The sequence below is a fragment of the Centruroides vittatus genome, unplaced genomic scaffold, assembly GCF_030686945.1.
Source record: "Centruroides vittatus isolate TY-2023 unplaced genomic scaffold, ASM3068694v2 contig_854, whole genome shotgun sequence".
NCBI lineage: Eukaryota > Metazoa > Arthropoda > Arachnida > Scorpiones > Buthidae > Centruroides > Centruroides vittatus.
Window position 1 is genome coordinate 1,886,767 of NW_027122558.1, and position 144,179 is coordinate 2,030,945.

General features: G+C 32.4%; 2 protein-coding genes across 8 annotated transcripts; both read left to right on the forward strand.

Moving 5' to 3' along the window:
* Positions 1 to 232: 232 nt before the first annotated feature.
* On the forward strand, positions 233 to 114,596 carry LOC136982586 (uro-adherence factor A-like). 7 transcript variants are annotated; one of them, XM_067279116.1, is made up of 10 exons: positions 373 to 511; positions 22,177 to 22,255; positions 29,611 to 29,826; positions 47,607 to 48,716; positions 60,697 to 60,784; positions 73,050 to 73,130; positions 76,643 to 76,696; positions 83,191 to 85,692; positions 103,012 to 103,041; positions 113,772 to 114,596. In XM_067279116.1, the coding sequence occupies exons 4-10, from the start codon at positions 47,874 to 47,876 to the stop codon at positions 113,825 to 113,827; spliced, it is 3,654 nt and encodes a 1,217-aa protein (XP_067135217.1). In that variant the 5' UTR covers positions 373 to 511; positions 22,177 to 22,255; positions 29,611 to 29,826; positions 47,607 to 47,873; the 3' UTR covers positions 113,828 to 114,596. The 7 variants fall into 7 exon arrangements, with proteins under 7 accessions (XP_067135213.1, XP_067135214.1, XP_067135215.1 ...); XM_067279115.1 differs by having other exon boundaries at positions 22,177 to 22,248; XM_067279114.1 differs by lacking the exon at positions 22,177 to 22,255 and having other exon boundaries at positions 372 to 511.
* An 11,097-nt stretch (positions 114,597 to 125,693) lies between these two features.
* wbl (endoplasmic reticulum protein 29-like protein wbl) lies at positions 125,694 to 140,880 on the forward strand. Its single transcript, XM_067279141.1, has 4 exons — positions 125,694 to 125,869; positions 129,273 to 129,411; positions 139,912 to 140,073; positions 140,149 to 140,880. Exons 1-4 carry the CDS (start codon positions 125,768 to 125,770, stop codon positions 140,472 to 140,474), a joined length of 729 nt encoding a protein of 242 aa, XP_067135242.1. The 5' UTR covers positions 125,694 to 125,767; the 3' UTR covers positions 140,475 to 140,880.
* Positions 140,881 to 144,179: the final 3,299 nt, after the last annotated feature.

Here is a 144,179-nt window from a genome sequence, read left to right on the forward strand (position 1 = left end):
TTGCGTCGGAGGAAAAAACGAATATTTCGCCTTCGACGCGTTAAAGAGACCGAGAAAAACGGCGATTCGAATCCGGAATTCCTTACGAGACGGCGGCCGCAAGCGAAGCACGCCGAATGCACTTTTAGTTTTACCAAAGATTTAATTTTTTCACCCGCTCGGCCGCGACCGCGTCGGTTCCACCCCTCTCCGTGTCGGCGTCGTTGCGAAACTTCTGACTCATCTTCCGCCCCCTCTTCCATAGTTTTCTTCTTCTACGTCGACCGGTCTGGCCCAATAACACTTTCTCGTACATAACACGTGATGCGTCGGTTTCAACCAATAGAGCCGAGCGTAAGTATTATACATGTAGTTCTCGTCCAAGATGGCAGCATGTTCCGAACAAGAAGTCGACGGTAAAGCGTCCGAGTCGACCCTAGATCGTGCGTCGTTACTGAATAGCAAAATCGACGATACCCGAGGCCGCGATACGGATGGGAATAGCCGAGTACTGAGAGTCGACGATAACGAGGTATTCGTTTATTATACTTGTTAGGCCTAGTCTTGTCGCAGTCCAAATGCGTTGTCCGTCTCTAAGCCTATTCCGCAATTCTCCGGACTAACTTTCCTTTCCGTCTGCGTCGTTAAAACGGTCGACGTCCGTTTTCGACCACTTTGGTTTTGGCAAACGACCCGAGGACGGGCCGGCCAGATGCGGCGACGTTTACTTCGTCGTTTGCACTCCTGCGTCTTACGACCCGAGGAACGTGTGAGGTGCAAACGCCGAGCACCCCGATGTTTGCTCTTCGTTTTCCTTCCGAATTCTTTGCTGGCCCGTGCTCTTCCGTGCTTCCTCGCCGTTTGCCTGTTACCCCGCTTTCCTTTTCCGGTCGTTTCCCGAAAATCGTCTCTCTTCAATTATGAAGATAAGCCCTGTCTCTTATCGCGTGTTTCGTGACGAGTTCGTCGTCGCCCGGTACTCGATTTTTCGAATGGGAGGGGCCGGGTCTTCTGGTCTGTCTGGTCCCTGGTGCGGTGGAGGCTCGGAGGGCGTCCGGAGCCCGCCGTCCTTTCTGCCCGGAAGGGAGAAAGGGAATCGGGTCGGGGTTCTCCCGGCTCTGTCGTCTTTCCCCCGTCTCTGGAAATTTCGGAGTGACGTCGATCGGTCCTCGCCAACAGATTAGAAAATTTCGCTCGGTCTTCTCGACGGACGGCATGCGGTTCCGGACCGTGTCGTGTCAGATGTTTTCGAAAGCTCGTTACTACGGAGAGACTCGAATCGTCTGAATCTCTACGTGCGGGCATGTCTTGAGTTGCCGTGCGGCGCCTTTTTTGTGCCATAATTTGCCGGAGGACGTCTGGGATGATGGCACATGTTCCGAAACAATAGTTTGTTGTCTTCTCTCGTTCGGCTCTGACGTGAGACTGAGCCCGGATGCGAATGTCTTGTTTTTCGTCCCAGCCAACGCAAACCTTTGTCTGTTCCGAGCATCACCGTTTGGTTTTTGTGTTACGTGTCAGGGTGAAGACTGGAAATGTCTGTTTTGAGAAAATTTGCCAAATCGTCAATAATTAGTTACTTTTTAATGATATAGCCAATTTTATGATTGATGATCGAAAACAGTTGGATAATTTAATTAGCGCGTCGCTTATAATAAACGTTCCGGAGTAGAGGTTCGGATATCGAGTCTCGAAGACTGCCCTTATTTAGGGAGAAAGTTTTTATTAACGGAGCACGATTTAAGCCCAGCCATTCTGTCCTTCAAGAAATCCTCGAGCGAGTAGAAAATATTTTGTGGTACTTTGGTACGTCTAATAAGTTTTAAAATTGTGGGTTGCCATGCATTATCAAATGCACCTTTGATATCTAGAATCAAACAATTTTTACGAGGGCATCCTCTGTGGAATGCTGGATCGTGAAACCGTATTGGCTGTTGCTCAAAAACTTTCGGTGAGGTTACTTAATTGCCATTTTTCATATATCTGTTGTTAAAAAAAAAAATGTGTTGGAAAAGGCAGTTCACAATATGGCTTTTATTCGATGGAACACATTATGTACAGTACATAATCTGGGGTATACTGTACTTGTATTAGAATGTAACTACAATAATATGCATTTTTATTCTTAAAACTATCATATGTATATTAGCTGTATGATAAATAATGTAAAAATTACAAAAATTCTTCTCTTGATTGAACTGGACAATGTATAAAAAGAAGGATGTAAAAATTGTTCTGATATATAATTAAATTCATTGAGATATAAAATGGCATAAAAGTGATATATCTCGTACGTCTTTTATATTTGTAACTTTTAATCCAAAATGGCCGTGGCTGTCCATAATATTGGAGTTTTTGGTCGTTAGAGATGGCATCGATTCGTGATACCGGGGTTAATTGGGGTTCTTTCATATTGTAATTTCTGAAAATATTTTATCTTAAATTTAAAAAAAAAATGGGAGAAAGTATTTGAATAGATGAAATTTTACTTACGTTGTATAGAGTAAAATGTGTTGTACTGGATGATGTGCAATAAGTAGCGATTTGATAAATATTAATCCAAATAGTTCAAATTTTTAAGTTAACAAGGAAATGAATGATTTTTAAAAATTTGCTCTCAAATAAGCTATTGATTTTCACATGATGCATCTATCTGATAAAAATATATGATCTAATAAAAGTAGTGGGTTAATTATTTTATATGCACATATTGTATATATAAAAATTACATATAATTTTTGTGTGTATATATATGACAATCCATTATTCATACACAACTTATATGTGAAATTTTTGTGAGAAAAGAATATGTATAATTTAATTACATTTTGGTCAGCTGTTAATGCTGAGGCTGTAATAGACATTGTGCTATTTTCAATTAGTATAAAAAATGTCTTATATATCTTATAAAAGGATATTTGGAAGAGACTATTACTTGGATTTGTTACTGATAGTATGCTTGCCCAGTTATGAAAGTTTTGTATTTGGATTGACTTTTTTCTAGACCTTAATAGGTAGATATCAATTATCAATTCAAAATATCAATTAAAATACTGATAGGAACTTTGTTTTATTCTTTATAGGGGGAAAAACTGTTTAACAAAATAGGCATTTTAATCAATTCATAAATTAATTTCAGCTTATAAACAAAATTTTAGAACCAAATACAAAAAGGAATTAAAATTTTTATATGCATGAAATTTTAAACTGTAATTTACAAGCTGAAACTGCTTTGTGAATGGATTGAAAACATTTATTTTATTAAAATGTGCTTATATATAAATCAGTTATTTTTTCTGTCTTCATCCTTGGGTCAAAATTTTGACATTATAAAAAAAAAAAGAATGCTTTCATAATTTTAATATTTTTGTATTATAACAGCTTATAATTTTTATAAATACCCATGTATTTTGAATCAACTGGATAAATAGATTACAACAAAAAACATACCTTTAAAAAATCCAGCAATGAAATTTACTAAATAATAATGTTTTTGATTAGCTTAACTGACCACCTTCAGTTACAATAAAATAGAAGGTGAAAATAGAATGTGAATACAAAAATTTAAAAATAAATGATAACAAGAATTCTAAAATAAATAAATAAATAAACAACAGAAATTGTAGATGAGATTAATAAAATAAATAACTACCAAAATAAAATAAAAAGTAAAAATAGATGAATAAATGTCCCTTAATAAAATTAACTTTCATAAAAGGACTGCCATGTGGCCCTTTTACGAAAGTTAGGAATTTAGTTAGGAAATATTTCTAAATGTTAGAAATATTTCTAAATACTGTTAGGAAATAGTCGAGTCTGTATAAGTCGACACCCCAAGGGGAAGTGGAAATGTGTCGAGTTATCCAATGTGACGACTTAAGCGAAGTCAGAAAGAACCACAAAACTACAATTAGGAAAATATAGTAGTGCGTTATACAGTAGTATAGGCTTACAATACATTGTGTCCTCCATTTACAATTACTCTGTAGATGAAAAACTGAAAAATTCGTTTAGTGTTGTTTGTTTTGAGCACTTAACTGTCTAGACTTTCTTTTTCAACGATCACGAACACCTTGAAAACATCGTCTTTGCAATTGTCAATTGTTGGCAAGTAACGTCGAAGGATTCTGAATGCCTCTGGCATGAGAAAATGCAAAATTGCATTTTGGTGTGACGTTGATGTAGATTGTATATTTTCTTTCTGTTTATCTGTTAACATTTTATGTATTTTTATGTATAAAATAATAAGGCATTTTTATTAATATGTGTATATATATATATTAATAAATAAATCAACTCCCCCTCCTGAAAAAAAATGAGTTTGCACCACACGGGCAGAGAGAATTCATTTTATCAGGAGGGGGTGACGACTTATCGGAGTGTGGGACAGCAAAAGTATGTCGACTTATCCAGTGGTGACGAGTTAAACGGTGTCGAGTAAACCGGAGTTTTTTAACATTAATACCTTAAGTCAGTTGGGACCACAGAAAACTGACTACTTATGATGTCCAGTTATCCGGGTTTTGACTTATGCAGACTCGACATACTTCTAAATGTTCCAAGATGTTAAATCAATGTTTTAAGGTTTATAGCATTTTTTAAACTGATATCCAATCTCCAATCCTTTGTGTGCATATGCATGCATGCAAGCACACACACACACACACAGTAAATGCCTGTCAACTAGGACTTTGCTGAGTTGACAGCAAGCTTAAACTTTACATAGCTGACTTTCAAGCTTAGACAAATTTTTTTGAAAAGCTTATAATTGAGGTGTTTTTGATATCCAGAAACCTTTGTGGTAATATAAAGTGAATACTGTGCATTAAATTACCATATTCTGTAAGTTTATAGAGATCATACATTGCCATTTTTGAAGTACGTTTCCTGTAATAATAAATTCAGCAGTATAACTTAGTAAAGCTGAGTAAAACTTTTTTATAGAGCTGATCATAATAAATTACTGCACTGTATGTCGATGTTCTCAATATTTATGTGATTGGGAGAAAACCTTGCTAATGCGGACTTTTGTAATCTCGGACAACACCCCATTAGTCTGAGCGGGGGTTTACTGTATATATTTTTGTTGTAGTTAACAATATATTTTTTAATGTTAATGCTATAGTAACTGCTTTGTATGAATTAATTGACAATCTTTGATTTTTTCATTTAATTCAATATTTATATATGATGTATATTTTCATAACGTTTTATATCCGGAATCTAAATTTGTGATTTTGGGTACCAAAGATATTGGAACTTAATGCTTAAAGTTACTATATAGTTGAGGACATACTATTGATTTAAAGTTATTACAAAATAACTTTTGAGTTACCTTGTTTTGTATTGTATTTACTTTTACAGTATTTGATTTAGATATATGGATAATCTAATTTCTCTTTAGTTGTTTTTCTATAAATACAAATTATCCAAAAATTACCAAAGCAAATTTTTGGTAATTCCAACAAGTAAAAAGTCATAGTATTCAAATAAATTCAGCTTAATTATATAGAAGAAATATAAAAATCAATGCCATCTTAATTAAGATAATACAGTTTATATAATAGTGATTAAGGTCTATAATATCCTAGATGCACTAATGCCAATAAACCAGTATCTATATAATGATAGTTAAGATTAACAATGTTCATTTCTGTTGGGATAACTAATGGGATTCTGACAACTGTGATGTCAAATTCATCTTGTAGCATTGTCACAATTTTAATAAAAGGCTTTAAATTTAAGTGTTTCTCTTCACATTGTCTCATTTTTATTAATTTTATTCGATTACGAAAAATTTAAGTTTTTACTTTTATTGAATCAAAGTTATTTATAACAGTAAGTTAACTTTTATTTTGTTTCAAGATGGCTTTTAACTGGATACATTAACCATATCCCTGAGTTCCTTAATGATGCTATCCTAAAATAAAATTCACTTTTAACTGCTGTTACTGATTTAATATGTTTTGTATATTCTAGAGTAATTTCCAATAATTTTGGTTAAAGATGACATATCCACACAAATAAGGTAACTATAGTTCTCATTTTGGTGGTAAAAATTACTGTTTGCACACATTTTTGTAAATTCCTGTGTTGTTTGTATTCCAGTGATTGGATGTTTATTTACTCTGGCAGTACCTCATCTAAAAATGAAAGATTTTTCTTTTTTTTTTGTAATAGTATAGAATTGAATTTAGAAGTTAGCAGCTACTTGACCAATTATGTCAACAAGAGTCTGTGTACAGTATATTGTCAGTAGACTTTTGTTTTGATAATTTACTATTGTGAACCAAATAAGCAATTACATCAATGAATCTAGATGGATAAAGTGTAGATAATTGTAAAAAGTAAACACGCAACAAGCAATTATTTATTGTGACATTCACAATGTAGGGCTACAATTTTTAATTTATTTAATTTAAAATATATGCTCTCCACTTCAAATTAGTAGTGACTTGCTCCTGTTCATTACACTTTTTTTTTAACAATAGAGCCATGCCAGTTAACTACTTTTGGGGGAAAAGTTTTGAATTGAAATAACGTGACTTCTGTTTTGCATTGGAAGTTCGTATATAGTTAATCGGGACCTTTTGCCCCTAAGATTTCTATATCTGATCTCGTCTTTCATCTAACTCCATTCTTGATATTAACAAAAGACAGACAAATGAATGACAGTTGGAATTTATAGGTTCAAATTTTTTCAAATTTCAACCCAACAAAAGCTAACTACAAATGCTGTCTACATATGATAAAAAAAAAACTTGGCTGCTACTGAAGATTGGAACTAAAACCAAAAATACAAAGCAAAAAAATTGCAAAAAACTTAATATTGAGCAGAAATGCTAGCAGTGGTTAAAAAGTGTGAATTTTGCTTTCTGCAAGTCGGGTTCTTTTTTCACATGCTTTGCCACTAGGCACTTTTTTAATGTTCCAAAACACATTTTTAATTGAAATGGTTTAATATAATTTATAAAATAAGTTTGTGATAAATTTTTATTTTTGGAATGTATTATTGTAACTCCTGTAGTTAGACAACTTTTTCAAGATTTCATGCATAACTTTGGGCTCTGGTAAAGTATATACCACATAGGAAAAGCAATAAATAAAGTCAGTGTTTTGGTATTTATATAAAAATATACTAGATTTTATTAATGCATCTTTAATAATAAATTTGAACATTTTCAATGGTATAAATCATCAACACTAAAAATAAAAACAGAACAATGAAAATAGAGTATTCATGTGCAGAATTACTTTGAAGTAAGAGAGAACTTATGATGGTTTAAGGACAAAGTCATTACTTAGTATAATAAGGCCAAATGATTGCCAGATTACATTTGGCTGTAGTCCTGCAATTAGTTGAATTAAACTAAAAAATAAGGTTATGCGATGTTCAAATTTGTGTAATATTTAATTTTTTATCTACATTTATGTGCCATAACTTATAAAATTTTGTTTTGTGTATAAATTTCATTTACAATATTTTAATGTAAAAATCTTTACATACAGTAACTTATTGTAAACCTATAACACTCCCATATATTTATTTATTCCATTAGCTATTTTATTCTGTATCACTGTCATATGACTTTTACTTAAAATAATTCTCCATGTGACATTTTGTTTTTTGTTGTTCATTTTTGTTCTTTTTCTCCACCATGTTGATTTGTATCATCAAAATGTTCAAATTTATTAAAGAAGCATAAATAAAATCTGGTATATTTTTCATCTGATAAACATCATAAATTAAGATATTGGACCCATGTAATAGGCCGGCCTACACTAGAGCTCCTAAAGATATGGGTTTCACTATTCAAAACTTTAAAAAATTAAATCACAGCTGCTAATTTTCAATTATATTTTGACCATTAATTAAATGTGTAAGTTTAATAGTGCACCATTTAAATTTAACATGTGCATTCCAATTAGTACCAAATTCATGTTAAACATATAAAAATAACTCATGTACTCCAATTAGAATATATTAATGTTAATATTAAAATTCATATTAACATTCTAAAATTTGTTTGTTTTGCATGAAGAAGACATTCTATACATATCGAAAGTGCTTTCGTGTTTTGCTCGTGAAAACCTTATTAATGCCAATAGACAGTGTTCTAAACTTTTATATGGTATATTTTTGTATTAACATCACTGACTTCATCTGGTACATTAACTCTGGTGTTGAGTTGGTTTGGCTATTTTCAACTTGGGATTTTAAAATGTTAACAACCATTGATGGATAGTGTGTTCCAAGTTTAAAACTATCAAAACATTGTATCTAGCTGGACTTGTTACTATAGTAATACAGAATTAGGATTTTAGACATCAATACCATGCCTTGTTGGATAATACAGTATTTTAAAATCAAATATTATATACTTTATTTTTAATGTACTTCTATGGTCTGAGAGGACAAAATACTTAATAAACAAAATTAAAAATTTGGCGCATAATAGTTTTTAATAAACCACAAAAACCTTTTAATATGGAGTCTTTTTATTTAAACTTCTAATGCTTTCAGTCAGTTGATCGACCTCCTTCAAGAAAAATTGAAATATTCCAATTTATAAAAAACGAAACTAATTTTGAAACTTTGGAACTTTATAAATTGGAATTGTTTGATTTTTCTTGAAGAAGGTCGATCAACTGACCGAAAGCATTAGAAGTTTAAATAAAAAGGCTCCATATTAAAAGGTTTTTAAAAATCAACAAACCACAAAACGTTTTTTGTGGTTGATTTTTAAGTCCAGGTAGAGAAGAATAGTTATTTTTATTATTGTATTAAAGAAACAGGAAAATTTGATATATTAATGGCAAATTGATATCATTATTATTATTAACAGTGTTGTAATTACAAAATGAAATTCATATGAAGGTAATGTTAATGTGAAAAATACTGGTTACATTTAAATTGTTTTTACAGAATAAATATTTAAAATATTCTTTTAGTAAAATTATGTATAGTAAGTGAGCACTAATAAAAATGTATTTATTGTTAATTTGCATATTAAATTTTGTATTTAATATTAAACTGTAAATAGTTTTAAGAAGAAATAGTCTATATACATAAATTAAATATTAAATAAGTAGTCTCAGTCTTTGCAGATTCTTGGAAAGGCCACTTTTCACTTTAGAAGAAGCTTTAGGGTTACGTGATCATTATTAACTTTTACAGAAAAATATCTTTGCAAAGCTACACAAATTTAGTCTGTTTGGTACTGTTAGAATGTTATTTTTAATTATTGGTAAATGCAATGTAATTTATGTTAGTTGATACTAGTTAGATTAAAGTAAGTTAGAAAAGTAAATCTTGCTGTAGAGAAAAAAAGTGATTTAAATGTGGTTGAGTTTCAAATGCCAAATATTTCTACATCTTTTCAGTTTCATAAAAAATAAATTCTATTTCAAAAAAGGTAAATTTTAGTTTGGAAGAAGTACATTTGGTTTCAGAAAATGTAAATTCATTTTCTGAAAATCACTATTTTTTTTTTTTTTTTGAAACAGAATTTACTTTTCCTAAGAGTGAAATTGAAAAGGTATTGTAATGTTTGACATTTTAAGCTATAAAGGCTCTTTTATAGATTCCTCTTAGTCTATTTAGTGTGTAAACTGAAATTGCACTTAAAAAGTGAAAATTGTTTTTCTGACTTAAGGTATCTTTTTATAGATTGTATCACAAATAGTACATTTAAGTACTTCAATTATTATTTTAAATATAATACTTAAAACAGTTACATTTTACCAATTGGACACAGTATAGAAAAGGTTATATTTTTTGGCCAAAAGTTTGACTTCTTTTTTTATTGAATAATAAGATTTATAGCCCTAAAGACTAATTACAACTCTGTTAAACAGAATGGTAAAAAAAAATCATAAAATGACAAATGAAACAATTAAATAAAACAAAACAATAAGCCAAAGAAATTGAAGTTAAGAGACAAAGAATAAATTAATTAAATAATATCTTTTTACATTAGTGTTTGAATAAATGAAACTTTAAATAAGTGAGTTTTTTGGTATTTAATATGAATCAGGAAAAGTACCCGAAGAAACAGCAGTTTAAAACATTTAGTTGGTGGAATGGAATGTGAAAACAGGATTTATTTCTAGTAATAATGTTAGGGTTCCTAACATTATCACTAGAAATTGGCCATGAAAGAATGTATGTAAGAATCTTGTTGAAGTATGAAATGTATTTAAAAAGGTTTGGAAGATCTAAACAAACTTTGACAATAGTTGAATTTATGGAAATAATGTAGGAAAACTTATTAAGCAATAGACTTTGGATACTTGTTTTACAAGATCCAAGCATCTGACCAAATGGTGATAGTATAGTCTACTCATGACTGAATGTTTATAAAACATAGCAAACAGAAATTAGTTTTGGAGATAATGAATCTACAATTGCACCAAATCTATCCATGACAATTATGCTTTATTAAATTGTCTGTATGCAAATGGAAATAAGTCTGGAATCAAAGGTTTCACCTGGGGTCAACTATTTGTTAAACTTGTTCCATTTCATAATCAAAGAATTGTCCAGACTAACATTGGATGTTGGATGTCAGTTTTCCACTTTCAAGGAGTTAAAAACTGTTTCTCAGCAAATACATTAGATAATTCTGAAATAAAAACTACAATATGGGTCTACATTGGTAGTGAATAACTTAAGATTCATCTGCTAAAATAATTGAGTGTGTGTGTGTATATATATATATGTATGTATACATATATAATACTTAAGGAAAAGCACAGTGGTGGTTTTCCTTAAGCCCTGGTCACACCATGCAATTTCCAGCCCTGCAGGTGACTGCAACTGCAACACGTGCGAGTTGCGCGTGTCTTCTCATGGTCACACATTTTCACTGGTGTTGCAACTCAAACATGTGACCCTATAATAAACCAATAAAATTACAGTAAGTTGTTTTTGACTACTCTCGTGAGTTTACTGACATTTTACGTTCCACTTTAGATTATTTACGGAATTTTAGCCACTTTTCTTATTAAAATGGCAAGCAGTTCCTTTCTGGAATGAATAAAAGAAACAATGGCAATTATTTTGATAGAGCTGGTGAGAATACACAAGATGATAAAATCTTCGATAAAACGAAGAATTAAAATCTTGCAGGTATTTGTAAGCTTGAATAAGCTCAATCAATCTCGATTCTGTAAAAGTATAAATCTTCTATCTGCCATGAGGATGAACTATTTTCAATGTTGTCACCGTATCACATGGCACAAAGGTGTTTGCTGATTGGATGCACGTTTGCAATCAGCACGAGTAGAACAAACTTTTTGTTTCTAGTCGCAGTTGCAGTTGTGCTGGTTTTCGAAGGGGTTTACTAGTTAATGGGAACAGCTGTTGCAGTTGCCTGCGCAGCTGGAAGTTGCCTGGTGTGACCATGAAGTAATTTGATGTCAACAGTTAACATCCAATGTTCTTCCATAATTGGTATGCTACTTTTTAAAAGTAAGAGAGAGACAATGATTTTTAAGTACAAAATTGAAGATATTTTATATAGCTTCTGGTAAAAGAAAATTTGCTGAGTTTGGCATTAAAATAGTTCCTTTAGTATTGATACAAGCACTTTCGACGAGTTTATAATCGAGTTTTGCACGTTCTTAATGGAATTACCGAATGCCTGTTTTGAATTAAAAAATTCTGTTCTCCTTGGAACATTCTGCAAGTTCATTTTATTAAAATCATTCTTTTCACCTGAGGACAATTATAAACTTTTCAAAAGTGCTTGTGTCAATACTAAAGGAACTATTTTAATGCCAAACTCAGTGAATTTTCTTTTACCAGAAGCTATTTAAACCTTGGCGTGAGTTTTTAAATTTATTTTTGTTTAGATATTTTATAGCTTTCCTTTATGAAAAAATCTTACTCTGATTTTAGTGACTCATAGAAACATGGTTAGTCTTCTCTTAGATACTTGCACGTGCTGTCTGTCTTTCTATTTTGCTTCTTTTATTGGCAGTGGTTTGTTGTAAGCATGAGGTAGGTGAGTCTGTTGAATTCATCAATGATCTTTTGCGTTTTGGATTTTGATACATTTTTTTTCATGAGAGAACACTTGCTATGGCCTAAGAATGTTATGTTCTTTTTTTCATTTGAATAGCCAGGATCATTGCAACTCTTAATAATTTGATTTTCAATCTCTTTGGCTTTGTGAATAGTGGCTCCAGGTCACTGAAAGTTTTTATTTCAATTTGTAGTACCTTATGAACATGGATAGGGTTGTTCACTCTGCTCTCTGATTACTTTCACTAAATCCCTAGGTTTTATTGGGAAAGTAACAATTTCCTGCATTCATTCAATGGGGAATTGCATTATGCATCTATAAAATGCTACTGTTACCTATTATGGTGTTTTTATCCAAATATAAACATTTAAAAACCTGATTAGCTTATAATCTGACAATTGTTTGGCTTTATATTCTTCTATTCTTTTATAAGTTTTTAAATAGCAAGTGACCCAACAGGTCATGGATGGTCTAGTGAACACAAAAATATTACAGGCCTACATAAGTTTACTTTCATCTAAGGAAAGTAAGAGTGCAGTATTTTACACATTCCGGTGTTCTCTAGTGCAGTTTAGTTTACGAACTTTGATTTACAAACAATTTGATCATATGTCTAAAATTTGTTTTGCCTTGATTCTGAAATTCTCTTGCCACTAATGGGGTGGCATTGAAGTTAGTCTTTGTCCAGCAATAAATAATTAATGTGGACTTATTTCTACTGCATATTAACATTTTTTGTTTTTCAAAAATTCTGAGGTGTTAGAGATGAGATGGTATTGAAGTCAGTAATGTTGGAGTAATGGCATTTTTTGCAGTTTTTTATAAACTTTTATGATTAATGCTTCAAAATTGCATCCAGAATATAATAGTAAATCTAGCAGTAGAGATAAATACCAGAAGTGTCGATTTATTACTCTAGAAACTAAACTTGACATTATAAAACTAACAAGGAAACTGTCAGTGTGTCTTTTAATAATTATTAATAAAATTTAGTTAATAATTACGTTAAAAGTATACAAACTCTATATTAAATTTATAATATTCACTAAAAGTGTTAATCAAGGTTAATAGCAATGAAATGCTGTACTATTTTATATTAGTTTAACACAAATATGCAAATTTTTAGTAATGCTCGGCATTACTGGGGTAATCACAATGTAGTAATCTGGACTGGGATCACCTAGTCCAGATTACTACATTGTGGAGGCCACTAAGACGTACCTCTCGAGAAGGAAATGGTGATCATTCCGATTACATCTATGAGTAGTGTCATTGTCATGATGAATGAATGATTCAGGAGAGACGATGGAGTCCAATGGTTGTTGTCACGAGTTTATTTTACAGAACTATATACAAGAGTTACAATTACATTGACTATGGAAACAGTGGTTGCAGTGTGCAGTGAAGGAAGTGACTAGACAGAAGCACATTGACCCAAAAAGTAGAGTTAGCCATGGTCTGACATCACATAGGTTGGAGATGGTGGTCAAGTTTTGTGTTGCCAACTGCCACAATCTAATCTTTCATATAACATTTATTTGAGTTTATTCTTCATTCTGTAAATGTAATATCTTCTTCTTCCTCCACAATGCATTCACTACTAAAAGTTTGCATATTTGTGTTAAACTAATATAAAATAGTATGATATTTGATTGTTATTAACCCTGATTAACACTTTTAGTGAATATTACAAATTTAATATAGGGTTTGTATACTTTTAGCATAATTATTAACTAAATTTTATTAATATTTATCAAAAGACACTCTGACAGTTTCCTTGTAAGTGCATTAGGTGAAAAAACTCTACTAAGTAGTAGTGAGTGGTAAACCAGCATAATGTATTCTGTTGAGTATATTGAAAGTCAAACACTAACAATAAGTGGTTATTCTGTGCCAAATGTAATTTATAAGTTGTTTTTGACTTAGGACAAAACCTCAGGAACCTAACCTGTGTAAATAGAGGAGCATCTATGTTGTTATAAGAAACAGACAACTGAGACAATATAAAAAAGCATATAATTAACTATCCAAACTGCACAAATTGAAACTGATAGATGAGATAATAAGTTTAAAAAAGTCCACCTGGTGGCAAAGCTTATCAACCTGGAATGGGGCAGACAAGTGACGAAACAACATGCGACACAAATGCCACAGTAAAAACATCTTTCTTGTGCATTTTTCTTTTTTAATATGAAAATAGTATATAGTCTATGTTCGTCTAGAAGGAATAAGCTTTTCAATAGTAAAAGAATTTTAAAAGTTGTTTCAATAGATTCCAAGATTACCTCTAACAAACAAACATTCTCATTTTACGAGGGCTATTTTTTAAATAAGGTCCGTTTGTGAATGAGAGTGAGAATAATGCACAGTCACGACAGTACGCATGCGCTTCTGCTCCATGCAAGCTTGGCGCGTGTTTTGACGCCATTTGCAGCCATATTGGTCTGTCTGTCTGTATGCTGAGCTGTAGAAGTTTAAAATGTTTAAGCAAATTAAGTCTCCAAGAAGAAATTTTCTTGAGAAAAAATTTCAGGATCACTGAAGAGTCATCAATTACCAAATCTATACAATAGCATCTCAGAATTTTGATTTTATTTTGTTCCAGGCTTTCGGTAATCGATTTTGTAATACATATTTACACAATGTCCCCCGCCGACTGTGAGATACGATCTGTTATTTGATTCTTGAGTGCAAGAAACTTGGCAGCAGCAGAAATTCACCGTCAGATTTGTGAAGTTTACGGTGATAATGCTATGAGTAACAGTAAAGTTCAAACGTACTACACCTTTTAAGTATCCAGTAGGAAGTTTTATTAGAATAAAAACGTTTTCGGCCGCATTAATCAGCCTTCGTCAGTTAACGAATATCAAAAACGAACAAAATTCGAAATTACAAAAAAACGGCGTTCGAAATTTACAAACAACCGCGCCTGCGCATTGACGGGTTTAAGCCCCATTTTCTGTGTCAAAACGTGATGCTAGTCGACAAGAGATTTCCAGGCCGATGATAGGCCGTCCGCATCCGACAAAGGCTGATTAATGCGGCCGAAAACGTTTTTATTCTAATAAAACTTCCTACTGGATACTTAAAAGGTGTAGTACGTTTGTTTTACAGTCCAGTAAACATTTCTCTTTTATAGTAAAGTTCGAAAATGGGTAAGGATGTTCAAGGATAGGCGAGTTAATGTGCATGATGAGCCACACCCTGGCCGACCTTTTCTGATTTCTGAAGATTTGGTTTGTGATGTGGATAACAAAATTCGAGAGGACCGACGATTTACGATTTCACCGTTATCAATTGAATTTCCACAGATTTCAAGATCAGTTTTGTATACCATTGTTTCGGAGAAACTGAATTATTGAAAATTGTGTTCTCGGTGGGTTCCAAGACTGCTGTCTGACGATCACAAAACAAAAAGATTGGACAGTGCTTTATCGTTTTTGAATCGATACGATCAGGAAGGAGATGAATTGTTGGACCCCATCATTACAGGAGATGAGACTTGGGTGTCTCACATGACTCCTGAGTCCAAGCAACAGTCAATGGGACGGCGTCACACATCTTTGCCAACCAAAGTGAAAGCCAAACAGACAATTTTAGCATGAAAGATCATGGCAACCATCTTTTGGGACAGGAAAGGGATTTTGTTAGTAGATTTTAAGCCCCAAGAGGCACAACAATCAATTCTGATATGTATTGTGTGACTTTGAGAAAACTCCAGTGTGCCATACAAAACAAGTGGCATGGCCTACTGTCTTCCGGTGTAATGTTGCTCTATGACAATGCAAAGCCACATGTTTCTGCACAAACACGAGGTCTAATCAGTTCTTTTGGATGGGAACAACTAGATCATCCACCTTACAGTCCAGACCTTGCACCCAGTGATTTTCACTTGTTTCGATACTTAAAGGAGTTCCTTGGTGGTCAACGGTTCAATGACGATGAAGAAGTGAAAACTGCAGTCATGGATTGGGTTTCTTCACAGGCGGCAGATTTCTTTGAAGTCGGAATTCAAAAAATTGTTGAGCGGTATGACAAAAGTTTAAACAAAAATGGAAATTATGTAGAAAAGTAGATAAAAGTATGTAGAATATGGAAAAAAATATATTTTAATGATATTTACAATATTTTTTTTTATTAAAAAACTGACCTTATTTAAAAAAGAGCCTTCGTATATATTAGTAGATTTAGGTAGAGAACTTCCTTTCTAAATGTATACTATTTATTTTTTACTCTTACCCTGTGGAAACTAAGTGCTTTTTACTCTAAGCTGTCATGGATTTGACCTGACCTACAAGAACTGGTTGGTGAGGGAGGGGCCCAACATATCTGGGACAGATGTTTTTGAGAAACTCCAGGTTGCTTGCCCAGATTCAAATCTTGGGTTCCCAGAGCAGAAGGCTGACACCTTAATCATCTTGATTATCCTACTGTCAAATATGTAATTAATGGAAGAGGCATACAAATTTTTGTTATATAGTGTTGAAAAACATTCAGCATTTATATGGCAGATAATATACACTATACTGTATTAAAACCTTATTAAACATAGATTGAAAACTCAGTTCTTTCTGAGATTAAAAAATATAACAAGTCAAATTAGAGAGTAATTCTGTAAGATGCCAATTCATTCATGGAAGTGGAAGGAATACATGTGGATCACATTTGACGTAAAGATTTGTAAGGTTATCTTCTGTTTTTCTCATTGCTTATGACATGTAGATGCCAATAAGTTATGATCATATTAAAAGAAAAATTATTAATCTCAGAAACAGTTGGGTTTCCAACTTATATTTACTAAGATTTTTATTTCCTTGGTACCTACTATATAAATGCTGAAGTTTTTCTAACATGCTATAAATATTGTACTGTTAAACAAATTATATTATATTGTTATATAAAATAAGAAGTAATTGCAATATGCATTTTATTTTGTTTTATGTAATAATAATTTACAAAGATGATGATAATGATATTATTTTCTTCATCATATAATTTTTAGGTTAGATCAATGATTCCCAAACATTTTAGCCACCTCCCTCTTGGTTTCATAAACTTATATTGAATGCCCCTAACCCATTTTCCTTTGTGTAAGAAAGACTTGGAAACATTCTTAGAAAAACTTTTCTATGAACCTCACACTTACCATACATTGTTCTTAATATCTGGAAACCATTAAATGCAATGTTTTTTTACTTGTTTTAACAGAGAAAAGGTAAAGGTTTTCAGTGATCCCAGCCTTTGCCTATGGTTATCATTCAGTTTCCAGCCTCCAGTGCCCCTGCTGCCCACTTGCTTCTTTTCACCTTTCAGATTTACTCACTGCCCATGGGACAATAGCACCCATTTTGGGAACCACTGGGTTAGATGATGTGAAAAGGTGGGAACCCTATGAGAAGGGATTCACGTATTTATACTAAAAGTTCTTAGTAATTGAATGTTACAGTTTTTTCAATGAAATGTGGATTAAAAAATCACGTACATTTTTTATTTGAAATATGTCAATTGATCTATATGATTAACATCATTTATTCTTACATTACATTATATAATTTAAATTTGTCAAGAAACAACATTCTACAGTCTCTATCACAATACTGGTGTAATTTAGTAATAAATACACCTAAACACCAAAAACCCAGCAAATAATGTACAGTAGAGCGTCGATAAGTGGAATGGCTGGAAAGTGGAACGATTTTCAGTCGGACTGTGCCGTGCTGAATGGAATGTTTTTGATACTAAATTTACTTCTAAAGTATAATTTTCATGTTTTTTTATATTCTTTAATATATTTATTTTGTTTGTACAAAATGCAGAAATAATTTTTAACGATACGATAGCCTCGATGATTATTATAAAAATTTTTGTTAGGCTTAAAATCGACGAAACTTCAACACGAAGCGACACAGCAACGGAGAAAAATTCAACAGGAAGCGATACGCAACGGAGAAAAATTTGAACATCGGACAGGTTAATGTATTTTTTCGTACAAAGTCGGAAACTGGAACAAATCATTAACTGGAAGGACCCCAGTCCCCAATTGGTTCCACTTATCGACGCTCTACTGTATAAATTTAAAACAAAACAAATGGTTTTCTTCCATTTTAAACTGTCATCTTCAGGGGTGATACTGAGTAGTGTTGTTAAGCGAAAAAAATGTGTTGTGATGTCACATAACAAACAATCCGTAGGAAATGCAATACTGAAGCTCATGGCATTCTTGTTACAAACAACACTTTTGTTGACAACTCTTGTTTACTGAAAGGTTTGTATGAGATGTCTTGAGTCTAAATGACTATTGAATATATACTTAAATTCCTATTTTATTGAAACATATGTGTGATTATTACATTCAGTTTTTAAAACTATATTGTTTAATATCATTCATTGCGAATACAGTGGGTGATCGGTTAACGAACAGTTTGATTAATGAACAAATCGGATAACGAACACTTTCGTAAAAGATTCTTATGTTTCGACAGCGAACACATGTTCGGATAATGAATACCTCTCACAAATACAAGAAGAAACGACGTAAAATAATGAATACCGATTGGTCTTCCCTTGTCTTCAGGCAACAATTTGAAACTTTTCGGAGCATGGGAGACATCGATACTCAACCCAGTATAAACTGATCGGAGTGTTTTTCTGAACTTTGAAACTTTCCCTTGTAATTCCAGCCTTTTATTTTTCTGACAGAAATAATTTTTTATAGTATTTTTGAGACTGTCAGGAGGGCACTCTAAGTTTTGTGTTGGTTTTTATTTTTGAAAGGTGAGAGTATAATAGCAAAGGTAGAGAGTGGACAGATGTCTGATGTTGCTGGGTAAAATGACGTGACCAGGTCTACAGTAGGCTGCAGTTTAGTCTTATCTAAAAAAAAGATACAGTATAATCAAGAAGATTCAAGTAGCTAAAGGAATAACTAAAATCACATCTGAGAAATAAAAAACATTGAAGAGCTCATAATGAAAGCTAAAATGAATCTGACGACAGAAGAACACCAAGAAACTCGGCGAGATATGTTTTCTTCTGAAAAAGAGGATTAATGCCGACATCCATCTACTGTTAGATCTTTTGAAGAAGTGGGAGGATGTCAGAACAACGGTCTTAGAATGGCATCCAAACCAGGTTGAGGTTAATAGGCTTGGGGATCTCTACAATTACAATGCTATTAATTACTTTCGAAAAATCTTGAAGAGAGGAAAGCAATTGACATTAGACAGATTCTTTAATCTCCACAAATGGAAAAAACATGACTAATAAAATTGCAAGACTGTGTATATATGTATTTTTATTATTACATATAAATAAACATAGTAAGAAAGTATATATTATTTATTTTTTGGGGTCTTCAGAACAAATTAATCAAATTCCCATAAAAACCTATGGTAAATCGATAATCGGTTAACAAACAATTCAAATGGCAAACAAAGTCTTGGAATGGATTATGTTCATTGATCACCTACTGTATAATGTCTATATAATTAACAAATATATATATGAACAGTTTATCTGTAAAAGTTTGTGTGCACTCATGAAGTATACCATTATTTGATTTTGTGCTGTAGAAGTTTTAGAATTTTGATTTTTATTCTCCTTGTTAAGAAAATTATATTTACAAAAACAATAGACAAAATCCCACTTAAGGTTACTGCGACTCGTGATACATGGAATCACAGTGAGTAATAATATGTGATCAAAACAGGAAGAAATGATCCTCATTGCTGATTGGTCGATTTCCACTTTTGGTTACACATGGATGACATTGCAATTTGTGTTTCTCTCAAGGTGTGCAAACCTAACAAGAACAGTAAAGGTGTAGTTGAGTATTGCTCTAGGTCATTCATTCATTAGAAATGATCATTAAGTAGCTGAAATCTTTTTTTTTTTTTTTTTTGCATTTAGTATCACCTCCCAGGTTAGAAGAAATGCAGATAGAAATGAATGTGTATTATAAAAATAGGACACCTTACAAATTTAAAAATAAAAATCATTGTGAAATGTGCACATATACAGGGTGTCATTAACATCATGTTTTGATGCATTTATTACAATATAACAAATTAAAATACAAAAGATATTACAATATGTAATAAAACATATATTAGTACTAAGACTTATGCAAGGTCATACATTGCTTGTCACACAGTTGAAATAGAGTTTACTTCCTTATAATTAATTACCATACTCCTTTGAAGGCCTTGAATATTTTGATCTGTTCAAGATACTTGAGATAGGCTAGGTCGTCACAGTGGTGAAAGATACATCATCATCAAATTCAACTTGAAACACATTGTTAACCCCTTCGTACCCGCAATCGAACTGAGTTCGATTGCGGGTACGAATGCATGCATGCACTGTGCAACAGTGCATGCATGCATTTTATGACAATTACAATTTTTAAATTTGTAATGTTCTATTTTTAGAATACACATTTGTTTATATGTATGTTTCTTTTAATCTGAAGATGACCATTTAAAATGGAAGAAAACATTTGTTTATATATATACATTTGCTGGTTTTTCGTGTTTAGGTGTATTAACAACATTCTAGCAAGCTAGACTCTAACCAAATGTTGACTTCTATTGGGCTAGATATGACTAAATACTAAATAAATTATGCAACCAATTTGGCACTAGAGGGGGGCATTAGGTGCCATCTCTTATTAACTTTAATAATTGTAATTTTAATTAATTTAAATAATTTAGAATTACCGAAAAAAAAAATTGGCCTGGGGTGAGACTCGAACCCACAACTCCTGCTTACGGTGCAGATGCGTTGCCAGTTATGCTATCTGGACCTCCAGTTTGATCTCCTCTTCCAGCATTTATAAACTTATGTTATAATGAACGACGTTTATTACAACGCCGATTGGGGACTCATCCAGTGTAATTTATTTAGTATTTAGTAGTGATGTAACGAATAGTATATTCAGCCTCAGCCAAATACCGAATATTCGGCTAGGAGCGTTGCCGAATGGCCGAATATTCGGCCAAACTATTTGGCTTGGTTAATGCACGTACGAAAATTGGCGCGCAAACTGCATTATGGCAAATATCGCGCACCGTGCTCTCTATTGGCCCGCTGTCACTACGATTTTTTCTTCCATTAGGTCTAAATTATAATTATTAAATTAATATGAGATGTACCTAACTTATTAAAGTTAATATGAGATGGCGCTTAACGTCTACCTCTAGTGCCAAATTGGTTTATAATTTATGTAATAGCCGTAAATAGCCCGCTATGATTCGGCAGTTGTTGGTATTTAGATGTAAGTTATAACTTATAACTTACTTTATTTGCAATCGATCATTTTAACTCTTTAATTAAACACTAAAATTTTGTTTTTTTTTACGTATTTGTAGACTGAATAGTACCCTAGGATATACTTTTGTGGTGACACAATATGGTCTAGTTTCTCCCCAGTTGTGGAACATTTCAAATATATTGTAAAAATACTAAAATATACGCGAATACGAATATAACATAATTAACTAAACAATAACATTAATGCTCGATACATTCTAACCTACACGCCATCAATGCCATAAGATATCGGGCTAGATAAACGTTATAATATTATTTAATTACGAAATAATTTAATACTAGAGTTAGATGCTATTTCTTATTAACTTTAATAATTATAGTTTAATGTTCAGCATTAATAAAAGTTACAAAAATGATTATTTTTTACTCCTGTTTTTAGGTATTCGGTATTCGGCCGAATAGTGATTTAAATATTCGGTATTCGGCCGAATAGTGAAAAATAGGCCGAATAGGCCGAATACCGGGTAGTAACCGAATATTCGTTACATCATTAGTATTTAGCCATATCTAGCATGATAAAATTTGGCATTTGGTTGGAGTCTAGCTTTATAGTATATCTGGTCTAGCAATGTTATTTAAACATTCTAGCAATAATTTACTCTAAAACTGATTTAATTTAATAATTGATATTTTTTTTATAGCTTAGGATTAAATTCATTTAATGATCAGCATTGAGAATTTCTCCTTTTTACACATGTCCAGTTTTTGGACTGAATGCAGATGACTTATGCAATTAGGTGACTAACTAATTTGGCCAATTAATGGGAAACCTTACACAGAGTCAGTCTTTACACTTATCTGATTATGGTCAACTTAAACCCAGCTATTCTCTTTACAGATATGCCTTCCTAACATATTACGTATAATTGACCCAATTGGAAGAAAATGAATGCGAGTTTGAAGACGAATAGTAAGTGGTACGGTTTGCCATTCGTCTACACTATATATTATAAGACGTCATTGTATAAATATCATTTTATAATAAATTATTAAAATATATCCATTTACAATAGCTGTCTGTTGTTGTTGTTATGTAATATTGTTTAAACCATAATGGGAATTTTAACTTACAGAACATTGATAGATTAACTATAAAAAATTTTTTAATCTTTTTTTTAATACAGTAATGAATCAAACTAAACATATGTACTTGTCAAAAGTTATTTTTTAATATAAGTAAACTTAAAACATTTATTTGGAAGTATCTAACTTAATTATCTATAATAGAATCAGTTTGCAAATAAAAATTACATACATTTTCCATGAAAATAATAGCTTTCTGTGTAACTTAAAATAGCTCATTCTGTGTGACATTTCCTTTCTTTTTGAATATTTTTTCAATTTTATATTTTTGAAAAAGCTTATTCATATTATGGTAATATTGTATTGTATTATATTATGATTCATTGATTACAGTAATTCATTAGTTTGTTGACTTTTCAAATTTATTTAAGTCAGAATTAAATGTTAATTAGTTATTTAATTATTTGTTTTGTTTGTAGTCATTCACTCAGTTTTACAAATGATAGTTTCTTAAATTTTATTATTTTGTTATTTCATGTAAGATTATTTTTTAGTGGATGGCAAGAAAAAATTTGAATTTTGTCTGAATTTGAACTTTTTGTATTAGGATTTAATAAAATCTAGCTTATGGTGTTATAAATGTGAAATAAAGAAGAAAATTTGAATATATTTTAATCTGAAGTGTTTTTCATTTTATTTTGCATTCAAAACATTGTAAGTCAGTTTTGTTAAATAATATATTTTGGTGTCATTATTATCCATTTAAATATGTATATCAAAACAGTGCCGGGGCGAAATCATCCACGTACCTTAATTCATTTAAATTTCTTTTCTGGAAGTATTTTGTAATGACTTTTATATATGACACTAAATTATGTTTGCATTACTAATTGCTAGGACAGAAGTTTCTATTATGCCATCACCTAAAATTTGTTTCTAGCAGTTGTCAAGTATTTATCTTTAATCAATAATGAAATCATTTACACAGTTGTTACTATATTCTGCAGGATGATCATCACACCTATAAAAATCTGCTGTACAGTCTCAGTCTCACAAACAAGTAAAAATTAGAACATATGGAGAACAGGATATTCTCTGAAAGATATAATAATTACTGTAATTGTGTGGCTAACCTACAGCATAACCTATACTGGCTTTTATACTTAGAAAAGTTGCTAGAATGGAAATAAAACCTTTATATAGCCTGCATTATTGTGTACATTGTGCTTCTAGAGTGGCTGTTGAAAGCATGACACTAGTATTCAATTTTAAAGGTACTATCATAAATGTTAAAATATTGGTTTCTTTTTCTGTTTTTTTCCATTTAGCAATTTATTGTAGATACATGTAAACATCCAAGCTTGAATTTTTTGTAATAATCAAAGTATAGTCTAAACAATCTGTAATTTAATATTTTAACCATCTATTAGTAATTAATAATAAATTATTTTTTGTTTTAAAGATGGGCAGTAAGACCTTTTTCTTGTATTAATAATAATAATTGAGGAGACTGCAGGTAGTATCCTCTCATCAATGCAATTCTTATCATTCCTGAATATTGAAAAAGTATTAGGGTTCCTTCTGTATGTGATTCTAAAGTTGGAGAGTTTTGCTGTTTTCTTAAAGACATCACATAAAATCTAGTGACAGTCCTAATTGGTTTATCATCATTGCATCTGGAATTTATCTGATGAGAGACATTACTTGGGATCTGCTCAATTCTTTTACAATAATAATAATAATAGTAATTTTTCAATTAAATTTTATAATTATTGAATAATTATTTATAGGGTTTATACAAAAGCCGACTTTTTTTAAAAAACTGGTTTTCGAATCTCAACTTTTCTATGAAAACCAGTTAAACCGGTTTTTGAATTTTTGCCCAAAAAATGGAGATAAGGAATATTTACAACTTATTTTAAAACTTTTTAATTTATTTAATATTTATAACATTTTGAAAATATAACCAAATAAAATTGACTAACTTCTACACAAAACAAAAGAAACACTAGAATATCACATTAAACTATAAAATTTACTTTATAGAAAACTATGAAGGAAAACAAATAACAATGAATTCCTACAAAATATATAATATTTTGTAGGAATTCGAATAGATTTTAGAAAGCAAAGAACATCTATAGATCTATTGCTCAACCATGTTCTTATTTTCCATAGAAAATTGCCAGAGATAGAAAAAACTCTCACCCTTGCTACTGAGCTGGGTTTAATTGTCTTTAAAGCATTAAATAATAAATCTAAATTTTTTGTTCTGTTTGTACCCTCTAATACTAAAAACTCCTCCTTTAGTGTCTTAGGGCTGGACAAAGTCACTTTTTCAAGTTCTTGAAGATATTTGTGTGATCGATCTCGCACGACCCGATTTTGGGGATGTAACTCGTGAAGGGTTGCTTATAGAGGTGACTTTTTGCTCCTATAGCTACACTCTACAGCTCTGATAAGGTCCCAACTGTCTCATTCAGAACTTGAATTGTGCGGAATTGGATGCTTTTTAGGCATAGGGGGATTTTTTTTTTGTTTTGTAGTTAGTTTTATGAAACAGTATTTAACAATATTCCCGTTTTATGCCAGAGATGATTTTTGTGTCAAAATGTTGATGCTTTTAATCAAATAATTAATTTTTATGTTTTAAGTTTAAGCTTAAAAACTGGTTTTTTACTTGGGAAAAACCGGGTATAAAATTATTCAAATTTTTTCAAAAAACTGGTTTTTCAAAACCAGGTTTTAAAAACCGACAAACCATAATTATTTAAAAACTAATGCAATTTTTAATATTAGTACAATATAATGATGTGTGTGCCTTTTAGAATTTGTGTCACAAGTAGTTCAGTTTGAAGTTAGGTAACTGTTAACTTGTTAGCCTGAATAAATTAAAATTTGATGCTTTTTATTCATTGTAACTTAGAGGTAATTATAAAAAAAAAATAGTGATAATAAATGCTAAAAGTAACTCAGGAAACTTAAATAGAACATAATTTTAATTTAATACTTTGATCAATATTTACAAATACTTTTTTAAAAGTATTTAATTACTGCCCCTGTAACAAAAATCTGAAATAGTAAAGAAAAAAAAAAAATTATTATTTAACAAAGCTGTATTTGCCACAAACTATAATACTACCACTCATACTTTTAAAAATTCAGTATGATTGTAATCTGCTTTTCTATCCTGGGGAAGGTTGCTTAAAATGACTGAGAAGTTTGGAAAATTAAAATCATGTTGCATTTTTAAAAGAATGAGTGGTGGTACTATAAACCCCCCCACACAAACAACACAATATGCATATACAAGAATACATGACATATTTAAAGAAAGTCACAGCTAAGTCACAACGACTAAAATAATACAAAACTGAGTTCTTTAAAAAGAACAAAATAAATTACATCAAACAATGACAGACTTTTTTACAAAGAACTATATATTAAACTTGCCACACAATCATGGCACAATAGTATATCAATAGAAAAAGTGTTCAGATTGTTGGTTTACTCTGGTCTGAACCAGTCTCGCACAAAAATAAAATAAGCTGGACTAAAGATGATGAAGAAAACATGAACAAGGCACCAACCATGCATGCCCTGTGTCAAAATAAGCAGACACATACCTCAAAACAAAAACCTTTAAAATGCAGTCTTTTTATTTTTTTTTTCCAAATGTTTTCAACCATTTTGAATGGTCTTCCTCGGGAACAAAAAAATTAAATGATTCTGATTTTGCTTTCTATAACAAACTATATTTTGGAACATTTAAATGTTTGAATTTTCTTATCTAGTGTGCAGGCTCGTATAAAAAGAATAACAATTTCTTTACTGTTTGTCCCTTTTTTTTCCATACTAAAATTTTCACATGCCTGCTCTAAAATAAGCAGATGTGACATCTAGCATGCAGTACAAAGAACAGAGTTTGAAGACATCTGATACAGATAACATTTTAGTTTCTGATACAAAATATTCACGTCCCTGCATCAGAAACTAGCCAAACATTTTACATGCAATTTACAAAACACAAGACATGCCAAAATTTTTTATACAGGGCATCATATACATGAAGTCCAAAAACATTATCATTTGAGATCCATTTGAGACACAACACAGACCAACCACACATCTTTTTATACTTGACAAAATATTCATTTTTTCATCACAAACAAAATATTCACATGGAACACAGCATTCTCACAGAGCAACAAAAAGATTGTTGTAGAAACCATATGGGAAACAACAACACACAACACTGGGGTGTATTAAATAATGTTCCCTGAGAATCTATATCCAGTGTGTGATGAAAAAAAACAAAAGAAAAAGTTTACCACAAATGTTTTTGAACTGCTCTGAGTTCTTCAGGTGTTAAATGGAATTTCTGATGGAACATAGAACATACAGCTTATGAAAATTTGAAAAAACGTTTGAATCTGTTATGCAATCCGTGCATGCATATTCGTAAGACTGACAGATCTTGACATTTAAATATCGGCATCCATCAATGCCTGCCAGGCTACTGACAAAACCAACTCATCTTTATAATTGATGCACGTGGAGTTGAGGCTCGATTTATATATGTAAATGGCCTCTAGCCATTTTAGATGTTCCGTTGCAGGATGAAGTGCGGACGAGCTTTGTCTCTTTAAAGGCCACCATGATGTCAGGATCGGCGGCATAAGTGGCGAGAACGGTAGTATTTCTTGCATGATGTGTGTCCGCTATGTGCTCCCAAGGAGCATTTTGTCGATCCAATTGGGATACAAAGAACAGTTACTCATAGACTCAGCTGACACAACACAATGTGACACAGACATCTGACAACATGTGCCACATGTTGTCAGATTCTGCGTTTTTACAGTTTTTACGTTAGCTACACATTCAAAGCAAAATGGACGCTTATATGTATAATGTGATATTATGCTGTGAAAATAAAGTCAAAGTGACTGTCAATAAAAATGTGGAAAGATTAAGAAGGATTATATTTTCTAAAATGACTCTGAAAGTCATCTAAAGAATATTAAAATACTCTATCTTAAACATAATCATCTATTCTCTGTCTCTTTACTTTGTTCACATTTTTGGGAAGAGAAATGCTCAATTATTTTACATATATATATATATATTTTGTTATGTTGTAGTTCTTTAACTGAAACTCTACTTTCAGTATTAACTAGAATTAAAGAATAGATTACGGCCTCCATGTTTAGCTCGAGTGGAAAGCGTTTCTAAACTATAATTTGGCAATGTGTAGTGATAGCTGCTCATGACGTCATTTTTGTTACATTTTGCTTCATAAAGAAATGTGACTTTAGCGAAACGTGTATACATTGAGAAGCATAAGGATAATATAAACTGCGTAGGCAAAAAATTTGAAAATAAACATTTGGTTTTGTGTGTTGTTTTTAAAAATAAGTGTTATAATTTGATTTAGTTTTATTAACTTCTTATTAAATAAAATTAACAGACTATCATTTCAGAAGTTACATTATTAAAATTTAAGTAATGCTTAAAAATTTAGGATTTAAAAAATAGGATTTAGCATCATCATCAGAATATATCCAGTTATATGCATACTTTAATCACTCAAATACTTTATTGTACTAAGGAAAAATCCTTGTTACAGGGGGGATTATTTTTTTACAAACATAATGAATTTATAAATTGAATTACAACAAATGTTATTACCAATTATAACAATTCAATCTTAAGAAAAAACAGTAAAACAACTCTACATTAAGTATACAAATGAAGTTATAGTCGAATGCCATTAACTGGATATTAATTGATGTCATCTATATGCATACTTTAATTTTATAATTTTAGAACTTTGATATTCATCAATTAGGAAATGTGAAAAAACTGACAAATTCCAATATATATTTAATTAAATTCCATTCCAAGATTTTTAAAGTTTAATTGAAGAATGGAAAGAAAAAGTTAGATCAATATAAAGTCCTTAGATTTGTGTTTGTTACTTTGCAGTAACCAAAAATAAATAAATAAAAATAAAGAAATATGGAAATGCAATTTCCATGATATTTCAATTTTCAGTGCTATTGTCACAGTTTAAGCTGCAAAAAGTTTAATGGTTGCATAACAACACACCCCCAGCCATAAGTGAACGGGTTAATTTTAGTAGTGCCATCTCTTGCGCAAACTAACAATTAGAATAATTTAATTTAGAATAAACTGGAAGAAAAGAATCAGCCCGAAGCGGGACTCGAACCCGCAACTCCCGCTTGCCGTGCGGACGCGTTGCCAGTTATGCTACCCGGACCTTCGTTCTGATTTCCTCTTCCAACACATATGAGTCACGACTGGGGACTCATCCGCGCCCATGGCCTGCAACCTCCACACAGGCAACTTAACAGCTGTTGGGTGTGTTGTTACTTATATTATTGCGTTTCGTTGGTGTTTATTTGTTTGAACGGTTGCATTTTATTCTACAAACTTTTTTTCTTTTGTTATAATAAATAAACTCATACTAGATATGAATATTGTTTAGTGTAGAGAAAGTAATGTTTATTTAGACATTTTAATATAAAAATCTCCTATTAGAAGGAAAAAACATTTAATCATTAGTATTTTTAAAAATTATGGATTAAATATTAATTATTTTGATTTTTAGAATACATTATTTAATAATTCATTTTGCCTTTTTTAATAAAAAATAACTAATACACATACTTTTTAAGTCTGTTTTTAATGCATAAATCATTATTTTGTGAAGATTTCCTCTTTAAAATTTTCAACTGTTACAAACAAATAATTGTCTATTATTTTATATGATTAATTCTAAAGTGAAGTAGGTAAATGAAATAATTTTTAAAATTTCATATCATTGCTGATGAGATTGCTGTTTGCATAAAATATATATATTAATTTTCCAATAAAATATTACTTTCGATGTGTTTGTTAATTAAGGAATTAAAATTTATATTCATTTATTATGTGAGTCAGATTTAGAGACTAGAGTTGTAAAAATATATTCTAACTTAACAGTCGTAATTTTGTCATTATTTTCCAACATTTTGTGATTCCTTTGCAATTTCTGATTTGTTTTTTCCATTTGAATGAATGATCATTTAGATATATATGCACAAGACAATGCATGATTATTGTTCTATATCAGTGTCGTTCGGATAGATTATCTTTATTCTATTTTTTCCCTCTTAAATAATAAATATTGTAATCATTGGGGATGCACATTTTGAATATTTTAATATCATATTTGTGTCTTTTCCAGGGATAAAATCAATTGGTAAACATCAACCAAGGATTCTTTGATTTGACAGCAATTTTAATAGTGTACCTGGTTCTTTGGCCAATTTGAATTTGTCAACAAGCTTGTTTGCATCGTCCTTTATTTTATGAAGACGATCATCATCGACTTGGTCGTCATCTGCAAAATGCCGAAGTCATAATAATAATAATTCAAACAGATGTACGGACATTATTAAAGGTGCGACACTGTTATGATACTGCTTTTTGCAACTTCAATATTTATTTATAAATGGATATATCGTCGGCTCTAGCTACAGTATTAACTGTTGAAATTTTTATTGAAATGTGTTAGTCTATCATTTTGCATATTATTTTACTGTTGAATAATTGTCTCCCCTTAATACAAGAAGAAATAATTTAAGATAACACTTAAATCAGATAAGTTGCATGTAAAAGAAAATTAGTATTAACTGATGTGTAGTGTTATGATTATATTTAAATATTTCATATCTAATTTTTTCAATCAAATTATAATTTAATTTCAGTATATTCTAGAATTATTTATTAGAGATAATGAAATACAAACGTCAAATTGATATGTTTTAAAAGAGAAGTATTTTGTTTAAAATGCAAAACTACTTTAAAGAATGAGAAAATATTACAATGAAAGAACAGTAAAAATTGAATGTTTTGGATAGCTTTTGTCCCAAAAACTTAAAATAACAACAATTAGATTGTTTTAAATTTTATAATTCATTTAATATTAATGTGATTTTATGTTTGATATTTCGTTATACTTTTTAAAGCAGTTTATATTAAAATTATAATAAATGCTTTGATGGAGCAGAAGAATACAAGATAAAAATTCAGATACTTTAGAATGATCATCATAAGAACCAGTGATTCTAAATAGAACATTGTTATTTATATCCTGTTTAGAATCACTGTTTCACTGTTAAAAAAAGTTTTTCTGTCTCATCATTTAAAAACTGAATTTGATGTTAAAAAATATTAAAAAAACATTACACTTTACAATATTTAAATGTCAAGATGATGTATCTTGCTTTTGTGACATGGAACATATTTTACTTGAGTTCCCGAAAATGAATATTAGAATTTGGAATTGCTAGAAAATTCTGTTAATAGTAATTGATATTATTTTTGTTATTTCCATTGTTTTTTTCTTGAATAGAAGCATTTTTTTTCTATTCATTGATAGTTTGGAGTTAGTGTTTATTTTTTTAGCCTTATCAACTGAGATCTATTTCACAAAGTGATATGTGCATTGCTTTTTCTTGACTATTAATGAAATATGTTCTGAACAACTAAATATTTTCATTAATTAAAAAAACTTTGTACTAAATCAATTGACACAAAAGACTTTTGATACCAGCAAAATTTCTCTTTACAACTCATACAAACGTTTTCATCCACATTCTATTGGACATCTTCAGGCTGTAGATGGAATTGGAACTGTATTGTTGGAAAGGTCTCCCCCAATCAGCAAATAACATGTTGGTTTCAAATTGTTTAAAAGAGTATCTAGGCTTTTGAGCTGGTTTATTTAGTACATTTTAATCAGCATTTTGCTGTCATCAAAAACTGTTTTTTTTTTAATCTTCATGTATTACTATATTTGTTTTTTACTATGTAATTGTAAGATATAATATTAAGAGTTTGTTTATATTTAAATACAATCTTGCATTATGATGATAATTTTTTTTTAATGAAGGTTTATTATTGAAGCATTTATAATCACATATAAAAATTGTTATTTTTTCAAAATGTTTATGGAATTATTTTAAATATACTTACTTCAAAGGAAATGTTGATTTTGGTTTTCATAATTCACTGAAGATATTGGGTTGATCAAAAAATTTGTTGGTAATGATGCAATTACTACATTAATTTGCATTACATTACCAGGAAAATTGCATAAGTATTATGACATCTAATGATTGGTTGCTAGACATACCAATTATGATAGATATCAAGCTATGATGTTTGGATACTATGTTAATTGAGCAAGAGAAATCTGATTGGCAGAATATCTATCTATGATCAGCTACTAAACTGTTTCAGATGGATCTTTGAAGCAAGTAATTTTTGGCAATGAAAAATGGATTATGATAATGTATAATGAAAAAAAAATTGTGGAGAAAGTTAACAGAGACAACCTGCAATATAGTAAAAGCTGTTTACATTTGAAGACTTATGCTGAATGTGTGGTGGGACTGGCAGGGAATTATCTATTATAAACTATTATCTTACAATCAGACCATTGACAGGAGAAGTACTATTCCCAACTTGATAATCTGAAAGTGGCCACCAAAGAAAACAGTCTTTGGCTTTCTGGCATGACAATGCTGGACCACACACATCTTTGAACACTTTGACAAAATTATTGGAATTTGAAAGAGATGTTTTGTGTCACCTCCATGTTCTCCTGACCAGGCATAGTCAGATTGCCACTTATTTCAATCTTTCCAGGATAGTTTGCAGAGGAAGATGACGAATAACTTTAATGATGTGAAAAACCATTTGGGAACTTTTTTCTGTTTGGAATAAGACTTTTATGGAGATCTACCAATAGATGTGCTAAAATGATAACTTAATACATTATTAATTTAATAAAAATTCTTTGTTTTTTTAACCTTCAAAATTTGAGTGTTATTTTTGTCTAAAAAGAAAGGAACTTTTTGATCAACTGAATAGAAAATTGAAAAACTTTTTTTTTTAATTTAATGCTAGTGAAATAACTTAATTTCTTGTATGAAAACTGTTTTGATAGAATTAAACTGATTTTGTTAAACTTATTTAACAACTCTAGATAGAGCAATTTCCATAAGATCTAGTATATTATATTCTTTAAAAAATGCAATGAAACAATTATAATTGATGTTTGTCTGCATATGTTTATATTTCAGAAAATGCATGATTGAAAAACTAATGTTCTAATGTATATAGCATAAAAGAATAGAACACTTCAAATAATTGGACTCCCTTTTAGTTTTTAAAGTTTATATCAACATTATCTCTAAACTCAATTTATTATTTAAAACAATCATTAACTTAGCTGTACAATAGACCAATAATTTCATACTTTATTTTGGTTTTGAAGCATTTCTATTCTTGTTCACTTCTGAATATTTTCTAATAAATCTGGAAATTTATAGATTGAATATTGAAAAATACAGGTAACCCCCATATAACACGGCACTTCTATAGCACGGATTCACTCTAACACGGTTTGAGAATTGGGAATCTCCCCATATAACATGGGTTCACTCTAACACTGTTCGGGAATTAGGTAAAACACTCGTACAGTACAACATTAAATGTAATAAAAACTGTTACCAGTTGATGATGCTCATGCTGAGATCATCATATAGGATGAATAATCTTCTGGTAAAATATTTGTTTAAATAATAAATAAGTATTTTACCCATGAAAAAATCTACTATATCAAGCTCAAAAATTGGATTCTATCAATGTATGCCAAAAATGGTCACTAGGGGCGCCCCTGGCTACTACTTAAATTAATTTAAAATAACAATATAAATTATTTTATATTTATTTTATATTTTTACAGTATAATATTCAGTACATTATTATTTTTATTTGTAATTTTGTATGCCCCAATGCCTGCCTGCATCTGGCCTTTCGACTTGTGAATAATAAATCCGATTTAAAGAAGGATTTATCAGCGTGTTTTTTAATTTTTGGAACCTAACCCCCCGTTTTGCACTAGTTCTTTGTTTCGTATAACACGGATTCGCATAACACGGCAATTTTTTGGAACGTAAATCCCGTGTTATACGAGGGTTACCTGTATACACTTTTTTTAATTTGTCACAAATTTTGATAAGTGTTAAAATGTCAAAGATGTAATTTTGAATGTAAAAAAACTTCTTTCCTTATAAGAGAGATCAACTTGAAAATTATCTGAGTGTGGTTTAAAAATAGGCTAAATCTTAACATGTTTGAAAACATCATCCTATCTTCAGAGAGTGGTGTTTTATAGTTGTTAAACATCACTAAATATTTTCAAACAGGTACCTGAATGTTATTGTTTTAATAAAGTTTATTAATTTTATGTACATAAAACATTAAAAAAGTAATGTGTGTAAAAAAGTTTTTCTTAATTTTATAACATCAATAATATGCAGTAATCTTTGTATTCAGAAACATTAACATATCCTTATTTTTAATTTTGATAACCTCAGTTTTTTATTAGAATTATTATAAGGTGTAAGGTTTTTTGCTGTTGGGGTTTTCAATGATTTTTTAATGGAAGATAGAAGACACTACTTAGCAAATTTTTCTAGATGTAGACTGCAAGGTAACTTCATAAACTTCTGCAGGCTGCAAACATGACTTTCTTAGAACTGCAGGCTTTAAGCATGCACCATAATTGATTACCAGCATACTCCATAACTGCCATACACCGATTAACAAAATAATATATGTTAATGATATGCAAATTAGTGATATATAGTTTATTCTTGTCTTTTTACTGGTCAAGTTTAATCTGAATGTTTTTTGTTGTGAATATCATGTTAATTATGGTTGGATAATGATGTAAGACAGAGTATAATTTTATTTTCACCCTTCTATTGGGACCTCTGTCCAATCTTCACTTCCAGAATTATGCTTTAGGCTGTTTTTTTTCCTTTCAGAATATTCTAAATTTAAAATTACATTGTCAAAGCCCTGAAGTGGACATTAGGACCTTGTGGGTGGTGGATTGCTTCTGACTGATTTAAGGACTGTTTGAAGGTGTATCTGATCTCATAGAATTGTAATTTGTAATTTACTTTTATCATGTGCAGTAAACTAGAACTTCAATATATTATTGCAAAACACTTTTCTCTGTTTTTCTAGCAAATTTAATTAAATGAAATGAAGTAATGTTTTCAGCTATCGTAAATAGCCTTCTTAAAGGTTCCAAATTATGCTTAATTTGAAGAAGGGTATTTAAGATAGTTGAAAACATTAGTTTGGTTAATTTAAAAATTTGCTAGAAAAAGCAAGAAAGGTGTTTTGCAATAATATAGAGCAGAACTATTTATTCAAAGACAAATTATTTCGGGATTATATCAGGCTATATTAATGCTGCTATTAATAATTAAATGTTATGCCTAGGGGTATGCAGTTAGTGATTAGTATAGCATTAATATAGCCTGATATAATTTGACAATTGTTTGACTTTAATCTAATAATCAGGTTTATGAATGTAAATCTTTGCAACTGGACTACCTGAATAAATAACCACAATACTGTTATCTAGTTCAGCAGTTTTATTTCTTTATAAAAGAAATGTTTTTGATCTTTCTAAGATTTTGAGGTATTAATAAAAAAAAAATGTTTGAAGAACACTTTGTAGTTCAAATTTGAAAACTCCAGTCAGATGTATGTATAAGAATGACATACTTAAATTATAAATGTTTATTGAAATGTTTTTGCCATACATGAGAAATACATCTCTCTTCTTTATAATTAATACATCCTTCAAGTTGGTCCTTTAAAAATCTCCAGGGCTTCCAATTTTCTGAGTTGTTCAGTAGAGATGGCACATCTTATCAACAAGGCCTGATCTAATTTTGCTGTAATGTTTTTTAATGCCTATGTGGATAGGGCCATGGATCTTTTTTATGAGCTATGTCATATCTATGTTCCTATATCTAATTTTTCAATGATCTCTATGTAGACCTTATGTAAACCAGATCTGTCTGCAATCTTTTATTGTGTAATGGGACTTTATATATACCATGCATTCTCTGTTTATTGGGTCTTTCCCATTACTTAATAATTTGTAGATGCTCTGTTGCACTTGTGTGTGCACTTATATCTTGCTATTTCCTTATCTAGGGTATCCATAAAGTCTGTGTGCAATTTTAAAATTTATAACTATTAGTATTTGTGATAAAGAAATTATGTAGAATGTATTGGAAATAAGAAAATCTATAATTTTTTTATTGTTTTATATTGTATTTTATTAAGTTTTCATGCATCCACCACCATTAATACAAAGGATAACATAATTTTGCCAATTGATTTAAATACCTGTAATACCTGAAACAGTAACTTGTACAGTGACAGTAGATTTCAGTTCAGCCAACCAAAGGACACAGTTTACTTTTTATTTAGTTGAAGCCATGGATCACACTTAATTCTGAAAAAGAAGTATTTTTGAAGTTACGAAAAATTGTTAAATTATTGTATTGAAGCGTTATTAAATAATTTTACTTAAAACTAGATACGGTAATTTAAGCTTTCTAATACATTTTACAGATTTTTTCCTATCACAAATACTAATAGTCATAGACTTTTTAAATTGCACACGGATTTTATGAACCCCCTGTATATTGTGTGCATATTGTGATCATAATTAATTACTTCTCGGGTGGAATTAACATCATTATTATATTACCATGGATTTACATACAGTTGTTGTTCATTTCGATATCATTTAAATTATCTGATTGAACCTGGTAGTAGCAGGCCAAACTATAAATCCTTTTTTCAGAAAATCCATATATGTATCCATTTCGATTCCGCTTGGCAAGATGTCCCAGGCTGTATAATTTTGATTCTTCCAGCTGATGTACAAAAATATTGTGAACTCTTTGGAAGTTCCTGTCCAGGCCTGTACTATTTGACCCTCTGCATGAAATTTGTTTTGGATGTAATGAGTACTGTGTGGTTGATTCGTTTATTTTTTTTATAATGTTTCCATACTTTTGCTATACGTTCCATATTAAATGAATAGGTTGGTATCCATTTAAATTTGTTGACGATCTGTAACAATAATAATAATCCAAAATTAATGTTATATCTTTGTTTGCTGAGTATCATTATCATATCAGTTACTTTTTTTTATAAAATAACAAATCTCATCCAATGTAAACGTCTAACTGAAGTAAACAAAATCTAGTGTTTGTTTAAACTTACATGAGATGGGCATTGTTTCCACAAGAGCATCACAACACAATTGCGCATAGCATTTTACCTCATGAAGTGAAATTGATGACTCACTGACTGAGCTGATAGTGCTGACACAGACAGTCACAAATATCACGATCTCATAAACAAATGTCACAAAGTAACAATATGGCAGCAAATGCATTTATTGTGTACTCACTCAGTAAGTTACATAGGAGTATCAAGTAATTACTCGTTAAGCTAACAGATGGCACTCTCAATGACAGAGTGCGGGAAGCTAATAAAGTTTACTATGACCTTTCTCGAGTCTTGACCCGAAAGTCCCGGGACCTAAGACAATTAAATTTAGAAAAATTCCCAGGACTTCGAGATACAAGATGTCCCGAGACCCAAACCCTAGTTGGCACCTACTGTAAACAAACATTTTGTCAGTATCAATCTGCCAGAGATTTCCATTGGTCAATCACAATTGGAAGTGGTTAGACACGTGTTGACCAGTTAAGCCTCTTTCTCTGCACATGTTAAAGAAGGTCAGAGTGGTCACAACAATTTAAAAATTACCAAGATAATACTTAGAAAAGTTGTTATAGCCTACTTTAGCATTTTTATGTAGCCATTTAAATAATTTTCATCATTTAAATATAGTTTGTCAAAATTAATATTAAATATATATGATTAAGACTTACACAAAATATTTGTGCTGCCACTACTCCTCTTACGAGATCTTTCACTTCCCTTTCTGTCACTTTTCTTACTCCTCCTCGTTCTTTTTAATTTTGATTGTCTTCTCCTGGCCTTGCTGGCTTTCGATCTTTTCTTAGATGTTCTCTGTATTCGAGTTATCCTATTTTCTCTGTTTTCTTAGGATAGCTGTTTGTATCTTTCTGCTGGCATCACCAAAGATGTCCTTAAATCTCTGAAGCATTTCTTCATCGGAAAGAGTCATTTTCTTCAACTTGGTCTTTTCTTTCTAGATGATCATTCATGGCAATGTTTTTCTTTTTCGGAGCAGAAGCAGATTCTGCATGCTCTAAAGAATGTGTGCTCATATGCTGCTTCTGCTGATGTGTACTCATATTGAAAGTTATTTAATATTTTAAATTTTATAGAAATGTGGAAATCTGTTTTACATTAATTAAACTAACATTAGAGTTTAAAAAATAAAAAAGAAGTAATGCTGTGTTTAGTTTTGATCTTTAGTTAATTTTATTTAATTATTATTAAATTTATTTTAAAACTTATTGTAATTAGTAGTTAGTATTTATATAAGATAAGTGTACTTTTATGAAAAAAATTATTAATATTGATAGTTAGCCAAACTATAGTTCAAATAATCTGGAAATTAATATGATTATTATTTAATACCTGGGCTTGGTTGTTTATATATGGGGCAGTTATCAAAAGTTTGCTGAATGCTATTGTAGAAAAATGCATGTGTAACCAGGTGTAGATCTAGGTTTTTTGGGGCCTAGGGCTTATTGAAGTCGAATGGGACCCCATTTTTACCTAATCTAACCTATTAACTATTTTTTACTTTATAAGTGGTCATTGTTAATGAAAAAATATTAAAAATTTATGATGATAATTCAATTTTTGTGGGCCCTTGACACTTGGGGGCCCAGGGCTTAAGCCTTATTTGTCCCTATGTTGATCTGCCCACATGTAACTATAATGATTTGTTAACAGAAATGAAACAGAAAAAGCTTTATTTTAATGCTTGAGATGGCAATTTCTAAACTGCTTGCTTGTAATTGTCATGCTTTTAATGCTCACCTTGGTGGTGTGGGCTATATGGTAGGGTGGATTATATGAATTTTTTATTTTTGTTTGTGCAGTTCTCTGTGGGATATATGTTGACATGGGTTATCCTTCACAATTATGATAGTATTTTTATGATGGTGTTGTGTGTCATGTACCTAGTGCTATGCCAGATCAGGATCAACATATAACTATAAAACAAGCTATTGATATGTTTACATGTTTGTATATGTATGTGTTTGAGAATTTCCTGACCATAACATATATTTAGTATAACAGCATTCTGTAATATGGTATATGCTATTATGCCTGTTTCTAGACTTTTTTTTGTGTAGTGCATGTCATATGACAACTGTGCAAGAAAGGGCAACTTGCACAATAAGTATCTTATTCATTTTCCACAGACAGCTTATTTTGTGGCTGAGTTTTGAGTATTTACTAAATTTTTAGTATATTTGGTATGTTGAGTGTTTAGTACAGCTATAATTATGATGTATGTGATTTTGTCTTGTTAGTGTGATGCCTGGTCTGTTGTAATGGATTGTTTTGCTTAAACTTCATTCATAGTATGTTTTGAATGTGTTGTTTTCTATGATTGTCTGAGATGTGTTTTTGTTGTATGGTTGCTGACTTTAATACTTTGGGTTTGTGTAATATGCTTTTGACGTGTTTTATTTGCTATTTGCATATGTTTATTTAAATAATCAGTTTGTGTTGAAAGCTTGCAACTTTGTGATGGATTATATAGTTTGTTCATGATGTGTCATTTTCTAATCATCTTTTAAAATGTACTCTCTGTAGTTTTATGTATTTATGACTTAGAAAGATTTACAATTGTCATACAAAACTGTTTCTCCAAAGAAGTATCCTTGAGTCAGCTAACAGTTTGATGCATTTCTGTCAATATAATCATGATGAGATTATTAGGATGTTTACCATAAAGATCTTTTTGGATCCTGGATGGTCTTTGTGTCTTTATTTTGTGTATTAGGTTAGATTTAGATCAGTATTGCATAAGTTTAATAGTGTACTGTTTTAGTATGCAAAGGTTACAGATATGTAATTGTGATGATTGTTGTTTCTTGTAGAAATACTTAGTGTCTATCTGTTGTGAAGATTTATCATAAATATTGTAGAGCTTGGTCTTCCCTCTTTGAGACAGTCTTTGTATGGAAGATTTTGGCTGGTGTTCCTTTCTTTAATGTTTTGTGTGTTTTCTTTTTAGTTTCATTCAAATTGTGTGTGTCTAACGTATAACTCCAAATGAGTGAGTATTAGAAAAAATTTACTGACAAAATAAGTGACTAACCCAGATAAAATCTTTTGGTGTGACAAAATGTCAGCAATAGTTGTATTACATGATCCAGCATTTAAAAATGGGTTCACACTTTGGCCCACCAGACCAATCAGACTGATTCTACATAACTGTTTCCATAGAAACCATTGTTGGCTGACTGATTTTTGTCAAATTCGCATACGGGACCCCAAAAATCCTTAATTTGCCACTGCTTGTTGCTGTTTGTTGCATTAGCATGCTTATTTGAGAGTATCAATGATTATTTTGTAGTTTTTAGAGGATCATCCTTAACCTCGTAATTTATACATATTTTCATAGTAGCTATGGAAAATTCACAGTGCACTGCAACATCTTTGAAAAGAATAATCAAAACTTAAATTTTATTAAATGCTTTAAACTTTCAAGAATTTACTGCCACAGATATTTTATTTTACATTTAATTCTTGAATTTTATAATGGCTATACAATCTAAAATATTCGTTTGTATTAAAATATTTTATTTGATAAAAAGTGATTTTGATAAATTAATTAAATATGTAAATGAATATATTATATATATATTTTTTCTCTAACATGAAAATGTATTCAGAATTTTATATTAATTTTCTCGATCTTTAAAGAATGAGTTAACTAATTTATGCTTACCACACAACTTCTACTAGCACATTGATGAAAACTGAAGTTGTGTGGTAAGAATTATATTAAGTTCCAGTTTCTATGATGTTTCTATAAAAGTTTTACATGGATTTTTTAAAAATTCTTTCATAAATGTATATTATGTAGTTTATTAGAACCAGTTTATTACAACGTTGTATTATTGACATTAACATAGAATGACTTGACTGTTTTTAGCAGATTGTTCGGTGTACGTGTAATGACATTTTTCTGATTAGTTTTGTATATTTAATCTAAATTTGTAAAACTTGTCTTTCAATAGATCTATTTGCTAGTTTAAATTCTTTAATATTATAATCAGACATTACCATTGAAAAATCAAACTGACATAGAATGCTAACTGAATTTCTAATTGCAAATAGTTAATATTTTTCTATGAATTTTGTCAGGATCTAAAGATTTTAACATTATAACAATGATAACACTGCACTTACTGTCGTATAATATTGGGCTATATTCCGGTGGTGAGAATTTGAATTACTGATTAATTTGTTCCTAGAGAGAGGTGTAAGGTGCCATCTCATATGAAATTTATTAATTATAATTTAATTAAATAATTTTAGAATAATCCGGAAGAAAAGAATCTGCCTGGAGTGGGACTTGAAACCCACAACTCATGCTTGCCATGTGGATGCATTGCCAATTACACTATCTGGATCTCCAGTTCAATCTCTTCTCTCAGTTATATTTAACTTACAATATAACCATCATTGGTTACTTGCGGTGTTAACTGGGGTCACATTTAGCACCCTCTTCCTATAAATTCCCACACAAGGCACTCAGCTGGCTATTACATACCTGGCATAGTATATAATTAATTAAATTATAATTATTAAATTTAATATGAGATGGCACCTAATGCTTTCCTCTAGGGATGAGTTAATCAGTAATTTAAATTATTATCAAATTAATATTGCTTGTTATTATGCTGCAGTTTGTGTGGCGTTATAATTATGAATCGGGTTTTGGAAGATGTTTATATTGACAATGATAATATCATTTGTAATAATTATAGATAATAAATAAGAACTAATTTTAGAAAGCCAACATTTTTTAAAAATATTTTGGGAAAAATCTGACAATTCACAGCTTAAAATCTTAGATTTAACAGTTCTAAAATAAATTCAAAATTAATATTCTGAAAAATTTTAAATCATTCAAGAACCAACTGTTCAGAATACAAATTTTGAATTTATTTAGAATTAACTATTAATTTTGAATTAGTTTTAAACTGTTAAATGTAAGATTTTAAGCTGTGAATTGTCAGATTTTTATGAAAATCTGAGATCTATTACTATTACTAAAACATTCATTTTTTTTAAAAAATATTGGCTATCTGAAATTCATTGGTTTTTGTTCATTGATTTATTTACAAACATGGTACAAAGTTTCAAACCCTTTAATCTCAGATAATTCCATCATTACTGATTTATTATATGAAATTTGATTAAAAAGCCTGTCCCTAAACAAAGGACAATTATGACAATATAATTAAGTTAAAGTGACTAATTTTTTTCAGTAATTTTGCTTGCTTAATAATTTTTTATGCTATATTATGTTTAAGTTGTTGTTGATGATATATCCCAATAATTTTGAATTAAATTGATATCCATTAATAAGAGACTTTGTGTGTTTAGATACTTAATTTTTGAGTATTAATAACGGTCAGTATCTTGATAAAATTGTATATTTGTCATTTGCACTAATCACAAATTCATTAAAAGAAACTTATTATTATATTTTGGATAATATTTTAATCCTAATAAATATATATACAATGATTGTTGTGTAAAAATTGCTAAAAGTATTTGAATATTTGATTTTATGTTGAATTTAACTTTCAATTTTGATTTGAATTTTTATTTTAATTCTGATCAGCAGAATGATCTGAAGAACAATTTTTTCGTTTTCTGAATTTTTTCCAAAAGTAAAAGCTTTAAAAGAAACTTTTGAAGAAAATGAGGAGAATCCTTTTGGATCATTCTTTCAAATTTAACTCTAAATTTATTTGAGTTTGAAAACATTTGAATATGCTTTTTCTATAGTTATAAAACTTTTGCATTCTGCTACTATAATATAGAATGTCAATCCCTTTTAAGTGAAGTTACAATATTGTTGATTTATAATAATAATAACTGGATGGGAGACAGTTCTATGCTACGAAACACATTTTATTTTTATCCAGTAATGAGTTTAATATATCAAAAATGTTTTCAACCTATTCATAGGTCTTCCTCAGTTAAGAAATATATAGAATTTGAATAATATAAATATATGTATAATAATAATATAATATAATATATGTTTGTTTGTTAATAAATTAACAAACAAACATATAACCAATATTCAAAATTTAAAAGAACAAAATACAAAATTTGAAAGTTTTAACATAAACTGATGAGAAAATAACTATCAAAACTATACCAAATGGGGTAAAGCCCCTGTAAAATATTAATTGTTAAAGTTCAAATTTCATAATCGAGGAAGACCTATGAATAGGTTGAAAACATTTTCAATATATTGTACTCATTGCTGGATGTTGATAAGGTGTGTTTATAGTAACTCATGGTTGATTTCTATAATTTAAGACAAAAGTTATAAATAATTAAATCACTTACTAGATTATATCTGTATATACTTGTCTTACATTACCATCTAGGTCACATGAATAATTTACTACTTGCACAAAATTATAATTACATATACATAATAAAATAAGTAAAATTGAAGCAGAGTCAAAGCATCGAAAATATTACACCAATACATCAAATGTTATGTATCAAATTACCTTTTTAAAGGCATCCAATATTTTTCATTTTTCTGTGAGGTAATAAACCAAACAATTGCTTTAATTAATCAGGCTAATTAAGTGCTATTATTAATGATTAACTGATTATTTTAAATTAATAAATAAATATTATAATTATTAAGTTTAATAAGAGATGGCATCTAACATTTACCTGTAGTACCAAATTATTTAATAGCTAATCATTAATAATAGAACTTAATTAGCCTGATTAATTATGGCAATTGTTTGGTTTGTTATTAATACATCAGGCTTAGTGATTTTTATACATGTCTTGAGATAATATTTGATTGTTTATTTTGAAACATTTTTACTTTAACTTTAGGCCATCTTCAGTATACAAGTAAATGAAAGATAGAACAAAATATTAGAGTATAAAATATTCCATTTTATTCAATTTTAAAATGGTATTTAAATTCAAAAGTCTAGACATTTTCAGAGGTGCAGGATATTTTTGGGACCAAAAATTATTGCATGCTAGCACACACAATAAAATGATGATTTATGAATGAATTATTTATTATTGCTATGCAGTTTGAAGAATTTAAACTAAATTGTACAAATAATTAAATAGATGTACTATATGATTTGCTGCACATAAACTGTAAAATTAATGTAAAAACTTTTAAAATTAAAATAATGCTATACTTTAAGCATTTGTCATTATCATAGGATAGCATATATAGTTATAAACTTGATATAATATGTTGGTTAATAGAAATGAAACTGAGGTGGTCGCCAATGCCACAAATTACCTATTTTTAGTGGGAGGTACTAATCAATGGACTTTTTGACATCCAAAAATACAAAATTTATGATAACAATTGCACAGTTTTTCTGTACAATTATTTAAGGATAAATTTCTCATCAAATGCTATCCATTATGGATAATTATTTAGCATGTGCATTAGTGGTTTCCAAAGTGGTTGCTGCTGTCCCTAGTGAGTAAATCTAGACAACCTTTTTTTCCTTCCATTAAAATGGATAAGAAGTAGCATGGCATTTAATAGTTTCTGGATGTGGAGAACAGTGGATGGTAAGGGCACAAAGTGTGAAGTTGGTAGAAATAGGATTGAAAAAATTCTTACAAATACATCTCACATGATGGAAAATTAGTTGGGGGCATTGGATATAAGTTTATGGAACTAAGGAGCAGTAGCTGAAAAAAGGTTGGGAATCACTGATTTACATTAAAACTGTCTCTTAAAGACAATAGCAATATTAAGTTGAAGTTATATTTTATTGGAGGTTTAGGCACGTATGAAGGTCCAAATGATAACACATTTGTGATTTGGGATGATATTCAGGTTCCTGACTTTGCCAAGCATGAGTTATATTTTAGTTCCTTAAAGGGAACCACAGGTTAACTAAATTATATCTTTTATTTTGGGAAATGCATTAAAGACCTTTTTGTTTTTTTGCCCCTCTTCAGTCCTTTTTTACAAATTTTTTTTGTTGTCATTTTTGTGATACATTCATTATTATATTTATTTTAAATACTTAATTTTTCTTTTCTTTCATATTACTAAAAATTGTAATATTTATGTAGTAAATATGGTTGCTGTGTATACTAATTCTGTGTGTACCGTCCTTGTAATCCAAATAATGATTCTGGTAGACGATCATACAGCAATGGTTAGGGAAATTTTCATTTATTTACTCAAATGCATTTCGGGTTGGTTTATCTCCCAACCCCTCTTCAGTGATATCATATGTTGGTACATTTTTAAAAATATTTTTCTATATTTTAACACAAAGGTGTATTACATTCTATTTGCAGTGAAAGTGCTTTGTTCCTAATGAGGGTGAAGACGAGTAAAGACTAAAAGGCAGGTGTTTATCCGGTCTTGACCGTGTTACAGTTTACTGACATGTTTCAGCACATGTCAGTAAACTGTAACACGGTCAAGACCGAATCTTGTATAAACTTTTTCATTTTACATTAAGTTATAAAATATCTTGAAACTACAGAACTGTCTGTTTTTCTTTCCATTGTTACAAACACCAGTGACAGTCTAAAACAATTTTCACATTACTTTTGAGTATTGTACTGTACTCTACATACCATGAATTATGGTTTTGGCATATTCACCAGAGGACATTTTTCCATTTTTATTTGAGACTACACCTCCACAAAAAAATACAAAGAGTGTCTCCATAAGATAATTTTTTAGTTTTGTGATATTTTATATTTTAATGTAAATGTAAATGCCATCGGTCAAGTAATTATGCATGTCGTCCTCAGGCAGTTTGAATAACAAAGAGATTTCGAATAGAATACTCAAATTTAGAAATTAGCCATTTTGGAACATAACTTTTAAGAATAAGTAAATTTAAAATATTAATTTGCAAACACGTAAAATCGACGCACATGCGTCTTAACATACATATGATGTGGTAAAGGTAAAAGTCGATTGGAAGAGCAACCTTAAGCGCATGTTAAGTTAAAACATAAATATAAAGTACACGTAACAGTTTAAAACAAACATAAAACATGTGTATCGTATTTTTTTTTTTAAAGATATTCACATATTTATGAATGTTATCCTGCAGTAATTTAAAATTTTATAACTTAAAAGTGTATTAAAAGATTCCAAATGCATTAAAATTTAAGCTGTGTTTGCATTCTTTTAATGTACTTTTTTAAAAATTGTGATTTGAATGTTACATATGCACCATCTGTAGATCACATTTTGAAATGTAAAAAGTACTTGTTTGTAATTAAACTTGTCAAGCTAACCAACTTTAATGCCTACCAGTAAGTAATTTCTTTCTTGCATAGTGGTTTTTTCCAATTATGTATTTTTTTTAGATTGATCATCTGTTCCTTTCTTTAACAAACTAATATATATTGTATTTGTGTTCTTTCAGAGTATTCTCCTCTATAATAAACTATTTTATCTTTTTTAAAACAGATTATCAAAACAAGTAAAAGATCACTAGAAATCAAATGTTCTTGGTCTATTTAAAGTCAAACAATTGCCAAATTAGGTCAGACTATATTACTTTTACTATTAATAATTAAATACTAAGTAATTTGGCTTAGAGGTAGGTGTGAGATGCCACTTATTAAATGTAATAATTAAAAATAATAATAATTAATTAATTTAGAAGCTTCTGGAAGAAGAAAATAGGCCCAGATTGGGACTTGAAAATACAACTGCCCCATACGATGTGGATGCATTGCCAGTTACACTATCCAGACCTTCATCTGATCTTCACCTTCAGAAATGCTAATTTAGATATAATTATACTTGTTACAGTATCTTCCAGAACCTTCTAAATTAATTAACAAATATTGATTTAATTTTAATTATTAAATATAATAAGAGAGAGTGCCTCCAGGTCAGATTACTTAACATTTAATTATTAATAGAAGCAGTAATATTGCCTGATCTAATTCAGCAATTGTTTGGCTATAATTATCTGGTTTAGAGATGTTTCTATTTGTATTTAGTCTATTTATAGTCCATTATCAGGATCTACTTCAATTTAAAAACAGCAATATGCATATTTCTTTTTATTGTATGGAGATAGTTGTAAAGCATGCCATAAGCTATGCTTATGTAAGCTGAATGATAAGTGTTATCTTATTGTCATGCATAGTCATGTAACAGCTTATTAGAGAGAGATTTTGAGATTTCCATACTATCTTGTAAATTTACTCCTGCTATAATTTGGTCAAATTTTGCTTTTGAAATTTGTTTTTGCCCACTTTTTTTGGCTTATTTTTGAAGAACCAAGCTTCTCAATACCATTTTAATGTTGTTTTTACTACTACATATTGTAAACATTTCACATGTTTAACAGTTGAGACTTCCCTTGCCAATGCAAAAGTGCAATCTGCCCATGCTCCGTTTTTATTAATTTTTGAGTCTTAGGAATTATTTGCTTGCTATTTTACATTATTACAGTCATGAATAATCCTTATGCTTGTATCAACGCTTTATTGGCATTCTGTCTGATGCATATGACATTCATTAATTATGCTTATTCCATTTTGTTATTTAAAAGAGGAGAATAAATAGACACAAAACTTTTAAAAATGTTTCTAAAAATTTTGTTTTAAGTTTTGTATTCCATTCAGTTAATGCTATTCTGTTTCTGTACTTTAAAACTGCTGTTCTGAAAAAGCATTCGATTTGAGTTATTGCCTGAAGGCGATGTTTGTAGGAATGTTGAAGTACACATCCAAGCTATGTTTTTACATTACTTCACATTCTGTTATATTTTTTACTGCCTTTTTATTGATTTTTTTTTGTTAAATTATGTTAACAAAGTATAATTGACGTATTATTACTACCTATTTGTGCATCATCTTAAAACTTTTAATAATTTATCTATTTTCTGCCTCTAATATATCCAGCAAAACTATAGTGTATAGAAATTAAAAAAAAACTATAAATCTCCAATGTTTTCTTGAATATATTGTTAAATTATAATTTCACTTTATGTAATATAAGAATTAATTATTAAACTTAATTATGTATTAGATTTAAAGCATTGCATATGACTTAAATCCATTTTATATTTATAGGTAGAAAAACTAAATAAATCTCAAGATCTGAAGAATCTATCTGATGTTGAATTTTTAAATTTATTAGAAGAAGCTTCAACTTTCAACAAACCAAGTAATGAAGCAAGTGATTTATTACAACAGTTAAGAAATGAAATTGCTGAAAAAGACTCTTGTGAGAATGTTGAAAAAACTGAATCTTCTCATGATGGAAATTGTGCATCTTTAATTTATGGACAAAATAGAAATTTGAAACATGCATTTACAAAAGGACGTGATTCATGTGGAATGGACATATTATTACCAAATACACTTAACAATGAAAAAGATATAAACTGTATTATACAAAGATCTTTAGATAGTACTGGAAGAAACCAAAGTGTATTTATAAACAAAAATAAAGATAATTCCATTATTAAAGGAATTAATCATAGTGATAGGTTAGGAAAAACTGTAATTCAATCACAGTCATTACAAGATTTAGCAAATAATAAATCAGATAGTGTAGAAACTATAAGAAATGCAGGAATTAGTCGAGGAATGCCTAACTTACAAAAATCTCAACGTGCCTCATCATTTACTTCAGATGTTTCAGAACATGCTGCCCTGTTACAAGTAAGTGTTTTGGAATCGGTTAGAACTTCTTTAAAGGATGCTAAAACATCTTTTGGTAAGTTTCAACAAACTTCTTTGTCTGCTGGTAGTGCTTCCTTGGATAAAGATGGATCACATGTGAATATTTTGAAAAGAAACATTACTTCTCATGCTTTAGTAAACTGTGCAACTTTAAATGTTTGTGAAGTTCTTAATTCTAGTCCAGAAAGAACATGCAATAGTCAAAAAGTGTTTTCAACTAGTAACGAGTCATCTTGTGATAGTTCTTATAACAAGTTTAAAGCAGTATCTTCAAATACAAATACTGATTTGCATAATTTAAGAGAATTTAATGAACAAAGTGAAACAGTGTCTCCATTAGAATTAGAATTAAAAGAAATTAAAGTGAGGAATAAAAGTGAAAACGATCATGTATCTGAAAAAATGATTGAAAACATGTATCATCAAAGGAGAAGTGATAACAAAACATATAAAGATAATACAGAAGTTGATGTATCTGTTGGTTTTCCGTTAACGGTAAGTAATTTTTAGATTCTGAATGAATTTATTCGTGAAAGGAGCACATTATTGTGAGAGTAATGTGTTTGAAAATTTCCATAAATTTAAATAAAAACAAAATTAAATACTTTAATCATGCATATTTTACAACAAAATTTGATTGAAATATGTTCAGATGTTTATCTGTCTAAGAAATCCAGAAAAATGTTTCAACATCAATACCATAGTAACATGTTATAAATAGCTGTCATTAAGAACAGAGGGGTGAAATTGTTTAACAAATAATCTACATATATTTTAAAATACAAAATAAAATTGAATTAGCAGTAAAATAAATTATTAACCCTAACTCAAACTTGTTATATATGTGACAAATAACATAGAAACATAGCAAGAAACAGTAAAAAAAATTGTTTTATGATGATGATTGTTGTAGACGAAAGAAAATGCTCAAAGCATAAAATATTTTTTTACTGGTTTCTTGGCATGTTCTTATGTTGTTGAAATAAATTAACCAAGAACAGCATACTGAGGAAAAATACATATAACTGCATAACTAGGGTCTGTCATTCTCTGGTATTAAAATAATTCAAAATCAACTTAAATTGTGATTTATTTGAACTGATATTAATTTATAAACACTAAAACATTGATATGATGTTTTATAACTCTTTCTTGTTCATAATTCTGAACCTGATTTGGCTTTATTCAGCTGTTATGCACAACTTGCACATCATGGCCCAATGACCATGACACACAGGTTTGGCATACATCATACAGGTGAAAACTGTTATCTTGTCTTTTTATATACAGTAGACCCCCCCTATAACATGATAGATATGTTCTGTATTATATGAATCCATGTTGTACGAGTCACTTAAATACATAAGACAATCACAGCCCAGCATGTGTGCAGTTTAGGGGCTACAGCTGTTTGAAAGGTTTTCTTCCGTAAAATTAATCGATTCTAGACTAATTTGACTCAACATTTCCAAATCACGTATAATTTTTTGGGAATAATCCATATAAATTATGCTATATGCAAAAAATTGTAGGATTACTTACAGTGTGTGCACTGTTTTGACGACGCCATTGCTTAAGCTTGTTTTCGTTGCGGAGCGGCTCGTCGAATGACAGGTGCGTTTCCCGATAAGTTATTTTTTTGTGAAAAATTCGCTGAACTTTGGAGACATCATTAATAAAAATATAATTTTTATGGCCATTGAATAATAATTGTTTTTTAGTAGGTTTAGTGCTCATTTAAACTTAACAGTTTGTACAATATTCGCTATTGGTCCAGATTTAACCAATCCTGTTGCAACACGAGTCGGCAATGACACTTTTCTGTATTATACAAGTCTCTTTTAGTGTGTTATATGAACATGATTGCAATTTTTTTGCCATGTCATACGAATCCATGTTATAGGGGGGTCTACTGTATATACATACATACGTACAAAATTCATATCTTCATTTTGGTTCTTGAGCCTAAGCCACTAATTGAACTGGTTTGAACAACTGCTTGATCAGCTGGCTGTGGCTAAGGTGTAGGTTGAATTTGAGATGATGCTTGAATATCAGCTTGGCTATCTGGCTGTTGTGTTGTTGGTTAAGCGATTTGTTGGGCCCATTGGACACTCTCTTCTTTCTTGGAAACCAAGACCATTCTCATTCTCACTTTTGCAGTTTTGGAGGAGCAGTTTTGCCTTTCTTATATGTGAGGCAGAACAAGAGAGAGAGTTTCTTCAAGAATTTTCACTTTATGACTGCGGTTCCATTTCTGGTTTACATTAGCATACAGGATCACTGCATTTATTCTAGCCTGATTAAGCATGAAAGTGCTAATGTTTGGTCCTCTTACTGTTGAGTAGGAATGGCATAATTGATCAAGAGAGTCAGTCCCACCTTTGTTTTGTTGTAAATGAGAATCCCTTTCTGTTTTCCAGTTTCAGGGTCAACTGAATCATCCCTGTGAATGGTCAATAGTAAGAGAACAGTCCTACTTAGTTCTCTAGACTGGAGTGTAAGTACACAGCAGAAAACACATCAAAGAACCATAAATAATCATGGACAGAAGGAACTGTTTTCAATTCCTTTGACAGATCTTCACTAGGGTCAAGGTTTTTAAATTTGAATGCTCCTAGAACATTGTCATAAACATTTTCAATTGTATTCTATTTTTGAACACTCTTAAATTTAAATTTGGTATGAGGTGTTACTATAACAAAATTAATCAATAACATATTCACAAATAGCAATGAAACATTTATGCCTTGGAGAACAACATTCAGGCCAATCAATTGAATGCCTTAATCAGTAGGTGAACTTGACAAATTGATAGCATCAGAGCCCTTGAGGCATTTAAATTTTTTAATGCTAAAATGAAAGGGAAGAGTATTAACTTCAAAGATGAGAAATATTTGTCCTATGCAAATAGTCATTATTTTAGAAGCCAAAACCCACTACAGTTGTATTATAACTCTGAATGCAAAATTATTTCCTGAAATATTCCATAAAAAGTATTGTTAGTATTTTATGCAAAAGTCAACAAAGCCTAAATATGTGTTATCAATTAATTTTGTAGTGTTGATGCCTCACACCAAATTTAAATTTAAATTTAAAAGTACATTCAAAGAACTGAATGTATTCAAAAATGTTTGACAGTGTTCTATGAGTATTCCAGTTTGAAAATCTTGAATCTGATGATCTGTTGAAAAGATCAAAAATGTTAGACAGAAAAAAAAATCAAAATCTGTGATTAAACATTTATTGGTGTTATTTATGGTTCTTTGATGTGTTTTGTGCTGAGTAGAATAGTCATTCTGGGCTTGGAATGTAGGAGATGAATTTTTTTTCTGTCAGAAGCATAGTGAGAAGCCGGAAGCTCTTCCATATCAGGAGTGTTCTTCCTTGATTTCTGTAATCAAAAATATGTGCCTCAAGAAATTCATATGCTTAGCCATGAGACACAAGTAATCTCTTATCAAAGACATTATCAGTTTGGAAGATCAATTGTATGAAATTGATTCAGCCTTATTGTCAGAGTTCAATATGAGGGTAATCTTGCTGGCTGACCTTAAATTAAACAATTTTAGCACCTTTGATTTTTGTATTATTTCTCAGGATTTATTATTGAGCTCTGTTTCAGAAACACACAAATTCTGCTAAGAAATCACTTGTTTAAACATTTAAAATTATTATATCATTGTTAGCAACAAAGTTTACTATTTACCAGGGATGGGCAAGCAAGAGTTCAGTGGGAGCTGAAATGTAGGTTTTGCAAAATGCATGGGAGCTGCAGTTCTGTACTCTTGTGGCAGATAGTATGGTAAGGCACATGATTTTATTATATAATATAAAACGAATATTGAATTTTTTAATAAACATATTTTCTCAAAATTATAAAAATAAAATTGTAAAAATAATAATAAAAAACAGAAATTAACACTTTCAGCAAGATCCGCACGCAACTCAAAAAGAGCCGCATTTGCTCATGTCTGCTATATACATATATACTATGCCAGAGTAAAGATGCCTGGGTGCAATAGTGGATGATTATAAAAGATCATGGGCATAGAAGTCATCCCCAGTTGGTGCCATGAGTAACTGTGGATGGTTATATAAAATATTAAATGTCTAGAGGCAAAGAATTGTGCAGAGGTCTGGGTGGTGTAACTGGCAATGCAACCATACGGTAAGTGGGAGTTGCAAGTTCAAATCCCACTCCGGTCTGATTCTGATTTTTTTTTTTTTCTTTTTTTCAGACTATTCTAAAATTGTATTTTGTGAAATATTCTAAAATTATTTAATAAAATATTAAATTATTATAATTATTAATTTCAATAAGAGATGATGCCTAACATCTATCTCTAATACTAAATTACTTAATATCTAATTATTAATAGTTATGAAAAAATAACCTGATTACTTACGTCACTCATTTGGTTTAAAGTTTATTAACTTGTTCGAATCATTAACTATATTAACCTTATTTAAATGACAATCTTTGCTTAGCTTAAGTGGTATTTCCTTAACTTTTATTGATGAATAAAAAATAATTTATTCTAGCATTCAGAGCATCTATTATCAATATTTTATCATACCTATTCACATAATTTTTTTTTATATGCATTCTATCAATAATAGAAAGAAAGGCATCTTTATTATTTTTTATTGCAAAATATTTAAGATATGATGCCATATCGGCAAAATAAGCTTCTCAGCAAACAAGGTCCAAGATAAAAACAATGTGGAAAAAAAAAACAAAACAACACGCAAAAACAAATAAGTACACACAAACATTAACCCTTAGCCTGCCGTTTGCCACGCCCCCTTATTTTGTAAAACAGCCAAGGTCAAAATAGGTGAATCAGGCAATATTATTTTAAAAATTCACTAAAAATTAAATTATTATCTTATTCATATGAAAAAAATCGCATATATTTATCAATATAGTTCGTTTTAAATACGACATATTTCGATAAAGTTTGTTTGAAAAATTTATGAGAAAAAAAAATATATGTATATGATAACTGACATTCAGACTTGAAAATTTGTTACTATTTGTCAAAATTAACATTGCCTGGTTACTTCATTCTTATTGTCACTGAGCCAATACCATGTACAATATTGTTCTGTACAATTTGATGTAACATTTATGCATGTACGTTTATTCGTTGTGAAATTATCGCACATTATATCAAACATTTGTTTAAAATCTAAACTTTATTTTGCTTTCAACTAATATAATGAACTAATATACTTTATTCATTTTATATCAAACAAGATTATTTATTTTCGTAATAAACATACGATTACTAGTAGCAACAGATGTAACATTTGCTGATATTTTAGATTTAAAAAATAATTAAAAATTAAAAATTAAAAAAATATATAAAATATCAGAACTGAAGGTCATAACTTGAATATTTATAATGCATTAACATATTATAGCTGAATAAACTTATTATAGCATTAATGAACTTATTATAGTAATATTATTGCATGAATATGCTAAAAATGAAATAAAAAATTATCAGAAAATGAAAAATTAAGGAAAAAACATCGATAATTAAAATTTTTTACATCTACAAAACACCACCTGGACAAAAATATGTGAAACAGACGATAAACAAGACGATACCGTCAAGTGCTGACATCTGTTGTCGATAAATTTTATAAAAATCGATTTTTAACAGGGTAACGATGAATCGGTACCCTGGCCGTTTTGCGAAACAATCAGGGTAACGATAGATCGGTACCCTGGCCGGGAAAGGGTTAAAGTACAGTCAAGATCATTTCAAAGTTGACAACTGAAAAAATTGTTTTTCTTTAACATTTAAAAAAAAAATGCATTTTTTATCTGTTAACTACTCTGCATAGTGCTATAGCCTTGTTAAACATAAAACAATAGATAACTGATTATTTTGTTTCACCAATAAACAACAAGTAAAATATTATTGTATCAGTTGAAAGTTTACAACAAAGAAAAGATTGTAAATACAGTAAGAAATTAATTTCAAATTGGTTATAACACAAAATTTAATTCCAGAGTTATCAATTAAATGGTTTTTTAGTATCAATAAGAAAGTATGTTAAAGAAGAAAGATTTAAGTCTTGAAGAAAGAGTTCAGATCGTATATGAGCAGAAAAAATGACAATTTGTTTTCTATTATTGCAAAAAAGCATCAAATATTACAAGAAGGAATCAGAAAATTAGCGGTCAAATATTTAAATAACAATACAGTGAGAAATTTACCACGGGGACACTGTCCTAAGGCCACAACATCGAGAGAGAATTCCATGATTTTCCGTGAGCCCACCATAAACACTTTTATAACAGCTAAAGAAATAAAAGAAGAGCTTGCGCTTGAAGCCAGTGTTTCAACTATTAAGAGAAGAATAAATAAAAAAAAGTTTTCATGGAAGAGTGGCTCATAGAAAACCAATTATTTCAGCAGTGAATCAGAAGATAAGACTAGCTTTTACCAAAAAATTTGTGGACAAAGCCCCTGGAGTTTTGGAAGCGTGTTATTTGGAGTAATTAGTTAAAACAAGAGTTGCAGGATGCTAAAAGACAGAAAGTTGTTTGGAGAAAGAAAAATCAAGCATTCAATAAAAATAAAACTGTGGAAACAATAAAACACTCACCTTACATAAGGGTTTGGTGGTGTTTTTCGGGTTCGAAATGGGCCATATTGTTCAAATTCGTGATCACATGAATGCAGTAGATTACAAAAGCATCAGCAAGAAAAAAGGGAATTGAAAATAAATTTGATTTTCAACAAGACAATGATCCCAAACATACAGCATTGCTTCTCAGAAAATATTTCAATGAAAATGATATCAAAGTTCTTGAATGACCACTGCAGCCACCAGACTTAAATTTAATAGAATATCTGTGGGACAAATTAGACCACTGTATTCCTTCTAGCCATAGAAAATCTTTATCATTGTATTGGGTTGTTCAGAAAGTTCGTAGCGATTTTTGATAGCCGACAGTTGAGACACCGATTGACGCAAAAATGATTAGAATTGTACAAACCAATGAATATTACGATAAATGACCTTGAGATGCGTCCGTTACAAAAAAACCGTTAAGATTATTCAAATAGCGTTTAATTTGGCTCATTGCAAAAATGGATGCGAACAACGTGCATTATCGACACTTGTTTCTTTTCTTTTTTCGTAAACGCAAAAATGCTGTACAAACAGCAAAAAAGATATGTGATGTTTATGGTGGGAGTGCTGTATCAGAATCAACTGTTCGAAAGTGGTTTGCAAAATTTAAAATGGGTAATTTCAGTCTTGAAGATGCTCCTCGCTCGGGAAGACCTCCTGTTATCGAAGAGGACCAGATCAAAGCATTATTGGATGAAAACCCTCATTACACAACTCGAGAGATTGCAGACATAGTGAAGTCATCAAACAGTACTGTATTTCAACATCTAAAGAAGCTCAGATACGTGAATCGTTATGACATTTGGATACCTCACGACTTAACGGAAAAAAACTTACTGGATCGCATCTCCATTTGTGATTCTCTTGAAAGACGAAATGAAAATGACACTTTTCTGAAGCGTTTAGTGACAGGTGATGAAAAGTGGATCATTTATAACAACATCAGCCGAAAACGATCGTGGGGTAAGAAAAATGAATCACCATTAAAAACTCCAAAGGCCGGTCTTCATCCAAAGAAGGTCATGCTCACTGTCTGGTGGGATTGGAAAGGAATCCTGTACTATGAGCTGCTTCCACAGAATCAAACAATTGATTCTGATAAGTATTGTTCCCAATTGGATAAGCTGAACATGGCAATTAAAGAAAGACGTCCGGAACTGGCCAATAGAAAAGGCATTGTGTTTCACCAAGATAATGCCAGACCTCACACGTCTTTACGAACACGCCAAAAATTATTGGAACTAGGCTGGGATGTTTTACCCCACCCCCCTTACTCACCCGACCTTGCCCCGTCGGACTACCATTTGTTTCGTTCTCTACAAAATTCCCTTCATGATAAAAACTTTGATACTTTGGAAGCTTGCAAAAACCACGTGGAATCAGTTTTTCGCGGAAAAAACTGGAAAGTTCTACAAAGAGGGTATCATGAAGCTGCCCCATAGATGGCAACACGTCATTAAAAACAATGGCGCATACATAATGGAATAAAAGTATATTTTTAGTATTAAAACAATTTCTTTTATTTCTCTTAAAAATCGCTATGAACTTTCCAAACAACCCAATACAAAGAGGAATTATTTAAGGTTTGGTCAGAAATTGGGCAGGATATCATTTATAAATTAACAGTATGCAAAGTTGACTACTTCATGTAATTCAGGCCAAAGGTGGTCCAACAAAGTTTTGATTTGACTCTTTCTGAATGTTTTATTTGTGTTAACTTTGAAATGGTTTTGCCATACAACACAAATTTACAATTTGTAAAATGTGCATAATATTTTCTTCAAAAGTTTTTGATGGATTTAATGAAAAATTAAGTCTTAAAAGTAAAATTACTGTGAAACTACCTATCAGATGGCATAAGCAGCATAAGCAGCTGCTTATGCCATCTGATGAGTAGTTTCATAATTCCATCTGTGTGGAATTGAATGGGTTTCTGATTGAAGATACTATCAATGTGATTTTTTGATACTGTCTAAGGATTGAAATTCTATTCCATTTAAATTATTCTTAAATGAACAAAAAAGATTATAGTCTGAGCTGTGAATGTTCGTAGCAAATCTTATGTAGTTCTGCAAACAGGAAAACATAAAAAGAAGCACAAATCAGAAATATGTATATATCAAAAACTAGTTTTATTTGCTTTGAACTGGTTCTCATTTTAGTGATTTCAACTTACAGGCACTTGATCCATACATATATTGAAACATTGTTGTGATTTGTGATTATTGTATGTGTATATATATATATATATATATATATATATACATATATATACACACATACACATACAATAATCGGATGTTTTCTCTTCAACAATTGGAGTGATTGAGTTGCGACAAAAATCCACGCTGGAATACTTAAAATTATAACTTAGTCTACTTACAAACTAAGGAAGGGAAGAAAGATATATGGTTAAGGATTGGAGTAGACGAAGAAAGAAATACCCAGGAACTTTCAGCCATGTGGTCTCGGATGGGTCACTGTCCTGTGGTATTTGTCTGATTTCTGCTATTCTTCTTAATTTCTTTTTTTCTCCTTAGTATACATTTGCTGGGGTATCCTCTTAGTCTCTTACTAAGAACCTTTAAAGGGAGAGCTTCGAGTTTAGTCACAATAGCCCTTAGCCCTCAATCTTTGTTTAGGATTTGGAGCTCCACACAATCTGACCTCACTCATCAGTCTTTCCTCTCCAACTCCACTTTTATAGGACCCTGTCTCTAAATGATCAGGAATATGACCCTTCTCCAACTCTCTTCACAAGATCCCATTACCTATGATCTGTCTTTGTGATATCAGGAGTATGACCCCTCTCCTTCCTCACTTGATGAACTCCAGACCACAACTGCCCTTCCTGCGCTTTCAAATCTCTTTGGTCTCGTTGCTCCTTTTGTTTCTTGATGTTATTTCTAAGAACTGGTGATCCCACCCGAGGGAAAAGGGATTAGGGAAAGAAAGTTGTAGAACAGTGAAGGCGAAAAACAAAGGAAATACTAAGCCTAAAATATAATAATTAACAAAAATGTATGGCCGACAGCCACAGAGCAATATCAGGAGAAAATATGCAGGGTGACTCAAAACATCCCAGTTAGTCTCGAAGTTTTTGGCACACTTCAGTGATATGTGGCCATGCATTGTCACGATAGAGTACCACTCCCCATCGATTTGCAAGTTTTAGGCATTTTTGATGCACTGCAGCCTTCAGTTCATCAATTTGGAGACAATATTTACTGGAATTAATTGTTTGATTGTTGGGTAAAAGCTCATAAAGAACTCCTTTCCAATCCCACCAAACTGAAATCATTACTTTTATGGGATGCAAATCAGATTTAGGTTGTGGCACTAGCAGATCATCTGGCTTACTCCAAGATCTCATGTTGAATATTGTTGTAAAGAACTCATTTTTCATCACCTGTTATTAATCGCTTTAAAAATGGATCAGCAGCATTGCATTTTAAAAGTGAATCACAAACACCATGCTGAATAAGGTTTTGTTCACTTAACTGAAGGGGAATTCAAACATCATAATGGGAAGTGTATCTAAGGTTAGCCAAATGTCTGACGACAAATGTTTGAGATATTTTTAAGGTATCTGCTATCTCTCATGTTGTTCTATGCAGATCATTTTGGATTAAAGCCATTATGGACTCATCTTTTATGGTTGAGAGCTGTCCTGACTGAGGTGCATCTTCAGAGAAAAATTGCTCTCCTTAACTTTTGCAAACCATTTCTGGCATGTTCAATCAGTAACTGCATCTGCCCCATATACAGCGTATATCTTCTTTTGAGTTTTTGTGCATTTTTTCCTTTTCTGAAATAATAGAGCCTGAGATGTTGAAAATGCACCTTCTTATCTTCCATTTTAATGTTTTTTTTTCTTGAAAGATAACAGAATTTTAAAAAATAACTGTAATTAGACTTGTGTATTAAATATGCAAATATACATAATGCCCACCTAAACAAGTTAAAACTTGATAAGCATGACAGATGACGAGCAATTATGTAAATACTCTAATCAACTTTTGTTTCAACCCTGTACAATACACATTGTTTATTTATTATTGATATGTTATATTAATTAATGTTAGTATTATTAATTTATTTATTTTGGTTGCTACTTTTTATATATTATTTATTTCTAACATAGTATAGTATGCTACTCACGCCAAGTAATAGTAATAGGAAGTAGAGCTCACTGTGTGCGGCATTACCAAATATTTTTCTTCAAAATATTTGGTAATGCTGCACACAGTGAGCTCTACTTGCTATTATTTATTTATTTCATTTTACATTTTTTGTATTTGTTATCTTAAATTTGTGTTTAAATTGTGTGTGTTGAAACATTGTTGTGAAATGTTCCACTTAAAAAAGTTTGAGTATGATATTACACCTGACAGTGATCTATAGAAATTAGATTGAAAAGATTTGTGAAGATATAAATAAATATTCCTTAGAAGCATAAAATGATTATAGAAGTTAGTTAACTATTTGAAGTTATATTTTCTCTTGAAGTGTGCTGATTTTGGGATATTTTTGTTTTCTTATCTTTCCTCATATCCTTTTACAATTTTAAATTTCCTGTGGACTGTTTCTCTTTACTGCAAATATGGAAATTTAGACATTCTTAAAACAGCAAGAAATCGGGTTTCAGTTATGAATATTTTAAAGACCTTCCTCAGGTAGAATACAAATTCATACTTAGTGAAAAGAATATAGTGGATAATTTTCCAAATATGGAATGCCAGTTGATTAAAATTAAAATAAAATTACATATAAATACATAGATAAATAATGAAAAAATAAAATTAGATACATGGATAAATGATGAAAAATAAACATAAATAAAACTAAAAATAATAATAAAAACAATATAAATAATAAAACATATACAAAAACAAGTAAACATTGTATAAGGTTAGCATCCCATAATGTATGGAGAAGTCACTTCTGGTTATGCCAAATTCAAAACAAAGCAGACCTTCCATCCTGTAATGTGTATGTTGATATTTTTATATTTTTATAATTGATGGATGACCCTGTTGCACATAATTGTAAAACTGTAGAGCCTCTGCATAATGTATATGATGTCTATTTCTAATACTTTGATAATTTTAACATGTTACCAGTAAAGTATTATTTGAAGTATCAGAAATAGACACCACATACGTTACATGGAGGTTCTATACATTTACGAGTGTGTGACAGAATCATTCCATCAATTATAAAAAGATCAATATCCTCTCTGTGGCATGGAAGGGAGTTGGACTTGGCATAACCAGTAGTGACTTTTCCATATGTCTATGACATGCTAACCTTATATATTTGTTTTATTATTTATATTGTATTTTATTTTTTTTAGTTTTATTTATGTTTACTTTTCACCATTTGGCCATGTATCTAATTTTATTTTTTTTATTTATTGATGTATTTATATGTAATTTTATTTTAAGTTTTAATTTAAATTAACTGGCATTTTAAAGGAAAATTATCCATTGTTTTTTTTTGCTAACATAAGTTTGAATTTGTATTCAACTTGAGAATGGTCTTTAAAAATGACCAGAAATATTTATAATTAAATTGTTTTTTGCTGATTTTAAAGGTTTTATGACTATCTGTTTCTGTTTATTTCTAGTAGCACAGAGGTTGTTTTAAACATTTAACAAAAGGAAATAATTTTTAAATTTAAGATTTGTGAAGAAGTGTAATTGCCGAGCATTCTTGTAATTATTTTCAGTCACATTTATTGAAATGTGTTTTTTTTGGTATCTGTGAATATGACTGTTTTGAAAATAATAATTATTGTATTCCATTTAATTTTCAGTATGGACACATCAGATCTCAGTGTAATATAATGCAATCGTCTATTGAAGCTGTATGTGTTGACCAAGATTTATCAAGTATAACAAAAGGTATGATTAAGAGAAATTTGTATAAATTTTATTTATTTATTTTTTTTTTGATCAAACGGAATTTTTTATTTTCAAAGTTTATTAGAAGAATAGTAAATAAATGGAATTATTTTAAAGTAATAATAATAATACCGTATTAGCCCGAATATAACACGATATTTTTCGTCCATTTATTTTTCGTTAAAAAATCGACTCACGCTAAATTCGGGGTTCAAGTAATGGAATGTAATATAAACAAGGACATTTTCCTACAGAGGTTGAAACGCGACTGAACGTCCGACCAATTCCTGGCTCGACCGATCACTTCAAAACAACCATGTAATCTAGTTAGTAGGCCTGCGCTTTTGTTTGCATAGCGCTACTATAGTAAGGCTATGTCTCCACTCGTTAACGTCTCGCGCGACTGTTTTGTTTCATTTGTTTTTTGCTCTAGTGACTAGCGATGGTTACTTTACTATTTTCTTTATTGCCCATAAAAAATGAGTGTGAGTAATAAAGGTAGTGTTAAGAAAAAAGGCTCATCAAAGAGTCAAATAAATAAAGGTACCAGGAGAACCTACGATATGAATTTTAAAATTATGGTTGCAAACGAGGCAGAAAGAACGAACAACTTGAGAGCTTCGCCTATGAAGAAAAGATTCAAGGAAATATAAGAATGCAAATTCTTCAAGAAAATCTTTTAGTGGACCTAAAAAGGAAGGTTTAATGAAGTTGAGCAGCGAGTGTTAAAATTCGTAATAGAAAAGCAAAATGAAGGGTGTCCAATATCCCGTGAAGTCATAAGATTTAAAGCGTTAGAAGAGGCTGTTAATTTAAACATTCCTAGAAAGGACTTTAAGGCAAGTATGGGTTGGTGTAGAAGAATGATGAAAAAGAACGGTTTATCACTACGACGGTGGACAACTCTCGTGCAAAAACTTCCTGACGACTTTAATGAAAAATTGTTGGCTTATCAGCGCCATGTTATATCATTACGCAAAAAGCACAACTACAGTCTTGGAAATATGGGAAATGCGGACCAAACACCAGTCTATTTTGTCATGCCTTCCGACCTTACGGTAAGTAAGAAAGGTGAAAAAATGGTCTGCATTTTTTCATGAAGTCAGCTGGTTAATGCTGGCTGTTAATGAAGTCAGCTGGCAATGAAGTCAGCTGGTTATGAAAACTCCAGAATTACTGTTATGCTTGCTGTTACTGCTGACGGACAAAAGCTTCAACCTTACATTATATTGAAACGTAAAACAATGCCCAAAGAAAAGCTGTGTCCAGGAATTGTTTTTCAGGTCCAAGAAAAAGGTTAGATGATAGAGGAGTTGGTATTAGACTGGTTGAATGTGATATGGGGGAACTGGCCAGGTTTTCTGAGAAACTTTCTCTCCATGCTAGTCCTTGATGCATTTCGAGACCACCTTACAACAAGTGTTAAGGAAAAAATTGAGGCATTGGATTCCGATCTTGTAATAATACCGGGTGGTATGACTTCTCAGTTTCAAATCTTGGATATGGTGGTTAATAAAGCATTTAAAGAGAATTTTCGAAAAGAATACAACAATTGGCTATTATCGGGCAATCAATCATTGACACCTTCAGGAAAAATAAAAAAAAACCCTCAGTCTCTCTTTTAGGAGAATGGATTGCCACTGCCTGGCAGAAGATCGAACCTGAATCGATAGTTAAAGGTTTCAAGAAATGCTGCATTTCCAATGATTTAAATGGGACGGAAGATGACATTTTGTGGGAGACTGAAAGCAAGAATGAAAATACTGATGATACCAATGTGACGTCAATGAGTTCTCATTCTGAAAACAGTTCTGATTCTGAATGAACATTTTCGTTTTTTGTTGCTACTTACGTTAATATTAATTTTGTTTTACATTACTTAATACAAGTTAAACTCATGTCAATAAAATTATTAGCTATAATTACCTAAATAAATGCTTATCTGATTGAATTTTACTTTCTTTGAATACTTTTATGAGTATTATTTTTTTCTAAATATCTTTATAAAAATTTCGGAGTCGCGTTAAATTCGGAGTCGCGTTATATTCGGGCTAATACGGTAGGTCTTTTTTGCATGAACCTTAGTTTGTTACAAGGGGGTTAAACTGTAATTTAAAAGTGAAGTTAGTAATATTTAATAAATTAATATAATAACTTAGTACAAGATAATACAAAATAAAATACACAGTAGTAATCAATTTTTGGAAAACAGTAAATTAATTATCTTTCTAGGATTTAAATCTCATCAAATAGTTTTTCCTACTTCAAATTTCACACAATGGAAAAATATGTTTCCAAGTTTCATACGTTTGCATGCAATAATTACTACACATTTTGTCAGACTTTATTATTAGTCTACTATTATATGTCAGAATATAATTTCGACCACATCTCAGTTGAAGAATTAATTGTTTTACATAAATTGTCCATAAAATAATAATCCGTGCACATAAAAGTTGTTTTAATACTACGGTATAATTGTGAAAATGCTTATTCTTTTCTGGCAAAGATCAATCTTCTTATATGCTTTGTTCGTAACACTTTTAGAATTGATATTTGATAGCTTTCAATCAAATGAGATTTTGAGACAGTCATAAGACTAATGTCAGAAGAGAGTGATTTCATGTCCATCACAGTTTTCTACATTCAAATTCAATTCAAAATTTAAATTATTTTTGAAATTTACCCAATTTAAAATTATCAAATTAAACTTTACAACAAATATATTCTACATACTGTAATTATATATTAGGCAAGAGACGAGAAAATTAACATTCAGGCGTTAAACTATGTATCAATATCGCTATAATTACTAGCGATATTGGTACATAGTACTTTTGATGAAACTATTTTCGTCTTCGTCAGGTAGATAATAACGGTTAAAATCCTTTTTCGAACCAAAAAATATTTTTGAAATGAACAAACCGCTTTAGAACTTTGGAACAAGACCAATGATGGAACTGAGCAAGAAGAAATTTAAACATGCGCACGTGGTGATGTAGCGCATGCGCTATAAAATACTGAGACGTGGAGCTAGAGGTATTGTCTTAATCTGTTATATAAGTTGACCCACATAACAGGCAAATCAAGCGTGGATGTGTTGCATGGATTTTAGTGCAGCGGTAAAAACGCCTGAATGTTAATTTTCTCGTCTCTTGCCTATTCAGTGATCGGTGTGAAGTCCACCATCGTTACAATTAAATTATATATTAATCCATCATTCAGCTGAATTGTTGTTATAATAATCTTTCTCTAGGCTTGTTATTATAATAAACATTTTTCCTTTGGATTATCATAAAAAGCTTTCCAAGCATTTGATAACATGTCTGCATCTCTTATATTAATGCACTCTTTCTGCTGTTTTAAATATCTGTAATATTTCCAAAAATTTAGTTTCTTCTTTATTAAAACTCTTCTTAAGAAAACATTTGTAATTTATTGCTTATTTGTACTTTGCACTGGTTATTGGTTGTAAAGTGTCTTATTTAATTTTAAAAAATCTAATTGGCTCTGCTTAAAAGTACCTCAAAGAAATTTATGGTACCCTTCATATATTTACATGCCATTTTATAGATTAGTGATTTCACAGTGTTCTTATTTTTGTCATATATTAGAAAATATATTTAATTTTGATTCCTTTCTACATTTTTCTTACTTTCAGTTTAAAAATATTTGTAAAAGAAATTTTTCCATGCTTTGTAAAAGAATATTTGTAAAAGAAATTTTAAAAATATTAAATATTAAAAATATTTGTAAAAGAAATTTTTCCATGCTTTGTTCTATTGTTTTATGATAATTTAATGTAACTTTTATCCTTTGATTTAGAAAGTCTAATCCTAAATGAAATTATTTTTTTATTATAATTACCAATATTGTAGAAATGCCAGATTCCAACTGTTGGAATATTTTTATATAGCATAAAAATTTTTTTGAAGGTTTTGAGCAAGAACAAATATTTATTATTTAAACCTGTGATGATATAAAATTGAAGTTTTATGTTATCATTATCTGAGTGTTGGACTTTATATTTGTCATCCTTGTACAGTACTTTGTCATCGCGTCGTTTATCATTATAAACTATATTACTAAAAAAAAGACTGTTTTCCATCTGTCTGAAAAACTTCATGTTTATAATTACATGCAAATATCTTATCATTTATAAATAATCTGTTATATTGCAATTTAACATTCCTAGCTCCTTTTGATTGAGAATAAGGTAAATGTATATATCAGGTATGTTGAATAAGCTGTGTTTCAAAAACATTAAAACAAACAATTTTTAATGTTCGAATTATTTGATGCAAATTAATTTGGCTATTTATGTCTGCTCCATTATATAGGTCCACCTTCTGCATATTAATATTTTATCCTGGAATTCTCTGAATAAGACATCAATATTGTTGAGGATCCTTCTGATATGTAGGCTATGTTGCCATGCTTATGATATAGTGTTGTTTTCTTTATAGTTTATACAGCATAAGGGAATTGGAAAAACTAGAAATATACTGTGAAGACCACTATTTCCCCCCTCCAAAAATACTTTGATGTTAGCATTTGTGAACTACTATTTACGACATTTGTAATAATTTTTGCTTAATCACTTATTTTTACTTTTTTTGCTAATTATGTATTCGTGTGAACTTTGTTAGAACTTTAACTGTATCTTGAACAACAACCGAAGTTGTAAGAGGAAATTCGCCTATTTTACCAATCTAGGGACTCCCCCTTCTCCAAATTTTAATATCGACTTAAAATGATTTAAATAAACAAATTAGAATAAAATGGTTTATTATCCAAATCTCGCAACATGCCAAGGAAAAGAGGAAGAAGCAATTAAGTAATTAAACTAATATATAAAGGATTAAAAACATAAAAATGGGAAACATTGTACTTCCCCCTTTCGGACTTCTACAATGTTTACACATCAAACGAAGAATTTAGTCAAAGCAATCAATGAATAATGATGAGAACTGTCACAAAACAAAGATGAGTCATTCATTCATTCATTCATTCATTTTAAGTTTATTAAGTACCAATTTTAGTACATGTCCCTGTTCCGCTTTGGGCACTACCGGGAATAAAGGCAGGTAAATTTACAGGTATGCTGATATATAAATTTTCACAGACACAAATGAAAGAATTGAGAGTAAATTAACAGTTAACCGCGCGACAAACTTTGCGCATGTCGGTAAAACCGTACCAACAAACAGGAGTAAGGAACCCAGCTGGCTGTGCGAGCATGCCTTTGCTCTTACAGTGCCAGCGCATAGGGACAGCACAAAAAGACAGAACACTCGCGGTACCCCTAGCGGAAAGTGAGGTTATGTGTGATTTGGCTAATCTTTCTAGCCAGGTTGTCGAAAGCCTGGAAAATTTCCCGTGTCCTCCAGAAGTCAGCCGGATCGCAGGGCCACCCCACACCCTGCTCCCGAAGTAAAAGCTGTAACTCGAGTCTATGCTGATCCAATATCATGCAGTCATTTAGGTAGTGTAGAGCACCATCCCCAACGTTGCAAGTCGGGCACAGTGGTGATGTGCCGTGGGCAAACCTGACCAGATAAGCAGCATACCTTCTGTGATTTGTGAATACTTGAGAATTATAGTAGTTGGGGGTGTATCAACTATTTTGCAGGAATGTCTCGAGGTTAGGAATAAAGGTGTGAGTTATATGATCTTCATGTTGGTCCCAGCTTTGCTGCCAGAGAGTAAGAGTCTCTTTACGCAGAAAGTTGCGGAGTGTGCGTTGACTCAGTTTGCAATACGAAATGGAGAGGGATTTGTCCGTGGCAGCCTCCTTGGCCAGAGTATCCGCTCTCTCATTTCCCCGCTCACCCTGGTGTGCTCTGATCCAGTTAATGTCAAAAGTGCAACTGGAAGCATGTAAATCCCTTCTGATTTTTTCTGCAGTTGGATGTTGGTTTCTGCTAGTTAAGAGGTTCAGGGCAGATAGTGAGTCGGTGAAGATAGAGACATGCATATTGTTATAATTAGTGCTGATATGCTCCACTGCTTTGCTGATAGCCCACATCTCTGCTTGAAAAATAGTGCACTTGCAGTGCAGACGGAACTTTTGGTGGTATACTTCATTATCTTCATCGTATACGACGTAGCTACTTCCCACGCCATTGTCATGACATGACCCATCTGTGTAAACTTTTAGGTCCGCACTAGAAGTACTGTCATGGGTGACCAGATAGGATTCAAAAGGTGGAAGGGTATTGCCGAAAGGTGATGGCCATTCAATATCTTTGTTGTCTATGTTTTCGGTTTCAGTCTGTATATTACCTCCCCACTTCAATTTACAGTAACGTTGCTTCTGAGTAATAACAAGATCGATAGGCGGTTTTTTGCACAGAACCTGTAGACAGATGTTGCTGGTCGTGCGGTAAGCTCTTGAGATCAACAGAAGAGCACGTCTCTGTGAGGAGTATAGTTTACGTCTGGGGTGAACCTTGGTGACAGCCCACCCCCATGTGCCGCACGCATAGGTTGTAATTGGTACATAAATGCCATCATAGATAACCGACATGGCCTTGGAATTGAGGCCCCAGTTCCGTTTGGCGACTTGAGCAAATGCCTGACATATAAGTCCTGTTTTCCCAGTAATATATTCTATATGGCTATCCCAAGCTAGCCTAAAGTCAATAATAGCACCTAGATATTTTAGAGTGCGTTCCACCTTGATGGTGCTGCCGTTCATTTTCAAGTGGGGCGGTCTCCGGTAGAGGTTACTCTTTTTAAGCCTGTTAAACACAATGGCTTTCGTTTTCTGTGTGTTGAATTTAAGCTTGTGCTTCTCGCCCCACTCATAGATGCTCTGAAGCATTCTGTTTCCCTTATCCTCCAAGACTGCTCTCGATCTACCCTCTAATATCAAGAACACATCGTCTGCGTACGCAATACTATGCGTTTGACCAAAGTTATTTTCCAAGAATGCATTGAACATAACATTCCACAGGAGTGGTCCGCACACCGACCCCTGTGGGCACCCTTTGGTTATGCTCTTTGAAACAGCTTGTGGCCCACACTGGTATATGGCCTCTCTTTCCTTAAAGTAGTTAATGATGAGACTCAGCAGGTTCTTCGGACAGTCAATTTGGCGAAGCTGGTGTGTCACTAGGGGCCACCAGGCACTATCAAAAGCTTTTGATATGTCCAGGCTGACCCCTAGGACATACTTGCTGTCTTGTAAAAGATGCTGAATTTTGTTAATGGCATTTTCTATGGCATCTTCTGCCGATTTTTGCGGTCTAAATCCGTATTGCGAGTCGTTTAATTTTTTGTGATATTCTATGTGCCAGTTAAGGCGCTTGGTGATTAATTTTTCGAGGATTTTCCCCATAATCGGCAGTAGTGAGATTGGTCTAGTGTCGGTTAATCGATCCAGGCTTCGGGACTGGAATTACCCGTGCCCTCTTCCATGCTCTCGGAAATGTGCCACGTTTGAGGCAGGTATTATAAAGATTTTTTAGATGGTGTGGGATGGTGTTCCACAATTCGATTACGATTTCAGAGGTTATATCATCAATACCCGGCGCTTTGCGCCGTCCGAGAGTGGTAATTGCCCAGTGAATTTCCTCTACAGTAAACAATGGTGTATCTTCAGTATCATTTAATTTATTTAAGTCAGAACGGAGATGCCGCTGCCAATCAGTGTCAGTCAAGGGGTCATCATCCGGACAGTAAGAGTGGAGTTGCAAAGTCATTGCTTGTAACAGTGATGGGAGCTGTCTACCTTCTTGCAGATCCGTCAGGATCTTTGTTCTCCGCAGTTTGTTGGAGCACATTTTGGTAAGGTAGCCCCATGGATTGCTCGAGGTTCTTGTGCAGAAGTCCCGCCAGCTGCGAAGTTTTTCAGCCTTAATGGTCTTCTTGTAGATACGCTGACAGGCGAGGTAGGCCTCCTTGTGCTGTGCCCTGGTATTATTATTACGACATTTCTGGAAGATGTTCCTTAGTTGTCTAGTCTTTCGGCGCAATTCACCGATTTCCCTAGTCCACCAGGGGACACTTCTTTTACTAATCGACCCTTTTGGAATGTACTTTTCGCAGGCCGTTGTAATTATTTCAATGTTGTGGTCAATTTGTTTAGTTGCTGAGCACTGATTGTCGTCGTAATCTTGTATTAAGTTCTCTTCCAAGTAGGTTTTCATCTGTGTCCAGTCAGCCTTTGCGACTATATATCTGTTTTTAGATTTCCAAACATCATTGTTCCTGTTTCCTTCTAAGTCAAACGAGACGTAAGCGTGATCACTGAGTGAATCCTCCTCCAGCACTCTCCAATTTGTGGCTCTAGTATATAACCCCGAGCTGCAGATTGCCAGGTCAATCCAAGAGTCTCCCCTGCTGGAGCAGAAAGTAGGGGGAGAGAGCGGGTTATTTAAAACGAGGAGGTCATTTTGGTGAAAGAATTCCTCAAGTGTTCTTCCTCTGCTATCTAAGCGATCCCCTCCCCAAGCAGGGGAATGGGCGTTAAAGTCGCCTGCCAGCACGATGTAGGCGTCATGAAACAAGTCTATTATGTGTTGGAGTTTCTCCAAAAAGCCAGCGTCATCTGTTTCCCCTGGAAAATACACGTTCAGAATGACGATCCTTTTATCATTGACTGAGAGTTCTGTGATGATGACATATTCATCACTGAGTTTAGTATGATGCATGATTGGAAGATTTGTGTTGGGCACCAAAGTGACTGCCCACGGGTACTGGTTAGTGCCCTGCAGGATTGGGCAGTTAGTAGGTAAACACGCAGGAACATTAGCCCGACAGTACGGTTCCTGCATCAACACCAAGTCATATTTTTGTAATTGTTTTCTAATCAGAGAGGTGGCCGAAATGCTCCTCTGGGTATTGCTTTGCAGAATCCTAATCTTGCTTTCAAAGTTCAAGGCCATATTCAGTTCGAGATAGGAGGTTATTTTTAATACGTTGGAAGATCGGGCATTTGGTATTTCGGGCGTTATGGTTGCTATCTTTGATTTTTGCAGCTTTGCAGTTGCAACAAATAGGCTCTTCCTTCTTTTTGGGGCATTCCCGGAACAGGTGATCCCCTCTGCATTGGCTGCAAATAGTTGTGGATTGGGCACACTCCTTTGTTGTGTGTCCATACTGGCAGCATCTAAAGCACTGCAGGACCGGACAAAAGTCCGCAATCCTGCAGCGTGACCAGTTTAGATTCACTTTTCCCAGGTCTATCAGTGTTTTCCTAACGGAAGGGGAAACTTCTGCTGTCCAGTTTTTGAAGGTAGAGTCTTTCTTACCCATGTGAAATTTGATTTTTAATTGCCTTTCAAACTCTTCTTGGGTATACTTTTCCTGTAGAATCTGATTTTGGGCATATATTTGGTACGGGAGACTCTCCCTGTCAATATCCTTGTGTATCGAGAATAAAACCACGTGTGGCCACCTCCTTTTTGGAGCATGTGCTGTTAATTCGGGGATATTAGCCTCAATACATTTTTCTAAGATAGCGGCATCTCCCTTGCCGCTCAACTCCACTGCCACACCACCACCTCCTATCCTACGTACTCTTTCCACTCCAATATTTAGATCTGAAGGCCTTATCTTATCCTGCATAATCCTGCGGGTTGAGTCACTATTACAGTCATCCTTATTTCTACTGTAGACCGGCAGAACTTCGCGTGGGGCATTGGGTTTTGGAGCTACTTGGCATTCCCTAGTCTTTCCCCCCGTTCTAACAACGGAGCTGTAAAGAGGGGCAGGAGGTGTCCGCTGTATTACTTTGTCTTCTAAGTTACCTAATTTATGAATTATATTAGAGACTGCTGCAGTGATATTCTCACTATTCTTTCCCATCGTATCTGCAAGGTCTTGCCTAAGCTCCTTTTCTATTTCCTTGGTGATTATCTGATCTTGTACCGTCTTTTTTACATCCCAAATTTCTTCCTTAATTTCCCTTAGAGATTCTGAGTTTCTATTTTCAAATGCCCGAAATGTGCTTACAATATCCTCTATTGACATCCTTGGAGACTGGTCTTTGTCGGACTTTTGAGTGGGCAAGATGTCCAGTATCGTTGTTTCTGCTAGGTTAATCACCCTAGTGAGCTGCTTTATAATGAGCGCTTTATTTGCCCTTGTGGACAGCTTACCTTCCTTATTAACATTAATGTATTGTTTGGTTTCTTCCACAATCTTACGAGACTCCTCCAAGAACTTTTCCAGTACCACTCCTTTGTATTCTTCCATGGTCGAGGGTGCAGACAGTTGCTTTGTTGTCATTTCACAATAAAAACTATATCACCATTGCCAGAACAACAAGAGAACAAACGTTTATAGTGAATAAACCGATAACTAAGTGTATAAACCCCAGTGTGTATATTGAGTACCTATAGCCCCAAAGCTGAAGATGGTATTGAACAGAGGTAGCCTTGTACCAACAACTCTGCACCCCCAGGACAGTGCCTGACAATGCAGAGAGAAAAGAAAGATAGAAACTTAAAACTAATTAAAAACTAGTTACAATAAATTAAACAGATGGCAAAGCATAAGTCAATAACATACAGTATTGTCCTAGAGTAGTTTCAAAACGTTTTACAATCAGAGTACTTTCAAGAGCGATGACGTCAGCTTCAACGTCAGTCCAGAGACCGTTGGCAATGACTTCAACAGTTCAGTGGAGATATCTCTTCAGTTTTAAACTTGCCGCCATTTAAATTCAAATTAGGCTAGGGGCGTGAGAATTTGACACTGCGACGATGAGAGGGTCCGCTATCCGTCGATGTACCCAAATTTCCCGATTAAAGTTTCAGAAGCCCTATGCGGGCCGTTGAGTGCTGCACACAAGAAGTACCACCGTAGGAGAACGGGTGAACCAAAAGTGACCAAATTTGGGAGATTCACTCACTTATTGATGGTCGAGCGTCCGCCGTTCACACTTCCGGAAAAACGATCAGGAGAGTTCCGGAAAATCGGTTCGAAGTTGCGTTGACTTTACATTCCCGTATTTCCGAAAATTCTAGGTCCACCCTGCCAAAATTAGTGTCAGCAGGATCCTCTCTGATAGTTCTTACCAAACAAACACAAAATACCAGAACAAAAACAAGATATCCCAGCGAAAACGCGATAGACTTAGGAGCTCGATTTTCACACACTATCTTCCATCGGCACCGATACTGAATCCACAAAGATGAGTCACATCAACTCAATGATGACTCTGCAAAAGTTTGATGTTATTACCAAACAACAAAATACAATCATCTCAGCTACAATGATGACACCGCCAATAAATTACCATCCGATGACAAACCGCCAATTTATGATCACCGATGACAAACTTTTTCATGCTGAAAGTGTTTACAAAGGAGAGCTCCAACCTAATCAGAGCAGTAAGTGAGAGCAGGCAAGAGAGTAGACCAGAGACGGTCAGACTGAACCAGGACAGGGGAGAACCAGAGAGACAGAAAGAGAAAGACATAGAGAGAGAGTGAAACAGGATCAAGAGAATGACAGACGGTCTGAACAGACAAGAGAAGACATCTTGTTTACCTGGTATGTTGTGAGTCACATAGTTTGAATACCCCCCCGTTAGGTACCCCCATGTTTTATAGATAAAGATAGGCAAATTTCCAAAAATCAGATTTGATAACTTTGTTCTGAACTTCATTTTTTTGTTTTTTTTTTTTTTTTGGCTAATAAATTTCCTTTAATTGATTATATCTGACTCTGCATTCTTCCTCCTGAGAGGCTCATTTCTGGACTTCAGAGTGACTCTTACCCTCGTGCCTTAGTCATTTACTTCGTCTCAATTGGTGGTGTGTCCGGTAAAACACCTGGTGGCAGGACTCTATTTAAAACATACTTAATAACATACTTAATGGCCCCGAACCCCACAATACAAAACCAGCAGAGCAAGGAACTGTATAAACTATAAAGATGATAACAGTATATCATATGCATGGCAATATAGGTATCAGAAGGATCCTCAACAATATTGACGTCTTATTCAGAAAATTCCGAGATAAAATATTAATATGCAGAAGTGGACCTATATAATGGAGTAGGACATAAATAGCCAAATTAATTTGCATCAAATAATTCAAATGTTTGAACTAAGTGGCAGTTAATATTTGAACTTTGGGCATTCCAATATTCAAACAATTTTTATATCACAGCATGCTCTTATTTGTGGAAAACTGTAGTAATAAATAATCAGTAAATTTGAATAAAATTATATTTATTTAATTGCAATTACTTTATTAATTTCTTAATTTGCATATTTAAATTACATATTATTTGGGTTTATTTGAAGGTGTACATTCTGAAGTAAAAAATACACCAGAGGAAAAGATGCAGAAGAAGAAGAAGAAAAATGTACGTCAAGAAAATTCAGGTAAGATGTTAAATTGCTTTTATAATTGTTATAGTCATGAATGTCTTATAAAATATGATGTAGCAGCTTTCCAATTTTATGTAGTTACCTGGAACTTAAGATATCTTATATTTCATATTCATGAAATGTACTATGAGTGAAAATATTCACAGTTACAAATTCCAGTACTTAAGAATCTCTTTCAAAACTTTTTATTTCCAGTAACAATAATAATAATTACTTGCTTGAACAAACATTTTCAAATCTCTTGTCGAGAACTGCTTCAGGTTCAATAATGTTCTAATATTAGAATGCCCAGAGTTCAAATATTAACTGCCACTTAGTTCAAACGAACCCGAAGCAGTTCTCAATAGAGATACGAAAACGTTTGTTCAAGCAAGTAAATATTATTTTTACTGGAAATAAAAGGTTTTGAAAGAGAGAGTACTATGAGCGACATTGTATTATACATGACAAAGCTGAAGAACTTGATAATGTTGGTGTCTGATCTTGCTCACACACACAAGTTCTTCAGCAGATTGGAAAGCATTTTTAGTGATATATTGGGTTAGCCTGAAAATTTATTGCAATTTTCAGTGAATGACAATTGAACACACTGGAGGATGTTATAGCTATTAAATGTATGACATCTGTGCATATAATGAAATATGACATTGAGATGCATATGTTACAAAAATGTTTATTAGGACTTTTCAAATTACATTCAATGTGCATCTTTGTTTAAATGGAAACAAACAAGATGCATTATTGACATTTGATGTTTTCCTGTTTCCAGAAAGGCAAAAACCCATACGAGCGACAAATGAAATATGTGCTGTTGGAAGTAAGTGGCTTGCTAAATTCAAAGATAGTGTTTTTAACCTAGAAGATACTCTACACTCGAAGAGTTGGCATCAATGAAGATAACCAGATTTAAACTTTAATTGGAAATAACCTTTAACACAATACAGAAAATAGCAGAAATAGTGAACTCATCAAATAGTAGTGTATTTGATCATTTAAGAGTTTGATTATGTGAATCAGTGATTTCACACAATTTGGCTAAAAAGAACTTATTGGATTTGATTTCTGTCTGTAATTCAGTTCTGAAACAAAACAAAAATTATTCATTTTTGAAATAGGTGAAAAATGGATCATCTAACAATGTTAATGATCATGCAGGAAACAAACTAAACTACTGTTAACCACTCCAAAGGCTGATTTTTTTTTTCCAAGAAAGGTCACGATCTTTGTGTGGTCGGACTGGGAGGGAATTGTATACTGTGTGCTTTTCCCCCATAAACCAATAAATCCATTCTGATAAGTACTGTTCCTAACTGAACTGACTGACTGACAGTAATATTTGAGAAATACCCAGAATTAGTCAGGATTCTTCTTGTTGACTAATTCATTGTGAATCACCATTGTGACACCATAAATGTTTTGAAAATATGAAAAAATGATTGGAATGTGGCAGGGATGTTTTACTTTGCCCACCATATTTACCTAACCTTGCAGCATTAGACCATCACCTGTAACCTTTGTAACAACTCTGGAAATCTGGAGGACTGCAAAAATCACATGGAGTAGTTTTGATGCAGAAATCACAATAAATAAATAAATGTCTGTAATTTCAATATGCATGCAACTTTCCAACATTAAAAATGTAATTACTGATTGCTGCTTTATTAGGAAGACACAGATGAATTAGTATTTAACCTATTGTTATTCAATGACATGACACAACAAACTGAGACTGCATAATTTGACTAAATACACATAGCTACTAAATAGTGTGGTCACACATTTTTATTCCTGTACTTTGTAGAACACTGCAGCAGGAAACCTCATGCATCAATTCACACACACACACACACACACACACACACACAGTACCTTCAAAAAATTCCCGGAATTGGTTTATTACTCAAAAGTATGTGTACAATTAACAAATTAAGTAACATGTTCCTCAAAGTATTGTTCTTTGACAACTGCATACTTTGCCAATAAAGGTATAGCTTCTGAGAACATTCTTGGAAGCCATTTCACAACAGTGCCTGCAACACAGACATTGCACTCTGTGTAACCTGATCTGCATTTTTGAAGTGGCATCCTTTGATGGCATCTTTCAGCCAGGGGAAGAGGTCCACTGTGAGTATTCATGGCACTGTGTGTTGGCAAACACTGCATGTTCAGTTGTGATCACAGGATGAAATAGCAACTGTCAACTGAAATTCTCACTGTCTTGGCAATCTGCTCAAATAACTCCTGACTGTCTGATCTCATGATCTCGCATACAACCAATACAAACTTTTTTCAGACGTTGATGGACAACCATTTTACGAATCATCGGTGATCTGTTCTCCTTGGAAGTGTTTTTGTCAGTCATAAAGTTGAGAATGCTTCATGGCAGATTCAACATAGGTGTCCTGAAGCATTTTCAAGGTCTCAGAGGGTTTTTTCCTCAATAACACACAAAATTTGATATTTGCATGTTGTTCTTCCACAGACATTTTTGCCAGACTGTTTCACAATGTCTCACTAACATGACCTTCAGTGAATGGTAACTATTGTCTTCATTGTAGCAAGTACAGATTTGTTGGAACACATTTCTATATTCTTGACACGTTTTTAGTTAGCTAAGACATGTAATCATATAACATATGTCTTAGCTAATGCTTTGTTCCCTTTTTCATTGCCTTTAATTGACTGACCCAGGATAATTCCAGGAACTTTTTGATGCTACCTTGTATATATAGTATTTACTCAAATATAAGATGATCTTGCATATAGGATGATGTGACTTTAAAAATCAAAATAAAGAAAATTAGATTTATTAATACAATTTAATTTTATTTCGTCTAATCTCAAATAAAATGGCAAATGCACGTAAATGCGCACACAATCCTGCAAAAATTACAGGCATTTTAAACTTTAAGGAAAAATCTTGTAAAATCGACAACATAATTTGTTCATGTAAAGTTGAACAATTAGGATCCTTTTTTGCCAATTCTTAACAGTCGAATCCACTCTCCATTGATTACCCTTATGAGTTTCTCCGAATTCTGATTTCCGAATAATCATCTGTTTTCACATGGATATGGATTAAAACTTATATCAGGCTCCCATGTGATTTTGGAATCAATTCAAAAGCTTTGCTTTTCCTATTGCTATTCGTCTTCACTCCTGACAATACACAAGAATGATTGAAACGACCCAGATAAAATACTTTTGTTTTTAAACACCAGAGGGTGAGCAACTGGTAAAAAATGTGAACACACGGTACACAAAAATTATTTCAGAAATGCAAAGAATCCTTTGCTCGAGTATATAGGTTGACCTTAGTTTTTGATACAATGAAAAATGAACAAAAACCTCGTCTTATATGTGAGTAAATACGGTGTATGATTTAGAATTATTTAAATTTTTAAATTAGAACAGTCTAAAGAATTTAATTATATTTATTGTAATCAATTTTAATTCTAGTATCTAGAAAATTAAATTTTAATAGTTATTTATTTTATTTAAATCAGATGGAAATACATTACAAGAAATATTGCCAAGTTCAAGTTTTGTCAGATCATTTGGTATGTTTTATTTCTTAAGTTTAAATATTAATTTAGATAATTAATTTAGTTTTTATATAGTAAGAAACATAGATGGTGATTGATGAGATTTGTTTGTAATGAAATCTCATTATAACAAACTTTTAGATCTTCCCTGATCCAAAAACCCATGACAGAATCTTTTAGTTGTATGAAATATATTTATAACAAATTTTCAATTAAACATTCTTTTTCTGTGAATTCCAAAAATTTCTGCAATTCTTGCCTCACTAAAGTAGTTTTGTTACTAGTTCTTTCTCTTTACTATTTTTTGATTGATAAACAACTTTATCCAACAGAAAGGGGGGCAAACTCAGAAATAACTAATGAGTCTCAGATGTACTAACCTTAGGAAGAGCCAAAAGTTGTCATAGATGCAGGCATAAGAATAGAATAGAATTGAATTGAAGAATTGAATCTCTCACAATTAAACTTTACACCATCAATTTGAGGGCAGGTGTTAATAAACTAACCTAAAAGTGAAAACCAAGTGCAAAAAATGATAAACATAATTTAAAACAACAATCATTTTTCAATTTTTTTTAAGTTAATAATATATAAAATTTGGAAAGTTTATTAAATAAGAGCCAAGTTCAAGTTTTAAGAGGGGCATAAATTTATAACCACCAAAATTTAACAGCATCAATTCCTTTTATACACAAGCTACTGCCCTAAATTTCATTTCTTAATCATTACCCCATCCCAAGATATTAAATAAAATAAATGCCAACACGGAGATTTTTTTGTTGCCATTTTTTGATTCAGGAGGTCTCAAAATGTGAAGATTTGCAAAAAACTCAGGAAGGTCAAATTTGACACAATTCCAATATGTTCCCATGTTATATACATAACAAACTGGAAAGTAAAACACTGTTATTTATTTATTATTCATCAATGAATCCTGTAATCTGTTACAAAGTTATAAATTTATTAAATTGTCCCTTAAGGGACAACTTTGTAACAGATTACAGGATAATTTAGATTACAGGTAATGATTAAGAAATGAAATTTAGGGCAGTAGCTTGTGTATAAAAGGAATTGTTGCTGTTAAATTTTGGTGGTTATAAATAGACGGCACAGATAGTGGACAGATAAAGGGGTCATGTGTCATAAATCTAGGGAGTCTGACTTCATGAAGATTTTACTCGTTATTAGCATTTATAATTTCATATAAAAATTGTTTCTACCCTCAAAATTAAACTATTTACAGCTTTGTAATTATTAATAATATATGTATTAAAAGTTGTTTTTTTTAACAAAATCTTGTAACAGATAATGCTGCAAATATAGAAAACAGAAAGCACAGAAAGCACCAAAAAGTGTCAGCTTATTAATGAAAAAAGAAGAAAAACTATTTAATGAGTTGGTAATTGCAAGTTATAAATGGAAGATTATCCACACTGTTTCATAATTTTCATCTACTTTCAAACTGACTACTTAAACACAGAAGTAAATAAGCAAAATAATTGACTTACATAAACCTTTAACTGCTGCGTAATATGAATTCTCACTTAGAAATCAAACGTTTTCTTAACCTCTTCCAGGTTTATCCCCAGGAAAAAATGAGCTGGATCTTCTAAATGAATTTGAACATAAAAACTTTGGACTTGATTGAATGATGTAAAATTCGAATAACCGGATTTTTTAATGTATCCGTTCACGTGGAGTGTTTAAAAATGTTCTAAACTAATGGTCCACGTGCATTGTAAAACAATGTTCTAAAATGACTTTATATTATATAGTGATGCTGACGCTGACTAATCAGTATCGTCAGATCGTGATGAGCCTAACTAGGGCTAGAGCTAGGATGGACTTTTTAATTACATGCAAGAAGAGTCGAGCATTCCCTATGTCAATATTTCGCATCTGACTTCCACCCGGAAACCAGTCTATTCTTAATAAAGTCAAGTGGTTATGCATGAACAGAGCCATAAGGAAGACCAGGAAGTCAGTATATTCTAACTTGAAGAAACTAATAGACATAGAGAATTCTTTATTCCAAAGAAACCCCCGGATCTTAGAGATAGAAAATGCTAAAATTATCAACATGCAGGATAGACTTAGATCCAACATGAAAAAACATTACAGCAAAAAACTGCAGTGGATTCTCTGTTATCAAATACCAAAAAGCTGTGACCAACGTCAATGTCTGTTTATCGTGTGGGACAACATACAAGTTCCTGGATTTGCCAAAGAAATCCTGCAATTTGGACCAGCATTTGCCCCTACTCCTCCAATTAAGAGTACTATGAGATCTTACTTACCTGAGTTAGAAATCCTGTTACTAGGTCTATCAGATATACAAAAAGAATATTAAGAGGGTTAGTCACTTTCAAAATAAAAAAGTTCAGGGACTCACTGGAAGTTCTACAGTTTAGAGAAAACATTAAATGCACAGCTAAGTGGATATGCCAGAACAAGATTACGTTAGTCAGGGCAGACAAAACAAAGCTATTGGTTCTCATGAAACATGAAACTTATAAAAAAAAAAAGTCTGTAAGAATATCTCAATGTAACTCATTGAACAGAGGTTGAAAGCAACTGGATAGATAAGCTACATGCAAGAGTCAAATGGTTTTCCAATACAAAATTGTCTAGCAAATTAAATATGGACAACGTGGTAATGAATACTCTCGTTGTTCCTAAATTGTTCACCTTTGCTAAAACTCACAAACAAGGGCAACAATTACGCCCAGTAGTTGATAAAGCTAAAGCTCCCACGCGTAAATTAGAAAGAGCTGTACATAATATCCTTACTGCGCATCTTGAGGGGAACTTTTATATCATCATCAATCCAGAGAAGTTAATTGAACAACTTAAGAAAATCACTTTGCCTACTTGCATTACGGTCTTGGATTTCAGGTAATTATACCCCTCTATAGAACTGCCACCCTATTTCTCTTCTCTTAGGGACTTCCTCTTCACAAGAATAGACAATACTGTACTACACCAACAAATATTGGCATTGACCCATCTAGTGTTAGTTCTGTGTTCCAATTTGATGGGGTTGTATAAACACAAATTAGAGGAGTCCCCATGGGCAGTCTGGTATCTGGGATCTATGTGAATTAGTTGTAAGACAACTGGAAAGCAGGACCCTTCCAAACTTCATACAACACATCCTATACAAAAGATACATGGATGATGATGATATTTTTTGGAGAACGACACCCAATCTAACGCAATTTGTCGACTCGATGAATGATAATCCATTTGGGTTATGCCTGGACATAGAACAACACAGCCAATCCAGGGTACGTTTTTTGGACCTAGACATGTGATGATGTTGGATTCCTCAATCTTCGTCAGTCTCGTTTGATCGACATCAAAGTTTTTATGTTTGAATTCATTTAGAAGATCCAGCTTGATTTTTCCTGAGGAAGAACCCGGAAGGGGTTACGAAAACATTTGATTTATAAGTGAGAATTTGTATTACGCAGCAGTTAAAGGTTCACATAAGTCAATTATTTTGGTTATATACCCTGCTGTGCGGATTGACTTTATAGAAGTAAATAAAATTAATGTTTTTATAATTCCAGCAACATATTTATTAAAATAAATATGTTTTTGATCAGTTTGACTGATCATCTTCATTTGTATAAATTTTTAATAAAAGGACATAGAATAATAGAACTCAAGGTGTAAAGGTAAAAAAAATAGAACATAATGTTTGAAGATCAGTCAAACACAACCACTCACAACTTGGTAAACTTCATAAAAAAAACAGCCACAAAAACCAAAATAACCAGCAGAAAAAAGGTGATAGAGCACTAATTTATTCATCTGTGTTGAATGAACATCATCAAGCTAAATGACCCCACAGCTGCTAAAACAACAGGGGATTGTGGTACACATGTGAACAGGGGAGGTGACATAAGAAAGAGGAGGAGGGGTTCTAGCAGCTGCAGGGTATTTAGCTTGATGATGCCTGTTCAACACGGTTGAAAATGTTAGTGCTATCACTTTTTTCTGCTGATTATTTTTGTTTTTGTGGCTGTTTTTTTTTAATCAAGATCAATCAAACCGATCAAAAACATTTTTACTTTGTAATTCCAAGAACATATTTATTAAAGGTTGATTTTATTTGCATCAACATTTTTCTCTAGATAAAGTGAAAATACTGTCAAATAGCACTAAAATCCTTATAATAACACAAGGACTTTCAGTGATAAAGAATCTTCATTAGGCTAATCAACATATGGAATTTGAAACAGAATTTCTTTAAGTGCAGTATAAAATTTTAATATTTAAACATTTTAATGGAATTCAAGGCTTAAAAGTACAAGAAAAGGAACAAAATTGCAATTTGAAATGATAAGCACAATAAAACTGGCAAAATATTTTCAGTTGTATGAGCCCATGGTAAATGAATATGTAGATCAGTTAGGATCACATGAATTTGTTGCTGAGAAGTTTAAAAAGATAAACCCACAAGCTAGGAAGCTTAAATGTAGATTTATTGCATAGGCACAAAGGGGAAATGATAAGGAATTCTCAAATAAATAATACCTTTTTATTTAGAAAGTAAAAGTTAAGGTTACAAACTGCTGGATTGTATGGTATTAAATACACTAAAAACCAATGATTGGCACAATGCTTGAGGAAGGTGATTTTGGATTCACAAAAGGTTAAAATTAGACACTCTGATATTTTTGGCCAGCTTGTGGAACATTACATTTTGCAATAGTTTCTTGGTGCTTTGCTAAGTAGCTCACTAGAACTCTGGCAGTAGTGCTGACGTTCCATCCATTTTCTCTAGTTGTTGGGTGTGATAGTGATGCAGCATACTCTAGATTTTTCAAGGAGGATGAGCTTGTCCCTATCATTACAGATAAGCCTGCATAAAGTTGGTCATGGGAAGAAGCAGGAGGAAGCAATGGTTCATGAAAATGTGACAAATACATATTGAGAGAGGCAGTGATGCACTCAGGATTTAATTTTCACTGGAACCGAGTTGAATGGATAAAAAAATTTTTTAATACAAATTCAATAAAATTTCTATCTTATGTGACCAATTCGTAAGTAGTATATAAATAGAAGACACAACACAATATAAATAACAGGAATGAATTTTAATTAGGAAAAGATTTTTGAAAAATTTTCTAGTGTTTCTTTTTCTTTGGAGGTGCCAGGGCCCCTTGGCCCTTTCCTGAGAGGACCAAGGATGGAATTGGTGGTTGTCCCAAGGTCAACTCTCTTTTAGAATATAAGATAGTGTGCAGAAGCAGCAAATTTTTAATCATGGTAAGCACAGGAAAACTTAGCAAGTGAATATCCTGCTTTGCCTAAGGCCATGTGGATGTTACATAACTTGAGTTGATGGAAGTAAAAAAAAAAGTCCCAATGAGAGAGGAAATTGTCGAATTGATATAGCACAAAGGATGAAAAAATTGTTGCTGGGATAATATGGGGAAATAGTTTTATTCATGGTATACTGAATAAAGGAGTTTCTTTGATCTTTGTATATACATATTTAAGAATGCTATTTTTGTGTCCATCTCCTCTTCTGTGGAAAAGAAAATAGAGAAGTAAATGGCAAACAAATGATGTACAAAGTGCAGCAGCTCCTGGGCTGTCTGTCCCTTCCCACACAATAAGAATAACATATCTGAATAACACAAGTATAGAATTAAGTAGCAGATAATAAATATTTTAAATTTTACTTCTCTTATGATCAACTCTGCCAAGGTAGCAAATAGAGGGAGCCTATAAGATCCTCTGTTTTTGTAAATAGATGACATCATTAAAGTAAAATTGGGTTCAGTGATGAACAAGAATGCTTCCTACATATCCAGAATCTGTTGTATAGTAAAACTGTTTTCGAGGAGCAGGGTCTTAATGAGCATGAACATGCAGTAAAAAATATTTTGCCAGTTTCTGTTGTGTTTATCATTTCAAATCATGATTTTGTTCCTTTGCTTGCACTTGTGAGCCTCGAATTTCATTAAAATGTTTTAAATGCTAAAATTTTATACTGCATGTAGAGGAATTGTTCCAAAATCCAGATTTTGTTAGCTTGATAACAATGATTTTGTATCATTGATAGTACTTTTGTTATTAAAAGGATTTTAATGCTGTCTGACAGTGTGTTTATTTTCTGATCTTATATGGAAACATTTGGCATGGAGTTTAACTTAGTATTTTTCTCCAATTTGGTACTGCACTTCTGTGTTAAACACACATAGCTTACACCTTTGCATGCAGATTATCTGCAGAAAATTGTAATAATTATCTGTAAAGAGGCTAAAAAAACAAACTAATTATTGTTTGAAATATATTGATTAAAAACTCAAGAAATTTTATTTTGACTGAAATTTATTTATTTTTAGTATAGAGTAAGTTTATTTTGGTTTATATTTGTTTATATTTAACTGTTTATATTTTTTAAATAATAATAATTGCTTTTTATCTCTAATAATAATATATTATGTTAAAATAAATTTCAAGCTTACTGAATTATAATTTTTTTTTATTAGATGATACCAGGCAGTTTTGTTCAATGGATATAAATGGAAATCCTAAGTATCATACTGGTTCAAAAGTTCCATATGGTATAACAGCAGTGCTTCCAGGTTCTACATTCGACTGTTATTCATCTGGAGGAAACTTCCATTCTGAAAATCATTCATCTAAATCTGATTTAGCTCTTCGCAAGGGAAAGCGAAATAGAAATAATATTGACAATCAAAAATTTATTATGGCAGAAAATATAGCTGGTCACAGAGGAGAGGAAGACATAGATTCTCTTCTTGAATTTATAAATTCCTCTGATCATAAAGCTAAAACTACAAAAACAAATGGAACAACTTCCAATCAGGTTTGTAGCTCGGGAGGTAAACACTTTATGACTAGTGAAGTAGAAAAGAAGAAAGAAAAGCTTCCTGTAAAAGATAGAATGAAACATTATCAGAGTTGCAATAAAAAGAAATCAAATCACATTAACTCAGAGGAAGAAGAGTACCAAGATAAAAATGAAATTCAAGATAGTGAGTCTGATGATAAATACATTCCAATATGCAGTGATAGACCTATTAAAGAAAATTCTTCTGAAATATCAGAATGGAATCATGATAGTGATAATTTCTTAAATGCAGAAGAAAAATCTGTAGAAGTTTCATTACCTGTAGAAACTGAATCTAATGAACATTTAATAGTTTCAGAGACTTCCGTGTCAATTTCCAATCAAACTATAGAAAGTAAATCATCAAAAATCTCAGCTGAAAACTGTGAAATTTCTGGACATCAAAAATTAGAAGAATCTGAATTTAGAGTGGTACTTAAAAAACATCGTAAACGTTATCCCTTAAAGAAAGCAGATTCGAGCAGATTTTATAATGGTTCCTCGGCTGCTAATTATAACAGTGGACATCAATATTTTGTGACAAAACAAACGAGTCATAAAGATGATATTATGTTATTAAGAGGTTTACCATTATCTCATCATAGTCAACGCAGTAAACAAGACTGTGCAAGACGTAAATCGACCAGCAGTGTTCCACCGTCGGAACATTCGTCTGCAGATAATTCAGATTTAGATAGTGTGCATTCTTTGCCTGTTAGTGGATCTGTGCCTCCTCCGACACGCCCACATCCTCATACAACACCACCTTCTACTTCTTCTACACCACAAGCATCCTATGCAGATATTGCTCGTATGTCTATTGCTCCAACTTCGAAAGTATATTGCAGTAATTTATATGGAGCAACTTTTTCTTCGTGTATTGATAAAAATATAAGTCCAGTTAATTTCTTACATGAAACTTTTGATTCAACAAATTTTCAGGAGAAAGATGGAAATAATAATAATCAGTTTTCACTGCCAAACTGTCCAAATACTAATACATCGGCAAATTGTGAGAATATTCAATTTGTGAATGATTCTAATGGAAGTCACAACAATGAGGAATCATTGGAATTAATTGTTTCATCAAATTCTAAAAGTGATTTGGATGATTTTTGTAAATTATCGAAACTAGATAAACTTGATAATGAGAGAGAATGTATAACTAGTCAGAAAATATCTGATAAACTTAATTCTGATTTAGAAATTACTGAAACAGACGACTGCATGCAGCATAATCTTCATTTGTTTAATTCAGATATACACAATGTTAAAGAAATTAAATTAATGAATGATGCTACTAATTATAACAAACATTATTTGTCTAATGAAATTAATCAAAAAAAAAAGTTTTTTCAGAAAGAAACGGAGGCAAAACAACAATCTAAGAAAATTTCTTTATCAGAAGTTTGCATTGAAAGTTTTTCTATTAATATGCATCAAGAAATTGTTCCAACAAATACTGAACAATGCCTAAATTCAGTCACTAAATTTGATGCAGCATTAGACAATTCAAAATTAAAAAGTAATGAAAAACCTGCTTCTTTCAGCTTAGCTGAAAATGAAAAACTACTTTCAAAATCCAAATTAATTGACAGTGAAAACTTCAATAATCCCAGAAGTAATGAAAGACATACAGGAAATGAACAAGTATGTTTCGGTGGCAGACAAAACCGTCCACCAGTCATTATAATGGATAATTATCTGCCAGCAGAAAATGCTTGTGGTGTTAGTTTTGGTATAGACTTAGAGGAGTTACTACATCTCAGTAATGGTAGTCATACGATTACTCATTCAAATCATTTTATCAAAGAAAAAGCTCTCAATCTCTCTACCTCTTCTAAGAAATCACATGAAAATGAGGGTGCTAAATCACTAGAATACTCTTGTAGTTCAGTTACAGATACTGTTGAAGAAATTGAGAGAGACAATCAGCAGCCATTTGATAGTTCCTCCAGTCCATCATCAATTGTATTTTTATCAAATGATGATAGTCTTATACAGGGTCGAAATATTACATCTAGTCCTGGTAGTAAATTAGTATTATTGAAATCTGGACAGCCTCTACACTGGAAAGAAGTTGACACAGACAAACAAAGTTTCAATTTTTATCAGATTGTTGGATTTCTGGGAAATAGTAAGTACAATTTATTTTGATTTAATACATAAGTTCTTCTTATAAAGAAGGTTGTTTAAGATGGTCTAAAATCTTAGACACTCTTTAATTTAGATAATATATTTACTTAAATTTTTTATCACTATCATTGTCATTATCACATTCTTGACATATGTAATCTGAACAAAACTTTTCAAATTTTAACATCAAACTAAAGTTTGTTTTAGAAAAATATTTAATGGATTTAATTTGTATTTTGTTCAAGTTACGTGTATCTAGAGTGCATTTTGAATACGTGAAGTTAGTATTTGTTTGAACAAAATGATGATGATTGAAAAATTTTAAAAAATAAATGAGGGGGCTATTTTTTCAAAATGACAAAGTTGCTAGAAATTAGCCACAAAATAGCAAATTTCCAAAAGACTGCGAAATATTTTTTCTTGGCTATTTGTGTATGCATTGGTGCATTTTTGTTTTGCGTACATTTGTGGCTAAAAATAGGAAAGTATCAAACATTTACATGTGTATTTTATTGTTCTCAGCAATATTTACTTGTCAATAACAACAGTATTTCATCAACATTAAACTTGTATGTGTACAAAATACATGGCAATGTCACAAAGATTTACATGAAGTATGTAGTTATGCTATGCTGCCATATTGCACTGTTCCTCAGCAAGTCAGTCTTTTGCTGAGGACAAAACAATACCAAAATTATGCCACCATGCATAATTTTGTCGTCAAATCTCTGCAACAGACAAACGGCATGTTGAAGTCATTTTGAGGTTATTGGAGAATGATTGTAAATGGACTTGTCTACTTTGGCACTTATTTCTTGGCATTTGTAACTTCTGATGTTTATCATATTTTAATGAAAAAGGCTAAAAATGAACAAAATTGATACAAGATGAGTGCTATATGCTTTGAATGGTGTGACAGAAACTGTTCAAATTCATGTATTGTTACAAACATGATGGAGAAGCCTTCCTTTATTCAATTATTGCAATTGATAAATCATGGACCAAGTTGTACATGCTGGAGCTGAAATAACAATTGAACAAGTGCTAATTCAACCACCACTCATCTAGAGCTGCAAGAACTGAGTAAGGTAAAAGCATTAATGATTACTAATGATGCAACAAATATTCGGTTATTATTCAGTATTCAGCCTATTTTTCGCTATTTGGCCGAATACCGAATACCTAAAAACAGGAGTAAGAAATAACGAAAACACAATAAATTAATCATTTTGGTATTTAGATTTAATGTTATCAGATTAGTGGTGTTTGTTTATATTTATTTATAACTTATAACCTGCACACAATAATAATAGTCGCATGTATTCACAATTTATAATTACAAAGATAAGCACATGTACACGCCTATTCGTTTAAGAATCATTGCACATCTGAGGGTCTGACCCTACCTATCCTTCTTTTTAAGTGCTCATCTTTGCTCTTCCCTTTCTCTTTCCTCTATCACTCTAGTCCATGTATGCCTATGCATACAGCATAATGTGTGCGCACAATACTTTCAATTCGTCACTTTTCTGTTATAGATTTCCCATTTTACAATTACGTGACTCATAGCCTGGTGATAACGGAGAAAAGACACAGATAGGATGTCGGTATAAGTCGCAGTTATGAGTTCACAGATTTGAGACAGCTCAGTAGCCTGAACGGCCTTAGGCTTTCACCCTTGCACTCTAAGTGACTTTCATCACAAGCATTTAGCTTTCCGAAGTCTATGAGAACAATTATTTGGCATTGACAGATGTGAATTTCGTGCCAATAAGCTGCCTCAACTTGTTTGGTTATGTTATCAACTCAATTTCATATTTATTTTCACATTTTCACTTCACGGTCCTTCTCTGTTCTTTTTCCGTTATTTACATGTGTAGGTCATTTCGTTGTTATCCACATTTGATATCATCATTTATCACATACTGCCATGACGTTCTTGTCTGTCTGCTACAACTGTCAAGAATTAATGCAATCAGCAAAGTGTAGTGACGGCGGGCCAATAGAGAGCAGGGTCCTTGCCATAATGCAGTTTGTGTGCCAATTTTCATACATGCGTTAATCAAGCTGAATAGTTTTGGCTGAATATTTGGCTATTTGCCCACGCTCCTGGCCGAATATACTATTTGTTGCAACATTAATGATTACTGTATACAATCTTCTTGTCTTATTTTCTACCACAGGGCAGACATTAATGCTAGACACTACTACCACTTCCTTGATTGCTTGATGACGACAATAATAATAGTGTCACAAAAGATTATTTATGTTTGCTGCAATTACATCTACTTGTCTCGCACAACAATACATGCAACCATTCTTTCTCACAAGTCAGGACATTTGTGAAGCAAATGACAGAAACTAGAACATCTACCATAATCACATGAAAAAACTGACCTTTGACCTTTTTCACAAAAATGAAAAGACTTGAGGCCAGCAATTCCAAAACATTGGCAGTTTCTTTTCTGCCTTAGGATATTCTCTCCAGATAGTGGTTAAAAATGGCAATCTTCTAACAATGTTTGCTAGAAGTATTTGCTGAAGTTTACCATTCAATACTTATGTAGATACCCCTACTTTTAGTCACAAAGGTAAAATGATTTGTAGCTATAAAATCAGTTTTAAACTGAAAGTGGTGGATTTTATGAAAAATAATAGGAAAGAGCAGAAAATAGGGGACTGGATAGATGACTTGCAAAGCAAACAGCTTTCTGACTTGAGGAAAATGGTTATGATGAAAGAAGCCAGAAAATTATTCAACAGTTGAACTATTTAATTTGACTATGTAAATCTTGAAGCCAATTGTAGTTGGTTGCAAAATTTTTGGCAGGAAAAATCATCTCCCCATTTTACTGGATGATTTTAAGCCAAAAATTATTGTATAAGTTTAAGACAAGTAAGAAAAGTTTGTTCAGTCTCTGATTATAAAAACTGAGCATAGTTAGTGATAGACTGTTTGTTGGATGAACATCACTGATGATGATGCTTGAGTATGTTGGCTTTTGTTTTGTTCTGATTCAAATAATATGTCAAAAAGTCTTGATTCATTGACATCTTGTATGGAAAACCAACAGTAGTTTCTACCTTCCATTGTCTTCAAAGATGTTTGTGAAGATAGAGAACTGATAAAGTTCAAAGCACTTGAAATTATGCTCAAAAACAGTTTGACAGACAAGGAACTGACCACCTAGTGATTGCACGCAGTCTGGGGGTTGATTAGCATTTCAGTGATGATTGCTGGTTTGGATGTTTATAGGTGCAAGGTTGTGGCTTCTACAAAGGCTGAACTAATGAACATGAAGATAACATGGATATCATTCCAGTAGATTAGTGTCATCCAACACCTGGATGTTTATTGGAATTGACTTTTTAAGAATTACTCTTCTGAATAGCATGAGAAGTGGATGCTGCATAGCAAGAAATCTTACACTCTGGAAACCAATGTTGTTGTTGAATGCAAACAAGTTGTTTACTGGGTGAAGAAGTCATGGGATTTGATTCTTGAAGACCAAGCATTTCTTTAAGATCTACATGAACTCCAATAGTTCTGACAACTCCAAACAAGATTGGTCAAGCCAATTTGATAGCACACTCCACAAAAGCAAATCAAATATTAATTTTGTTTAGAATAAATTTTATAAATTCTTAGAATCAAGTAGTAGTTCAGAAGAATTTTTCACTGAATATACAGTAAGGAATGTGGTTTATAGATTTGAGAGAAACTGGGTTGTTTTTACTATAGATTACACTGACCTTAAATGAAAATGTTCAGTTTCCTTTTGCACATGCGCAATGAATGGATTGAATGAATCATGTCTGTCAGACACACAAAAGTCCTAGCATAAGCACTTCACTACTATATTGGAGCATGTTAAAAATGAATTTTTCTCCATCTTGAAAGGTGCCAACAATTTTCTGAGTTATTGAAGGATGAAATAGCTTGCCTGTGTGTAGAACTTTTAGAGTCATGGAGATCAGACATAGCGGATCAAGAATACCAGAAGATGATGAGGACAGTAGAACTATAAACTGTGCATAAGTGATTCAGATGGTGATTAGTCAAACTATTGAGAAAATCAAATAGTATGTTGAAGAAAACAATTTATTGTTAACTTGATGATGATAATAAAAATATTAGGATCTTTTATAATTTAGTAATAGGGATCTGAAGTATTTTCTTGTTTTCCTTGACTAAAAGCTAACTCCCAAATGTATTATTGGACTAAAACAAAATTAGTAAAGTAATCAACAGTCGATGTTAAATGCCAAGCTTCAAATAGTTGCTGGCCTTGAATAAGCACCTGGAATTTTGACCCATACAAATGAATGAATAGCCACTCTCTTCACACTGTATCAAGTAATGCAGCATTCAATAGCCCAGAAGTAACTTAATGCAACAGTGTTACATAAATAATGAAACACTTAGGATCAATCATTTGCCAAGCCAAGACTTTTGAATAGGTAAAATAACACAAATAGATTATTTTGAAGTACAATTAGTGTAACAAAAATCTCAAATGAATTAACTATGCATCAATGAAAAGCAAAATTTATTATGAGAAAATAAATTATTTACAGGAGATTAATAATGATGATGGAATTAGAAAAATCAGTAATTTTCTGGGAATTCTGTCACAATTTCTGATTCTTAAAAATGGTTCTTCCACATTTAATAAGAAAATGAATTATTTGTTTCAGTTGAAGATTAAAAATTTTTAAAATTACAATATTAACAATTAAGTATTAGTTTAGTGGAAACTTTCATGTTCGACAAAGCAGAGAGAACACAATGCCCCATACACAAGTGAGGCCCATCATGGTGGACTTTTCTTTCATATAGTCAGATTCTGATTCTGAGAGATTACACTTGGTTGGTACTAACTGTCCCCATTTAGGAGCAGATAAGATAATATTAGGGTTGCCATCCATGCAGTATCAGGTTGACTTGGCAAGCAATTTCAAATTGAGACTGGCGGTCAACAAAAATATTTAAGGGTCGGCAAAACAGTTTAAAATATAAACAAAATTATATTTTAATTGAAAAATATTACATAAAATTATTTTTAGTATTTAGCATTTTTATTTATAATGATAAAACTCTTGAACAACACCTTAAATACTTTTTTCAGCAACACTTTAATTTATTTAAATAAATATTTTTGACCCTTTCTTGTAGGTCTGTGTCAGGTTTAACAAGAAGATTTGAACTGTTTAAGAACACAGTTTGTTTTCATTTAAATAAATTAAAATGCTGCTAAAAAAAGTATTTACTGTGTTCAAGCTAAATTAGTTTGTCTATATAGAAGTATTTTTTAATGACAAAATGACTTCTCCATTTTAACTATAAAAGTTTTTATGATTGACAGATGATGCTGTAATATGTTAAATTTTCAAATGCGATTTGTTTGATTCTAAGTAAAAATAACCATTCATGCTAGGTTTATTGCCATTTTGAGTTTTAAAAATTAATTTTTCAAGATGAATCAGTTTATGCATATGTTTGATTCTTCTTTTCCTCAAAAAAAAATTCACACAATTGTACGTTCAGGAAAACTTGGTTCAAATAACACATCTCTATGCCCAATGAGTATATATAATAGAACACCAAACAATCGCCTAAAACCCTCTAGCGACAAATTACTTTATACCAATCATTTAATTAGCCATATTATAGCCCAATGTTTAGGCAATTGTTTGGTGTTCTATAACTTGGTTCAAGTAAATGAATTCAAAACTTCATTAACTCTTGATGATTATTATTATTATTATTATGTTGGGTTAAGTGAGATATACTTGGTTAACACCGGTGGCTATGTACTATGCCAGACCAAAGTCAAGGCATAGTAACCAAAACAGAAATTAAAGAAGTGTATCAGTGTGTGTGTCTGTATTCAGGAATTTTCTCACAATATGACATGTATTCAATATAGTGGCCTTCTGTAGTGTGATGTATGTGTTTCTATTCAATTGTAATATGCCCAGGCTTTTGTGTAGTGTGTGTGGTATGACCCCTATAGAGGAGAGAACAAATAGGTACAATAAGCACCCTATCCATCCTCCACAGATGCCTTATTTCCTGGGCGAGTTCTGTGTACTTGCTAATTTTTTCAGTGCATGCGTTTTGTATATTGTGAGTGTTTGTTGGAAGGGATATGTCTATAATGTATGTGATTTTATTGTGTTGTCAATGAGTGTGATGTCTGGTCTGTTGTGGTAAACTGTTTTATCTGTGATTATGCCTCTGTCATAATACATTTTGTGCATGTTGTTTTCCAATACTGTCTGTAGGATGTATTTGTAGAGTGGTTTGTGAATGTCTAATAATTTGTGTTTCTTTGCAAGCTCTTGGTGTATTATATTTGCTACTTGATTATGTCTGTGTAAATAATCTGTCTGTGCCAAGAGCTTGCAACCAGAGGTGATGTGTTGTATAGTTTCTGGCATGATGTGACATTTTCTGCATGTGTCATTTGTGAGTGTTGTATCTTTGAGTATGTGTTTTCTGTAGTTTTTAGTATTTATGACCTGATCCGGTATGGCGATCATGAATCCTTCCGTCTCCCCAAAGAGGCATCCCCGAGCTAACCAGCTGTTTGACGCAGTTTTGTCAACAAAATTTATTATCATCATCATCATCATTTGCCGAACCTCATTTAGTGTTAAATATGATAGAATTAAAGCATTTACAATGCATGCTGATTGCGAGAAGCATTAAAAAAGTGCATCTTTTCATTTATTTCCCTCCACCCCAGTCTAACAAAGCAGTTTCCAAAGATGGTGACCTAGATGGCATGATGGGATAAGTCAAGTAAAAGAGAGTTAGTTATAATTTCTTTGAAGGTTAATGTTGCAATATTAACCTTGAGTGAAATAATATATGAAATAAGATTATAACTTTATTTTGTAGTATGCAATAAAAGTGTGCATATTCACATATAAAGGGAGGATTTTTGAGTTTCTTTTGCAATTAGGCGTTTCAAAATCATTTTCCATTCTGAAGCTTGATGTTTATTAATTAATGAGTGTACCCTGCTTGTAAATTATTAATTTTTCTAAACTAAAATAAACTTTAGAAAGTATTCAAAACAATCAGAATCAGGCATTTGCAACAGAATTGGAATCAGGAGAAATTTTGGTATCATTCCATCACTAATGATAATGAGCTATGCAAAAAGTATAAAATTCAGAACTATAATTAATACAAATTAAAAACAAAACCAAAATAATTGTTCACAAACTTTATTGACAATTGGGGAACTTAACTCTAATTTAAATTTTAACTTTTCACAAAAACTAACAATTTAAAGCAAAATTCTAATAATAACAAAAAGAAAATTCTTACAATGATCTAAGCCAACCCGTGGCCCGTCACATTAAATTGTGTGGCCTGCTAAGCAATATTACATATCTATTACAACTTTTGTTTCCTGTTATGTGTATACCAAAACAATTAAATAAATGAAAATTTGCATGTCATTGTTATAATGCACAAGTGTGAGTACCAACTCTTGGTATAACTATAAAATCTTACTCATTTTGTATTTGTTTTACTTTTTTAAAATCATGTTTGCCTAAATTGTGACTCCCCGTAATGTTACGCGTGATCAAAGTGGCCCGCAAAACAATTTGGGTTGGCCAGGCCTGATCTAAGCTAACTATAGCACCAAAAATATCAGGAAACCTTATTGTCACACACTCTGGAACTCTTCTTCACAGACTCAGAAGCTTTCTCGTCATCTTCATTGTCATCAATGGTTTTTATACATCATTGTGTGATGTCACAGTTAGCTTGCCACTCTAACTCATTTACATACTTGTGCACTAACAATTATTATTTTCTTTCTACATAATTTTTTTTGGTTATAATTGTCTTTCCAAAAAAAAAAAAAAGAAAAAAATGGTTGCGTTTTTAAGATCAGTACAAAAGGATTAAGAGAGAATTCTTTAATTTCACTCAGAGATCGCTTGAGATGCCCTGTTAGATTGACTATGGTAAGAGTGTTGTCATGTTCACAGTAAGGGTATAAACATCATTTTTGAATTTTTGTCTGAGGAGATGGGGAGTTTTTGTTCTTGAAACAAATTAAACATCCCAAAATGGATGACAATGATAATCAAACAAAAACCTTGAAAATAAAAGTAATGTTCAAATTCAACTTCTTATAGTGCCTGGGTACTAATTCAAAGAAATATAATATATCATCATACAAGTTCAAAAATTTCCTTGTGTCATTTTTTGCTCGTTATAAATTACATCAGTTTTTTAAGCTTTGTGACTTAAAATTCTAATAATACAGTCAATTTGCATTAATACAAATCACTATGGGAACTGTACTTAGTTTGCTTTATTGAAAATTCATATTATCAAGGTCAGAATTGTATAATTTAAGGAGATAAGGCTTAATAGCTGATCGAAATCTCTAAATAATAATATATTTATTTACAAAAACAAATTAATATTCTAAATGATTTTCAAATCACTATATGCATCCCAATATGCAAACTAGCATATGTTTGCATAGGATTACATTCATTTAAAGGGTGGGTGTTCTTAAATTCTTATTTTCTGAGTACAGTAGAATGATCTGCTAAAACCAGATGTTTGAATTGTCTACAATCAGAGGTTCGTTGTTATTTTTATTTGTTGGTGATAAATGGTGTGTGAATTGTTCACATATTTTCTTATAAATAAACAACAACTAACCCGTTATATATAAAGACCAACAACTGCCGAATTATCGGGCTAGCAAATGGCTATAGTAATATTAATAATTTAAGTTAATTTGGTACTAGGGTTAGGCGTTAGGCGCCATCTCTTGCTAAATTTAATAATTAGAATTTTAATTAAATAATTTAAATAAATTTAGGCTTAACTGGAAGAAAAGAATCGGCCCGAAGCGGGATTCGAACCCGCAACTTCTGCTATCCGTGCAGACACGTTACCAGTTACGCTACCCGGACCTTCGGTCCGATCTTCCCTTCCAGTTGATAACTGGTAATGTGTCTGCACGGATAGCAGAATTTGCGGGTTCGAATCCCGCTTCGGGCCGATTCTTTTCTTCCAGTTAAGCCTAAATTTATTTAAATTATTTAATTAAAATTCTAATTATTAAATTTAGCAAGAGATGGCGCCTAACGCCTAACCCTAGTACCAAATTAACTTAAATTATTAATATTACTATAGCCATTTGCTAGCCTGATAATTCAGCAGTTGTTAGTCTTTGTATTTTCTTATAGGAGTGGTGATAAATTACTAAACTTTTTGCATACAATCGGAGATTGAACCCATCTTTGATACCAGGAGAAAATTTATTATACTCAATGGAACATTTATTACAGTTACCGTTATTTATTATTTATGTCTAAAAGTTACTGGAAATAGGATTATTTTTTTGGAGGTTGTGTAGGTAATTCACAATTCAATTTAACTTATAACAAATTCTGGTAAAACTTTTGTTCAGTTTATTGTGTGAAAATTAACATTGTGACAATGGTGTTTTGCCAGGGCAACAGCAAAATTTGCTTTATTGTTCATTTTAAGGCAAGTCAATCATATTATTAAAAAAAAATATAAGACATTAGTCATGATAACTGAATGATAATGTTATGTAATAATTAAAAATTTTAATTGTTGCAATATTGAAAGTGTTAAATGTTTTTATATGCTTTTGTAGTGACAACTTGATGCAACAACACATTAGTGTGAAAATCATAAAAATAAATGCTTTGGCCCATTGGGAATGGAATTGAGTTCAGACATTAAGGAAGAGCAAAGAATATAAGTACAGTAAAGCGTCGTTTATTCGAATCAATTGGGGACTGGGGTTGTTCGGATAACCAATTATGTACAAAAAAGTATATTAACCTATCTGATGATGAAATTTTTCTCCGTTGCGTGTCGCTTCGTGTTGAATTTTTGTCGATTTTAAGCCTAATGAAAATTTTTATTATAATAATCGAGGCTATTGTGTTGTTAAAAATTATTTCTTTATTTTGTACAAACAAAATAAATGTATTGAAAAATATAAAAACAAAAAAATTATACTTTAGAAGTTAATCTAGTATCAAAAATGTTTGATTCGGCACGACACAGTCCGACTGGAAAGCTTTCGATTAACTGGCTTTCGGATAAACAATGCTCTACTGTAGTAATATTACTGTAAAGATAAATTCATTCTGCATTGATAATTTGATGAATTGTGCTAATTATGTGTAACACTTGAAAGTACAGCACCTTTACAATTTCCTGGAAATTTACTGTATAAGTTTAGTTGCCTGGCATCTGTGAGAAGCCAGTATATTTTCTATTCCAAAACTATGCATACAGTACAGTGTGTATTTATTGCATTTTCTGCAACTCAAAGTCAGGAAGGCATTGATTTTTTTTTTTTTTTATATATAGATTTTTTAAAATTTCATGAGAAATTTGACTTTTGAAAAAGTCATGTGGCATTCTGTAGATGTCATGTTACTAACGGAGGTTTTAAAAGTAACTGAAATTTACTTATATAATATTAATGTAAATAATACATAAGTGCTATTTGTTGATGTTATTTCATTGTTATATTTGCAAATTAATTTTGTATGTATTTTTTTTAAACCTTGCATGAACATACATAGTGTATTAATTTTAGTGTGTGTAATGAGACTATTCTTTTTGTGTATTAAGTTATAAAACATACTGTTTTACGTTCATTGAGAAACAGATCACATATAACTATTTTTTATTTTAACAGTTCAACAATTAATACAAATGTTGATCGTAGAACATTTTTAAAATTTTGCTACAAAAAAAAATATTCTAATTGTTTATATAAAGCTTATATATAAAATGAGATGAAAGGAGGAACAGGACTTAAGTCACCAAAGAGGATAGTGCAGGTCTTAGTATAATATAATATCAAACTTTCCAGACATTGTTGGTGTAATGGAATTAATATATAATTCAAAGATACTAACTTTTGTTTGATTAAAAAAATGAATAATTTTACGATAAACTATTAAAAGTCTCTTTAATTCGAAAAAATCTTTAACGGTAGAGTATCCCACAGCTTCTACAGATTATGAACTTCTTTATTGTTTTTCTACAGATGCATTTCGGGCCAGTGTTTCCTTCCTGGTTCCTCTTCAGTGCTACAAAATAAATTTATTTTCTTAACAAAACAACGCAAGTAGATGACATTGTAAGAAACACTTACTTGAATAATTTTACATTGAAGAACACACCGAAGTGCTTCCAAAATGAATCATTTAATATACATTCCCAAAAGGAAAATTGCAACACCACAAAGGAATGCACATAACCACATGCAAATTGTAAGACTGATACAGGTTACAGGTAATCAAATGGTTGAGTTTGTGTATGCATTAGGTCGTGGTACCCTGTTTGGGGCTATGAAGTCCAGCAGCCTGCTCAGGCCATAAATGCTACGAACAATGGTTCCCAGCAGTAGAACTCTTGAAGAAGAGTAGAAAATGCTTGAGATGATAGTGAGCTGAATATTACCAATTAATGGCTGGGAATGAGACTGTATCTTGTAGCTGCATGATTTCAGTATGTCAATTTGTGTAGTTACCACACATATTGGTCATGACATGAGAACCATCCAGCAATGTGTGACACGATGGACTTAGGAATATGTGCGAACATGCCAAAGAGCAGATCACACTGGCATTCAACAGAGTTCACAGACCAGCAGATTTTCTGAGCAGCCCATCAGGATCTGTTCTCCATGACATGTGACATCCAAAGCTGTCCATCAATGGGTGCATCTGTGTCCACCCAAACCATTCACAATAGGTTGCACAAAGTCAGGCTGCATGCACAGCAACCAGGATGCCATTAATCACTCAACACAGGACTGCACACCTGGCATGGTGTTGCCATTGCAACTGAACCACTGAATGGCATCAGGTATTGTTTATGGATGAATCTTGCTTTTGTCTGTGGATAGGCGAAGCAGGAGAATGCTACAGGCCAGCCCTTTTTGCTGAGCATGATATGGGCATCATGTTCGATCAGTGGACAGCTGTGGTGCACATTTCCAGTACTCTGACAGTGGACCAGTGTATTGCACGAATTGTCACGCCTGTGATTTTGTCACTAGTGCAGGCTATACTGAACAAGATGTTCCAGCAAGACAATCTCTGACTGCATGTTGCACAACAAACTCTTACTAGCCTGAACAGAATTCATGTCTTTCCCTGGCTTGCAGCATCTCTTCCATTGAACACCTGTGGGATATTGTCCAACGTTGGGTGCACCATGTACTATCATCACACACCATAGACAACATGCATGCCACAATGGATGCAGGGATACTTTGGGTAATCATTAATTGCCACATTGATTAGTTTGCCTTGCTGTATAGCTGCCTACGGGGGCCAAATTCATTACTGAATAAACATATCTGTTGCATATCTTTGTTCTTTTAATCATTTGCATATGTCTGTCACCTTTGTCAGTTCTGCAATATGTATGTGGCTATGTGCATTCCTTTCAGGTGTTACAATTTCACTTTTGAGGAGTGTACCAAATGATAGTGCTACAAAGTCATTTTGAGAACTTTATGAATTTCCTATATTTAGTTTTAACGTGCTAAAGATTTTTGTTATCAAAATGAATTTATTAATAAAAATACCATTTCTACTGGCATTAAAAGTAACTGTAAAGTTTCTAAGAATATAGTATTGTGAAAAGACAGAGTAATTGAAGTCAACAGTGCTGTTTCTAGCGGAAAGCAATAAAAGTGAATGATGTTTTTTTGTTAAAACATTTTTTTAAGAACAAATTAATAAAAGTAAGGGAATCCTAATCACATTGCTCAAAAGTTCACACATTCTAGGAATGTGTGAATTTTATATGAGTTGTAAATTGTAAAGATCTCTGTTAGTTTATCAGATTCAAGGAACATTTCACACACTGTTTCGGAGATGTCATGGCATTGGTTAGTGTTTCTAAATATACAGAGCACTGCATTCCTCTGCACCATCAAAACTCCACCTGTCAGCATTTTTCATTCCAGCAGGTTTTATTTTTGTTTGCTCTGCTTTTGATGGTTGGACTCTTGAAAAAGGTTTTGGGTTTTTAAACTTCTTCAACAACCCAAAAATTAAAATATATATATAGACACAGAGTACCTTTCTTCCTATATTTCGTAACAATATTGGATCAGAACTTGTGTTTGTCAGGTTAATAAATTTATTCAAAGATTATATTTTTGTTGCTATGCATGATGAACACATACATTATAATGTATTTGGCATCTGTTTACTGATCAGCAGGCGCACAAAGGAATGCTCAGCTACAGGTGGAAGGACAACTTATTTTGTAATATGCCAAACGATTGCTGGATTAAATCAGGCTACTTTATTAGACAGAGGTCCACATAGTATAGCTGGCAATGCATTGGCAGAGTAAGTGGGAGTTGCATATTTGAGTCCTGTTCTGGCAAAATTCTTTTCTTCTAAAGTATTCTAAAGTATTTAATAAATATTAATTTGATTATAATTATTAAAATTAATAAGAGATGGTGCTAATTCCTACCTCTAGTTTCAAATTATTTAGAATTGAATTAAAAATAATAACAGTGAAGTAGCCAGATTTAATCTGGCAATCACAAAAAATCCCACCTTTAAAATCCAGCAATGAATTTAATAAAATAAGAATGTTTTTGACCAGTTTCACTGACCTTCAGTTATGATAGAACGGAAAAATAGAAGAACGTGAATACAAAAATTTTAAAATGAGAACAAGAATTCTAAAAAATAAACAAAGAAAAAATAAAAATTAAAAATAAATGAATAAATATCTCTTAATAAAATTAAATTTCATAAACGAACTGCCGTGCGGTCCATTTATGAAATTTAGTAACTGAAGGTCAGTGAAACTGGTCGAAAACATTCTTATTTTATTAAGTTCATTGCTGGATTTTAAAGGTGTAATTTTTTTCTCCTCTCCAGTTTATTCAAAATATATGGATCCGGCAATCATTTGGCATATTACTAAAGTACCACCAGACTTTGGGCTGTTTATGTATGTAGATTGCTTATTTTGTTTAACTGTGTGATGTTTAACACATTTTTATGTCCTAATTTGCTCATTATTTTTTAAGCATCATTATTAATATTCAGAGTATTTAAAAAAAAAAAAGATTTGTCATAAAGGAATGCTTTGCATCCAATCATCAGATAAACAAATTCAAAAGTTTTTCTTTTCAAGTATACTATACACACAATTTTTAAGTTTCAAAAATTTTTTATTAAGGGAGTTAAAATTATTATAAAGATTTTTATTAAATTGGCTAAAAGAAGAAATTAATAGCCTTTTAAAACTAAAACTCTTTAATGCAATATACTGAATTGCCTAAATGTGGTAGCACTTGTATTTAATGTGGTACTTTATATCTAAGACTGCTAGATGTTGGTGACTATACCTGTTGTATTCAATTTCAGTTTTTATTTCCATTAATCAACTCATTACACTGAGTTTATAATTGTATGTGCTACCCTATGATGATGACAGGTACTTAAAGCATTCTTTTAATTTACAGTAAAGTTTTTTGTTAATTTACCAGTTTGATGTTGCTTGGAAAATTATATGGTAGGTGTATTTAATTATTTGTATGATTTTAATTTTTCAAACAATGTAGCAATATTAACACTATTAAGTCATTTTTAACCAAAATATTTAGTAGTAATTGGTAATTTGTTCAAAAAATTTTGTATGTAAAAGTAATAACACACCTTCAATTGCCATATAACATTGGGCTATAATTTGGTAGTAATAATTATAAATTACTAATAAATTAGCTAGAAATAAATAAACTCCTAGAGGGAGGCATTAGATGCCATCTTGTATTAAATTTAATAATGATAATTTAATTAAATAATTTTAGATTAAACTGGAAGAAAAGAATTGGCCCATAGCGGGACAAACCTGCAACTATCGCTTGCCATGCGGATGCATTGCCAGTTACGCTACCCAGACCTCCGATCCAATCTCCTCTTCCAGTATATTTAACATTATGATATAACCATGTTAGTTACTGTAAAAGTAATGTTTTGAGAGAGATTTTGGGTACTTGAAAGTATTTAACACTGCTGCAATCTAATAACACCTAACTTGGCAAATACCATGTTATCATCAATACCAGACTAAACAGTTCTGGTGCTCCTTCCAAGAAATCTGACTGAATTGAGCATGCTCAGAGCATGATCTGCAACCAAAAACAAATAAAAGTCATCTAATTTCTAAAGTAAACACACTGAATTACCAATTATGCTCAGATAGTAAGAGTAAATACACTGTAGGTATTTTTTAAAAGTTTTGTCTTCATTATTTACCATTTCCTGCCACATGCATTGCAGTATTCATATACTGACTTTGTTACAAATTGAGACAAGCACACTAATGATAGTGTTTCTATTAATCAACCTCTATAGATTTGTGTGAAAACTTTACTTTTATGTAAAAGTTCACAGTTTACAGAATTCAGCATTAGAGATGACAATGTCAAGACAAAGAGGAGAAAAATGAAAATTAATACAGTTCTTAGACATCACAGAAGTGTTTTAGAATGGAGGCAACAGCAAGTTACAGAGATCTGACTAAAATCACGCCTCATAGACAGTAAACGATGCATGCAATGACATAATGTTCTAAATGCCAAAAAACAAACTTTTCAGGAGAGATGAAGAAAAAACATTTTTCTAGTTAACAAACTTTAATCAAATCCTAGAAAAATTATTTTTACAATAATAATAAGGTCAGTCAGAGCCATAAGGTTGTAAATGCCAAAAACAATTGCAATCATAAAATGAATCTTAATGGAACCTTACAATTTAAGATATTAGGTTCCAAACAGCAAATTTAAAATATATTCCATTAGATGCATCTTACATTTTATATATCTATTGTATTTTAAAAAATTTTTTTAAATACAACTTGTCTCATGTTTGGATACTTCTCCGAAACTTGAGACACTATTTTAGCTTTTGTATCATGTCAGAGTGGCTATTTTTTTTATTTGGAATACTAACGAACTTTTTAAAAACAAATTGTGGAAACTTTACAACATTGTAATGCAAAATTAAATCAATTAAAGTAATCTTAACATCACTCAATTAGCTACCTACTCATCCATATTAGAGATAACTTTATTTTCTGCTCCTAACAAACAACCATTAGTATGGTCTCCTTGAAACGTGAAAACTAAAAATGTCCCAAGTAATGCTACTGTAGCAAATATGGGCACTTGATCATATTTTTTAAAATTTGAATATTCAAAAGATTTTACACCAAAGTTGTAATTACTGTGATGGAAAAATGTCTACACATTTATGACTACTTGAAATTACAGCAGCTACGACAAAACATGCGGTCACAATTGAAGAATGCTAACCTCTTACTACAAAGGGATTCTTGCATTTAGCAATGTTTTGTTCTGGCTTGCCTAAGACAGGATAGCTGCTTCAGCCAGAAATTTTATAGTCTCGCATAATTTTGGTTTTTGTGGGTTTTATCACAATGTTTATTCTTCTTTTGTACTGTAAAAATACTGTAAACAATATTAAAGTAAAAAACTAATTTATTCCTGTTTTGTATTTGGTTTAAACATTATTTATTTATATTAAATAATCAAAATAATGTTTTCTTAATCTCAAATTTTAATTGTTTATTCATTCCAGTTCATTCTAAATTATAATTATTAACTTTAGCAAGAGATTGCACCTAACGCCTAACTCTAGTACCAAATTATCTTATAAGTTGTTGTTGTTATAGCCGTTTATAGCCCGATAATTCAGCTTTGGTTGGTGTATTGCTTTAATGAAAGTTTATTCAGTTATGGGAGCAAGTTATTCTTTTATAAGGTTACAAATATTTTCCTTTGCTAATACAAGAAGAAAACTATATTATACATAAGTCAACTAGTTACTGATGTTTATAGTAAATCTTATTAAATGTTTTACTGAACTTTCTGATGTAAATGAAATATCTTATTAAATTATATTAATTTCATACATTATTTTAAAAGATGTATGATACTGTACTTTCTTTATTTTAAAATTACTTATAATTTAGGTTTATTTTAATAATTATCACTGTGCTGGATGATTATTCAGCTTACTATAGCTTATTAGAATTATTTATTTTAATGTTTAATAAAAATTTTTCTAACTGTATTTATGTTAAACTTATTGTTAGACTATATATTCAAGAATTTCTTCAAATTTATTTTAGTGTATTACGAATTATAATATAATTTTGCATTTTTTCCTTCCAAGTTTTCAATCACGTTAATAGAAGTTTCTTTTACAGCTTGGGAAATTCTACAGGAAATTGATGAAGGTAAATCTTGCTTGAAAACTTTTTACATTAGGATCAATATTAACATATATCCGCAACTTTAACAATATCGACCAAAAGTTCTATTCGTTGCTTTAATATTCATGCTTTCATTTTTAAAATTTTTTCAGTTTCTAAAATCAAATTATAATTTTGTGTGGATTTAATTAAAATTATAGGGTAATTTGTGTTATCCATGTTTTAAAGTCAGTTCAAAAATGGATGAATTATTTGACAGTTTTATCTGTAAGTTATGAAAAGTTATGAACCCATTTGAGAGATGTCAAAAATTATCAAGATCATCTTTTAAAAAATTGTGAAATTCCTTTATGTAAGCATTCATTTTCCATCTCATTCCATTTTTCCAAAATTATCAGACATACATTTTGCATTCAGCTCTTTTGTTTATTTTCTATATGTTAAACAGCACTTCAGATGATAAGACACTCTATTTAGTTTGATTTTGAAAGCTGATATGTTTCTGGTACTTTTTTCTTCATAATAATTCAGATAGTTCTGAATGTTGGATATCTATTTTTATATCTGGTATCAAATACACAACTATTACCCAAGTAATTGGGTACCCATTTAAAAGGTTACATTTATCCACAAAAATAATCATAAATGAGTGCACTAATTTTTATAATAATGATTTTCTATACTTTAATTGTTTTAAGAGTTTTTTTAAGCTACAGTATTTCTAATTGAAAATAATTTCTAATGAATTGTTATCATTTTTAACAACAATTATATAAACTAAAATTTTTTCATCAGTTAAAACTGTTAGTTAGAAAATGTGTCTGGATTTGCTGAACTATTCAAATTTAAAATAAGTTCATCATTGAATTTTCATCCGATGGAGAAAAATTTTTTAAAATTAGAATTTTTTGGGCAGACTTAGTCTTTATTCTAATTTTTAAAATAAGTTGTTTTTGGTATTGTATCAACTATTCAAAAACAAAAACAAATTAGTCAGTTGTAACTTTTTTAACCTTTGTTTCTCAATGGTCCCTGTTGCTTTCTTTTTCTAAAACATTAAAAAGCAATACAGGTTTAACAATGGGATTGGTTATTTTTAAGTAATAAATCTACAATTATAAAACCCTGTGGCTTTGAAAGGAAAAAATCAGAGTCAAACAATTGTCATAGTGAATTGGGCTACTTCCAAAGTATCCCAATTCACTACAGAGATCATTTGGCTTTGAGTAATAATATCTAGCTTTGAGATGCTTATATATATATATATAAAATCGGTTTTTCAAAATTTATTATTCATTTATAAATCCTTCAATACTATTAACACAACACATCCTATGACAAAAACACAACAGTGACTTCCTTGCTAAATTTAATGTAGATTGAAAAACATAAAAATTACTTAATTTTTCAGTGGTGTCATACATTTTGTAAATACAGTAGAGCGTCATTTATTCGAAAGCCAATCAACTGAAATGTCGGTTAACCGAAAGCTTTCTAGTTGGACTGTGTCATGCTGAATTGAACGTTTTTGATACTAGATTAACTTCTAAAGTATAATTTTTTTTGTTTTTACATTTTTCAATATATTTATTTTGTTTGTACAAAATAAAGAAATAATTTTTAACGATACAATAGCCATGATTATTATTATAAAAATTTTCATTGGACTTAAAATCGATGAAAATTCAAAGCGAAGCCACATGCAATGGAGAAAAATTTCAATATGGGATAGGTTAATATATTTTTTCATACATAACTTATTTTTCAGATAACCAATTATCTGAACAACCCCAGTCCCCAATTGATTTGGATAAACGACGCTCTACTGTATGTGCAGTCATCCATATCTTTACCCATGATGAAAAAAATCACACAGAAACCTTTAAAAATGTTGGCTTTTTGTAACAAAAATATAAAAAATTTCAACTAAATACTTCATATTGTTTCTAAGATATTAAAAAACAACATTTTTTAGTACTTTAACTGCTCTTTATTTCAAATTAAGCATTTTGGAATATTAGTTATTTTCCCTAATTAACTTATTTTTTGATGTTCTATCACCTCCCAAAGTTCAGCGAGTCTTATGTTAACACACTGTAATAATATAATTTATAATAATAAAAAACAAATCAATGTAAACTTGCTAAAAGATGAGGGCATAGACAACCAATATGACAGTATTTTAGAAAAAACCTAGATGATCAATCAGACCAATGGATACCAACAAAAAGGTGCAATACATAGTGAAAGCCATTAAAGAAGCAATAGTAGAAACTTCCCAGGCAAGAAAAAATAAAAAGAGAATAGATAACCCCAGAAACCCTGAAACTTATACATGAAAAAAGGCAGCTAAAAATTCAGAGACTCTAATAATCATCTTAATGAACTCTACCAAAGAAAATGCAATGAGGTAAAAAAGCTGTTACAGAAGATAAACAGAGACGGCTATAAGGACAATGCAGAGATATTGAAGGATACTATGGAGAATTTAAAACAAGGAATGTGTACAAAATGATAAAGAAAATAAACAGAAAATGACAAACCCAAAATAAGGACAATGTGAGATGAAATGAACAAAATACTAATGAATATGGAAGAAATCACAGAGATGGACAAGATATTGATGAGTTACATAGACATGTTGAATCCATTAATTTTCAAAAGTCTAATGTGTGAGCTGAAGAGTGTAGCTCCACTCCAACATGAAGGAAATGACATGGAAAAACTCTGAAGAAACTGAAAAATTCAGAAGTTCAAAGAGTCCTGGAAATGATGAAATAACTGCTAAAATGCTAAAATATAGAGGCAACAATTTCATCAAAGAAATCCATGAATTATGCAGTTTTGCCTGGAGAGAAAGTAATGCTCTTAAGGAGTGGAAAAAATCAATACTTAATCCCTATCCACAAGAAAGGTAGTGTGATGGAATGTTTGAACTATAGAACAATTGTTCTCACAAGTACCATGGATAAAGTACTAATGACACTCTTAACAGAAAGGCTGAGACACTAAGTAGAACAGCATTTATCAGATGAGCAAGTGGTGTTCAAGAAAAATAGAATCACAGCACAGCAAATCCTAACACTTATTGTTGAAAGGCAAAATGGAAAGGTAGAAGTGTATGTGCCTGCTTTATTGATTTCAAAAAAGCATATGACTCCGTAGACTAAAAAGCAATATGGGCAGTGCTTGAATCTTCTGGAGTGGACAAAAAAGTAACAATTCTTCTACAGGGACATTAATGAGAATGCAGAAACAGCAGTGAGAAATCTTTGAAGATTGTTTAAATGAAGAAAAGGTACCAGACAGGGAGACCCAATATGCCACTTTTATTCATAACTCTGCTAGAAATGGAATGCATCACAAAGTGATATTAAAGGCATATTTGTGCATGGTCAGAAAATCAGCAAACTTGGATTTGCAGACATTATTGTAATTCTTGAAGAAAATGCAAATGATCTGGAGAAAACAGTTAACACCTTAATTATAGAATTATAGAATGCATGAGGTATGGACTGTATATGAACTTAGAGTCTCAATGAAGATACCGTTAGGGTGTGTGATACATTGACTCCATGTTTTCAATGCTGATTTCTCTGGATATTTTTTTTACTGAACTTGGATTCTATTACATTGCTGGATTCATCATTTCAAGAGCTACTAGTGAGTAAAATTTTTTCAGATTCGGAAAAGTACTTTTGGAGTTAGATTCGTCCGAAAGTTTCGGCCTTTGTTGGCCCTATCAGGCCCCCCCACTTGAGTCCTGACTGTCTTATTGACGGTTTTATATAGCCCAGCAGATCAGTATTAAGTGCTGTAAGTTTGGTTCAAGAACGTTTATTGCAAGTCGAGAAACTGCAGTCTAAATTTTTACCGTTAGACAAAAGACTTGTTTCCACCGTGTGGTCAATCTAACTAGCCAGCATGGCTTAGCCAATCAATGCATGGCAATTTTCAGCTGTTTACTTTTTGCTCGGGCCCAACAAGACAGTGCTCGCTGTATTTCTCTGTATTCTTGGGGTACCAGGTGGGTGCTCATTGTGAGCACCTGTTTTGTGGTCTGTCCCAGCTTCACCAATTGGCATGTTTATGTTATCGCTGCTCCCAAGTGTTGCGCCAGGAATATTGTTAGTTATTCCACTCGGGACGTTACATCCAAGCTCTCCAGTCAATTGTGCTGATCATCAATTGTGTAACTTGCGTGTTATTCGTGTCTAGCCATTCGGCTAACCAGCATTGATCTACGCTCTAGTCAACTAATGTGACAGTCAGCCTTTACACTGGCTTATCCAACCAGTTCCTGTTATCAGTGCACTGTCTGTCCCATTATTCCCGGTGAAATGGCAAGCAGCAACGGCATCATCAATGAAAACCTGCCGAGTAGCCCAACCCCGTCTGGGGCTGGCTCTGTAAATATGAACTTAATGGAAGGGGAACTGATTTCCAACATCCATTCCTGTTTGGAAACTATCATATTTAATGGTCTGACAAACAGCGGCATTGCTGTTAAAAGCAGGGAAAAGGCTCTGGTATGCGAGGCGGCAATCAAAATGCATGCTGCAGTGAACCAGCTTTTTGGAATTATTCTCGAAATGAGACAAAAGCAGGCGAATGTTGTAACTCAGTCAAAGGCTCTATCGTACTCCAACAAGGTCAAAAGGAACACTAGAAATATGAATAGGGATACCAAACTGATAAATGCCACAGCAGATAAGCAGGGAGGAGGTGGCAAGCGACAAGTTGAGGACCACAGCCTAATTATCTCAGCTAATGTGGGGAGGATGGTGGCTTAAGAATTAATGGTGGTCCTGCAAGACAATATTTTCCCTAAAGAAATAGGATTAAATGTGAGGATGATCAGGGAATTTGTTTCCTTTGCTGTCTTGTTGAACTTTTTGCTTACAATATTGTTGATCAAGCATAGATGTTTGCAGACAACAAGAAGTAATGCCTTTTCTTAAGTTGCATTGCAACTTAAGAAAAAGGATGCAGAATATTTCCAGAGTGCAAAATTTCCCAAAAATTATTGCACACAAAATAAAATCATAATTTATGAACCAATTAATAATAATAATTATTATTACATAGTTTTGAAAAATCAAATTACATATACTTATCATACAATTTGTCATGAAACACTAAACTCATAAGTTAATATAAAAATATTTCAGATTAAAAGAATGTTTTAATTTAAGCACATGTCATTGTCATAGAATAGCATATACAGTTATGAACTTGATGCAATATGTTGATTAATAGAAATAAAATTGAAGTCAATGTCATGAATGATTATTTTTATTTTTAGCACAGGCAGAAATTAATGGACTTCTTGACATTCAAAAATGCAAAATTTATTTGTTAGAATGACTTCAGAATGAATTTTTTTCATGCTTAAAAATTTCAGTTAGGGATGAATTTCAAGTAATGAACATCAAAAAATACTTTAAAAAGGGAAATTTCAGATGTGGCAAGGAAATTTTTTGTATTATTGAAATTATTTTCCCATCATGGTAAATTCATCTAACTTCTAAAACACTCCTTTACACTATTTCAGTTAAATTATTTTAACTAAAGTTAATAGTTAAAAATGTTAATAGGAAAAATTGCACACAATTTAAATAATTGCATTAAAACACAATTTTTTGAAATTGAATTTACACAAGCTGGGCTTGGGCCTTGGTACTGGCTTTACTTGTGCTAACCCACCAATAGCTGAGTGGATAAAACACTGGTAGTTGGTTGCAGGTTTGCTTCTCACCAACGGGCTGGCCACTTGGAGTTTTTCAGTGTTTCTTAATGTATCTAACACCTAAGTAGGGTCAATTTTTCATAGAAAGTCTTCCTGGGATGTATGCATCCTTGGTAGATTGTCCAAGAGTTGCTTTGCCTTCTTTCATCAATTTATCCATTCTGAGATACTTCACTGCTTTATTTACCTGATATTATTGAAAGTATCATCTGTAAGCAGTGAAAATTCTGCAATATGTGGTGCTGAACAGTAGAAATTTTCATATCCAAGTATTTGAGATAATTTGGATAGCAATTTCTCAACGTATGGTCTACAGATCTGTGTGGGTCTGCAAATATGTTGACAGAAATCCTAGAAGAAAAAGAAGCATATTATATTTTTCAAATAAAAAAAAGTTTCTCAAAATGTTTACCTTTATTGAAACATGTGTTAAAATTTAAGTTAAAAACATATAAAATTATTTAAGTTAAATGAAAATGTTTAAAACAAAGACTTATTAATATTTTATATATACAGTATTTTAATTAAATTCTGCTCTAGGGAGTCTGCCGAATGTTTTCTTTTACAGAAGTTTACCAGAAAGTGAAGTTTGAGAAACACTAGTTTAATGCATGCCATTGGGGTATTTTGTACTTAAAGCATGCAGTTCTTCCAATTTTTCAAAAATTGTATTGTTTTCCTCTTACAATTTAAGTAAAGGTACACTGTTGATGATAATATTATTGGAACTATTAGTGAAATATTGGCTTAATGTATGAGTGAAAAAGTGATGAATAGCACTTGTGTATAAAAGTGCTATTCATCAACTTTTTTTTGTTACCAAGTTCTTAAGCAATTGAAACCAAGTTCATCTGCTTAAGAACTTTGTCTTTAATCAATGAATAATAAATAATGACTTTTTTTTTTTTTTTTAGAGCTATGTAGATTTATGGTTGTGGATTAATAACAAGATAAACTACTAATTTTTAATTTTAATCATTCAGCAATTATAAAAAACTAGAGATGTGTGCCTGGCATTGCTTGGATTTTTGAGTGGGTGATAAAAACAACAACCCTAGTAACTAAAATGTACATTTATCGACCCAAGTATTTATTATAATGAAACTGTACAAAAGAAAGAAAAAGAAAATGCTTGAATTTGGGGGACAAATATAAAAGTTCATTCTTGTCTCATTGCATAACTTTGGTGGGTCTAAATTTTGCAAAAGCATTACTGGTGTTCCAACCTATAGATCTAGGTTATGACATGGTACTGTACAAGTCTAGCTGGTTTCATGGAGTCTAAAAACTCTACCAGGTATATTTGACAATGCATTTATTTTTAGATGCCAATACTTCTCTCTCATATACTGAGATGGAAAAGTTGTTTTACTTTTGTATATAGTAAATGTAAATGTTTTACTTTGTCAGTGTACCATACTGTAAGGTATGTGAGGGTCAGGAAGTTTGTACAAAGTTGGTCATGGATAGTCATGGCATTCAAAACAGAAATTTGTGTAGAACCCTGTATATGTATCACTATTTAAGAATATCCTAACTATGATGTGTTTAGTATAGTGACTTTCTTTAACATTAGAGAGGCATGTGCTAATATTTCCAGATTTTTGTGGTATAATATTTGTACAAGATTTAATAAGGTTTTCATTGTGCTTGTAGTCCTTTCTACAGAGGTACTTTATTTAGTGAGTGAGTTCTAAATACATGCTAATTTTTTTGGTGTATGTATTACTTTCCCAGCTGTTATACATAACAGAGGGAAAGTATGGTAATTGGTCAAAAATTGACCCTCCCTAAGAATTTTACATTTTTTGGACTTGGGACCATGAAATGCTGAGAACTGAAAAAAATGGGGGCAATTCCTTTATGTATGGAATTATTGTGTGTGGGGGTGAACAATTTTGTTCACCCTGTTTAAACTTAATAACCCTGTGGTTTTTGTTGAAAATTTCTGAAATTTTGCATGGAGGTTTATTACAGGATAGATACTATTAAATTTGGTGGTTAGAGGTTGAGGGAATGGAGAGATTACTGGAGATACACACAACCCCCTTTGAGTCAGACTTGCTATTTTACTTGTTAGCATTTACAATTTTTTATTAAACCCATCCCTACCCTCAAAATTAAGCTTTTTGCCATTTTATAATAATTAAACATATGAAAAGTTATGATATTTTATTATTAAAACAGATGGCATAACTTTGGTGGGTCTGCGTAACCACTGCAAACATGCACGCAGTTTTAAATGTTGCCAGCAGTTTTAAATGCACGCAGTTTTAAATGTTGCCAGCAAAGTTAAGCAACTTTTGCTGGATTTTTTTGTATATTGTAGGTGTTTGGAACAACTGTCTGTGATGTACGTGTTTTGTTTCATTTCTCAATGAACGTGATGAACTGCTTTCTGTAATTATGGGTAACTACAGTATTTATAGTATGATATGTGGGTCTGTAATTTTTTAGCACTAGCTTTTCATGTATTATATTTGTTCACATTAACATACTCAAATAACTGTCTGTATGTCAATGAGCTTGAACTCAATACGGTATGTATGTACAGTTTCAGATAAGACATTGCATTCCTACAAGTTTCATTTGTAAGTGTTCTAAAATGTGTTTTCTATAGATTTTTATATTTACTGCCATACATCTCTTCAAAGAGCCATCCCCAGCCAACCAACGGTTTGACACAGTTTTGTCAGAATGATCCTGAACAAGATCATTACACTATCATGGAGCTCCTTTTGGCCAAGACTATTTCTTGGTGTATTTGTATTTTACATACTGAATCACTTTGACTGGGTTGTTTTGGCTTGATGATTACAATCTGTAAGGTCTTTTATCATATTTGGAAGCTGATCTGTGGCTGAACAGTTATTATTGTTGTTGATATATATATATATATATCAACAATAATATGTCTAATATATATCTAATATATATTACTTTAACAAATTTATTATATGTATATAATAAATTTGATGAAGTTAGTATAAATATTTAGTACCAAAATGTTCAAATGACAGATCTTAATAAATTTAAGTTAGTGGTTTTAAGATATTTACTTCAAAATTAATTAGAAAAAGTTGTAGAATTTGAAAATACTGTGTTTGTAAATACATACATAGTAAAACAAATCTAATAAAGATTTGTTAGTATGATAAAGCTATAGTTTCACTTACTCACCAACTGAGATGAAACATTTGAGAAGAAGCAGGCTTCTTATAGAAAAATGAAAGTGTCATTGAAGATAGTGATGAGTATACTATCCAAAAAATTGCAATTTTCAAAAAATGTTCAAATATTTTAGGATTTATGAGAAGTCAAAATTTATCCCTCGATGTTCCATAGAATGCCATGACATACATTGGCTAACTAATTTAAGCACCACCTGCCTATATTTTTTTTATTAATTTACTTTGCATTATTTTTATATAACAGTATTTCATCCTTGATTCTTCAATTATGCATTATTTGGTTTTAAAAATATTATTTATTATATTTCATATGTATGAGAAGACATTAAAGACAATTTTGGTATAATGGAGACAAAACTGATATTTCTCTGAAGTTTGCTAGATATTATAAAGTAGTTATTTAAGTGCACATTACTTCTAATGTTGGCAAACCTGCTATACACACATGCACAATGTCATATTAAAGATACACAACTGTCAGAGTCACTGTCACGGAGCAGAAAGTGCTATACTTTTTTGTGGTCAAGTGTGAAAATGATGGTGGCTTGGTATTGAGACACTTCTTTAAGCCAACATAAGATGCAATTGAGTCCAGAAGTAGGGCTTACTCACTTTGTTTCACTGTGGCTTTAACAAGTAAAGCACAGTGAGGTAAAGTGAGCATCATAACTGTTCACCCACTAAAAATTGTGAAGAACATTTTGACTTTTTCAACCCAAAATTCCTTAGAATACCTGCATAATATGTACAGTACAGTACATTGAGGGGATGGTTTAGCAGCGGCTAAGCGGTTCTGTTCCCTGAACGCAGAGAGTTCAGTCATGGGTTCGTGCCTCGCCCGGACAGGCTGGCCACATGGAGTTTTCTGGGTTTTCTCCATGTCTGTAATACCTGAATAGGGGCATGTTACCCCTAAAAAACCTCCCCAGAAGGTAGATGGCCCAAGTGTTGCATTGCCATAACCAAACAAAACAAAAACATTAAGGGGACACTACCAAATTTTGCCCTTGTAGATGAATTTTGAAGTAAATGTTTTCAAAAAATTGAAACAGCACACTTGGGATGGTATGTATACCAAATGTGGTTAAGATTTTTCTGATGGTTGTTTGTACAGTCTGAACACCTCTTTAATTATGATCATGTGAAATGTGCATTAAATTTGGGTATTAAAACCAAGAAATGTTAAGCAGTTATCCTGCTAAACAGGATAACTGCATCCAAAAATAAATTAATTCAGGCTTATTGGCCTGGATTAATTATTTATTTTAATTAAATTAATTTATTGTGTGTGTGTGTGTGTGTGTGTGTGTGTGTGAAGGATGGGTCTCGTAGGTGTAAAACATGATATAAGTATGTTGGCAACAACGATGTAAATGATGTCACATTTTGCCTAGAACCGATTCTTGGCACAAAGAAACTGAAATTTGTTCTACTTTTTTATGTGGCTTTAATCAAACAACAGATTTGACAGTATAGCTACCAAGTGTGTCTAGTTTGGCTCAAACATAATGCATGTGTGTGCAATAACAGATTCTTTTTAGTAGAAATATGAATACATTACTTTCTCTTTGATTAAAAGAATGCCCAGGATATAAGAATGTTTTGCTCTGTTATCTAATTACATGTAGGGTTTTGTATAGACGACCAGAATCTCTATTTATGCGTGAACAAAATGACATCAAGCGTATGTACACAACTTTCTTGCACCGAAGTATTTTCATCATGTTTTACACTTGTGAAACCCAGCTTTAATTGTGAAGATTGCTCTTGGTTTTTTGTTATTTACAAGAGAGTAATACGTATTGTCTTTCCAGGCGGGGGTGATATTGGAGGCAACGGGACCGAAATAGGCTTTTACAGTGACCAGTGACCCAGGTTAGAGACGTTTGACCAGGGTCGGGGGAACCTTGGCCACGTCCGCGCGGGACGCAGACGGACTCGGTGGCCCGAAGACGTCCCGCTCATCCGGCGGAAGGACGGATTGCTCGACTTTCATCACGTGACTGCAGAAGGGTGCCTGGGAGGCCGACGGACAAGGAACTGGGAGAAGGTGCCCTTCTGTAAACCAGGCCAGCCGGACTCATAATATATTCCCGTTATTCGTGTAAATCGTTATCGGACTTTTGTTTAAGATTATTAAAACTTCGTTCCGCTTCCCGTTACCCAACTAACTTACGGAAGAATTCTCCCGTCTCGGCGGGAGAGCCAAAAATCGCGTCCGTGCACCGTTCCGACACTCGTGCCTCCACTGCTTACGTCGTGCGTGGCGCGTGCATCATCTACGTATCTCTGTACATAAACGTGCGAGGCACTGCCGGGCAGCCCGGTCGTGCACTGGTATGGGGCTCGTATTCTCTGGGAAAACCCAGATGAGGAGATCTCCTCTGCTCTGAGGTAAGGGAGGCAGCAGGAATCCTCATTCGGAACCACCAGAACGGAAAACAGTTCTTTTTCTTTTAGGGGCCCGGGTCAGTTTGTCCGGCAGAGAGGGCTCCTCTCTAGCCACCCGCCAGGAGCCCTTTTGAGTTTCTGGCGGAACTGCCGTCGAGAGCTTTCGGAGGCCACACGAATCGAGCGGCCGAACGGTGCACTATTGCCTAAAATTCACGAGTGAGACTCAATAAAAAATATATCTATAAGTATTTGTCTTATCTGTGTTGCTGCAAGGGATTTCTCTCGGTGGCAACAGCACACAAATGCAAGAGGGTGTAAGAGAGCGAATCGAAGCTCGAATTTTAGTCAGGTTTAACGTTCATTCCGCGTACTGGCTACTCGCAGAATATTAAGAAGAGGAACCTCGAGGATATCCACAAATCCACATATTAATCTATACGGTTGCCAAATAGGACTTGCAGCAGGGTCCCATCTACATCCAATACGGTGACAGCCGAAACTTCTATACGCGTCAGGCGTCATATATTTCAATGGAGTGTCACAGGCAACAACATCGACTGAATCAAAAGAAAAGCCAGAAACTAGAAGTTTACAGAGAACAAAGTGTAAGTGGGGAAATCAGAACTTGCAAAATACTTGTCGGTACAGGAGCGAAAAGAAGGGATGCACGATGAGTTCTTTAATAAGTAAAAAAAGTCTGCAGGAGAGAGATGTTTCGTTGGTTATTTTTGCCAGCAGTCAAGACGGGAAGCTAAGGATTGTTGTAAACTCTCAAAATTATAGAGGCTGCTACGAGTAGCTTTAAAAGGGACACCGCCAGCCGGGCGACAAAATAAGAGGTGAATAATAGAGAAAAGTTCTTATTCGTTTCTATTGATCTACATTCTAAATTGAAATAACTTTTAAGAAACCGGTTAAAAGAACGATATTTTTAATTGAAAAATTTAAGCACGTTACATACATTATTTATTTTTACAAGTAAATAGAAAGTCCCGAAGAACGGTCGATATCTACTCCCAAAATTAACAAATACGCGTAAAAACAATTAGAGAAAATTAAAAATATATTAGCCTACATTATACATTAAAACGGAGTTATAGGGAATTTTTTATGGAAAAACCGCTTTTCTTTGACATTCTTTGTTAACGGTTCCCTCATACAATAATTAACTACGCTACGTACTGTACCATAGCGTAGTTAATTATTGTATGGGGAAGCGGTTCCAAAACATTCTTTTTTTTTCTATGTCGGGAATAATTTAAGTCAACCATATTTATATATAACCAATATTTACAATAATATGTCCACCAAATCGTACGTTTGCTAAGTGCAAAAATTTTTAAGTTTGTGGCCCACTAGACGGTCAAGGTGGCAGTCTACCGCTCTGGGGGACCCGGGATCGAATCCGGACGGGTGAAAAAATCAGGAATTTTTCGGCAGGTGGTCCATCCGGATGTGTCGCGCCCCGTCCCTCATCACCCGGCCGAATCGATAATGAGGCCCTTTTAGTACCGACAGAGGAAAGAGAAAAACCTCCAAGATCACGTGCAAAAGGAACTCGCTCGGACTTCCTCGGCAGCGCTGCTACAACAGTTTGATTATGGAAAGTGCCCGCCGGTAGTAGGTGGTGGGTCGATGCTCGGCGGGGTGGAGTGTTCCGGGTTTGACGTCAGTAACACGTAAATAGGAGCCATTTTCCTACGAAAGACCTGGAGACTTCCCCTGGGCAGATGGTGTTGCATTAATTGGACAAGGTTGTGAAAAGGCAATCCCACTAACGGGAAGAAACAAGAACAGTTCTCAAAAGTTGTGGTCGAGATTTGACAGACGCCGCAAGACCACCACTCGGTCCTTCCTCATGCCGATTAACCGCTACATATATATAATTGGTGTTTGCCATAGGTTTCGTCGGACTACGGTTGATTTCGCGCACTTTACCTAACGTGGTTTTTAATAGGCGTACGGTGGACGGACCACCAACGGCCCGGTTGGCGTAACAGCTACATATTTAGCTAGTGGGAATGGGGTAACTAGAGGGACTACTGATTACCAATATTCACAAACTGGTAAACGACAAAGAAGCCAATGTTGCGCTCGGTCTTAAATTCTTCTCTCGACCTTACTACTAAAGTAAATGTTGGAAGCTGTTATTTGAAAGCAACGAGGTTAACGTGTGAAAAATTTCATAGGATCCATTCTGTACGGGTTAAAATCCAAGACCGAGAAAGTGGCCTTTAATTAGCTCAGGCGTTCTGCCGCCGAAAATTTAAAAATTTCTCTTCAAACGCGAAAAAATATCCGATTAAAAGATAATCTTATCTACCCACTGGGCCTTCGGTTTTAGTCGGATTGGCGTCCAGCCGGTCTTCGCCTTTGTCGGTAATCGGCCTTAAATCTTTTTCGGTCCCGCCAGTGAAGTACACGTAAATTTTGGAGCGGGTCCCAAAGCGTGTATGCACAGTAGTAAGCGTGAAACTTAAGGCTGTGCGGCAATCGATTTGGACATCGTCGATCTTCCAAGTAATCGATTGAACGAGAACGGAGTAAAATATGATACCTCGTATTTCGGACAAATTGAGTGTTAATATAAGTGAGATATCTTATGTGCAAAGTAGATTAATCCGTTTTTTCAATGTTTTTCAAGTATATATAAGGTCTTTCAATGACAACTTTTAGCAAAAAATTTTAATTGGTACCAAAACGTCCTTGGTCTAGCGAACTTAAACGAGTGCGGGCAAGAGACGACCGATTAAAGAAAATGGTGCCCACGAGAAGGAAGTCGAGCGTGTGGCGAAACTTGGAAAAACTGCAATACGGATAAAGCGGAATGCACCGTCTGCAAAAAGAAATCGAAAGTTTGTGGGAACGCGACGAATTTCGCTATCCGTTTGAAAAACGCCGTCGTTACGTGTTGTTCTCGGAAAATTGCCACGCGCGCCAAATTGTGGTGAACTCTGGGCAGTTATTTGCCCAGACGGTGCCCTCTAGAAACTTTACTGCAACTTCTTAGACTATCCCAAAGGAGCATTGAAGATTCGTTTTCGTACATGTCGTGTTCTGATAAGCGTAATTTATTTTTAAAAGTTGAATTCTAAATAAATATCTTAGTCCGAGGATGAGGTGGGCTCTCTCATTCTAGGTTAATTAATTAAAACTGATCGTTTTATAACCCTAAATACCTTGTATTTTCGAGAGGAGAAAAACGCACGAACTTGATAAATTGACTCGTGTCATTAACATTTAGGCCTAACTACAAACATTACTAATCATAGATCGGAAAAGAATACTAAGATGTATAATCTTATATAAGACAGAAAAGAACGGATTTTCTAAAACAGTGGTTCTTAACCGGTGGTCCCTGAAAGCACCCGAAGTGGTCCGTGAAGTCATCCTAAAATTATGAAATAAATGAGTTGACGACGAGTTTTGTCAGTTCAAATTTCAAATACATTTTGCTTATTTAGTGGATTTTTTTGCACAAACTAAATAAATTGAACCTTCAACTGCAACGGTCAGGAAATATGAAATTGGAAGGCACTAGCAATATATTTGCATTTGAAGATAAAATCAGTACGTTTATCGCTAAAATCGACCTATTGATCAGCAAAGTTGAAAGAGAGAAGTTTTCTGCGTTTGATATATTGAACCCAATTATTGACAGACAGTGTGCTGAGATGCTCACCAGTGGCCGAGCGGTTCTGTCGCTAAACTGAGAGTTTGGTCGCGGGTTCTCACTGCGTTCGGTCGGGCTGGCACGTGGAGTTCTCCGGGTTTTCTTCACGTTTGTAACACCTGAATAGGGGTCAGTTTCCTTTAAAAGACCTCCTAGAAGGCATTATTCGGAGACTGATCCACAATCCTTTCATAGTCAACATTTGAGGTGCCAGATAAAATACAAGAAGAGTTAATTGAAATGTAACACGATAGTAACTGCAAGGATACTTTCGAGACAGGAATTAATCTTGAAGATTTTTGGAGCCATAAAGCTATTGCTTTCTCTAAAATTCGAGAAATTGCTTTACGGTACCTAACTTTATTTTCAACCACATATTTATGCAAGCAAGGATTCTCAGTGCTTTTGATAATTAAAAGTAAACATCGAAATCGGTTGGGTGCCAGTGTCGACATGCGTTTGGCTTTGAGTAGCACTGAACAAAGAATCCAGCAGTTGGTAAACACTATGCAGTTACAAAAATTGCACTAAAATAATATAATTAATGTAACATTTTTGCAAATAATATAATACTCTTGGTTTCGAATAATTTTTATACATATTTAATTTATAGAACAACCTTATAAGAAATTATATTACTGCCAAACAGCTCGTGGTCCAAGGCAAGAAAAAAATTTTGATAAATCACTAAAAGGTTAAGAACCACTGTTCTAAAACAAAACTTGTAGCGAAAAACACGAGAGACTGCACGCATGGTCAAGTGACTAAGGCCTGTCTTTCTCGTTGGCCTGTTGAACAGTCCGTATAAACGGTTGTATCAACTATGGTAAGCGGTAAAACTGTTCATTTGTCTTGTATCAACTAGTTAGGCGTGAGCTTCTAGGCCCACCATACTCAACCTTTTTTTCTCTATTCACATACACATGATAGCTATTATGTGAGGACCTGGATGGGGGTCGACGTGAAGGTCCGAAGCAGTGGCGTAGCGTGGGTGTCAGCCGCCCGGGGCGGAGGAAAATTTTGCCGCCTCCTTAAAGTGCCGCCCCCACTACGCTACGCCACTGGTCCGAAGAATATTAAACCAAGTCGCGAAAATCTCTTACATGCAAATTAAAGCTCGTGATTAAACAATAAAAATTGGAAGAAATAATAAAACAATAGAAGAATAGTTTTGTAGAGATCAAAATCGGGAAAGCGCGGTTTCAGGGAAATCAGGTTCTATCGCGACGTTGACCTCTCCCGCGCCCTTCCACAGGTTTCGAGTTGTCACCACCTGACGACGAGAGACCAATGGAGAGTTGACTTTGGGGATTAAACTGATAAATACGCGTGGTTCAAGGACGCGATGTTCTTGGCTCTCGTTTTATCGCTCCTGACTCCGGCTCTCCGTGACATCTGCTGTTGGATACGTTCTCTTCGGAGTGAAGTGCTCACCGTGAGAATTGTGCAGACCAGTCTCACCTTGCTCCTTACTCACGTTACTTCGAAGGTTGGACAGTGCGCCCCGGGGCCGTCGATCTCCAAAACTCTACGAGGTACCAGAAGACAACCTATATAACTTGGACTTTGGTTATACTTTGAAAGAACTGACCACGAGTTTAGTAACTCGTGGTCAGTTCTTTCAAAGTAAGAAAACTTTTAATTAATTAATTAAACGGGTTAAAAGATGGAAAGCTTGATTTTTTGAGTCCTTCCACTCCCATACGACAGTACTGACCGCTCGATTGTCCTGACATTTCCACCCCAGTCGGCTAACTCGACAATCACTCGCGGGACGCAACATAACGATTTATAATAAAAAAAGTGCATAATTTCTCGCTCACTCTAAAAAAATTAGTGAGACCGTTGATACTGCGAACATATTTTCACAATTTCATTCAAATCAAGCTTGTAACTGCTGCATGTTACTCGTAAAAAAGAATCCAGGTGTGAATCAGTAAGCCGGTTTCTATTATGTTCTTTGCATATTTCATTTTTGAGTATGACGTTTCGCATAGATACGTTGATGCGAACAACGTAAGTAAAATTTGAGCACATTGTTTTAGTCTTATATTGTTCGGGCACTATTTTCCAGAAAAATTGCTCAATATTCCGGGGGTTTCTTATTTATAATTCATTTTTATTTATATTTAATTTATTATGAATGAATCGTAATTAATAAAATATTAGCGTGTAATTAAAGCTACAAGCCTCTGATCGGTAATGTTTTTACCATAAAGACGCAATGTTTTGTTTTCGAATACGAGTGACGTCAAATAAGCAACCAATGAGAAGCGCTTGTTCTCTATAAGGCAACATATTCTAGGACCTCGGTTAGGAACTTGTGTTGGAAGAAACCAGATGTTTGCTAGAGTTATTTGCAAGTTAGAATTTTAAAAGTGCATTTTTTGGGCGCGTTTGGAAATTGTAACTGGTGTCACCGGTAACTGCGGGTAGTTACCGAGGCGTTTAGAAAATGTAACCCGAATAACCAACCGCAATCACGGTTATAACGTCATCCGTTGTCCTGTGGTACTTAGCGAAGTAACCACAGTGACAAAGCGGTTCTATTGAATTCCAAGATGGCGGACACATTGTATCGTGTGACGAATGTGGCCGGCGAATTTTAAAAATTTAGAGAAAATAAAACAACATTTTGTTTCCGCGACACAAAGCGACGAAGACCAGACGTCAATGCCCCAAATTTCAAATCGGGCAAGATAGCACGGAAAATGGCCAGCAAATGCTACGAAATTATTAATTTCACAGTATAAACTAAAAAATAATTTTTTCTTCGATACTTGAAAATGAACTTGTAGATTATTATTATTTTTTAAATCTTTTGCTGAACTTGTCGAATGTTCATCGTCATATGATTCTGAATCCATATTCGAGAGCAATAACAGAATATCATCTCCTCGCGACTTTACGCCACATTGAACACCACAAAATAAGCAGTGTGTTTAAAAATGAGCTAATCGCCCGGAATAACCGGCTATGACCAATAACGTCAGTCACCACTACCGCGGTGTTACCGGTTAGAATTTCCGAACGCTCCCTTTGTCACTCAGCCTAGGAATAAGTTTTGGTGGGGGTGTGAAGTTAGCCTTTAACCCTTAAAATAAAATACTTGCTAATATTTTTATAAATTTATTTCGTTTCATCACAATTTCTACGAAAACGGAACAAATTAATAATCCGGACCATGAATTTAAATACCGGCCTGGTAGAAACAATAGTCGCAACGGACTTGCGAAGGAAGCTTAATATTTCTTTAGTTCAGAGGTCAAGGGCGTCGCCAGCCAATGGGCCAGGGGGGGCAAGATGATATAAATTGATAGAGGATATGAATTGTATGTAGGTAAAATAAAAACGATTCATAAATTTTAAGAAGCTTAAGAAGATTATTTTAATTAAAACATAATCTTCTTGGGTTTTTCGCGCGGGAATTATAAATCGGGCAATAGATGACTTAGCATTTAAATAATTTTTTTCGCATGTCTAGGGAGGGGCAACTGCCCCTCTGCCCCCCCTCTGGCGACGCCCTTGTCAGAGGTTTTGATCCCGACCAACGATATAGTATCGGAGCAACCGGGCCTATGTCTATAACCTACCGGAACATGACACCGGATCCTTTTTATATCTTGCCGTACAATTAACTGCACGACAAATCGGTGACATTCCTGTTATGCTCCCGTGGCAATTCCCATACACTCGAGTCTAAATAAATAGCAATTGCGCCAGAAATAGTTACCATAAATCGGAAGGGACGACTTTAGACTCGGGGCGGCGCTAGTTTCTACGTTAACTTTTACTCGATTCGGTGTCTGGTAGTTAGGTGTCGTTGGCAAAACCCAATACGCGAATGTCATTAACTCGGAAGTAGCCACTGCGTGGCCAATATTTTATAAATGAAAATTTAAGTAGAAATAGAAATGGTCATTCAAGGTGCGTAGTACATATTATACATATACGAAAATTCCAATATTCAGACTAGCATCGTAGGTTTTGATCATTTTACTATTAACGCGGGAATCCGTATACTCGTCATTTTCGGTAATTCGCCATTTCCTCGGTGTACACTGGGGTTTCTCAAACGGGATCTCGGGATCCCGGCTGTTTTTTTTAACCCGGGAAATCCCGCAAATTTCTTAAAAATTCACTTTTTTCTTATTTTGTGTTAAGGTTGAGGAAACTTTGCAAATAGAAACTATAATTAACTCATAAACTGTCAGATTACATCTGTATTTATTAATTTTAAACCTACTTATTAGTTGTTTTAAATTTTTGCTCGTTATGGCATGTCACAAACGGTCAATAATCAATACGTAGCTTATTTGTGGCAGGACTGAAAATTCTTTACTTGTCAGAACCTGTGATATCTGGAATAATTGCGCCGAATCTGTGTTAATTTTACTATGCCCAATAACTTCAATAACTGATTTAGGGCAGGTTGTGCAAATTGGGCAAGGATAGAAACGAGTACGAAGTCTGCAAGTATGAAGTTTTTCTTCATAAACCCGATTATTAAAGACAAACGAACTTCCGAATTATCGGGCTATAAACTTTTTACCGCTCACTAGTAGATAAGCCCGGCGTTGCTCGGGCAAAAAGTAACGATAGCGAACATTAAAATTATCACATTATAGCCAATCTTACCCGTTTTCACAGAATGCAAAAATTAGGTCCCCCCTGTTTCTAGACTAATTAGAGAATTTTTAGATGGGTCTAAAAATATGATCGATTTTCCGCAAAAAACCATATCTGCACCTGTAAATCTTGCATACCGCTTTCTCTTAACACTTCCATTGTTAAGGAATAAACTTCTTTCATTCCCACATGGTACTCTACTAAAACGCAGTTAAAAACAAAAAATTGCATCTAAAATAGTACAGAAGAAGCCGAGTTCTTTAGGATAAGCCTTAATTCTTTCCCTCTTCCCCGCGGAGGAATTTCGAAAAATCCCTTCTAAACGTTCTCGTGACGTGCCCGCGTACCAAATTTCAACTTTCAACTCCTAACCGTTTGGGCTCTGCGCTGGGTCCAGAACATTCGACAGTATTCGAGTGTGTTCTGGAATGTTCCACAATGATCCGGGATGTTCCCGAACGTTTCAAAACACTCCGGAACATTCTGGAATGTTGTGGAATGCTCTCGAATGTTCTGGACTGTTCTAGAAATTTCTAGAGGGCGAAACTTCCAGCCCTTATATCTTAAACAGCACGAGCTTCAGGTAAAAACGGGAAACTTCTTCATGGATGGGGATAGAGGGCTACCACACCATATAACTCCCTTGATCGTACCGGGACTCATTTTTGAGTTTTAGTGGCACGCACATTGTACACTTACTTTTATAATACAAATACATAGTGATTAAAAGTAGCCAAGGTAGACAAATTAGGAATAGTTGAGGGCAAAAGAAGCACTGCAACGCATCTCGAAAACAAACTAGAAATCTTCGGCGCTATGGATGAAAAAACACGTAACATTTGTCTTCTCTTAAATGCACTAAAGACGATTCCACTCGCATCCATTGAATTGGAAAGGGCATTTTCAGTAGCGAGACTTTTCATTATTAAAATAATAACCAGATTGAGTGATCAGAGTATTGAACATCTTTGGTTTTAATATTAATACAGCAGTATCAATATTATGATTTTGGAGGTTGCGGAACGTATTAAATTACTTTTAAGAATGAAATATAATTATATTTGATTTCAAGATATTTTTCCTATTTTAAAAATAATTAATTATATCCCGGAAGCAGGTCACTTTTTCCCCGGAATCCTGGGAGAATCAAAAGAGCGGGAAATGAGAAACCGTAGTGCACACATTACGTCGAGTTTGCGGGTCTTTACCGTAAGTAATGGTTATAAAAATAAAATTGAATGCGTGGAAGTTTGTGTGTACAAATATAAAATCATAAAATAGAAAATACGTTTATATTTATTTTAAAATATTTAAAATTTGGTAGAACTTTTGTCTGTTCAAAAGTAAAAAAAACGTGATATTTATATAACAAATTTACAATAAAACTAAATAATTATTTAAAAATTCCAACAACGAATTGCGTAACTTTCCCGGCTGTTAAGTCATTTTTTAAATTAGTCTATGTTATAAATCAATCATACTCAGTGGCGTAGCGTAGTGGGAGCGGCAGGGGCGGCCCGCCCCGGGCGGCACTTTAAGGGAGCGGCAAAATTTCACAATAAATAATAATAATACCTAAATAAGGGGGCGGCGAAATTTTCCTCCGCCCCGGGCAGCTGACACCCACGCTACGCCACTGATCATACTATTAATAAATAAATTGTGTGGCACTATCTATTATGACATTTTATTATAATTTTTTTTTATATAAGTAATAATAATAATATATTTTTATTATTTTATAATTTCTTCTTTTAGTTTAATCTAAAATTACATAAGTAAATTATAATTATTAGATTTAATACGAGATGTGCCTAACTTTTTCCTCAAGGTGAAATTTATTATTATAGCCGTTTTTTAGCCCAATCTCGTACAGCAGTTGTAACGTATCGGGTTTAGCAAAGATGTTTATTTTTGTATTATTAATTCTTACAAAATGACAAAGCTTAATTTTGAAGGCAGAGATGAGTTTCGTAAAAAATTTCGAACGCTATTAACGGGTAAAATTTTCATTAAGTGGAGATACGACATATGACACCCTTTTATCTCCTTACCCCCTCGAGCTTCACCCACCAAAATTTAATACCATCGATGCCCTTTAAACACAAGTTACCGTGCCAAATTTCGTTTCTTAGTTATTACCATATCTCGAAATATTAAACGAAATAGATGCTAACGAGCGCATCCAGGGATTTTTTTGCCGTTTTTTGACTTTATTGGGTTCGGAAATCTTGTCGAGTATACATAACAGCCGAGAAAATAACAAGTAATGCATTTGTAACAGTATAATCGTGAACAAAGAAGTAAAATTGTTTAAAAATTGAGAACTCTTCGATGGCTACAAATTTCGACCGATGGGAGTCGGGCCGACGACGCTTTTACTCATTTCAATCGTATACAAGTTTTTTAATACAACTCCACTCATAGGCTATTGGCTCGATGTATTCGAGAATCGCCATTCACCTAAAAATCTTCTCGACGCGGGGTCTTCCAGAACTTAAGACCGCGTTTCTTTATGCAGAGAGAGTGTAGCGAAATGACGTCACGAGCAGTGTTGGCCAATTAGAAACCAGTTTCAGTGTGTTCGCTGTAAAGCGCTTCTCGAGCGCTGCATAAAGAAACGCTGCTTAAACGACACCTTAAACGCCCGGCCATCCGGCCGACCAATTTCTTCGGTGGCAGTTAAATTTAACGTCTATAATGGCAGCAAAAACTTCACACCGGCTAATCTCGGAGAAAACTATTTAGTAAAAACTAGAAAACTTCCTCCGCTATTTAATTTGTCTATTTTCTAGTTAAACGTTTGATAAAAATCGAACAACGCCTAAAATGTACAAATTCGATATTTATTTTCCCGGCATAAATTTTTGTCTCGGACGAAAATATTTTGTGAGTTTATTCAGAAAAAGAGCCTACAAGGCTAACATCTCCATATAAACCAAAAAAGAAGAAATATTTTTTGAAGCGTTGGACGGACGACGGACGCGCGTCGATGTCTGCAGTGCGACCGACAGGGCGGCGCGACGTCCGTTGGGAAAGGAAAGAGTGGCGAGCGACGTCCATCCGAGTGGTTTTTTTGTACTAGAATATTTGTGGCGCGAGTCGAAGTAAGAGATGTCCCGTTTTCTTCGATTCTTCGTCCTTCTGCTCGCTCGTGCTTTACTGTCTTCGGCATTAAAAGGCGCCGTCGAATTGGACAGCTTAACTTTCGATAAGGTTTACACTTTCTTCGTGTTAATCCTCTATTTTACGTTACTGTTTTGATTATGTTTTCGTTTTGTCACTGTTATATACCTTTCTAAGCGTTCGGGTGCGTGCGCGTGCGCATATAGGGTACGCACGCACGTACTGTACGTGCCCTATATGCACACTGCATATAGCCTGTTACAAAATACCGAGCCTTATATTTTTGTCGACGAGCTTAAAACTTTGAAGAAATCTAATTAATTTTTGGTAAATTTATAAATTGGCATCCGTGGAGGGCGAGATCGCGGACGTGCTCCACGGGAGAGAGAGTTCGAGGAGGCCCGTGGCGACGGAGGACGGGGGAAAACTCGACGCCGTGGCCTCCCCGGATCCACCTCTCTGCCCGGCGGTCGTCGGATCCCTTTCGGGGTTTGCGGGAGCGCTTTTTGACCGTTCGGTTCCGTCGACGTCGTTCGTCGTTTTTAACTCTGCCGGAAAGTGGACGGGGCGGGTGGACGGAATTTTTGCCGACGGCGTACCGCCCCGTCTCTTCGACCGATGCGGTTTCTTAATTTTGATTTATTGTTAAAAAATTACTTTGACGACATTCGATTTATCGTTAAATCGAATGTCCGTCGCAAACTTTATGGAACCTTTTGCATTTTGTGATGCCCCGTGCGTAAGAAATTCGGTTTGTGGAAGACGTAATTAAAAAACTACGACAAAATCTAAGAAAACTAAAAGCACGTGGAGTTTGTCCTAACTAGAGAGCCTACGTATGTAGAGAGACCGGTCGATGCCTCGTGATGGCCGTGTTACGGTCAAAAAGGTCGAACCCGCTCGTGCGTGGACACTATCTTTCTACAATTAGCTAACTGTAGTGCATAAAAAAGTTCTTTTTATATTAGTTATACAAATACTTAAAAAATCTTAAAAACTAAATTAAAACAATTTATAATTTTATGTTTTAGACGATGTTAACAAGAAAACTCGCTTAATTATTTCTATTCGATTTCACTAATTGTTGAATATTGGGAATGGAACAGAAAAACGGGATAGACGGCTTAATCTTACCCTTATTAAATATTGTATACAATCATGTTAATTAAAGAAAAATTTTTGAAATTTTTTACTTTCGGAAATGTTAATGGCGACTGACGGATTACAAACAATTAGCAAATCGGTTCAAAGTAAAATTATGAACGTGTATTCGTTTTTTGCATTTTATTTACAAACTTTAAAAATAAACCTAAACTGTATTATACAAATTAAAAACTAGCTTATTACCAAATTACTGGAATGAATCACAAACAATTAAGAACCTTTAAAATCCAATAACACAATTTTAATGAAAACATCTAACAAACGTTTTTGACCTTGCCCGAGGTCTGCAGGTCTGCTTCGGGTTTTTAACCAACAAAACTCCGATTTAAGATGCATAGACCAAAATATATTTGAAAAATTATTTTTTTAAATTTGGAACGACGCATAACGTATATAAAAATTTAAACGGCAGACAATATAGAAAGAATAAAATATATAAGTGACCCGTATACAAAAAATTTCTGTTTGCCACTAGTTACATCTTAAAAATTTTTTGTATATGGATTAGTTATATATTTTATGGTTTCCATATTGTCTGCCGTTAAAATTTTTATATACGTTATGCGTCGTTCCAAATTTTAAAAAATAATTTTTCAAATATATTTTGGTCTATGCATCTTAATTCGGACTTTTGTTGGTTAAAAACCCGAAGCAGACCTCGGGCAAGGTCAAAAACGTTCGTTAGATGTTTTCATTAAAATTGTGTTACCGGATTTTAAAGGTTTTTTGATTGTTTGTATTATACAAGTTTTTCTGGTGGATAAGGCAATTTATTTCCTTCTGTATCATTAAGATTTCCAATTCTACTGTTGATTTTTCATTCTCAAAAATTTGATATTGAACTTTGATGTGATATCTTTTACTTTTTCAAGAGAACCGGGGCTACAAAAAATATAAAGCATTTTCAGACAATTCATCCGTCTTAGGTAGTGTTTAAAATTGGTTAGTCCAGTTATAATTGGGAAAGAGAGATGATAAAATTTTTTATTGGTGACAAGATTTTTCTTTTATAGGTGGGAAAAAATAGCTTAGTTAATCCTCCTTTATTATATTTAAACACAGTTCCGTTTTAAATCTATTTTAATATGGACATATTTTTAAAAAAGTTTTTGAATAAGTCATATATTTAAATTAATTTTATAATCTTTGGAAGCAGTTTTTGCTTTTACGTCAACTTTTTGATTTCCAGAAATGAATGAATATCCTAAAGAAATATGAAATTAACTCTATTATTAATATCTTAAACAGTATTTTCTTACTTTTACAAGGAGAATTTAGAAGTGATTTTGAGACAGATTCTTTTTTTTTTCCCATAGTCTAAAGACCATTAGGCATCTCTAGGAAATTGTCTTGGTTTACTCTTTCTAGGTCTCTCTGTCTCGACGTATCGTAGATAGTTGTCAATGCGGTCCGTTTCTTATATTATCAATCCATGTGGCACTTCACCTTCCTCTTGTCTCGTTTCCCTGATGTCACTCCTTCCGGATTGCGATTAAATCTGATACAGATTTTTAATTTGACAGATTCTAGTCTCATTCTGTTTCTTCTATCTGTAGATTCTTCATAATACTGAACAGTCTTTCAACATATGCATTACTAACAGGAACAGAAAATCCAGCCTTATATTAAGTTGAACAGTCATTATTCCTAAATAGTTTCACTCACTGTTCATCTACTGGTTCTGTTACATCATCATCTGTCTCTTCTTTTACCTGCTTATGAAAATATCTGCTTGTATTTGATGGATATAAAGATTTTACAATTAGAAGTTTTATTATTAAGTAAAATTGAGTTTATTGGATTCAAAGATTTGATTGGGGTTAACTTTATCAGTCTTAAAGTAGTATAAATGGCATTTTAATGTAGATTAGAATAATTTGGAATGTTTTGGAAGAAAGAATTAACCTGGAGCAGGATTTGAACTTGCATTATCATGCAGATGTGTTTTTGGTAACACTGATGAAACCACTGTCTGATTTTCACTTCCAGATCTATTAATTTGACCATGTAAGATTCATGATGATTTTAATTGTTAATTTATCTGTCTGGTAAAGAGGTTGGAGGTTTGAGTCTGTTCTGGGTTGATCTTGTCTAGAATATTATAAATTATTGAATTTAATTTTAAAATTAATGTATTTAATAATAATAAATAGCAGATACTTACTTTTTACTACAACTACTTACTTTTAGTTCAAATTATATAATTTTTATGATTATGGTCTAGCCAAAATATAGCATGAAGAAATCTGTCTTTTAGATATTTGGTTAGTAGGAATTGGACTTGGTGGTGGTTATATGTGTGTATAATGAATTTAATTTTTATTTTCAGATAGTAAATAAATTTGAAGCAGTAGTAGTGAAATTTGATATTGCTTATCCGTATGGAGAAAAAGAGGATGAATATGGAAAAGTTGCAGAGTCGTCACAGTTTACTCCAGAACTTCTTGTAGCTGAAGTCGGAGTAAAAGGTAATGAAAACATGTTTATATAATAATACAATAATCTCCTAAGTCATTTATTTCAAATACAAATGTTTGATTATTCAAACGTACAAAATGATCCAAAATACTTGGACATATTTTGCACATCGTACTACTGATAAGCAAGAGAATATGGAAATCAGTTTTGTTACAGTGAGACAAAAAAAATTTTAATTAACATAATGCATTGGACTATTGCACATATAAACTTTTTTCATAGAGGTGTAATGTAATGTACAAAAGGTGGGGTTACACAATTTAGGGTTCAAATCAAGTACCAGGCCTGGACTTGATGGGAAGCAAAATGTATGATCCAAAATAACACTTATGTAAGTAAAAATCTACAATCATATTTATTAGCTTGAACAGTATTATTTACATATAAACAACAATGATTATAACAAGAATTAGTAATGAGTATACATTTTAAATATTCAAAAAAAAAAAAGTCAACATTAGTTATATACAAAATAAACAATTAATCAATGAAAAATTCTTTTTCATATAAATCAAATCAAATCTTCACCAAATAATTAAACAAAGAATATTCTTCTTACGAGCTGATTGCTTATCAAAGAATGCCAGACAATTCACTTCGATGAAGGTTGCTGTTGGGAACTACACCACACTGTTGAATGGATGTGTCCTCTTTTATCTGTCTATCACTGTAACTCCGCATTGCCCCCTATTTACATGTCCACGTGTAATGGAATCGGTCACTGGTGTAAATTATCTTTAGATTTTTATTTCTTAATTTAGCACATTGAGGGTTCCTTAGAAGTTTCCATTCAAAAGAAGAAAAAACCCCGAAAAGGAAATAATTATTGTAAGGAACTGAGTCCGAGCATTATTTTTATTTTATTATTATTTTTTCGTTTTATTATCTTTTGTTTGGGGCTTATGTTTATTTAGGACGAAGGTTCCCCACCACTCTCTTGTTAGTAATAAAAAAAATGAAGATAAAACGACTCACGGAGAAATAAGCGCCATAGGAAAAATCTTGCGCACTTGCGCTGCTCGGCGGAAGTAACAGTCCGCAGAAAAAAAAATGGAGGGGGGAGTCCCCACAATCACTAGTAAAGAAATACAGTCAAACCTGTTTTTATGCGGGGGATAGGGACCGCATTAAAAAAAACGCATTAAAAAAATCTCACAAAACTTCACGAATGGCTGTAAATAATAGTTTTCGCAACACAATTAAAAAAATAATTTTTATGCGGTCAACAGGGACCGCATAAAAAAGTCTCACATAGAAAATAACTCAAAACCGTACAAAATAGAATTTATTGACAACAGATGTCAGCACTTGACATCGTCTGGTCTATCGTCTGTTTTACATATTTTTGTCCAGGTGGTGTTTTGTTGACTTTAAAAAGTAAATTATTTCATTTTTCGCATATTCATGCAATAATATTACTATAATAAGTGCATTTATGCTATAATAAGTTTATTTAGCTATAATAAGTCAACGTGAGACATGACGAATCGAATGAGACTAGTCGCCAACTATACCGCACAAATTAAAAATTTGCATTAAAAAAATCGCACAAATAAAAATCGCACATAAAAAGAGCGCATAAAAACAGGTTTGACTGTACTTGATAAACCGTCTTAACATCCCAGAAAATTATGATAAATATTTTGTAAACGGTTTATAAGCTTTGTCAGAAACTTAAAGCTGCCAGAAAAGAAAGTTAATGTTAGCAACTAAGTATGTAAATAAGGGGAGTAACCCAGCTGAAGTGTGACGTCACCTCACAGTATAAAACCCGTACGTTAACCGAAGAAGGAGAGGTGAATTACAAATCGAGGCGACTTTGAGAGCGAGGTTAATTCTAAAGCGAAGTATTTTCTGATAGAAGTCCAGATTGATAATTGTACGATCCAAGGTGTTAAAGAGGAGTTCGATTGACGATTTGACGATATCGAAAGGATTGAGGAAATAGTTTCTTCGTATAGTGAGGTGACGGATAGACGTTTAATTAGTAAGAGATTTTGTTCATAGTTTCTAAGTATTTGATTTGTCGAATTTCAAAGGGGAATTAATATTAAGTTAAGCTAAGTAGCTGAATTTATTGTTGGGTTGACTTGTTGATTTTCGTTAATAAATTTTGTTTGAATTATTGACACTTGTACGTAGTACATTCTAGTTACAAATTAAATATATTTGAACTTTTGATCTGACTTGATATTTATCGTTATTATTACTAATTTTTTCGGTGCACGCTTAAAAGCCCAGGCCTGGAAAACTAATCTCGAATCCGCGTAAAGTACCCGTTAGGTTAACGGAAGTTTTACCGACCGCAATTATAGTCGGTTTCCTAAGATACTAAAAATAGTACTTTACATTATAACTAAAAATAACATTCAAAACATAAAATAAGAACACCGCTAAACCCGATATAAACTAGACACCAACTAAATGCCAAAATTCAGATAGAATTTCGGCATTTAGTTGGTGTCTAACATAAAATAACAATTGGACTTTGACTCCTTACAGAGGCATCTTGAATCTTTGATGCAAATGTTCCACAGTCACTTCAGTATCAGTTGCAATACCAATATTCCATCAAAAAATACTATTAATTGCTGAATGCAAAATTTTTGAGACATTAGCCACTAACAAATGGCAGTCAGGAAGAGATTGTAACGTGTGTACTCCAGAAATCTGGACAGAGTTTCAGAAGCTGGTCATAGTGCAAATGACTTTTTTCTGTAGGATTATTTCAAAAGCAAAGCATATGCTACCCACTTCAACAATGTTACTGTACTAAAGCTTCTAGCTTTAGTCAAGTTCTGGAAGGAAATTCAAAACATCTCTGATGGTACATCAAGCAAAGTGATGATCAACATTCATAATAGAGTAGAAGAATATAGCGAAGTCCTGGAAACTCAACTCTTGATAACTTGACATTCTGTAAAACTTCTCTTGTCATTCAAAAAAAAAAAAATAATACATTTAAACTAATTTTTACCTCTAAAACTTAAAATTAGGATCTATTGTTTTTTACTAGTGACACTTGATAATAGCATTAATTCTGTGTGTTAACAAAGGAAAGTCCAAGGTGTTACTGCAAAATGCCACAATCCAACTCTCACTAACTCAAAAGTAGTCATTGAATAGTCAATATTTTTTTAAATTAAAATTTACTTACATTTTAACTATGTACCAATAGTGACTATTTCTATTTGTATGTTAATTTGGACATATAAAACATCAACTGAAGAGAGACAGAGTCCCTCTTCAGTTGATGTTTTTATAAAGATAACAAAGTAAAATATACATAAAAGCTGCATTAAAAAGTTGAATTTTTTACACACTGGAAACTTACAAGCTACTTTAGCTTGTAATTAAAATCATGATGGCAGTAAAGATTCATCAGAGTCCATGCTTTTTGTATTGAATTCTATAAAATTTTCTTTCCAAACTTGTGTGTCCAGGATAAAATGTACCCTTTTAGTGGATTTTGTTGCATATGACAACATATGTTGCAAAGTTTTTACTATAAAATTAATAATGTATGTACAGTACTGTACATACACTTAGAAATTCATGAGGAGATCTATGTATCATGACTAGAGCTGAAAATTTTCGCTTTTGGCGAATTTCTTATCTGTATTCACCTGGAATGAGCATCTTTCAATTAGTACTAATTTAAAAATCTGGTCTCAATATGACTAAGTGTTTTTGGCGAAAATAGGCAGTTTTTACCCTAACTGGGGAATTTGGCAATAGGTGGCAAAATCATCAGTTTCCCATGTGCTATGTACAAAAAAGTTAATAAAATGACCTTTTTTTTTTGTTTTGTATAATTATTACTGTATTTTTATGGAATGACTGGCATGCCAGTCTATCTGGGGAGACCATAAAATCAGATACTTTTGTATGGTAACAGTTGGCATGCCGGTTTAAGTGAGTTTATACCTTCTTCTCTAGAGGCTGCATTAAAAAAACGAACAAGTTTTTGTTCTAAAACTGTGAAACTGTCAGCTATGATTATACGTTTGATTTCTTCATTTTGTCTTCTTTCTAACGACATAAAATAGTCATGGAATTCCGAAAGTGCTTTTTTAAATATGTATTTTATTGTTATTTGATTCAAAAATATAAAAATAAACATATTAAATTTAAGAAACTTGCTGTAAATTCTTTTTGCTTACACTGATTAATTTCAGCTTTGTGTGAAATTTGAAAGAAAAGTGCAATTTTTAGTTTGGGGTAGTTAGTGGGTGTAGTCCACACTGACTAATTACTACTAGTACTAATGTCAATAAGTCACTAATTGTTTTATTTTCTCGAAAACTCCCTTTCTGGTTTTAAGTCAGTCAAATTACAATGTTGTTATTTCACTGTACTGGGAAGAATGTTTTCTTTAACATTTAATTAACAACTAGTTTTGTTAATTTGAGTAATTTTTTTTATTTTAGTCATAACTCGTGGTTTCCTGCATGCTGGTCTCCCCCATTTTTGTGCGGCATACCAGTCATTCTGTGAAAATACTTTACTATGAATATTTAAGTGAAGTGTGGACATATATATTTTGCAGTGTATATATATATATGGAAAATATCATTACTTTAAACTATTAAAGAAAAACATATTTCTGTTTTAATAGAAACATTCTTTTGAATGGGGTTTGTCACACTCCACCTTATCAACACCTGGTTAAAACATTCAAAATTGGATTTTTCTAAAACAAAAGAGAACACCTGAAAGTTCTCATAAATAAGGCCAAAAGGATTTTGTAAATGCTAAAGTACAAAGTTCACCAGTGGAAAGGTGAAAATTTTGATGTTAAATATTCTATTTATACTTTTTGGTATATTTGCATTCTTAATACAAATTTGATGTTTTCATAATCATTGTATTCTTCACTATAAATATGATGACCGTGTTAAAATACAGTATAACAGCCAGCACATACCTCTTAATAATAGACACCTCTAAATAGCAGACAAACTTCTCAGTCCTGATGGTTTGCTATTAGAGGTTTTATTGTATATAGGTTTTTTAAGGATGCCACAGATCAACTAAATTATTTCATTTTATTTTGAAAAATGCATTTTGTGCACTTTTTTGCCTCTCTTTAAACCCTTTTTACACTAAAATAATTTACAATAATTATAAATACAACTTTCCAGTATAAATTGTAATGAATTGTATTTTTACTCTCAGTTTTTTTTACCAGTTTCTACTTTTTGTGTTACATTCAGTATTTGTTTTAAATATTGATTATTTTCCCCCTTGTTCTTTTTGTTTTTATTACCTAATCATAAAGTAAAAAATTACAACAATACTTCATAATAAGTTTTAATAATTTTTAATGTTTAAATGTATCACTTACAATCTCTTTCTTTGGTTATCACATTCAATAAGTCTTTGTATTTATTTTAAGAACGACAAAATTTTCTATTACACCTTGCCAAAATATGTCTCAAACAAATTTACATATCTTTATTTGTTAAAATGTTTATAAAGATTGTTATCCTGTGGCAATTAACGTTTTATCTCATATGTCTGTTATACCGCTGTGGTATTTACAATGTAATTTCTCTGTATTTTATTTAATTTTAGACTATTATTTAGATTAAGTGTGTTTATTTTTATTATTATTATTTGTGATTTAAGTCGTCTTTTTTATAAATTATTTTTTGTATCAGTTATTTTTATATTTTCATATCTATTTTTCAATCTTCATTATTACAATGATAGGCTGTTTTCATAATTATATTTTATAACTTTAATAGGCTTTCTTAAATCTATTATATAGTTTTCTATTAGTTTCATATATATAGACTTTTTATTATTACTGTTGCAAGTACTGTACTGTACATGTTAATTTCTATACCACATTTTTTGTTTTCATTTTTTTTCTGATAGACTATCTTCAATTATTTTATTTATTTTTTTGTTTTTTTTAATTGAATTTCCTATTTTGTTGTTAAGTTTTGGTATTGGTACTATATTGTGATTTATAATCAAGTTTTTAAAATACAAAATCCCTTTTCCATGTATTTTAAAATTGTTATATTGTTCATTATATTTCTTTGTTACTTTCCTTGTCGTCGTCATTATATTTTTTGTCATGTATTTAATATGTTTATAGTGTAGTTGTTCAGTTGCAATATTTTGAATACTACTATAATTTTTACTGTCTTTTGGAAATCCTTGGTTGTTCATTGATAAAATTCAAAATTGTATACTTAAAAAATATTATATTGCATATTTAGTGGTGGGACTCGACAGAACTTCTAACAATGTATTGTTCGTAAAATTTTTTCCTAAATACTTCGATGTGCCACCCAAAAGCAAAATGCTCTATCTCTGTGAAAATTGAAAATCAAGTTGCACGCTTGTCGTCAGGCCTAGTTACTATCCTTTATCTATACTGCCTTATATCTAGCGTGAAAAACATTCTGCACTTATTACTGAACATTTTTTGTGCTAGTTATTGGACAGTGCTGATAAAGGACATTCGATTATTAATCACGATGACGAGTGTGCAACTTGATTTTCAATATTTTTGGAGATAGTGTTTTGTCGTTGGGTGGTATAACTCTCTCCCAACCTGTTGAAATTACTCCTCTCACATTCAGTTGAGATTGTGTAGTTGATCCCCAAGTGACCTTTGCTGACTAAAAACTTAAGTCATCTGATTATTCTTCTTTTGTATCGAAATGTTATATATACATTTCATTTGGCTGCATTAGATTTTTAACAAAGATTAGTACTACTTGGCATAACTTTTATGCCAAATTACATCGACTATTAGAGAGATTGCGGCCAAAGTTTTCGTCTCTAAAATGTGAACGTCGGGTGCTGCCGTCTTGTAAACCTAGAAGTTTGACAATGGCATTTTGAACACCATTGTCAAACTGAGCATGGCGAGTAGAAGTTGTGCTTAAACATCTGCATCTTTCTGTGTTTTGGGTTAAAATTATGATGTATTTTATTAAAATAATGATTACAATGTTATTCACAAATGCTTTAAGAAAGAAACAGATTATTTTAAATCCAGAAATTATTTAATTATTCAACTTTTTGCAAGTGTGAAATGGCCTATAGAATTTTTATATATTTGTGTTCATAATAGCTTATCATAATTCTGTAGAAGTAGGTTTGTTCTTCCACGGCATCTTCTACCATCGGCAGCATAATAGGTTTGTAAATTTTCTAAAAATAATTTTCCGAGCTGCTTTCGGATTTACATAAGCCACGACTTCCCTCAACAAAAGTATGAGATAGTCCTAGCGTCCTGTCGTACGGTAAGAGAGACAATGCTAATTAAAAATAATTATTTAGTGTTATTAAACATCCTATAAATATTTTAAAATAGTCTAATTTGTTTCTTTACGTCTGCTAATAACCTTCGTCGTTCTTAAATGTTTCTGCCATTTTTGAACAATATCCCATGAATCAGTGTGTGACGTGAATGTGAGGTGCAACATGTTTTACTTGAAGTTCAAATGTCAAACGTATACTTCTGCTTGCTGTCTAAGTTTAAAGTTTGAACTTTGGCCACAACCTCTCTATTATGTTAGTACTTAAAGACAAAAAACCTATTCCAGCAACAATTTTTTTAATTTTACCTAACAGTTTCTAATCTGTAGCCATTGTCAGGATCAAGCACTTTGAATAGAATTCTTTAAAGTTTAAATACTACATTCTAAACAAGAATTATTTAAATACATAAAATTGGTAAATTGAGAATAGCAGTAAATGTGTACAACACTGTCAAAAGTATACAGAATAAAATATATAAATAAATTTAAATATAAAAGTAAAGTAAATAAATAAATACGTAAATGAGATATTTGTTTAGTGTATGTTATCACTGCTCACTGCCTCGAGAAGGTACTTTCAAGCTGCTGATGAACAAACAGCATCTTTATGTTTTATGCACGAATCCTTAACACTGTGCTTATATATGTATATTTTTTCAAGAGTTGTATCTGCTTGTTGATCCTCTGTTGTTTTTAAGAGCTTAGCTTTGTTAAAGTTTGGTGTATTGTCTGGTACAGTGGCCATTATAGCAGTGATAACATAGATTAAAGCAAATATCTCATTTATGCATTTATTTACTTTACTTTTATTTTTAAATTTATTTATTTATTTTATTCTGTATGCTTTTGACAGTGTTGTACACATTTACTGCTATTCTTAGTGTTTACAATAATCTAGTTAAAGCTCAATATATGATATTATGTTATTAACTATTGTATTGTAACTATTCTAAGTTTCAGGGGCACTGAACTCTAAAGTGTGATGAAAATTTGATTGGCTCAATAAACATGCAAATATACCTTGCTGGGTAATATGTTAGCTGGCCGAGTGCCATCGAGGAGACGTTCTTAGGCCGTGGGCGTAGGAGTCGCCCCCAGCCAGTGCCGTGTTTAACCAAGTAAGGTTATATTTAAATTAATATAACTCTGAAAGCGAAGACTTGCTCAGGGTCAGAGTGGTGCAACAGGCAAGTGGTGGTTGCGGAAACATGCAAATATTTTGAGAATTGTTGAAGCTGTTCAAAATTTGAGGAATGGCATCATTTGATTTGACTTCTTGTGCATCTTTCTAAATCAGTCCCATCAACATTGAACCAGTGGTTTTGGCTGTACTCTTGGTGACATTTTACCATTTGTTTGAAATGTGTTGTATGCAAATTAAGGATCTACAGTACACCAGAGTAAATTTTTGTTGCTGGAGATGTGTAGAATTCAAAAGACGATTTCAAGACAAAATCAGTCTAGATTGGACTACTAAAATTTGAGTATTTGGATTTGAAATTTTTGCTGACGTATGCTAGATTAAAATCAAACTTACCAAGGGCAGTGCAGTAGCACTATCCTTTATGTGTTGGTAGAATAGTGTTAAATATCAAAATTAATTGTTTGTTATTAAAGGGGAATTAATAGTTAATATTGTAACAGTCAATGTAATTTAGCATAAAATTTATGCCGAGCGATACTAACCTTAACTTTGTTAAAAATCTAAAGTAGTACAAACAAAAATGTACACAGAACTCTTTTGTACAAAGTATAATTATTTGCCATCAACTTTTACTTAGTACAAATACTATGAATCCAAATTTGCAGCCAACTGATAAAGGTAGATCAATGCTATTTTGGTTGTAACTCGCAAAATATTATGACACAAATAAAAATTTTGACAGAACAATTAGATATAAACATTTGGGGGCCTACTTCACAGTTCTCAGTTTGAGGATAGATGTTAATGTAGTAGTCTAAAATGAATGCCAAACGATTGCCAAATTACATTGGGTTATATTAATAGTGCTGATTAAATGTTTAGTAATTAGGCACCATCTCTAGGTCAAATTACATGTTAATAATTATTAAATTTTGCAAACTAATAAATTTTAGTTTGCAAAATTTAAATTATTTTTTTAAAAATTGAAAAGGATAGTTTTTTAAAAAGAGTTTAATTATAAACAGCTAAATAGTTTAATAAGCATTTTTTATCATTTAATTATTTTTATATTATTCTGATCTTTTGTGTACATAATGTGAAAAATTGTCTTTTAAAAGCACTACACATCCAGTGTAGAATCAGGTAATTGTAATGTGTCTGTAAAGAATTTGATATTCCAAATGTGACATAATTTTGTACAGTACACTGATGTTTCAGGATATGGAAGAGCTATCTGGGAAAAAGTTTAGTTGGAAAACTCATCACTATGGGGTGACTGTGAGTAGCAAAATGTGCATAATGTATGTGTGCCACAGGTAATTTCTGACTGTAAAATTATCTGTAGCATATGAAACATCATTGTTATTAGGGTGGATGGGCTTTGTCAGCTGTTGTGACCTTGCTGGAAGATTATTTCTTGGGATATTTTGTAAAAGTAAAGGCAAATGCCATTAGAGCTTCAAGCGTGAGGGAACTTCTGATGCCTTAAGAAATTATAACTGGATCATTTTTTAATATTCATGGCTCTACAAATCCCACAGTTGAGAGTTTAGTTTAAGTTAGGTAATGATAGAGAATTAAATTTTTCTCTAGGAGAAATCGCTTGCACAAATCTGAACTTGTGTTTGTGGCATCTGGACTGTTAGGTACTCCTCTGAATGGCGTTTCTTTTCAATGACTCCAAACATTAACTAATGACAATTTTAAATGCCTTTTTTAAAAATAAAGTCTGTAACTGAACAATTCTAGAAATTCCATTGAAATAATAATAATAATACTATTTCTGATTCAGTAGCATTATTTTAGTTTGGTATTTATAGACTCCAATACAACTTTATATTTGCATACATAAAGTTGTAGAAATAAATTGCTGAAAGTAGAAACTCTGGTGCAAATACTTTGTAGTGAGTTGTAAGGTTGAGAAAATTTTACTGTCGTTCAAGGTTTGGAGAAAACATATTTGTCCATTCTTCATATGGATGCCAGGTCATGCAGAAGACCATAATGGTAGGTATTTACTCTGGCAGATTACTGACTGGATTTCTAATGGATGTTTTCAGATTATGGAGACAGAGAAAATTCGGACCTGGCTGATCATTATGGAGTCAGCAAAGAAAACTTTCCAGTGGTGAAGTTGTTTGTGCAGGGAACCAAAGAGCCATACACATTCACAGGGGAGTTCAAGTCAGAAGAACTGAAGGCATTCATTAAGAAACATTCGAGTAAATATCATTTACTTTGAAATGATAAAGTTGGTAGAGGGCAAGAGTCTAAGTTTCAGGCTTTGTTTCGAGCAGAAGTGCGTCTGGTGTTGGACAAGTGTCTGCGACAATTCGACGAGCTGGCGGCCAGATTCATGAAGGCTGACGAAGAGGAGAGAAGGACCATTGTTGAAGAAGCACGAGAAGCCAGTTTGAAATTAACAGAAGAGGGGGAAAAGAAATCTGCTGATGTCTATATCAAGATGATGCAGAAGGTGGTGGAGCGTGGAGATGGGTTCATTGCCAGCGAAACTGAACGAGTAAAGAACATCAAGGAAGGTAAAATCACTTCCAGCAAGAAGGAAGAAATGCAAGGAAGACTTAACATACTTGAGTCTTTTGGGCCAAAAGATGAACTATAAATTGATTTTTCCTTTAAGAATATTGATTTAAGTTATCATCAATTTCCAATTTTTAGAATTATTATTTGTATATATGATTGTCATTCAGCACATTTTAATATGTAAGTGGCATCTAGTGCCAATCTTTATATATTTTGATGATTCTTACATAATTCAACTGTTTCTACCATGTTGGTTACATGCAATTCCTGGTCAACTGTCTCTTTTTAATCCAGTGAATTCCACATGTTTCCATTTTGTGTGTGTCAATGTCTACACGTACATATCTAGTAGCCCATTGGTTAGTTCTTTTGTCTAAGTTCTGGTTCTATTTTAGAAGGTCAGAAGTGTCCGACGTCTCTTAGAGCAGTGAAAGATAAAACTACATTTTAAACCATCTTTATTTACAATAAACATACAAAACTCATCTCTGTGTAAGAATTAATTTTTTACCTCTCATCTTTTGTAGAATGAGACAGAATTTTTCTATCAGAAACCAGATTGGGGAGGCCACAAAGCCAAAATCCATTATAGATCAGATTTACATTATGACATTCCCTGTTTGAATGGAAAGGATGCCACTGAAGTGGTGATTTTGATCAGACTGAGGGCACAAAAGCTTGAGCCATTGTGGGTTCTATTCTGGGTTGCCACAAAAAAAGCTATGTCACAGCCATTTTACATGGGTCTTTGAAATGGCAGGCATTAATAGTGTACTGTGGGACAGTGCTTTTTCTGACAAATGTTGATCAAATAAAAAATGAAGTAGGTTCTCAAATCAAAGAAGAAAGATTCAAATATGCAAATTTTGTTATTTGATGCACAATTTTCATAAATGTGCAATCAAATTCAAAAAATATTATTGTTTCAATGTGTTATGATTCAACTATATTTCTCGGTAAACTCATTCTATAGACACCAGTATTTCCAAATTTCTATCTAAGCTTAAAGTGTATTTACAAAAGTAGAACTTTGCATGATGATAGAACTGGTATATGAAGTTCTTGAAGTTTACACGTGAGCGTTCTTGTTTTGCACAAGTACATAGCAAGTGATATCTGCTGAAAATTCTAACAGAGTACAAGCTATGCATCCTACACAACAAGCATAGCATCCGTAGCAGTCTGTGTGGCTGAGGCTTTAGGTTATGCCTAAGAAGTTGACAAATTGTTGATATACATTTTTGTCATTATCTCTCTGCAGCAGTGTTCAAGGGATGAAATGATCGTGATGTCGGTGTACGTATACACAAGATGAAAAATTGTTACCAGATAAACCAATATAAGTTTGAGTGGTTGTATATTGCATAGAGGCTGTAGAGATGATCACTATTTGTGTTCTAGAAGCCTATTTTCTTTGGTTTATGAGAACTGTATGGAATGAGCTTCAGCATGCAAATGACAAGCATTGACAACCATTTATAAGCAACATTATTAGGATACAATACAATTCTATTGTTTGAATTTTTAAAAATTAAGTTTTTTTTTATTTCTAATGTACTGCAGAAAACACAGAATTTGTTGATGAAAGTAGTCTCACAATGGAATTTGGATATAAGTGTTCAAAACTGATTGCAATTAAAAAGTCTGAGAGAATCAAACTTTGTTGTTGTTTTTTTTTTTAGAATGAGTGCAGACTTTTCTTCTGAGACATCTGCATCATGTACTGTGGCCTAAAGTATATACATAGTGTTTGTTCATGGGAAAAAACTGTATGTATGTTGCTAAAATAAACTTCACTTATATGAAAAAACAAAAGAAATTTGTGTAAAATGAAAGGACTCAGGGAATTTTATTTGTTTATGGCAAGGTTTTCCTCTGATTTGGAGGTTATGGCCTTTGCCTTTTCCCTTGAAAGAATTAGCCAGAGTTGTTAGTGGAGGCATTTGGATGAATGCTTCCAGTACTGAGATGTGCTGTCTAGAATTTTGCTTATCACATACGTTGAGAATCTGGTGAGACATTGCACTAGTGTCAATGTTCAGAGCTTCTGAGAATCCTCAGCAATAGATTGTATTCAACAGGTAATGTTTAGCTGTTTCAGGTTGCCTGCAGTGTGTAGTTAGGTGAGTGAATATGTTTTCAGGTGTGTTAGAAGGCATTCAATGCAGAGTTGCCATTTTTGTTCATAGTTGGCTAATATTTACTTCCATGTTGTGATTGGCGCTCTCAGTAGATGAATAGTGGATAAACCTTGAGATGCATGTTATGCTCTGTGATATGCTCTATGTTGCCAGTCTGCATTCAGCCAATCTTTCCAGTTTTGGTGGAGATGGCATTTAATATCCAAAGTGGATAAATTACAGAAGATCCATCATATGATAGGTCGTCTGTAATTTATCCACTTTTTCCTACAGTACTGCTTTCCTTTTGTGTACTGTGGTCCAAATGACAATGAGCATAAAAGTAGAAACATTTCCTCCTGGTAGACAGAGTGTGACTATTTTGGTACAGACATGTGGTTTTGGAAGGATGAAATAAAATAAAGATAGTGTTCTTTTTCTACCAAAATAAGTTCAGACAGAATACCCATGTTCTATATAACATTTGTTCACTTGGCTAAACTGGCTTAAAATATTTAGACAAGATAGTTTCTAGTTACTTCAAAATCAATATAAATATGCACTGTAATAATGATAATACTATTACCAGATCATAACTGACTAAGTTCTCGCTTCATAGACTGGAGTATGTATAAATGAAACAAAATACACTGAGGAATCATAAAATAAAATCCAGTACATACTTTATTGATGGAATATGGAATAATGTTTTTGATCACTGTTCTAGATCTTCTTCAGGTCCTGTATTTTCAAAACAGAATGCATAAAGAATTTCTTTTAACTGTCTTAAATACTCTATTTCTTGAATTTTAAGATTTAAAAATTGGTGTAGCACATCTAAAATATTAAATTAATGGAGGGAATTTACAAACTATGGTAAAATTAACACAAGAATATTAATAACATTCAAGCTATATTTTTAATTGCATTTTTCATTAAGCACTGGATTATGGTCTCTTGAATAATGAATGTCATGCAAAGAATAAATGTCTTTCATTCTTTTCCCTTTCATCTTGGCTTTGTAATTTCAAGTGCTTCAATGGCCCTGATGATGATTAATCTTTGTGTTCTATGGATTAGGGTGTTCTTGAAATCTGCATGGACTACTTCTGATGCATAAATGAACAGTGTTGTGGAGAGTTGTTTTGTTTTGTTTTTTTTTTTTTTTCTTTTGTTGGGATGCAATTTGAAAAATTGTAGACCTATAAATTCTCACTGTCTTCTGTCCGTCTGTCTTTCCTTAATCCTGAGAAGAGTTAGAGTGATAAAATCTGGGACCAGATATGGAAACCTTAGGGGCGGGAAGCTCAATTAATTATGTACGAACTTCCGATGCAAACTGGAAGTCACATTATTTCAATTCAAAATGTCCCTCCAAAAGTAGTTAATAGATTACTGGCACAACACTATTGTAAAATCCATAAATTTTGAACTAACCGGAGAGATAGATCTCAAAAACTTGCACCATTAAAACCCAGCAATAAATTTAATAAAATAAGAATGTTTTTGACCAGTTTCACTGTTGTTAAAGGAAAAGTATGATGTACAGGGGTAAGGCATTACTAATTTGAGAGGGAGAGCATATATTTTAAATTAAATAAATTAAAAATATGATTAAAAATTGCAGCTTAGCATTGTGATGATGCCACAATAAATAATTGCCC

Coding starts and splice junctions, on each gene's coding strand:
- LOC136982586 (XM_067279112.1), top strand. CDS start 365: ATGGCAGCATGTTCCGAACAAGAAGTCGACGGTAAAGCGTCCGAGTCG. Junction 73,131..76,642: donor TGTACGTCAAGAAAATTCAG/GTAAGATGTTAA, acceptor TATTTAAATCAG/ATGGAAATACATTACAAGAA. Junction 85,693..103,011: donor TGTTGGATTTCTGGGAAATA/GTAAGTACAATT, acceptor TTTCTTTTACAG/CTTGGGAAATTCTACAGGAA.
- wbl (XM_067279141.1), top strand. CDS start 125,768: ATGTCCCGTTTTCTTCGATTCTTCGTCCTTCTGCTCGCTCGTGCTTTA. Junction 129,412..139,911: donor AGCTGAAGTCGGAGTAAAAG/GTAATGAAAACA, acceptor GGATGTTTTCAG/ATTATGGAGACAGAGAAAAT. Junction 140,074..140,148: donor ATTCATTAAGAAACATTCGA/GTAAATATCATT, acceptor TGTTTCGAGCAG/AAGTGCGTCTGGTGTTGGAC.